Source organism: Pantherophis guttatus, chromosome 2 (assembly GCF_059756535.1).
Source record: "Pantherophis guttatus breed Tessera chromosome 2, ASM5975653v1, whole genome shotgun sequence".
Lineage (NCBI taxonomy): Eukaryota > Metazoa > Chordata > Lepidosauria > Squamata > Colubridae > Pantherophis > Pantherophis guttatus.
This window is the reverse complement of record NC_142064.1, coordinates 260,401,852-260,517,784: the sequence shown is the minus strand read 5'-3', so window position 1 is coordinate 260,517,784 and position 115,933 is coordinate 260,401,852. Positions and strand designations below refer to the sequence as shown.

General features: G+C 43.8%; 5 protein-coding genes across 5 annotated transcripts; all 5 read right to left on the bottom strand.

The window, feature by feature from the left end:
• Window positions 1-13,355: 13,355 nt before the first annotated feature.
• LOC148115685 (E3 ubiquitin-protein ligase TRIM39-like) lies at window positions 13,356-23,825 on the bottom strand. Its single transcript, XM_087888160.1, has 7 exons — window positions 23,388-23,825; window positions 22,513-22,608; window positions 21,706-21,936; window positions 20,061-20,083; window positions 17,014-17,135; window positions 16,007-16,039; window positions 13,356-14,146 (listed from the first exon to the last, which is right to left on the bottom strand). Exons 1-7 carry the CDS (start codon window positions 23,799-23,801, stop codon window positions 13,632-13,634), a joined length of 1,434 nt encoding a protein of 477 aa, XP_087744286.1. The 5' UTR covers window positions 23,802-23,825; the 3' UTR covers window positions 13,356-13,631.
• A 4,548-nt stretch (window positions 23,826-28,373) lies between these two features.
• On the bottom strand, window positions 28,374-32,161 carry LOC148115684 (E3 ubiquitin-protein ligase TRIM39-like). The gene is made up of 2 exons (XM_087888175.1): window positions 31,911-32,161; window positions 28,374-29,638 (listed from the first exon to the last, which is right to left on the bottom strand). The coding sequence occupies exons 1-2, from the start codon at window positions 31,975-31,977 to the stop codon at window positions 29,106-29,108; spliced, it is 600 nt and encodes a 199-aa protein (XP_087744301.1). The 5' UTR covers window positions 31,978-32,161; the 3' UTR covers window positions 28,374-29,105.
• A 9,343-nt stretch (window positions 32,162-41,504) lies between these two features.
• LOC148115683 (E3 ubiquitin-protein ligase TRIM39-like) lies at window positions 41,505-54,904 on the bottom strand. The gene is made up of 7 exons (XM_087888163.1): window positions 54,385-54,904; window positions 53,465-53,560; window positions 52,649-52,879; window positions 50,733-50,755; window positions 45,345-45,463; window positions 44,064-44,096; window positions 41,505-42,724 (listed from the first exon to the last, which is right to left on the bottom strand). Exons 1-7 carry the CDS (start codon window positions 54,796-54,798, stop codon window positions 42,210-42,212), a joined length of 1,431 nt encoding a protein of 476 aa, XP_087744289.1. The 5' UTR covers window positions 54,799-54,904; the 3' UTR covers window positions 41,505-42,209.
• A 7,015-nt stretch (window positions 54,905-61,919) lies between these two features.
• On the bottom strand, window positions 61,920-88,190 carry LOC148115682 (E3 ubiquitin-protein ligase TRIM11-like). The gene is made up of 7 exons (XM_087888155.1): window positions 87,685-88,190; window positions 80,388-80,483; window positions 77,213-77,443; window positions 74,849-74,871; window positions 66,071-66,189; window positions 65,003-65,035; window positions 61,920-63,111 (listed from the first exon to the last, which is right to left on the bottom strand). Exons 1-7 carry the CDS (start codon window positions 88,096-88,098, stop codon window positions 62,549-62,551), a joined length of 1,479 nt encoding a protein of 492 aa, XP_087744281.1. The 5' UTR covers window positions 88,099-88,190; the 3' UTR covers window positions 61,920-62,548.
• Window positions 88,191-94,020: 5,830 nt separating this feature from the next.
• LOC148115681 (E3 ubiquitin-protein ligase TRIM11-like) lies at window positions 94,021-106,714 on the bottom strand. The gene is made up of 6 exons (XM_087885219.1): window positions 106,274-106,714; window positions 105,366-105,461; window positions 98,428-98,864; window positions 96,831-96,949; window positions 95,986-96,018; window positions 94,021-94,882 (listed from the first exon to the last, which is right to left on the bottom strand). Exons 1-6 carry the CDS (start codon window positions 106,685-106,687, stop codon window positions 94,368-94,370), a joined length of 1,614 nt encoding a protein of 537 aa, XP_087741345.1. The 5' UTR covers window positions 106,688-106,714; the 3' UTR covers window positions 94,021-94,367.
• Between the last annotated feature and the right edge of the window lie 9,219 nt (window positions 106,715-115,933).

The following is a 115,933-nucleotide window of genomic DNA, read 5'->3' as shown; positions in this document are numbered from 1 at the left end:
TAATAATATTATTATAACTCCCAATCTAGCAACAATCTGCCTTTTTTTCTCCTCCCCCATACTTATATATATAACATTTCAAAGCAGCCTTCCCCATAAATCTTAATTTAACATTTATTCAACTCTATCCATTTCCTCCACTCCCCTAAATATATCACTTAAACATCCCTTTTCTTAAACTAAACAATCAGTAAACTAACCTATTTCCACCCACTTTCCTACAAAATTGCCATGCACAACAATTCTTAATATCTTTAATCTACTGCCCGCCCTGCTAAAAAAATATATTCCGTTATATAAAAAAAATCAATGACTTTAAATTTATAATCCATATAATATCTTCTTTGATGTCTTTCCACTGGATTGTTGAGTCCATCATCCATATTAGGGTAACATAGCATCCTGGTTGCAACAGTTTGTTCAAAATCCTCAGTCATCATCTGCCCCCATCAGTAATGAATATCCTCATATATATATAAAAAAGGAAAACAACCACCCGAGTGACATTATAATTATATTCCATATAGTATCTGTAATTGTGGCTTTCATCAGGATTATTAATTCCCATCCTCATAATGGGTAACAACCAGATCTTCTGCGTGCCCCAGCGTAGCTCTCTTGCCTTATAGCTCAAGATAAATATAATACATTTATCAATAAAAAAAAGAAATCCGAAATAGATAATTCCAATCCAACAATTTAAGGCTCTTTTCACATCCCAAAGTTACGGCATTGCAGAGGTCTGTCACTCTCCTCAGGATAATGTTAACCAATACTTCGCCTCAACTATCTTTTCATATATTCATTCATTTTTTAAAAATAACTGGCTTCACTGTTGCTTAATTTAGAAATTTTTATTTTTGTGAGACCTATTTCTTTTTTTCTTTTCTTTTTGTGGGTTTGATCTCCATCCTAGTTTCCTTTCTACAAGTTGTATATCAACTGATCGGTTTTCATTCTGCTTTATGACTTGATCTTGTTGGTTTTGCTTTTGTATCTCATATTTCTTTTTTATCAATTGTGTATCAGCTAATTGGTTTCCATGCTTGTCTGTGACTTGATGAATCATCACATTAGAGTCCGATGCCACTTCTCTCATATTTGTAGATAATCCAGCTGAGGTGTCTAAAGAATCCAAAGGCAATTCGTCCACAGCAGCCTCTATAATTCGATGTTTTCCCTTTATTTCCAACTCCTTCTGCTTATCCTGTATTGTGCATAAAGATGTTAAATTCATTTTCAAAATTTTTTGATTAAATTCTTCCGCTTTTTCAACAGTATTTAGTTGGTATCTTTCTCCTTGATATCTCAATATTATGCCAACTGGAGCATCCCACCTGAATAGAATATTTCTTTTTTTAAGCTCAGTCACTAGAAAACCAAATTTCTTTCTTTCCGATAAAATCTTGGGTGGGAGCTCTTTGTAAATCCAAATCTTTCTTCCAAACAATTGCAAAGTAGAGTTGAAGGAATTTTGCACAATATTATTTCTTATTTCTTTATCTGTAAAATAAATCACCACATCTCTAGGCAATTGCCTTTGCTTTGCAGTCCAGGAATTTATTCTATAAACTCTATCGATCCTACAAAATACTTCCTCAGGTTGAACCTTTAAAATCCCAGCCAAAATTTCAGAAGATATTTTCCTTAAATCATCTCTGTTATTTTCCTGCAATCCTCTCAGTCTAATCGCATATTCAGTAAAATTATATTGCATCATTAAAACTTCTCTTTCAATCCGTTGTTGTATGTTTTCTGCATTACAAGTCTTTTGATCAGCCTCCATTTTAGGTTTTTCTTCTGAGCTATTGTCTTGAGTATTTGTCAAATCATTTTCAATTTTTTGTATTCTATTGTCCAAATTGTCCTCAATTTCTTCCATTTTAGACTCTAATAAAATAGTATTTGCATCCAACTTGATCATAAATTCTGTAAAACCATTAGCCATTTTTATAATCTTTCGATCCAAAGTATCAAACTTTCATTGCACCAATTCTTTAATTTCCTGCTTAAATTTTTCAAAGTTCTGATTCACAATCTCATCCCTTCTTACAATCTCCTCCAAAAGAAATTCAATTATGTTAAAATCAGTTTTCTGAGACTGGAGATTTAGAACTTGTTCACGTAATTTATAATGGGGGAATCCCCCCCCCCACTGCTTGTTTGTCTGGCTTTGTAAGTTTTAATGCCATGTTTCCACACAGACAAACTTTTTTAGAAAAGAAAAGAGAGGCAAAGAAGAAAAAAAAACTTCTTTCCAACCAAGATCACTATCAGATCTCCAGGAAAAAGAGAACACAAAAGTAGAGCTTTATCTTCAATTGTAGCCAGAGGTATTTATTCCGCTACTTTGTATCTTTTTTTTTTTTAATTTGATTTATATGCCGCCCTTCTCCGGAGACTCAGGGCGGCTTACAATGCGTTAAGCAATAGCCTTCATTCTTTTGTATATTTTATACAAACTCAGCTTATTGCCCCCACAAACTGGGTCCTCATTTCACCTACCTTAGAAAGGATGGAAGGCTGAGTCAACCTTGAGCCTTGGAGAGATTCGAACCAGCAGAAATTGCAGGCAGCTGTGTTAATAACAGGGTGCACTAAACCCCTGTACTATCAAGGCTCTTAATACTATCTTAATACTATACTTAGTACTATCTTAATAGAAAACGGAAGGACTCTCCCTTTCAGCCCCTTCTCAAGCCTCGGCAGTCACCATTTTTAAAAATTCTTTTTTCCTTTTCCTTTTCCTTCTTCAGTAACTGTTATAAAATAAATAAGATACTTGCGATTCAGGGTCACAGGTCCAGCTCACATCCTTTTTAATTATTCTGTTAATTTTGTAGGCTTGTTCTTGTCGCCTAGCTCTGCATAAGCAGAGGTCTCCCAAAGCCCGGAGCGGCGGCGAGGGAAATAGGGAGCTTCGTCTGCTTCGTCCCCAAAAGTAAAAAAAAAACTTTTGGGGCTACGCAGAGAGCTCTACCTGCCCCCGCCAGCTCTATCGCCATTTCCACATGGAAACGGAGTTTTTTCGAGCCGCCTTTCAGTTATAAAGGCGGCTCTTTACAGGCAATGGGGCTGGCGGTCCCGAGGGATCGTCTGGCGGTGGCGACAAGCAAACCGGAAGCGTGGTTCAGCTCTTGTAGTGGCTTCGCTCGACCTGCCGCCTCAGAGTAATCCCAATCCTTCGTCGCCAGTTGTTCTGTTCATGGAACAAAGGCTAAAGAAGGGAGGCGAGGCAGGATAAACACTTCACAACATGTTTATTGGCTAACAATAACAGCTAACAGTGACTCGCTCTGATTAGCTAACTACCTTGGACAGCGAGCAAGGTTTTGAGGCATGGACAGCTCTTTTATACTTCAGCTGTCAGAGGCTGGGCCAATCAGGAGCTGCCAATTTCCTGCCGGCTGCCTGCCGGCGTTTAGATCAATCGGCTGCTCTCTTGGCCGCTCGTGCTTGCCGTCCGGCCATAACAAAAAAAAAAAAAGGACCCCCGATCAATTATTATTCGCCCAATCAGCTCGTCAAAGGGGGGGGAGTTTTCAAAATAATAATCCTTCTTCTTCCTTTCTTCATTCTTCCATCTTGGCGATCATATTGGCGATCCTATTTTTATCAACAGCCGCACGAAAAAGTGCTGCTTTTTTAAATCTGGGAAGAAGCAAATATTTTTGGGACGGACTCCCAGTCAATTACTGATCCAAGTATCCTGCTAAAGGGAAAGATATTGAAAAATCCTGGGGAGAAAGAAACCTCCATGGGGCTGATTCACCACCAGTTATTATTCAGCCAGCCACTTGTTAAAGGGGAAAATGCTTTTTTAAAAAATGGGAAGAACGAAATATTTATGGGACAGAAATGGAATGGAGTAAAGTTGGCATGGAAGAAACTGGGAGAAACCCTTGATAAAACCCCAAAGCCAATGCTGCAATCGATAGGATGTCTCACAGATAAAGGAGAATGTAGAAATTATAATCCTTCCCCTAACTTCTAATATGAATATCTGGCAAAGGAGGATGTTATGTATGTATCTATTTTGTGCGGAAAATTCAAATGTTCTGTGAGTTGTGATTGGTTAACGGTTGCCCCTGAAAAGTATATAAAGAGGGCTGTTGCCTGTATTCCTTTGCTGAAGTCTCACCCTGAATTAAAGAGCTGTTGTCACTAGCCTGCTTGTGCCTCTCGTTATTCCCGCGCTACAACATTGGCGACGAGGATGGGATTGAGGCCACAAGAAGCAAATCAAAAAGAGCTTGGAGTTTCAGCCAGGGTGACGAGCGAACATGGAGACATGGCAAAGTCTGCCTACGTTCCGCCAAAACCCTTCGACCTGGCCTGAGAGAAGTGGGGATCGTATCTGACCAGGTTCGAGTGTTCCCTGGAAGCAAGTGAGATGCAAGGGCTCTCCGCGAACCGAAAAAGAGCCCTATTCTTAAGCCACTGCGGGCCAGATGTATTCGAGATGGCCGAGTCCCTCTGTGAGCCAACCCCAGTCCAGACGGTCCCCTGGGACGTCCTTCAAGCAAACCTGAGAGCCCACTACGCTCCAGTTCCTTCAAAATTTGTACAGCGCTACGATCTCCGGCAACGTGTACAAAGAGAAGGAGAACCGGTCAGCGCATATGTGGCCGCCCTTTGAAAAGCCACAACGCATTGCGACTACCGGGATCTAGACAATGCGCTACTCGAACAATTGATTTGTAGTGTTAGAGACACTCGTTTACAGAGGCGCCTTCTGGTGAAGCCAGATCTAACATTAGCCGGCGCGCTTGACGAAGCCAGAACACACGAAGCATCCACGAAGGCTTCTGAAGTGCTACAACGGCCACTGCTGAGCAAAGACGGCCCAAAAACAGCCCCCGTTCACAGAGAGGAGGCGCGAACCAGCACGGAGGAAGAGTCAGACAAGGACGTCTTCCACACAGAAAAGAAAAAAAGCGAGCAAAGCTGCCGCCACGAGAACTGTCCTAGCTGTGGCGGGGATCACGAGAGACAATCCTGCAAATACAGAGACGCCATTTGCAGGCGTTGTGAGAAGAAAGGCCACCTAGCACGAGTCTGTAGAGCTCAATTTCCACGTAGTCGCAAGCCACGTGACTACCGCGAACAACCAGAACCGGCACGTTCAAAACAGCCAACCAGAGATGACGGCGCGAGAAAACAGCGCGAGATTCAAAAGTGAGAGACCAACAGCATGACAATCGGCCAAGCCAGCATGACTGACAAAGAGAGTCTACACGAAAGTAGAAATCGAAGGGAGACCATGCGAAATGGAAATCGACACCGGGTCTACCCTGTCCATCATATCCTGGACTACACTCAAAGCTCTCCTGCCAAAGATCCAGAAAACCCAGCTGTCACAACAAAAAATTCGCCTCCTCGACTACCAAGGAAACCGAGTTCCTGTGGAAGGCGTGGGCATGTTCCGGGTCACCTACGGCGAGTTCCAGAAAGAGCTTCCCCTGACCATTGTCAGCAAGCCGCTTCCAAGTCCCCTGGTCATGGCGTGGTTCCGAGCTCTCGGCATGGGCTTCACAGGCGTCCACAGCATCGGTGGGCCATCGCTCAAAGAAAACCTCCTTCACGAATTTCGGGACGTTTTTGAGGAGACACTAGCTATCTCAAGCCCGAGTAAGCCGGAATACTTATCAGGCAAGCCAGAGTTCCAGCGCTGCCCCAGCGAGTTGACACTCCCAGCCGGGGATAACCACGCCTCTGGAGAAATCCAGGAGGTTCCATTGGCGGAGCCAGGAGAGATGACCGGCTCGACACCTCTCCAGCAACTGAACTGCGCAGGTCAACCAGAGTAAAGACACGCCCTGGTCACCTGCGTGATTTTGTATGTAAATATGAAAATAGATAGGATAAGTGCCTTCTGGGAGTGGAGGGGTGTTATGTATGTATCTATTTTGTGCGGGAAATTCAAATGTTCTGTGAATTGTGATTGGTTAACGGTTGCCCCTGAAAAGTATATAAAGAGGGCTGTTGCCTGTATTCCTTTGCTGAAGTCTCACCCTGAATTAAAGAGCTGTTGTCACTAGCCTGCTTGTGCCTCTCGTTATTCCTGCGCTACAACAGAAGACCTGCCTGGACTGTTCCTTTCCCAGCCAGCCAATCAGGAAATGGATCAGAAAAGTTCCAAAATTGGGCAAAGACTACCTTGTGGAATCTGCAATATATAGAATGTGGAATGGGATCATTTGCTGGATGGAAATCTTCAAGTTTGACCAATGAGCTCCCTTAAGGCAAAAGATGGATAGAAAGAGCCATTAGGAGTCTCAGGCCAATCTAGGACAGGGGGACCCATGCGGGGGGAAGGGAATCTGGTGGGTGGAGAACATCTTATAGGCCCTTTGTTCAAGGGCTTTTGGGGGAGGCTTTCTTAGTCACAATGGGCTCCCCAAGGGGACATGGACACTCCCAAGCCCCTTCCTTTATCTTGCCATTTCAGAGGTGGCACCTCATTTATGGAATGTCCTCCCCAGAGACCCTCAGTTGGCACCCACAGTGGCCGCATTTTGGCACCAGGTGAAAACCCTTCTGTGTTGGGAGGGAGGGAGGGAGGGAGGGAGGGAGGGAGGGGAAGGAAGGAAGGAAGGAAGGAAGGAAGGAAGGAAGGAAGGAAGGAAGGAAGGAAGGAAGGAAGGAAGGAAGGAAGGAAGGAATCACTAATATGACTGAGGCTACTATGATGCTACTAAACAGATTTAGGGCCTGGAAACTATAGAGACCAAATTTCCATAACATTCACATCTAAATCTCTTTTTGATATCCCATATTTATGTTGCAGGAAAACCTTCAATCTAGGAAGTTTAACATTTTATCATCTAGTGTGTTAAAGGGAAGTACTGTATAGCAAAATCCTATCTAATTTTTTAAAGTCTGTATTCTAACTAGTAAAATCACTGAAAACATTTCTCTATATCTTGCTGTAGCATCCTTTTTTTTACACTAATGGACACTCTTAGGTAACAATTCTGTTCCTAACTAATTGTTGTCCCCAATTGGGGTCTGAGCCTGGTGCTGAGGCCAATGACGGATGCCAGACACGAGATGCAGGTTTTGATTGCTTTTTATTGGGGTAACCCAAGGAAAAGGGCTCCTGGCCAAAATGCCAAGAGAGCCAAGAACAAAGGATTAAGAAAGCTTTATACATTTTCACTAAAGAAGAAGGCGGGACAAGGCGGGATAGTAAGAAATATCATCTAATAAACACTTTACTAATAATTCTACAATTTGTTCTATTGGTCTCTAGCTGTCCCTATTCCTAAGCCTTGGCTAATGAATGCCCCAGGAGTTATCTAATGCCCCTTTGATTTGCTGCAGGCCATCTCTATTCCTAACTTTTAGCTGAGGTCTGTAATTTGCCTAACTCTTGTTACTTTTATCAGCTTTCTAACTACCCAGAATTGTTACAAGCTTTACACATGCATATTTCCTGTGAATCAGCAGCCTTTGTTCTTGCCAGACAGACTCCACAATTAGAGGCTTCCTGACTTACTTTCAAGTGTGTGCCATGACCTGGCTTTATTTTAGCAGACGGCCCATCATTTGCCCCCCCTCCCCCTTTGAATCTGAAAACTATTTAATTTTCCAAGATTCACCCAACATCAATATCCCTGTACTGGGAGACCCCATAGCTTGCTTATAGGTGGAAAGGCAAAGCAGAAGGCATTGTAATGCACAACAGGTGATTAAGAGAACAATGACTATGCCTGCCAGGGTCATTATTCGGTTCTTAACCAGTTGGAATCAGGCAACCATCCTGTCAGTCAATGTCACCAGCCTTTTCATTCATCCATAGGGGGTGGGGGAAGGAGTTGTAGCTATCTTTGTGATGTGTGCAGTTCAGCTGTGGAATTCCTCTGATTTGTCCATAATCTGCACACAGCATTGTTGTCCAAGTAGGGCACACACACTTCCTTAGGATGCCATATATCTAGAACCATCCTATTCTGAACTGAACTGTCATTCTCCGAATGGCTTCTTGATCTTTTGCTGCAGCAATAAAGAAACTCCCCAGTCTCATTAGCTAGGATTTCCTCCACTGCCTGTATATGATACATTTATTTATTTATTTATTTATTTATTTATTTATTTATTTATTTATTTATTTATTTATTTATTTATTTATTTATTTATTGGTTCGATTTATATGCCGCCCTTCTCCGGAGACTCAGGGCGGCTTGCAATACGTTAAGCAATAGCCTTCATACTTTTGTATATACCTGCTTAGTAGGGCTTTTGGCCCCCCCAAGCGGTTTTCTTTTTCATACAAAGTCAGCTTATTGCCCCCACAATCCGGGTCCTCATTTTACCTGCCTCGGAAGGATGGAAGGCTGAGTCAACCTTGAGCCTGGTGAGATTTAAACTCGCAGTAATTGCAGGCAGCTGGCAGCTAAGTGCTATTTAATAGCACTTTAGTCCGCTGCGCCACCAAGGCTCCTGTAGCTGGCATTATTGAGGGTCCAGAGCCCACTGAACAAAGTAAGAGTTGGTAGTTCTTCAGGTACTTTCTGGATTGTTCAAGGTCCCTCTGGTTTCTAATCTTCCTTTCAGGTAAAGTGGGCAAAATATAGGTGGGTGGTAGGAGCACAGTTACATAACAAATCATATGGTCTCATCCTGACAGTAGTTAAGTCTACTTGGTTTAATATCTTAGCCTTCACATACACACACCCCAATCAGCTATTAGGAGCTAACTCTCCTAATTCTAGTGTGGGGAGCTACAAATACCTTTTGGGGAAATTTCCTAATTGAGAGCAGAACTATGGGAGATGGTAGTTCTCCTCTCACGCAATGATGTTTCCGGAGGCTTTTCTTTCCAGAACAATAACTGAACTCCCAGTTCTTCTACTGAGGAAGTCACAGGCTGCACAGTCCAAGAATCAGATGGTGGGTATTTCGTCACTCTGGAAGTGATCTGTCCAAGATGCCAGGCCTTCCACTTTTAGTGCCACATGGGTGGTCAGAAGCACTTGAAACGGTCCCTTCCACTTCTGATCCAAGGAGGCTGTTAATCCCCATGTCTTTACAAGCACCCAGTCTGCAGGCTGAAACGGATGTACTGGATGATCTAGTCCAGGGTATTGATTTTCCTGCAGATAACAGGAAAGAAAATTCATAACCCCAGCGAGTTGACTTACATATTGGTACAAGGTCAGTTCGCCCACCAGTGGGATGGACCTCTCCTCTGCCTTTAGGGAGGGATGTGGTCGCCCAAAAAGGGCCTCAAAAGAGGCTCAAGCCCATTCGCTGTCGAGGTGCAATGTGCAGCCCTAACAACATGAGTGGCAAAGTTTGCGATGAGGACAGGTGAGCCTCCTGGCATAAGTGAGCTAGCTGTTGTTTTTTTAAAATCATTACCTTTTTCTGCCATAGGACTACTTGCCAGGTGGTAGACTGAATAAAGCTTCCGAGTGATCTTTAACTGTTCACACAAACCTTAGCTGTGAAATATGGGTCACAATCAAAGGATATACTATTTGGCAGCCGAAACCCAGGAATGATTTCTTCCAGTAGGAGATTTACTACTTCATGCTCTCTATTAGTCCTGCAAGCAAAAGCCTCAGGCCATCCTGTGAAGGTACATTCTAGTCCCACAACATACTCAAAAGCTTGCTTTCTAGGTAATTCAGTGAAGTCTATTTCCCAAATTGTCCCTGGGTAGTTGCCTTTAAGTTGGACTCCTAACGGGTGGGCCCCTGGCTACTTTTGGATTATTTCTGGCATAGATCAGACAAACTGCTACAGCTTGGGAGGCTGCGGAATAGAGACCCTTGTCTACTACACAGCATGTCACTTAGTCTACCAGTCCCTTTGACCCCCCATTGTGTGCTGGCATGTATTTGTTATAAATGAATCCTCTGAGGTGTATTTGGTAGAATAGGTCTTCCCTCTCCCTTCCACCACCCATCCTTCCTCTCCCTGCCTCCAACTGATGTGGCCCATGTCCTACCCTTGGGAGTCCAAGAGAGTGGAGAGATGGGTAGGGAGAAATAGGAATGAGGTAGGCTGTTCATTCTAAGTGTGGTAGGGAGGCTTCCTTAGCAGCTCCATCTGCAGCCCAATTTCCTTTTGTGTAAAGGGGAATCTTAGAATGTCCCTTGACATGTAAGACTCCTACTTGTTTTGCTTGCCAAGCAGCCTCCAATACTTTTAAAATTTGTGGGCTATATTTAACGGTTGATTCTCTTGCATTTAATAATCCTCTTTCCTTCCATAAGGCTCCATGGGCACACAAGGCTCCAAAGGTATATTTGCTATTAATGTTTGTCCCACAGCCAGCTGTAAGGCTCTAGTTAGAGTGACCAGTTCAGCCAGTTGGGCAGAAATGTTTACTGGTAATGGGTTCACTTCTCCAACTTCCCATGCTGTCACCACTGCATATCCGGCCTTTCTCTGGCCTTCTACCATAAAGCTACTAGCATTCACAGTCAGCATTTGGGATCGACTGATCACAAGTCTACCCGTCTGCCAAGCCCCCGCCGGTAGGTCTTTGGACCTACCCTGTCCTGTAGGGACAGGGGGATAGAGAGGGACCCCTCGGACGGCCGAGAGGAACGGGCAGGTTCCTGGGGCCGGAGGATTGCCCTCTGCGCCGGTGGTGGTGGAATGGCGGCCATGGCGGCTGGCCTGAGACCATGGCAACCGGGATACAAGAATGTGCAGGAGGAGAAGAGGAGAAGCGTTTGAGCAGGGGGCTAGACTAGAAGACCTCCAAGGCCCCTTCCAGTTCTATTCTGATTGATTGATTGATTGACTTCCAGAATTTGTGAGCCAGCTGGCTCAGGAGTTTTTGGAGTTGAAGTCTGCAAATTATAAAAAGGCCATCAGTCCCCCCCCCAATTGCTAAAGGGAAAGTTTTTGAAAAATCCTGGGGAGAAAGAAACATCCATTGTACAGATTGCCAAACAATTATTAAGGATCCAATCAGCTTGTTAAAGGGGAAAATGCTTTTTTTTTCAATAGGAAGAAGGAAACATTTATGGGACCAGAGGGAGTAAACTTGGACTGAAAGAGACAGTAAGAAGCCCTTGATAAAAGCCCAAAACTAATCTTGCAATTGATGGGTTGTCTCAGAGATAAAGGGGAAATTAAACTCTTTTCAGTCACTTTTAATTGGAATATCCTGCAGAGAAAGAACTGCCTGGACTGCCCCCTTCCCAGCCATCCAATCAGGAAACGGATCAGGAAAAGCCCTAAAACTGGGCAAAAGTCAACATAAAGAGGCAGCCTGGATCACTCTGTGGAAGGGAGACAGAGAAGACTATCTTGTAGATGTAGAATATGGAATATGTAGAATGTGGAATAGGATCATTTGCTGACTGGAAATCTTCACGTTTGACCAATGAAATGCCTCTTAAGGCAAAAGGTGGATAGAAAGAGGCATTAGGAGTCTCAGGCCAACTTAGGACAGCGGGACCCATGGGGAGAGGTGGGGGGATCTGGTGGGTGGAGAACATCTTAATACACCTTTGTCCTTTGTTCAAGGGCTTTCTGGGGAGGCTTCTTTAATCCCAACAGGGTCTCTGAGGGGACATAAAGAGTCCCAAGCCCCCTCCTTTATCTTGCCTTTTTGTTGGTGGCACCTCGTTTATGGAATGACCTCCCCAGAGTCCCTTAATTGGCACCCACAGTGGCCTCAGTTTGGCACCAGGTGAAGACCTTTGGAAGGAAGGAAGGAAGGAAGGAAGGAAGGAAGGAAGGAAGGAAGGAAGGAAGGAAGGAAGGAAGGAAGGAAGGAAGGAAGGAAGGAAGGAACCATGAATATGACTGCAACTACAGTACTACTACTAAACAGGTTTAGGGCTGGGATCTAATTTACAGAACATTCACATCTAAATCTCTTTTAAATATTCCTCAGAAGTGGGGAGATGCAACGCAGAAACAACCCTAGAGGGAGTCAACAAAGACCTAAGGGAGGGAAGCCCCACCCCTTATTTACATACAGGGAAAAGGCGGAGCTGGCTGCCATCTTGAGTTTGTTGACATGCCTTGGGACACCGTGGCCGTAATCCCCATCCCTTTCGATAGTCTGTTGGGCTAGATCAGTGGCTCCCAATTTGACATATGTGAAGTCAAATAATAAGCATTTTAACATTTCTCATTTTTAATGTATATAGACATTAAAAAGTGCTTTATGAGAGTGTTTCACACTTATGACCATTGCAGCATCCTCATGATTACTTGATCAAAATTCAGTCGCTTGGCTATTGGCTCATATTTATGACGGTTGCAGGGTCCCCGAGTCATGTGATAGATTCCCCTTGCCTTCTTTTGCAACCATCCAGGCGCCTTCCCCTGGTACAGTCCATTCCTTGTGGCTGCCACTCCACTCAGCTCCCTCACATGGTTGGGTGGGGGTCAGATGGCTATTCAGCCAGTTCTCCCTCTCTCTCCTCTCTCCCCCACCCCCTCCTGCTTGCTGGTCTCTCCTGCCACTGCCTCTGCTCCTCCCGTGATTCCCCTGCCTGCCTCCCTTTCTCTCCATCTCCTTCCTCCTCCTCCTTCCTCAACCTTTCCTCACACACTTTTCCCTCCTTTCCCCCCCACTCCTTTCTCTCCCTTTCCTCAACCCATCCTCATGTGTCGCTTCCCCCCCTCACTTGGTGGGGTGGAGTCCAGGTGAGCCAGGAGGCCCCACTTCCCTTCTCTCCCTTCTCCCTCAGGTTTGCCCCCAAAGAGACCCACCTATCCCTCTCGCCCTCTCTCTCTATCCACTGCTCCCCTCCTTCTTCCTGCCAAAACCTCCTCCTTTTCATTCCCTTCTTCCCCCGTGAGAGTTAAAATGGGGCAAAGCTCACTTAACTGCTGTCTCACTTGGGAGCAGAAATTTGGGGCTCAATTGTAAGTCCAGGACTACCTGTATTAGGTATGTTCATTAGGATTCCTCATTTGCTCCTTTGCCAACAGCAGCTTGTCAATCTTCAGTTCTTTAGATGCTTTGAGGGGTTCCAGAGATCTGCTGTCAGCATTCAAAGTCACCATATCAGTTAAGTTTCACTCCCCTTATTTATTTTTATCTCGGCTTTATTATTTTTACAAATAACTCGAGGTGGCAAACATATCCAACGCATCTTCCTCCTCCTATACCTGTGAGGCTATAAAGCTTATATCGAGTGTAATACTTGCTGAAGCCCTGCTAGGGTTCCTTGGATTATGACAATTATGTGTTAAAAGGAAACAGGAGGAAAAAGGGGGAAGGAAAGAAAAAAAGAAGGGGATGATTATAGAATATATGGAGTTATGGACACCTACACAATCATTGATTGCAACTAACATGAAACAAACAAGCATGATCCATAAATGGGATGAAGAGCTGTGACAGACATATAAAATCACGATTGACAGGCTTAGCTGTAAGGTATCTTTAATACTGATACACCTGAACACAGGATGCTAAAGCCGATAAAAATCCTAGGACACCTCTTTTTTTTTTATCCAGACAAATAGAAATGCTGATCAGGTTATTCCTTTATAAGGACTGATTGACTGACCAGGGTGGCATAGAACAATAAAGGAAGCTGAAGTAGCAAAAAGTTAAGGAATCTCTGCTTTAAAGGCTTTCGGAGATCCCTGCTTGGCAAATAGGGATTTTTCCAAATTTTTGTTTATGGTTATCTCTTCTTTTAGGGGAGTGTCATGCAGACGCCCTCCCACAAACAGAAACAGGGCAGAAGGGTCTCTCCAACCAAGGAAGTGTGTGAGAATGTATGGAGCAGAGTTGCTGTGCTGGCATCAAAAAAGCTCACTTGTCCCCCTTCGCAGTTGAGATAGATGCGGATCCTCGTGGGCTCCTCAGTCAGGAACAGGTCAGAGCGTTTTGATGGAGATATGGCCTCGTATTTCCCTTCCCATTTCACAAACTCCCAGAGCCTGATCTCCTCATCAAGATTTGTTAAGTTCACTGGCTTTTTGGCAACCCCTACACCCCATATTCCTTTACCTCCTACAATAACTTCCCAGAAATGTCTCCCTGTGGAGAACTCCTGACAGCCAAGGACACAAGGATAATGTACAAATCTCATGGGGTCTGAGACAGGATATTTTCCTTCAACTAGCTTAACTCTTTTGACACTTTTTCGATCTTCAGAGACTTCAAGCCACTCAAGATTGGCTGTGTCTGGATCCAGAGTTACATTCTCTACAAGGGGGAAGAGAAGAAGGAAGGACAAAAACAAGAGCTTCAGCTGCAGGCCTGGTTTGTATCTTCACCCCCAAGAGTTTAACCCTCTTGTGTGAATGGAGTTCAGCTTCCAAACACCCCCCCCCCCAGGACTGGAAGACTCATTGTTCTTTTAAACAACACCTAAGCATTGCCTGGTCAAGAGTCCTCCAACTTTGGCCACTGTAAGACTTGTAGTCTTCAACTAACAGAATTCCAATGGCTGATGGGGCTGCTATTGTCCAGGTCCCTCTGCTCCCTTTTCTCCAAGCACTCGGGCTCTCCCACTGTCTTAGTCCCATCCTCTGTTGACTGCCGGCCTGTTCAGCGCTCCTCTGGCCTTCTCCTTCCATTCACTTAGGTTGCCTTCGCCATCTTCCAGTCCATCTCCCTCCCCTCCATCTGCCACTAAGCTGCACACCTTCAGGATACCTTGACTACCTGTACAGCTTTTGGCTCCTCCCCTCAGCTCTTCGTCTCTTGGCTCCACTGGTCAATTCCTCTAGTCTCTAGTCTCCCATGTGGCCGCCACTCTGCTGATTACTGTCCAGCTTCGCCATCCTGGATGGGGAATTCTGGGAACTGAAGTCCACAAGTCTCACAATGGCCAAGTCCTTCAAACCCTTCATAGCGCTCCACCTCTTCCAGAAGATCAGGCAGAGCCAGAGGCTGCCATGTTTCAATTCTGAACTGGTAAAAGTCAGAAAGCTCCCCCAGAGGTAACTTAGGACACATGATGGGATGTGAGGAGGCTCCGTCTTTTTCTCTACGAGCATCAGGGTATCACAGGGATGTACAAAAGGGGAGGATCTTATACAGGAAACCTCTGCTTTCTGATGGCCCACAGAGTGGAGGCAACCCTGATGCTCCAACTTTGCTATTTGCTTTGACCCAAAGGACCTAATTTCTGCTCCCAAAGACCTGGTCTCTCACCAACTTATAGTCAGGCAGTAAAATCAAGAGGATGTTATTAGCTTTGTAGGAATTCAAGATTCCTTTCACTCCCAGGTCATATTTTCCCATTTGTCCAGGTATTTCATTCTACACCAAGATTGGCTTCAGTTTTTTAGATTACCGTATTTTTCAGAGTATAAGATGCACCAGAGTATAAGACACAGCTTAGTTTTTGGGGAGGAAAATAGGGGGAAAAAATCTGCCTACCAGATATTCATCTGGCTATCGTCCTTAGTCTGGTCAGCTTCAGCACATTAGTTTGCTGGTTTTTTATCCCCTGCTTGGGGATAAAAAACAGCTTCTAAGGCACAGCTGAGAGGAAGCAGCAATGAGAAAAGCAGGCAAAGCTTCACTCGGCTGGTACCTGGTTAGGGCTGAAAAAAGAACAGCTGAGAGTCGGAGCAAAGCAGGGAGACTGCTTCACTCAGGGAGTTGAGGGAGCAGGCAAAGCTGGGAAGATTGCTTGCTAGTGCTTCATTAGTGCCTCGGTGGGGCTGAAAAAAAAGGTTCCAAAAAGCTACATACGGAGTATAAGATGTACCCAAATTTTCAGCCTCTTTTAGGGGGGGAAAGGTTCGTCTTACACTCCAAAAAATATGGTATGTATAGAATGGAACAGAGCGGAGTAGGAATAGAGGAGTAGAACAGAACAGAACAGAACAACCGCTTTATTTGTCCAAATGTGATCAGACAAGGAATTTTTCTCCACTGCATTAGCTAATATTGTACATATAAATGGCAAGTAATAGTTCATAAATCATATAATCATTAAAGTTTTCGTAATTAAACCTATATTTTTCTTTTTGATCTATTATGTTTCTCTTCACGTTACTGCATCAGAGCTTAAAATAGCAAGGAAATCCAATTCCTATAACTCATATTTACCTTCCTGTAGTTGAAGTCCACTTTCCAGAGTATCTGGGGAAGAAAAGGGAGGAATTCAGCATCTCATCCCTGGAATTGGAGCAACAGAAGGGCCTCCCTCAGATTCCCTGGTTTGCTTTCCTTCGACTCAGATCAGGAAATAAGGAATAGGGAAAGCTACAAGCCAGAATGTCATTGGTGGCTATATATATTCCATCAGGTATAAATATATTCCACTATACATTCCGTATACAGGTAGTCCTCAATTTACAACTATTTCTTTATAAAATTATAACAGCACTCACAAAAGAGCTTTATGACCGGTTCTCACACTTATGACTGATGCAGTCTCCCCAGTCACATGTTCAAAATTTGGGCACTTGGGAACCAGCTTTTATTTACGATGGTTGCAGCATCCCATGATTCTGGGATTGTCCTCTTCAACCTTCCTGGGAAGCTTCTCACATGCAAAGTCAATGGGGGAATCCAAATTCATTTATCAACCGTGAGTCACTTAACTGCTGTGATTTTCTGAATAACTCTGGCAAAAAAGTTCGTAAAATGGGGCACAGATCACTTAACAACTGCCTTGCTTAGCCACAGAAATTTTCAGCTCAACGGAGGTCGTAAGTCAAGAACTACCTGTATGTATTCCATTATACTTAGTGGAAACTTATTCTGCTTCCCCAGTGATCAGGGCATATGGATTTGGGCCAGGGGTGGGCTCCACTTACCTTCGCTACCGGTTCACAATGTGCGTGCGTGCGCAGAGTGTCTGTGATGATGTCCAGGTGGATGGGCGGAGCCTCCCGCCACCGCTACTACCAGTTTGCAAGATCCAGAGCGAACCGGTAGGAACCCACCACTGATTTGGGCTACGTAGACTACAGGTAGTTTCCATTTACAATCCTAACTGAGACACTGATCCTGAAATCGATCCCTCTTTGATCCATGTGACATTGACCCAGAATCTCTCTTGGATGCTCAAAATGTCATCCAGCATAAAACCCCAGCGGCTGTTTTTTTACCTCTCAGTTTTTTCATCGCACTTTTCAGAAGCTCAGTCATATCACTGTAATCCCAGATTATTGTCCACTTTGGCCCTAGAAGTAAATCCACCGGATTTTCATATGTTTCCTTTGCCTGGTATCTGGCAAGACAAAATAGCAGAACAACAGAGTTGGAAGGGACCTTGTAGGTCATCTAGTCCAACACACATACACCAGCACCAAAGCAGGAGACCCCACACCGTCTCTGACAGATGGCAGTCCGGCCTCTTCTTGAAAGGTTCCAGTGATGAAGCTCCCACAACGTCTGAAGGCAAAGCTCTTCCAGTGGTTCATTCTCCTCAGTCAGAATTTTTCTCTTATTTTCAGGTTGAATCCCTCCTTGATCAGTTTCCATCCATTATTCCTTGTCTGGCCTTCAGGTGCTTTGGAAATCAGGTTGACCCCCTCCTCTCTGTGACAGACCCTCAAATATTGGAACACTGTTGCTATCATGTCTCCCCTGGTCCTTCTCTTCACTAGACTAGCCATGCCCAGTTCCTGCAACTTTTATCAACCTGCCAATAGAAGCTTTCTAAACCATCAGATGGTGCTTGAGGATTGGCTAGCTACAGGATCCAGTCTGAGTTGGTCACTGGAGGTTTTGACTTCTGAGCTTTCAGACTCGTGCTGGAGCCCATCCTTAGGGAACTTCTCTCTCTCTCTCTCTCCAGAATGTGTGCACTGGGCTGTTCTACGCATTGTATTTATGTGGTGCCTGGTTGTGTGTGGCTTTTAGTTGTTAAGTGGGGTGTTGATGGACAGCTATTAAGTCATTGATTGTCATTTTCTTGTGTTGCCCTGTCCTCGGATCCTAAGTACCTGGTAAGCTGGTGGGAAATCAGCACTCCTGTTGACTGAGAAGGGCCCTGTTTCCATGGCTTCAGTCATTTCTCTGGCTAGCTATTCAAATATGGGTACCATGTGCGACTCAGTGGATCCTGATCCAGAACTGCACTCATCCACCTTCATCAAGTTAAAGGAGAGATCTAGTAAAGGCCAATAAGTTTCAGTTTTGGGGCTCCCTACTCTTGAAAATTCTTGTGAATCTCTTGGCCAAAACAATGGATTGTATCTTACCAAATGACTGATGACACATGACTACTATGGGTGACGTAGGTATTTAGACGATGGATATAATATTCAAACTGATCTTGATGGATTTTAGTTCTGCATTTAACACAATTCTTCCACATAGACTAGTGTCTATCTAAACTTAAGGACTTTGGACTTTCTCATTCAATCTACCTTTGGATTATGGATTTCCTGTCTGGCCGCTCTCAAGAGGGTCAGATTAGGTAATCACACCTCCTCGGCCCTTATTCTTAACACTGGTACACCACAGGGTTGTATGTTCAGTCCCTTATTCTATACTCTTTATGTACATGACTGCATTCTCACTCACGCTACTAATACTATTATTAAATTTGCAGATGATACAACAGTGGTAGGACTCATCTCCAGGGGGTGGGGTGAGTCTGCCTATCGAGATGAAGTGGACCAGTTGCTTTCAATGTGTGGAGACAATAATTTGGTCCTTACCACCAATAAGACCAAGGAGTTTATAGTGGACTACAGAAGGAATAGATCAGATATCCAGCCCTCGCTTATCAATGGAGACCAGGTGGAGCAAGTGGCCAGTTTTAGATTTTTGGGTGTTATCATAAAAGAGGATCTGACCTGGGGTGCTCACACTGCAGCACTGGTCAAAAGGGCCCAGCAGAGATTACACTAGTTGAGACTACTCAGGAAAAAACAACCGAATGAAAAACTGCAGGTGATCTTCTACCGCTGCACTATAAAGTATTTTAACTTATTGCACCTGTGTATGGTTTGCCAATTGCACCGTGGCAGATAGGACAGCGCTCCAGAGGGTTAACATCATTGCCCAGAGGATCATTGGTTGCCCCCTCCCCTCCTTGGAAGAGCTTTATAGCTCCCGCTGCCTTAAGAAAGTTCAAAATGTTCCCAAAGATCCATCTCATCCTGGGCACCCCTTTTGTTGAACTATTGCCATCTGGCAGATGGTAAATAAAAACAAGGACAAATAGGCTGAAAAACAGCTTCTATCCCAGAGCGGTAACTATGTTGAATTCTACTGTATAGTGCAATACTAATGCAGTATCACAGGTTTTCAATTTAATTGTGTAGAATGTGAAGGATATGTGGTTTTGTTTTATTATTATTAGTAGTAATAATAGATGTACACTGAAGATGGCATTTAATTTCGTTGTACGAGGTGCAATTACACCAAAGTAAACTTAAATTTAAAGGTAATGCAATGAAATTGCAGATAACATCTGTCACAATGTCCCTGTAATCACAATTCAGGTGCTTGGCAACTGGCATGTATTTATGACAGTTGCATTACTTGGAATAGCTTACATCCTACAATACCTTTAAAACCATCAAACATCTGTCTCTTCTTAGAAAGGACTCAATAGGTGGAAAAAAATGCCAAATTAAATCTAAACGTCTGGTTGAGTGTGTGACGGACTATAACAATTCACCATATCAAATACTGCTAATTACGTCCTGTTGAGGTTGTCTAAGGAAATTGATGAGTATTTGTTAGCAACCAGTTACAACGGCTCTCAAAAAACTGACTCACAACCATTTTCACACTTAACATCTGTCACAGTTTCCCTGTAATCACTATTCTGGTGCTTGGAAACTGGCATGTATTTATGATAGTTACATTACTTGGAAGAGCTTACATCCTACAATGATACCTTCAAAACCATCAAACATCTGTCTCTTCTTGGGAAGGAGTCAATAGGCAGATAAAACTGCCAAATTCAGTCTAAACGTCTGGCTGACTATGCAACCAACAATAATTGATCATCTCAAATATTGCTAATTATATTGTGTTGAAGTTATCTGAGGAAATGTCTAAAAAGCCCTGAAATACAGTACGCAATCTTTACATTAAAATACTGTGAAATACAGAAAGACCTTTCCAAAATAGGAAAACTGTTGGAGGAGCTGCTGATCTCTGAGACTGTAAAGAAAAGGGTGGATTTACTTACTTCTTCAAGATGCTTCCAATGTCCTAAAAAAAAGAGAGACAACGCATTGAAAGGAGCCATTTCCTAGGCAGAAAATTAAATTCTTACATTTACAAAACAAATGAGTGAAACCTCTGGACAACTAGACACTAACAGACATATAAAGTACTTCCATTTTTTTAAAGAAAAAAAATCCCATTGCTCTTTTTTCCTCAGCTGTTCAACCTCTTTTGGAGAGGTATTGTTTTTACTTTTTTGCCTGAGAAAAATTATACCCTAGTTGAATTCAACACAATTACAGTATATATATATATATATATAAAACATAATAGCAAAAAGAAAAGACCATTTGAAAAACAAAACAGTGCATCAATAGAATAAAAACATGCCCTGCATTTATGCTTCCAGAATGAAGGCACACAATCCAGGTGGTTATAATACTTTATAGAAAGAGATCAGTGTTGGGTTTTTCCTTGCCTGGAGATTAAGGGGAGGGGGAGACCCTACAAAGAACACCCACCACTACATCCTCTAATAGGAGACAGGAACCTCAAATTGTGAAGAATATAGAGACAGTGACCAGTACTTTGAATTCCTGCTTATTGCATGGCCTGCTTTTTCTGTATCAAATTATGTATCCCTAATTTAAGCCAATACAGTTAGTCCTTGACTAAATAGCTCATTTGGTGACTGTTCCTTTCCATAGAGTCAAATGCAGCCAGAATCCTACATGGAGACATGGGAAGGTATATCAACCTCCACAAGAGAAGAAGGGATGGAAAAAGTGATGGAGCTAGAAAAAATGACAAAATTGACTGCTTTAATTAGATATGACCCATTGCTTCTACTTGGAAGCTGCTTCTAAACTTTCTGCTTGAGATAGAAAAAAAAAGAACTCTTGATACTTGATTTTTCTTATTAGACTAATCTGTTTTTATACACATGGATAATAATGAGTAAATATAAAAAAATAACTTGAGGCTGTAATTTTATTTTGTATTTTACTGTGCTGAAAATGTTTTGTTTTCCCTTTATCTGACACTTCTTTCCCATTCTTATCCTTCTCCGTTTCCCTATTTTCTTTATTTCCATTTGTACTTTTCACTATTATAATTTCAATTAAATTTCTGGGGAGGGGGAAGGAAAGAGTCAAAAAGAGTATTCTGGGGAGGGGCTAAAGCAGGCTATTCCATTTCATCATTGGTACACCATGATACCAAAAAAATGCTGAGACAGAGAGGAGCAATAAAGGTGATAAGGGCTCTGGAGGCCAAACTGTACAATGAATGGCAAAGGGGACACGGTAGGCTCAGCCTAACAAAGAGAAGGCTTAGGGGAGACCCTACCACCATCTTCCAATACTTGGAAGGCTGTCATAGAGAAAAGGGCATCGATTTAGTCTCCGTAGCACCTGAAGGCAGGACAAGAGGCATGGGGTGAAAACTCATCACAAAGAGATCCAACCTAAAATACAAAAGAATTTCCTGACAGTGAGAAGTATTTATCAGTGGAACAGCTTCCCTCCCAGAGTTCTGGGTGATCCATCACTGGAGGCTTCCAATAATAGATTTGTTCCGGATGGAATAAGGACTCTGCCTTGGGCAGAGAAGACCTCCAAGGTCCCTTCCAGCCCTAGGATTCTATGATCTCTATGGTATTACCTGACCTGTAAGAGTTTGCTGGCTGGCTGCTGAAGCTTCTCTTCTATCTCCTGGATGAGATGGTCAAGAGAGCCCAGTTCCTCCATGTGCTTGGCCAAACCCTTCTCCTTTCTTGCCATAATATCCTTCTCCGTTTCTTCCATTTGAGTCAATAGAAGCTTCTCCTGTGCTTCTAACCAGAGGTGTAGCTCTCTGAATTCAGCCATTACACTTTTTTTCACTTTGTCGATGCGATCCTAGAACAAGAAAGAAAAAGCAAATGGCATAATTTTATTTTATTTTAATTATTTTATTTAATAATTTTAATTTTGTCATGATAATTAAATGGATTCCTTGAAGAATCCAAAAGTGAAGTGGGAGAATTTCCTAGGGAGAAAAAAACCCTTTTGACATTAAAAAACACAAGGGGGAAGTTTGTAAAAAGAAAAAAAAAGGCTCCAGTTTAAATGATCTCTCATGAAAATTTTCTTAGCAATCAGGGATTTCAAAAATGTAGACAGAAAAATGTTTGTGTTCACAATTTTTTCAGTGATGAAATATGATTTGCCTTAATTTATTAAGGAAGCCAAACCTATTGCATAAAACACAGCTCATGGGATAGGGGCACTTAACCCAACTGAGATTCATTTAGCCAATGGTGACATCTCAGTCCCCAGGTTAAGAACAAGTTCTGTGCCTCACACAGTCTTTAACTTTGAATTAATTTAAGTCAGAATTTGTACTTACAAACAGGCTGCCTATTATCAAAGATGGCGACTGAGGTTCTCCTTCCTATTAGCTCAGAAGCTCCTCACCATTGGATCAATACTTACAAGCATCTCCTGCACTCTTTGCTCTGTGTCTCCTTTGTATGTAGCTATTTTTTCTTTCTGCTCCTTCTGAGCCTTCAGGCAATCTTCCACCTTGATCTGAAAAATATAAGTTTTGAGTTTCTTTTCTGTAAAGAATTACATCGGAGGGAAGGCCCAGTTAGAAGACACAGAATATTCAATCATCATAAATACATGACAGTTGGCAAACGTCCAAATTTTGATCCTGTGACCATGGAATGCCTGCAATGATCACAAGGATGAAAAACATTCTCTCACTTTTTTCATTGCCAAGGACTCCCTGCAAGGGCATTAAAGTGAGCTGCCTGAGTCTCCTGGTTGCAGTCATCCCAGAAGCATCACTGAGAAATGAAAGTTTGGGCTGATCCAACAGGAGTGGTTTTTGGCCTCTGCACTCAAGATTTGGACTCCATGACAATTTCGCTCTAGAGCAAATGTGGAAAGGGAGCTGGTGAAGGGAGCCTATTTCTTCCTACAGGCAATTTCTGTTGCTAAGCAAGACAGTTAAGTGAAGTTTTTTCTCATTTTACAACCTTTCTTCCAAATGTTGTTAAGTGAATCACTGCCGTTGTCAGGTTAGTCACACAGCTGTTAAGCGAATCTGGCTTCTCCATTGACTTTGTTTATCAGAAGGTGGCAAAGGGTGAACACAAGAGCCCAGGACAACACAACAATACAATTGACAAGCATCTGAATTTTGATCAGTGACAACAGGGATGTCAACCTGTTTTTTAAACATTGCAGGCAGGGAGATAAGGGGTGGGATAAAGCAGCAGGAAGCAAGTAAACTAGTAAAAAGACTGCGAGGGCTGGCACTGGATGCCCCTCCAAAGCGATTCCTCCTGGCTGACTCCTACCTGGGATTCCTGGAAAGCCTCCTCCGCAGGGATCACCGAGTGGCCCTTGTGCTCTTTGGATAGGTAGCAGACCACGCAGATGAGAGTCTCGTGGTCCTTACAAAAGAGCTTGAGGGGCTCCTGGTGCTTAGGGCAGAAGCTCCCTCCTTCCTCGCCCCAAGGACCTCCGCATCGCCTGGCCACTTCAGCCACCCACGCCAGCTGCCGGTTGGGGAGGAGGCTGTGGGGCGTGAAGGTCTGTCCGCACTGGGGACAGGAAGCCTCCGATTCCGACGTCCCCCAACTGCGAGTCAGGCAGCCCCGGCAGAAGTTGTGGCCGCACTCCGGGATGAGCAGGGGGTCCTGGAAAAAGTCCAGGCAGATGGAGCAGGTGGCTTCTGCCATCAAATCCTGCAAGGACGCTTCGGCCGCCATCGCCGCTTCCTCCGCCGGGACAAAGAAAGAGAAAGATAAGTTTCGTTTCTTTTCCTCCAAATCAGGTGACCGTCTTTGGGCTGTGCCTAGGCAGAAACCAAAATGAATTGTTGTTCCTCTTGCGATCAGCTTCGCTGGCTTCTTAAAGAAGAACTGCAGTATGTTGAAAGGAACAAATTGGGGAGGAGTAAACAGTCGCGGGACGGACCCCTGATCAATTATTATTAGCCCAACCAGCTCGTTAAGGGGGAAATTGTTTTAAAAACTGGAGAGAAGGAAGCATCCCTGGGACTAATCACCAATCAATTACAATCGATCCCAGCATCCTGTTAAAGAGAAAAAAAAGTTTTTAAAAACTGGGGAGAAGCCAAAATTCATGGGATGCTCCCCCACCCCATCAAATATTGATCCAAACATTCTGCTAAAGGAGAGGTGGGGAACCATGGCCCCTTTATAACTTGTGGATTTCAAATGGTATATACAGGGTCTCCTGTTTGAGCAGGGGGCTAGACTAGAAGACCTCCAAGGGCCCTTCCAGCTCTATTCTGATTGATTGATTGACTGATTGATTGATTGATTGACTTATTTGTGAGCCAGCTGGCTCAGGAATGTTGGGAATTGAAGTCTGCAAATTATAAAAGGGCCATAGTTCCTCCCCACACACACACACACTTGCTAAAGGGAAAGATATTGAAAAATCCTGGGGAGAAAGAAACATCCATAGGACAGATTCCCAATCAATTATTTTTGATCCAACCAGTTTGTTAAAGGGGAAAATGGTTTTTAAAAACTAGGAAGAAGGAAGCATGTGACCAGAGGGAGTAAACTTGGAATGAAACAGACAGTAAGAGGCCCTTGATAAAAGCCCAAATCTAATGCTGCAAATGATGGGATGTCTCAGAGATAAAGGAAAAGGACAGGTAGAAATTAATCTCTTTTCTTTGGTCACTTTTAATACAAATATCCAGCAGAGGAAGAACTGCCTGGACTGCCCCCTTCCCAGCCAGCCAATCAGGAAATGGACCAGGAAAAGCTCTAAAACTGGGCAAAAGTCAAGGTGAAGAGGCAGCCTGGGGCAGTCCGTACAAGGGAGATAAGGCAGAAGACTTATCTTGTAGATGTAGAATATGGAATATATAAAATGTGGAATAAGATCATTTGCTGAATAGAAATCTTCAAGTTTGAGGTGCCTTAAGGCAAAAGATGGATAGAAAGAGTTATTAGTAGCCTCAGGCCAATTTAGGAGGGGGGAGGGAGGAAATCTGGTGGGTGGAGAACATTTTATACACCTTTGCTCTTTTTTCAAGGGCTTTTTCAGGAGGCTTCTTTAATCAGAACAGGGTCTCTGAGAGGCCATAGACAGTCCCAAGCCCCCTCCTTTATCTTGCCTTTTTGGTGGTGGCACATAATTTCTGGATGACCTCCCCAGAGTCCTTTAAATGGCACCCACAGTGGCATCATTTTGGCACCGGTGAAGGCATTTCTAGGAAGGAAGGAAGGAAGGAAGGAAGGAAGGAAGGAAGGAAGGAAGGAAGGAAGGAAGGAAGGAAGGAGAGCACCACGAATATGACTGCAACTACTGTACTACTACTAAACAGGTTTAGGGCCTGGAAACTTTAGAGACCTAATTTATAGAATTCACATCTAAATCTCTTTTGAATATTCCCCAGAAGTGGGAAGATGCTGCAAAGCAGGAACAACCCTAGAGGGAGTCAACAAAGGCCTAAGGGAGGGAAGCCCCACCCCTTATTTGTGAGGAAGGCAGAGCTGGCTGACACCTTGAGTTTGTTGACATCCCTTGGGACACCCTGGCCGTAATCCCCATCCCTTTTGAGGTTCTGTTGGGCTAGATCAGTGACTCTCAATTTGACATATCACTACCTCAGAATTACAGGGTTCTATCTGACATTTTTGTCAAAAATGAGTTAAGAATGTGACAAGGTTCTATCTACCATGGCTTAATTTTTTAACAACTTATTTCATAAAATTTCTAAATAGATTCGCCACAAATAGCAAAATGACAAGGTTCTATCTATACTATCGCACGAAAACTCAGAACTACAGGGTTCGATTTGCAGCAGCCAATTGTCGTGCTTGGCTGCTCCCATGTGATGGAGCAAGGATGGAGCCTGCAGCGCTCCATCCTTCTGGACACGTGAATACCAAAATAATGTCTCTTTTCCACGATAGGGAAGCAAGTTCAGACTTATAGAAACCAAGTGGATCCGAGTATGTTCCAGAAACTGAAGATACCAATCGGATATGGAACTTTTAATTGCGTATTCTGTGCTTTAAGTCTATACCATTCACTAACGCTATTACAGTCCAGGCCCGGAAAATTGGAACACGGTCACCATCTGTGCCTTTGAAAAGAAGATGAGGAAACTTGCTTTGCCAATACCGCCTGCTGCATCTGTTACATTGCCTGTGCCTAAGACAGAGCTACAGCGGTGGTGGATTGCCCCCCGGTTCGGACCGGTTCTATAGAACCGGTAGTAAAACCAGCGGGAGGCTCCACCCACTGACCTTGATGTCACCAGAAGCGATCTGTGCATGCACAGAAGCAAGAAGGGTGCGCGAGCGATCCCGTTGCGAACCGGTAGTAAAGTTAAGTAGAACCCACCCCTGAGCTACAAGTACACACACTATCCAAAGCAAAACAAGATGACATAGAAAGTATGCTCAAATGGATGCTTAAAGTCGATAATGACTATTACTGCACCATTTTGAAGGAACCGTTATGCAAAACTGGGGTTAAATAGTAATTCTCGGTATTCAGACATGCATTCTTACATTTAATGCTGAACCTTCAAATAGTAATTTACAAGCATTTTATGGTCACAAAAACAAATTCGAGTTAATATCAAGTTGAATTCAGTACTTTTTTCAAAAAAATTTTTTTATTAAACATTGTAATTCTCATTTCTATGGTGTAACTTAGTGTGACAAAGTTCTATCTGATATTCGGAGCCTCTAATATGACCCCAAGATGAGTCACCATCGGCCTCATTTTTTTTTCTTGCATGCACCATTTGTTGGTAGGCTCACCTACCAAACGTTTTCCTTCTACGTACAATGGGGTAACCAGTAAAATTTTTCAAATGTTTAAGGCTCATTTCCAAAAAAATGGTTGCGACACACATAGAACCCTGTAATTCTGAGGTAGCGATATGTGAAGTCAAATAATAAGCATTTTAACATTTCCCGTTTATGAGCATCCTTATGGTTACTTGATCAAAATTCAGTCGCTTGGCAATTGGCTCATATTTATGACGGTTGCAGTGTCCCCCGGTTATGGGATCCCCCTTTATGACCTTCTGACAATGGGGAAATGGAATTCATTAGCAACTGTGTCACTAACATAACAAATGCAGTGATTCACTTAACAACTGTGACAAGAAAGATCATCATGTAGGCGCTATCCCCAAAAGGGGCGCTGGGGTCCCCTTGCCCTCTTTTTCAACCATCCAAACGCCTTCCTCTGCTACAGTCTGTTTGTTGTTGGTTGCCACTCCATTCGGATCCCTTGCTCAGGCACCTCCACTTGCCCTGCTCGGCTGGACTCTGCTGCATTGCCCTTCCAGTCGGTCCCTTCCGGAGTCTCCTCTCAGCAGGTGGATTACGCGGCTGGTGGTGGTCAGACGGCCAATCAGCCAGTTCTTCCTCTCTCCCCTCTTTATCTCTGCTGCTTGCTGATCTGTCCTACCACTTCCTCTGCTCCTCTGTTCATTCCCCTGCCTGCCTCCCTTTCTTTTCATCTCTTTCCCCTTCCTCCTCCTCCTCCTTTCTCAGCCTTTCCTCACACACTTTTCCCTACCTTTCTCCACACTCCACTCTCCTTCACATTCCTTTCTCCCCCTTTCCTCAACCTGTCCTCATGCGTCGCTTCCCCCTCTCTCTTGGTGGGGTGGAGGCCAGGTGAGCCAGGAGACTCCACTTCTCTGCCTCCAAAGAGAGTCACCTGTCCCTCTCACCCTCTCTCTATCCCCTGCTCTCCTCCTCTTTCCTGCCAAAACATCCTCCTTTTCATTCCCTTCTTCCACCATGATTCAGTTAAAATGGCACAAAGCTCACTTAACAGGTGTCTCACTTGGCAGCAGAAATTTGGGGCTCGGTTGTAAGTCCAGGACTACCTGTATTAGGTATGTTCATTAGGATTATCTTCAGTTGTTTAGATGCTTTGAGATGTTCCAGAGAGCTGTGGTCAGCAAGCAAAGTCACCATATCAGAGTTACGTTTCACTCCCCTTATTTATTTTTACCTCGCCTTTATTATTTTTACAAATAACTCAAGGTGACAAACCTATCTTCGTCCTCCTATTTTCCCCACAACAGTCCTGTCAGGTGGTTTGGACTGAGAGAGAATGATTGGCTCAGAGTTACCAACTGGCTTTCATGGCTAAGGCAGGACTTGAACTCACAGTCTTCCTCTTCAAAGCAAGAGGGAAAAAGAATGTTATTGTCAAATAATGTATTTATTTAATAATGTATTTCATTTTTACAATTCTATTAACAATTCTTTTTAACTTTTGGCTTGATCCAGGTGACACATTTAGGGCACAGAGGACTCACGTTTTCTATCTTGATAACAAATGCTATGTTTTATTTTTTTTTTCTGTCTTCTGTGCATCTTCTGTTTCTATGTATTGCACTGAATAAATTTATTGGCATAAAATTGCAATCCATGAGACACCTACTGTATAAAATTACAGTCAGTCTTACAATCAGTAATCCGATTGTTGTAGATAACCTACGTAAGTATAAAAAGATAGGAAAAGTACTAGGATTTGTTTTTAAAAAAACCTATGAGGCTATAAAACTTATGTTGAGTGTAATACTTGCTGAAGCCCTGCTGGGGTTTGTTGGATTATGACAATTATGTGTTAAAAGGAAACAGGGAAAAAACGGAGAAGGAAAGAAAAAAAGTTAAAGATTACAGAATATACTGAGTCATCGACAATCATTGATTGCAACTAACATTAAACAAACAAGCATGATCCATAAATGGGATGAAGAGCTGTGACAGACATATAAAATCATGATTGACAGGCTTATCTATAAGGTATCTTTAATACTGATACACCTGAACACATGATAAAACCTATAAAGATCCTAGGACACTTCATTTTTTTTTTCTCCAGGCAAATAGAAATGCTGATCAGGTTATTCCTTTATAATGACTGATTGACTGACCAGGGTGGCATAGAACAATAAAGGAAGCTGAAGTAGCAAAAAGCTAAGGAATCTCTGTTTTAAAGGCTTTCGAGATCCCTGCTTGGCAAAGAGGAATTTTTCTAAATTTTGTTTATGGATGTCTCTTCTTTGAGGGGAGTGTCATGCAGGCACCTTGGCTCAAATAGAAAGAGGGCAGAAGGGTCTCTCCAACCAAGGAAGCATCTGAGAATGTATGGAGCAGAGCTGCGGTCCTGGCATCAAAAAAGTTCACTTGTCCCCCTTTGGAGTTGAGAGAGATGCGGATCTTTGTCGGCTTCTCAGTCAGGACCAGCTCAGAGTGTTTTGACGGAGATATGGCTGTGTATTTCCCTTCCCATTTCTGAAACTCCCAGCACCTGGTCTGCACATCAACGTTTGTTAAGTTCAGTGGCTTGTTGGCAACCCCTATACCCCATCCTGCTGTATCTCCTACCATAACTTCCCAGAAATGTCTTCCTGTTGAGAACCTCTGACAGCCAAGGACACAAGGATGATATACAAATCTGTTGCGGCCTGAGACAGAATATTTTCCTTCAACTGGCTTAACTCCTTTGACGCTTTTTAGATCTTCGGAAATGTCAAGGCGGTCAGGATGGGCTGTGTCTGGATCCAGAGTTACATTCACTGTAAGGGGGAAGGGAAGGAAGGGAAAAAAAACAGGAGCTTCAGCTTGAGGCCTAGTTTGTGTCTTCAACTCCCAAGGGTTTAACTCTAGAGTCTCCTTTGTGAATGGAGTTCAGCTTCCAACACCACCACTACTACCCAGAACTGGAGGAGTCATTGTTTTTTTCAACCACACCTCACCATTGCCTGGTCCAAGGTTCTCCAACTTTGGCAATTGTAAAGAAATGTGGACCCCTGGCCAAGTCCTTCAAACCCTTCATAGTGCTCCACCTGTTCCAGCCTCCATACACAATTCTCATTAGCTTCCATCTTGCATATGAGATTAATGGGTTTGGGAGTGAAGAGTAGTTGGCTTTGCCTTCAGTGAGTTGCTTTGATGGCCCAGGTTGAACAAGGACTCTGCCTGGAGCCTTAATCCAGAGGATCAGGCAGAGCAAGTGGCAGTCATGTTTCAATTGTGAACTGGCACAGTCAGAAGTATCCCCCAGAGGTAACTTAGGACACATGATGGGATGTGAGGAAGATCCGTCCTTTTCTCTGCGAGCATCAGGGTATCACAGGCATGTACAAAAGGGGAGGATCTTGCACAGGAAACCTCTGCTTTCATCAATCTGATGGCCCACAAGGTGGAGGCAGCCCTGATGCTCCAACTTTGCTATCTGCTTTGATCCAAAGGACCTAATTTCTCTGCTCCCAAAGACCTGGTCTCTCACCAACTTATACTCAGGCAGTAAAATCAATAGCTTGATAGTGTTATTAGCTTGGTAGGAATTCTTTGTGTCAGCCCTGGAACCATTTCCCACACACATATACACACCTTGGCACTTCAGGGCTGCCACAGTGAAGAAGATCGAGCTGTGGGAGGGGGAAGGAAGAGACAACTGGGGGATTGTAGCCATAATCAAATTCTTTCTCCTGAGAACCAAGAGTTTTCCCACCAGGTGCAAGGAGGTGTGGTCTCAGACTGAGTGACCCTTGGACTGTGACCTGATTGGACCATGTAATAGACTGCATGGGCAGGGAAGGGAAAACTTTACTTTTAATTAATTACCTTAATTACCTTAAACTTTACTTTTAATTAATTACCTTTAATTAAAACTTTACTTTTAATTAGTCGGGTTTCCCCAGATGTGCCAATATGATGTGCCTAATAAATCTATACTTTGAGGAACATGCCTGCCTTGAAGTTTTGATTCTGTTGGGTCTGTTACTTGGAACCCTGACACTATGTGCTTTTCAGTCCCACCCCATATTTTCCCATTTCTCCAGATTTTTCATTCTGTATCAAGACTGACTTCAATTTTCTAGATTATATATACATAATCATACATAATGAACAGGATAGACTAAAACTGGGATGGGATGAGATAGGATGGGATTGAGTAGAGTAGAGTAGAGTAGAGTAGAGTAGAGTAGAGTAGAGTAGAGTAAAGTAGAATAGAATAGGATAGGATAGGATAGGCTAGGATAGGATAGGATAGGATAGGATAGGATAGGATAGGATAGGATAGGATGGGATAGGATAGGATAGGATAGGATAGACTAAAATTGGGATGGGATGGGATGGGATGGGGTGGGGTGGGGTGGGGTAGAATAGAATGGAATAGAATAGAATAGAATAGAATAGAATAGAATAGAATAGAATAGAATAGAATAGAATAGAATAGAATAGAATAGAATAGAATATGGATGAAAAAATAAGGAACTTCCAGCAAATGATAGCTAAAAATGAACAACAAATTAAGATAATAGAAGAGAAATCAGAGCAAGCAAAGAAAAGAATGGAGGAGATGAATCAAACACAGGCAGACAAGGATTTAGAAGGAACAGTAATCAAGTTAGAAATCAAAAAAGCCATTTCCTGAGATTCCAGAACATTGAAGAAGTAAAAGGGGAAGATCTCATTGATATGATGGTAGAGTTGCTGGCAGATGCCTTGGAGATAAACAAGAATAGACCAGACCAGACCAGACCAGACCAGACCAGACCAGACCAGACCAGACTAGACTAGAACAGACTAGAACAGAATTCTTTATTGGCCAAATGTGATCAGACACACAATGAATTTGTCTCCTGTGCATAAACTCATAATGTACATAGAAACAGCAAGTAATAGGTCATAAATAATAAAATCATTAAAGCTTACTGAATCATCTTAGTCTTTAAGGTATCTACTCCTATATTTTTCTTTTAGGTGACTCTATCATGTTAAAGTTAATGGCATAAGAGCTCAAAATAGCAAGTGATTGTGATTCTTAGAACTCATATTTACCTTCCTGTAGTTGAAGTCCACTTTCCAGAGTATCTGGGGAAGAAAAGGTAGGGATTAAGCATCTCATCACTGGAATTGGAGCAACAGAAGGGCCTCCCTCAGATTCCCTGATTTGCTTTCCTTGGACTCAAATCAGGAAATAAGGAATATAGAAAGCTACAAGCCAAAATGCCATTGGTGGCTATATATATATAATCAGATATACAGTATTTTTCAGACTATAAGATGCTCCAAACTATAAGACACACTTAGCTTTTGGGGAAGAAAACAACAACAAAAAAATCTGCCTCTCCCTCCCAGCAATTTGCCTCCTTGCAGCAAACAGACTGGTCAGCTTCAGCACAGTCTGATTTAGCATGAGCAGCTGATTGTTGCCTGTATTTGCCTCCTGGAATACCAATGATTAGCTGTACCAGTCTGTAGCAGGGGTGAAATGCTCCCGGTTCGGACCGGCTCGGGCGAGTAGGTAGCGATGGCGGTGGGCAGTTCAGAGAACCAGTAGCAAAAGTCCCTGCCCCCACCCATGCCTATCTGAGCCGCGCGATCATCAGAGCCTTTCTTTTCTTTTAAATGGCTCTGATGATCCAAGCTCTGACGATCCCAGCTGAGTTACCTTAGCTGCTGGTCGCAACGCCTGCCTTGCTTCGCTTGCTGTAATACCTGTGATCCATTGCATCAGCAAGCAACTGAATCTCCCTGCCTGCAATCAAGCTCATCGGTGAACAGCTCTATCTGCCTGCCTGCCTGCCTTCCTGCTGTACCTTCTATTGCAGGGGTCTCCAACCTTGGCAACTTTAAGACTTGTGGAATTGTGAACTCCCAGCAAAACTGGCTGAGGAATTCTGGGAATTGAAGTCCACAGGTCTTAAAGTTGCCAAGGTTGGAGACCCCTGTTCTATTGGCTAAGTTTTTTTCCCCTTTGGGAGCTTTAAAAAACATAGTTAATTGGGTTTTTTTTTTAGTTGTTCTTTTTTTAGACCTAGCCATTTAAAGTTTAGGAAGTTTTAAATTTAGTTGCTTTTATATAAAAATAAAAATAAAATAATATTTGTGCAGCTTTCTGAGATTTAGTGTGTTTCTGTAGTGTTTCACTCTAACTACACAAACACACAAAATCTCACAAAGCTGTATGTGGAATTTTGTGTGTGTGAAGTGTGAAAGTTGGTTTTTTGGGCTTTTTGTGGCTGTGTGAGGTTCCTGCTTGTTGCAGGGGCCATTTTGGGTCTAGCACAGCTGCTTTTATATTGTGGATGAGACAGTTGTGTTGTGTTGTGTTTTGTAGGTTAAAAAAGGGAAAAGAAGTGACATTGACTTGGCCTCGCCCACCCAGTCACCTTACCACCAAGCTCCGCCCACCAATTAAGCCACGCCCACAAAACCGGTAGCAAAAAAAAATAGATTTCACCCCTAGTCTGCAGGGATCGCCATTGCCTATTGTTGCCTCTGTGTGCCCTGTTTTTGGTCTCCATTCACCCCGTTTTCAGACTCCGCGCGTGGAGGTCAAAAACGGAGCATGCAGAGGTGGCGATCCCCACAGCCTAGAACAGCTGATTGGTGGTATTCCAGGAGGGAGATCCAACCAGACAATCAGCTGCTGATGCTAAATTACACTGTGCTGAAGCTGACCAGGCTGTTTGCTGTTTGCTGCATGGGGGCAAATTGCTGGGAGGCAGAGGCCGAAGGGTGGGGGCCAGCGGGTGGGCGGCGCTTTGGCAACATTGGCTGTACAAAGCACACAGATATTCCCACCCACCTTTGTGTGGGGAGTGCTTCTTATACACCGAAAAATACAGTAAATATATTCTACTATATATTCCATATACCTCAATTTAGGTATATGGTCCTCAACTTACAACCATTTGTTTAGTGAAGTTACAACGGCACTGACAAAAGTGATTTATGACCGGTTCTCACACTTAGTATTGTTGCAGCCTCCCAGGATCCTGGAATTGTCATCTTCAACCTTCCTGGGGAGCTTCTGACAAGCAAAGTCAATGGGGGAAGTCGCTTAACAGCCACATTCTTCACTTAACTGTTGTGATTTTCTGAATCTGACAGGAATCTGATTTTCTGACAGGTGAGCCTCCTGGCATAAGTGAGCTAGCTGTTTTTTTTTTTTAATCATTACCTTTTTCTGCCATAGGACTACTTGCCAGGTGGTAGACTGAGTAAAGCTTCCGAGTGATCTTTAACTGTTCACACAAACCTTAGCTGTGAAATATGGGTCACAATCAAAGGATATACTATTTGCAGCCCAAACCCAGGAATGATTTCTTCCAGTAGGACGTTTACTACTTCATGCTCTCTATTAGTCCTGCAAGCAAAAGCCTCAGGCCATCCTGTGAAGGTCCATGCTAGTCCCACAACATACTCAAAAGCTTGCTTTCTAGGTAATTCAGTGAAGTCTATTTCCCAAATTGTCTCTGGGTAGTTGCCTTTAAGTTGGACTCTTAGGGGTGGGCGCCTGGCTACTTTTGGATTATTTCTGGCATAGATCAGACAAACTGCTACAGCTTGGGAGGCTGCGGAATAGAGACCCTTGTCTACTACACAGCATGTCACTTAGTCTACCAGTCCCTTTGACCCCCCATTGTGTGCTGGCATGTATTTGTTACAAATGAATCCTCTGAGGTGTATTTGGTAGAATAGGTCTGCCCTCTCCCTTCCACCACCCATCCTTCCTCTCCCTGCCTCCAACTGATGTGGCCCATGTCCTGCCCTTGGGAGTCCAAGAGAGTGGAGAAGTGGGTAGGGAGAAATAGGAATGAGGTAGGCTGTTCATTCTAAGTGTGGTAGGGAGGCTTCCTTAGCAGCTCCATCTGCAGCCCAATTTCCTTTTGTGTAAAGGGGAATCTTAGAATGTCCCTCGACATGTAAGACTCCTACTTGTTTTGTTTGCCAAGCAGCCTCCAATACTTTTAAAATTTGTGGGCTATATTTAACGGTTGATTCTCTTGCATTTAATAATCCTCTTTCCTTCCATAAGGCTCCATGGGCACGCAAGGCTCCAAAGGTATATTTGCTATTAATGTTTGTCCCACAGCCAGCTGCAAGGCTCTAGTTAGAGTGACCAGTTCAGCTAGTTGGGCAGAAATGTTTACTGGTAATGGGTTGACTTCTCCAACTTCCCATGCTGTCACCACTGCATATCCTGCCTTTCTCTGGCCTTCTACCATAAAGCTACCAGCATTCACAGTCAGCACTTGGGATCGACTGATCACAAAGATTGGGTCTACTGGCACAGACTGAATCCACTACCTGTACACAATCGTGATGCAATTCACCTGGGGCAAGAGTGTAGCTGGAATGAGTAGCTCTAATTGCATACCTCTAATTGTATGGCTGGGGAGTCAAGCAAGAGGGTCTGATATTTGGCTTGGCGGCCCCCCAGTCATCCAAAATGCTCCCTTTACTTCCATAATCTCTTGAACCCCCTTTGGGACTTTTACTATGGGATAAAGTGATAGTGTTAACTGTTGAGCTTCTTCAACTAGCAGGGCTGTTGCTGCCGCTGTTCCCAAGCCATCCCAATGCCCGAGCCTAATTTCTGGGTGAGAACTTTCATTGCAATGCCTTCCCATTCCTGTACAAATAGAGTAAAAGGCGTAGTGGGGTCTGGAAGCCCCCAGTGCCGGTGCTCCCAAAAAGCTCCCTCTCTTATTTGTGTGAATGTTATCTAATCCATTCACAGATTTTCCCATCCCCCCTTTAACAGCCTCATAAAGGGGCTTGATGATAAATCAAAAATTAAGAATCTGAAATTCTACAAAAACCCAAGACTCCCAATTGTTTTCTGTTAACAGGGGGCTTTAATGGATTGCCTCCCTCCTTAGGCTAAAAGTCTCCAGCTGTGCTGCAGAGATGCCATATCCTAAGTTTTTAACCTCCTGCTGTGCAATTTGGGCTTTTGTTGTTTCAGGCCCATTATAGCCTTTCCTGAAACCCCAACAAAAAGTATCTCATAGGTAGTCCAAGGAGCAATAGATCGGTTAAGGACAGAGCTACTGGCTCCTGTATCTATTAACATTTTATGTATAGATCCCCCAATTTGGACTTCCACCAGGGGTTGGGGGGTTGGGGGAGCAATGGCTTCCTTCCCCTGGCCTCTTCATCTTCTTTTTCTGCTTGCATGGCTCTAGTCACCAGGCATCCATTCTTCCAATCTCCTTCTTTCCTGCATATAACACACTGGTTGGGGCCCAAGGGGACCTTTCCTCTTCCATGCCCTGAACTCCCCCTCCTCTTCCGGATTGTGTCCCCTGCCTCCCCCCTTTTCCTGCCTAAGGGCATCTGCTAGGAAGATAGCATTTTGGGGAGCCTTCTGGATTTCTTTCTTATTTTCCTCTTACCCTCTGGAGATAAAAAAAAAACTTTATAAACTAAGTCAACCAATTCTCAAATGCCTTTCCCTGGACCTCCTCCTACTTTCTGTAACTTTCTTCTAATATCTTCTGCTGACTGCTCTATAGAAATCATGTTTATCATTTTCTGATTGTCTGAGGCTTCAGGATCTAAATCAGTGTATTGCCTGAAAGCCCGGTATATTCTTTCAAAAAAAAGTCCTCAGGACTCTCATCTTTCTTTCTGCCTTATTTCAGATACTTTTGCAAGATTCTTACTTTAGGGAACTCCATTTTGGATTCCATAGAAGACTAAAGATTGAGAATTCTGTAGCCTCATATTGTCCCCATCATCATCCGGATCCCTTTCTGGTTCCCTGAGGGGAAATTCCCAGCCGGTTGTCACTCTCATGCTCTCTCTTTTTTTTTTTTAACTGCTGCTCCATCATCCCCCCCTCACCTGTCTCTGTTCCTCTGGTGTTAAAAGGACATCCATCTGTGTCTGAATGTCTGCCCAAGTGGGGTTATGTGTCCTTATAACAGTAAGAACAGAGAGTGCATTTTCTCTGGTCTTCCCTATAACTGAGATTTTGTTGCTTCCAGTTATAAAGGTCTGAAGTAGAAAACGGTGTGTAAACTAGCACTCAAGGGAATCCATTTAGAATGGAATGGAATGGAATGGAATAGAATAGAATAGAATAGAATAGAATAGAATAGAATAGAATAGAATAGAATAGAATAGAATAGAATAGAATAGAATAGAATAGAATAGAATAGGATTTTTATTAGCCAAGTGTGATTGGACACACAAGGAATTTGTCTTGGAGCATATGTTCTCAGTGTAGATAAAATAAAAGATACGTTCATCAAGAATCCTAAGGTACAATACTTAATCGTAAGTTACAAATAAGCAATCAGGAAACAATATCAATATAAATAGTAAGGCTACAAGCAACAAGTGGGAGGAGATGGGTGATGGGAACGATGAGAATATTAATAGTAGTTCAGACTTTGTAAATAGTTTAACAGTGTTGAGGAAATTATTTGTTTAGCAGAGGGATGGCGTTCGGGAAAAAACTATTCTTGTCTCTAGTTGTTCTGGTGGGCAGTGCTCTATAGCGTCATTTTGAGGGTAGGAGTTGAAACAGTTGATGTCCAGGATGTGAGGGGTCTGTAAATATTTTCACAGCCCTCTTTTTGACTCGCGCAGTATTCAGGTCCTCAATGGAAGGCAGGTTGGTAGCAATTGTTTTTTCTGCAGTTCTAATTATCTTCTGAAGTCTGTGTCTATCTTGTGGGTTGCATTTCCTCCTCCTACCACTAAATTTTCTCTGAGTGGAGCCTGCATCTCCGGTTTCAGTTTTGAATGAGGTTGGATGTCACCAGAGTCACTCACTGTTTGATTACCTTGTTCCTCAGCCTCCCCCCTTCTCTGGGATCTCCTTGTCTGGGGCCTCCCATTCCATGAGTAGGTAGGGGATGGCAGACCAGTCTCAGAGTCCTTCAGTATAACCAGAGCAGCACTGGGTTTCTTTATAAGAAAGGGAATCCAAATAATTAACCCTTTCACAGTCTGGGGATAGGAAGTCAACACACACAGGCCTTTACACATCAGCATACTTACACATTTCTCCTCCATTCAAACTGCTTGCATAAAAAAAATCCACAGACAAATATTTCCTTTCATACTTTCTCCAGGGAAACCAATGATTATTTTAGGGAGCTTTCACAAGCCAATGAGATCCATTTTTCCAAATCCTTTTTATTTTTTAATAATAATAATAATAATAATAATAATAATAATAATAATAATAATAATAATAATAATAATAATAATAATAATAATAATAATAATAATAATAATGCCTTTTTGTTTATTGTTATTAGAGGGTCTTGCTCCTCTCCCAAGTCTTAGAAATGACACAACATAGAAACACATATACGCTACCTCCACACTCCTCTAACAGAAATGGACTATTAACAAGTTTCACAAATAAACCCAAATATTGTATCTCTGACTGTCTCTTTGTTTCTGCAATATTGCTTTTAGTTGCTCAATAAGTCCCATATTATGAGGACCTTGAAACGGTCAAAAATCATCTGGATTGTCCAAGGGAAGTTGAGGCCAGGCAGACGTACAATAATGAGAAAAGGCTGCCTTTGATCCCTACATCTAATCCTCCTAATATCTCAAAATTAGCCAAAATACAACCTACCAGCATCTCTTTGGGCAGCTTCCTTTTTGGCAACTCTGTCGCCCCCCAACTGGATGCCTTTTTGCTGCCAGTTTCCCATTTCAAAGCCGGATCTCAGGTGGATTCCTCTTATACCCTGGAATGTCTCCTGTCTGGTCTTTGCCTTTGTTTGCCTTTTACTTAGGGCTGGATTCCTCTTATCCACTGGGACTTCTCCTGTCCAGTCCTTACCTTTTCTCCACATTTTGCCTCTTTCTTTTCCTCCACCGGTGCTTGTTCCTGCTCCTCGCTTTCTTCAGGGCTTCAGCCTTTGAGTTCAATTAAGAAGTCACCAAGGATCTTACCTTCATTTAGACAGTGGCTCATTGCATTCAGTCAATCCCCTCTATGCGTCAGTGAGACATATTGATCTCTGCATCGCCCCTTGCTTTTCAGAGACTCAATCACTGTCAAAAGACTCATGAGCCCTGAGGGCAGCTGGCAGTGCAGAAACACACAGTCTTGGTCACCGACCATTTCAGCGCACTCACACACCTTTCAGCCTATCTGTCCAGGGGCCCTCCTCTTGTAGTCCTCCAATTGAATCCAGGCATGGAATCCTGGAATGAGCCCCCAGATTGTTGTCCCCAATTTGGGTCTGAGCCTGGTGCCGAGGCCAATGAAGGAAGCCAGACACGAGGTGAAGGTTTTGATTGCTTTTTATTGGGGTACCCCAAGGAAAAGGACTCACGGCCAAAAAGCCAAGAGAGCTAAGAACAAGCTTTATACATTTTCATTTTCAAGGACTTATTATTCAAGGAATAATTAGTAATTATTATTATACCCCTGAGCTTGTACCTCCCATTTCAGGTCAACAGGTCTTTTCCTCTCTTGCAACCATACTTACATGCTCGAGTAAACTTACCTGAACTGCATTTGGCTGCTATTAGATCTACTATGGGTTGGCAAAGGCTGGGTGTCAGGTCCTTCTACTTTGCAGGCCACTGCCAAACTGCCTCTAAAATTGGCTTCTAGCCTCTCCTTCCCCATAGCTCCACTCACATTTCCTCCTTTCTTACCTCCCCCCCCTTTAAAAGGGGAGCCACCTTTCCATTGCTAGCCAATCCTATCTCCCCATGGATTCCCACCAACCCCTCTTTCAAATGCTCTGCTCCCCCAGAGACTGGGAGATGCTGCAAAGCAGGAACAACCATAGGCCACAAAGGCCTAAGGGATGGAAGCTCCACCCCTTATTTACATATGGGTTACAGGCGGGGCTGGCTGCCATCTTGACTTTGTTGACCTGGCTGCCTTGGGAGACCCTTGCTCTAATCCCCATCCCTTTGAGATTCTGTGGGCTAGTTAAGTGGCTCTCAAGTTGGGGTCTGTGGAAGTCAAATAAATATTTTAACATTAGTCATTTTATAAGTATATAAGAACTGTCAGGCAGAGTTCGCGCATTGTTGTTTGTTGCCTGAGACCATACGGTCCATTTGTTGATTAAATCTTAATTACCTCAGACCACACTGAGTCTGCCGTCATTCAATTCAGCCGGTATTTGCCACAATCGCTTGGCAATTGGCTCATATTTATGACGGTTGCAATGTCCCTGAGTCATGTGATCACCCTTTGTGACCTTCTGACAAGCAAAGTCAAGGGGGAAGTCAGATTGATTTAGCAACTGTGTCACTAACTAAACAACGGAAGTGATTCACTTAACAACTGTGACAGGAAAGATTGTGATGTTCGCTGGGGTCAGGCTCCCCTTGCCCTCTTTTCCAGCCATCCAGACGCCTTCCCCTGCTTCAGTCCATTCCTTGTGCTTCCACTCCACTCTGGTCCCTTTGCTCAGGCCCCTCCACTTGCCCTGCTCAGCTGGACTCTGCTGTCTTCTCCTTCCAGCCGGTCCCTTCTGGAGTCTCCTCTCAGCAGGCAGATTGGGTGGTAGGGTTGTGATCAGACCCTTCTCCCTCTTTCCTCTCTCTCTCTCTCTCCTGCTGCTTGCTGGTCTCTCCTGCCACTTCCTCTGCTCCTCCGTTGATTCCCGTGCCTTCCTCCCTTTCTCTCCATCTCTTTCCCTTTCCTCCTCCTCCTCCTCTTCCCTCAGCTTTTCCTCATACCTTTCCCTACCTTTCCCCACACTCCTTTCTCCTCCTTTTCAATCTATCATCATGCATTGCTTCCTCCCTCACTCAGTGGGGTGGAGGCCAGATGAGCCAAGAGGCCCCATTTCCCTTCTTTGCTCCATCTCGCCATCTCTCTCTCTTGGTCTCCTCCTTCCAGCCAAGACCTCCTCCTTTATGTTCCCTCTTCCCCCATGATGCACTTAAAATGGGGCAAAGCTCACTTAATAGCTGTCACATTTGGCAGCAGAAATTTGGGGCTCAATTGTAAATCGAGGACTACCTATATTAGTTGTGTTTGGATTCCTCATTTGCTCCTTTGCCAACAGCAGTTTGTCAATCTTCAGCTGTTTAGATGTTTTGAGGTGTTCCAGAGAGCTGCTGTTAGCATTCAAAGTCACCATATCAGTTAAGTTTCACTCCCCTTATTATTTATTTGTATCTCAACTTCATTATTTTTACAAATAACACAAGGTGACAAACGAATCCAACACATCTTCCTCCTCCTATTTTCCCCACAACAATCCTGTCAGGTGGATTGGACTGAGAGAGAATAAATGACTCAGTCACCCAGCTGGCTTTCATACCTAAGGCAGGACTTGAACTCACAGTCTTCCTCTTCCAACCTTGGCACCTTAACCACTAGACCAAACTATATCTGACTTCCATCTCAATATCAAAGCCACTTTTGAGGTTCCTCAGATTGTTGACCCCTGGTGGCTCTCTGGACTTTTCTTGCTAAAGATTCAGGAGTGGCTTCCATTGCCCACTTCCTAGGGCTGAGTGAGAATGACTGGTCCAAGGTCACCCAACTGGCCTTGTACCTAAGGGAGGATTAGAACTCATGGCTTCTAGCTTGATTTCTTAACCACCACTCTAGATTGGCTTCTTTTTTTCAAGTTGCTTCTAGTTACTCAATAAAAAGGCAGAGTGGCTTAAAGCAAGAAGGAAAAACTGTTATTGTCAAATAATGTATTTATTTAATAATGTATTTCATTTGTACCATTCTATTAACAATTCTTTTTGACTTTTGGCTTGAGCCAGGTGACACATTTAGGGCACAGAGGACTCACGTTTTCTGTCTTGATAACAGACGGTATGTTTTATTTTTTTCCGTTTTCTGGGCATCTTCTGTTTCTATGTATTGCACTGAATAAATTTATTGGCATAAAATTGCAAAAGAAGGAACTGCAATCCATGACACACCTCCCATATAAAATTACAATCAGTCTTACAATCAGTAATCCGATTGTTGTAGATAACTTACGTAAGTATAAAAACACAATTATGTGTTAAAAGAAAAAGGGGATAAAAAGTGGGAAGGAAAGAAAAAAAGTTAAAGATTACAGAATATACCAAGTCATCGACAATCATGCAACTAATACGAAACAAACAAGCGTGATCCATAAATGGGATGAAGAGCTGTGACAGACATATAAAATCATGATTGACAGGCTTAGCTGTAAGGTATCTTTAATACTGATACACCTGAACACATGATGCTAAAGCCAATAAAGCTGATTGACTGACCAGGGTGACATAGAACAATAAAGGAAGCTGAAGTAGTAAAAAGCTGAGGAATCTCTGCTTTAAAGGCTTTCAGAGATCACTAGTTGGCAAATAGGGATTTTTCCAAAGAGTTGTCTATGGTTGTCCCTTCTTTTAGAGGAGTATCATGGAGGTGCCCTCACCCAAATAGAAGTAGGGCAGAAGGGTCTCTCCAACCAAGGAAGCGTCTGAGAACGTATGGAGCAGAGCTGCGGTCCTGGCATCAAAAAAGCTCACTTGTCCCTCTTTGCAGTTGAGGGAGATGCAGACCCTCGTGGGCCTCTCAGTCAGGACCAGGCGAGAGCATTTTGATGGAGATACGGCTGAGTATTTCCCTCCCCATTTCTGAAACTCCCAGCGCCTGGTCTGCTTATCAACATTTGTTAAGTTCATTGGCTTACTGGCAACCCCTACACCCCATCCTCCTTTACCTCCTACAATAACTTCCCAGAAATGTTTCCCTGTGGAGAACTTCTGACAGCCAAGGACCCAAGGATAAAATACAGATGTCATGGAGTCTGAGACAGGATATTTTCCTTCAACTGGCTTAACTCCTCTGACACTTTTTCGACTTTGGGAGACATCAAGGAGGCCAGGATGGGCTGTGTCTGGATCCAGAGTTACATTCTCTGCAAGGGGGAAGGGAAGTAGGAAGGAAGGAGAAAAAAAAGAAGTTTCAGCTGCAGGCCTGGTTTTATGTCTTCACCCCCAAGAGTTTAACCCTCTTGTGTGAATGGAGTTCAGCTTCCAAACACCCCCCCAGGACTGGAAGACTCATTGTTTTTTTAAACAACACCTAAGCATTGCCTGGTCAAGAGTCCTCCAACTTTGGCAACTGTAAGACTTCAACTCCCAGAATTTGCCTGATGGGGCTGCTATTGTCCAGGTCCCTCTGCTCCCTTTTCTCCAAGCACTCGGGCTCTCCCACTGTCTTTGTCCCATTCTCTGTTAACTGCCGCCGTGTTTGGCATCCCTCTGGCCTTCTCCTTCCATTCACTTAGGTTGCCTTTGCCATCTTCCAGCCCATCTGCCTCCCCTTCAGCTGCCACTCAGGTGCACACCTGCAGGATCCGTTGACTATCTGTACAACTTTTGGCTCTGCCACTCAGCTGTTAGTCTCTTGGCTCTTACAGTGGCCAAGGATGAAGACTTCTGGCCACGTCCTTCAAACCCTTCATAGTGCTCCAACTCTTCCAGCCTCCCTGCACAATTCTCTTTAGCTTCCATCTTGCAGATAAGACTAATGGGATTGGGAGGGAAGAGTGGTAGGCTTTGCCTTCAGTGAGTTGCTGGGAGGGCCCAGGTTGAACAGGGACTCTACCTGGAGAAGATTCTGAACTGGCAGAGTCAGAAGGATCCTCCAGAGGTAACTTGGAACACAGGATGGGATGTGAGGAAGCTCTGCCCTTTTCTCTGCGAGCATCAGGGTATCACAGGGATGTACAAAAGGGGACGATCTTATACAGGAAACTCGGCTTTCATCAGTCTGATGGCCCACATAGTGGAGGCAACCCTGATGCTCCAACGTTGCTATGTGCTTTGACCCAAAGGACCTAATTTCTTTGCTCCCAAAGACCTGGTCTCACAGCAGCTTATAGTCAGTCACTAAAATCAACAGGATGTTATTAGCTTCATAGTAATTCAATGTTCCTTTCAGTCCAGAACAGAGCAGAGTGGAGTGGAGTAGAAGTAGGAGTAGGAGTAGAACAGAACAGAACAACAGCTTTATTTGGCCAAGTATGATCAGACACACAAGGAATTTGTCTCTGCTCCATTAGCTCATATTGTACATATAATAGTTAATAAATCATAAAACCATTAAAGTTTACTGGATCATCATAGTCTTATATAGTATCTAATCCTATATTTTTCTTTTTTCTTACTGTATTATGTTTCTCTTAAAGTTATTGGCATCAGAACTTAAAATAGCAAGCAACTGTGATTTGTATAAATTCTTATAATATTTACCTTTCCATAGTTGAAGTCCACTTTCCAGAGTATCTGGGGAAGAAAAGGGACGAATTCAGCATCTCATCCCTGGAATTGGAGCAACAGAAGAGCCTCCCTCAGATTCCCTGGTTTGCTTTCCTTGGCCTCAGATCAGGAAATAAGGAATAGGGAAAGCTACAAGCCAGAATGTCATTGGTGGCTATATATATTCCATCAGGTATAAATATATTCTACTATATATTCCGTAAACAGGTAGTCCTCAACTTACAACCATTTGTTTAGTGAAGTTATAGTGGCACTGACAAAAGTGATTTATGACCGATTCTCAAACTTACAACTGTTGCAGCCTCCCCGGTCACATGATCAAAATTCAGGCACTTGGGAACCAGCTTGTATTTACAATGGTTGCAGCATCCTATGATTCTGGGATTGTCCTCTTCAACCTTCCTGGGGAGCTTCTCACACGCAAAATCAATGCATGAATCCAGATTCATTTATCAACCACGATTCAATTAACTGCTGTGATTTTCTGAATAACTGTGGCAAAAAAGTTCGTAAAATAGGGCACATCACTTAACAACTGCTTTGCTTAGGAACAGAAATTTTCAGCTCAACTGAGGCAATAAATCAAGAACTACCTGTATAGATTCCATTATATTTAGTGGAAACTTATTCTGCTTCTGTGATCAGTGCACAAAGATTCAGGATACAAAGAATACAAGTAGTCTCGTCTTATGCCCACAATTGAGCCCAGAATTTATGTTGCTAAGTGAGAAATTTGGTAAGTGAATGACTCCAGTTGTTAAATTGGTAACCAGGTTGTTAAGTGAATCTAGCTTCCCCATCGACTTTGCTTGTCAGGAGGTCACAAAAGATGATCACTGCAACCGTCAAAAATATGAACCCTTTTGTCAAGCATCGAAAAGTAAATCCTGTGGTTGTGGGGATGATACAATGGTCATAAGTGTGAAAAACGATCATAAGTCACATTTTTCAGTGCCATTCTAACTGTGAACAGTCACTAAGTGAAGTGTTGTAAATTGAGGACTACATGTAAATGATCAACTATGAGTTGATAATGGTTCCCATTTTTAGGTAGCACATCTTTAATGGGAGAAACCAGAAAGCTCCTCTTCCCCTCCTGATGCCAAGACACAAAAACTTTCCCCAGAGAAATAAGGGTGTCTCTTCCGCTGATCCTGAAATCGATCCCTCTTTGATCCACGTGACATTGACCCAGAATCTCTCTTGGATGCTCAAAATGTCATCCAGGGTAAAACCCCAGCAGCTGTTTTTTACCTCTCAGTTTTTCCATAGCCCTTTTCAGAAGCGCAGTCATATCACTGTAATCCCAGATTGTCCACTCAGGGTCCCAAAGTAAATCCACCGAATTATCATATGTTTTCTTTACCTCATATCTGGCAAGGCAAAATAACAGAATAGCAGAGTTGGAAAGTACTTAGGTCAACTAGTCCAACACCACAATCCCTGCTCAAGCAGGAGACCCTACATCGTTTCTGACAGGTGGCAGTCCGGCCTCTTCTTGACACCTTCCAGTAATGAAGCTCGCACAACGTCTGAAGTCAAAGCTGTTCCAGTGGTTCATTCATCTCAGTCAGAAAATTTATCCTTATTTCTAGGTTGAATCACTCCTTGATCAGTTTCCATCCTTATTCCTTGTCCGGCCTTCAGGTGGTTTGGGAAACAGATTGACCCCCTCCTCTCTGTGACAGACCCTCAAATATTGGAAGACTGTTGCTATCATGTCTCCCCTGGTCCTTCTCTTCACTAGACTAGCCCTGCCCAGTTCCTGCAACTGTTATTAGCCTGCCAATAGAAGAAGCTTCCTAAACCATCAGATGGTGCTTGAGGATTGGCTAGCAACAGGATCCAATCTGGGTTGGCCACCGGAGGTTTTGTCTTCTGAGCTTTCGAACTCGTGCTGGAGCCCATCCTCAGGGAACATCTCTCTCTCTCTCTCTCTATAGAATATGTGCACTGGGCTCTTCTATCCATTGTATTTATGTGGTGCCTGGTTGTGTGTGGCTTTTAGTTGTTAAGTGGGGTGTTGATGGCCAGCTATTAAGTCATTGATTATTGTTTTCTTGTGTTGCCCATCCTCAGCTCCTAAGTACCTGGTAAACTGGTGGTAAATCAGCACTCCTGTTGACTGACAAGGCCCCCTGTTTCCCAGGCTTCAGACATTTCTCTGGCTAGCTATTCAAATATGGGCACATTTCAGTTTGAGGCTCCCTTCTCTTCAAACTTCTTCTGAATCTCTTGGCCAAAATAAATGGATTTTATCTTACCAAATGACTGATGACTAATATGGGTGAGATAGGTAATCAGAAAGAAGATGGATGTCACATTCAAACTGATCTTGGTGAATTAAAGGTAATGCAATGAAATTTAATAGAGACGAATGCAGTTACAAATAACCTTCAATTTATGACTATTTGTTAGCAACCAGTTACAACGGCTCTCAAAAATTATGTCTGGGACTTCCGGTTTGATGTTATGGTGAGACGGTCAGGGAAATAGCGGGCTCTGATGAGCCCCGCGAAACCCCCAACTGCCGAACTGCTGCCCATGGAATGGAGGTCTTTGAAGCCGGGTGAGTGACAACCAACCCAGGCATTTAACAACGCTTGGAGAAATACCTTTTACTATAACACCTCTAGCCAAAAAACAGCAGCTGAATAACAAAGGGGCAATGATGACTCTGAAATGAAACTTTAAAGAAACAAAGACCCGACCGGAAACTGATTTTGGAATAGAACTAACTGAAAAAAAAACCCAACCAAATACTGAGATTTGATTAAAAGACAGAATAAAGTTTTAAATTTGAACTGGACTTTAAAAAGAAGAAGATTTGATACTTTTAAAATTAAAAATAAAGAGGAAAAGTTTTGATAGAAAATTGATTGATGAACAGATCCAACTGAGAAAATTAAACATTGTGGCTTGGTTCAAAAAGAGAGAGAGAGAGAGAGAGAGAGAGAGAGAGAGAGAGAGAGAGAGAGAGAGAGAGAGAGAGAGAGAGAGAAAACAGATTTAATATTTTTAAAATACAGAAAAAGAAGAGAATCAAATAGGACTGTTATATAATTGAAACAAAATGGATACTTGCATGACTAATGGAAATTGTGGATTGAGAAAAGGCACCTCCTGGTTTGAAAAGGAACACTGTAACTTGCTTCTTGTTTTGGAATATTTTGAATACTACAGATAATAGCCGTAGGATCTTGGTGGAGGAGGTGTTCTTTCTTTGTCTGCAGATGGCTCGACTTTGGCGAAAAGAAAGGGAAAATACAACGGAACTTTTATAATTGGTACTAACTGGCGCAGGAATGAAAGAAGTCAACAGACATAGGAACGAAAGGAGAAATAACTGATATATGTTGCTTGAAATTGTAGTAAGAAAAAGAATTAAAATGATCTATTGAGACTGTAAATTGAGGACTTTGAAATTCAAAAGAAATATATGTCAACAGACAAGGAAAGGAGGAAGTAAGATACTGTATTTTTCGGAGTATAGCACCTTTTTTCCCCACTAAAAGGGGGTGAAAATTTAGGTGCGTCTTATACACCAAATGTAGCCCTGCCCACCAACTGGACCCCACCCTTTGGCCTGTGCCTCGCAGCACTTACCTCCTTGCAAGCAAACAGCAAGAAAAAACAGCTCCTTTCAGCTTCAGCATAGGCTAATTAGCATATTGGCCACCGGCCAATACACTCTCACAGAGAGGGCCTCCTCGGGGTGCCGTCGGTCAGGCAATGTCGGCTGGCGGCCCCCAGGGGGCGAGCCTTCTCTGTGGGGGCACCCGCCCTGTGGAATGAGCTGCCTCCTGGAATACGATTGATCCCGGACCTCCGGACCTTCCGTAAAGCCCTGAAGACGTTTTTATTTCATCAAGACGGCCTAGCCTAAATGGTTTTTAATTGGGATTTTAAATTTTATGGATTTGGGGTTTTAAATTGGGTAGCCAGTGATTTAATTCTTTTTAATTATCTTAACTTTTGCATTTGTATGTTTTTTAATTTTGGCTGTTCACCGCCCTGAGTCCCTTCTGGGAGAAGGGCGGTATACAAATTAAAGTAATAATAATAAAAATATATATATATATGTTGATTAGATCGGCCTCTCGACTCTCAGCTGATTTGCTCTCAGCTGTTTTGGGCAGGGTTCTGCTGCTTGCTGCAAAGAGTGCTGGAGCAGATTTTTTTCCCCTTGTGCTAATCAAGCTATGCTGAAAATGAAAATGAAAGTAAAGCAGGCTGTTTGCTGCAACGAAGCAAAATTAGGCAGAGGGAGATTTCTTTTTCTTCTTTTTCCTCACTAAAGGTAGGTGCAAACAATGGGAAATTTAGGGCAAAAGAGGAGAGTTCAAGATTTTAAAACACAAAAGAAAAAAAGGAGAAAGAAAAAGGCAAAAATAAAAATAATAATTGGAATATTTGTCTTTGTATTTTTGAAATCTAGACAATGCTAAGTTTTTATTTTTTTTATTTTTTTTAGAAATATGAATAAGTATAAACTGTAACAATTGAAATACCTTTAATGGTATATGGTGGTGAAAGTAAAAAGGATTAAGTTGTACCTTGGATAACAGCTAGAACATTTCTAAATTTAATTAGGGAAATTGTAACGATTGAAATATTTTTAATTACATATTGTGATGAAAGTAGAAATGATTAAGTTGTGATTTGGAGGATTATATGGGCAAAACTATTTGGGTTATTGGGAGAGTTTAAGATGTGAAAATGAGTAACATAAGTGGAAAGCTCTATAGGAAATTGTAATAATTGAGATACTATTAATTGTATATTGTGTTGAAAGCAGAAATGGTTAAGTTGTGGTTTGGAGGAATATATGGGGGAAATTATTTGGTTTATTATTATTGGTAAATATAATTAATTGATTTGTAAGAAATTGGATTGCATGGAAATAATTGGAATATTCATGTTTATATTGATTAATATACAAAAAAGATAGTTATATAACTAATTGATTTATATTAAAATGTTGAATTTATATTAAACAACTGTATTACATAATTACATAATTAACCAATGTGAGGATGGACATAAAAATAGATGACAATGGGAAGCGGTATAATATAGAATAGAAGGGGAAAATTGAATTTGATTAAGATTAGAGATGAGGATGAAGGGTAATATTGGTTTTTTAAAAGAATAGATGAGGAATAAATATGGCAAAAAGGAAATATAGAAATTGTAAATTTAATTGAAATGACTAAACACTGTTTAAATTTGTGAACCGGCCAAATACTCTGTTCAAAGAAAATACATTATATGTTTGTAATGTGTGTTTGTCTAAAAAAAAAAAACTTTTTATAAAAAAAAAACAAAGCAAAAAAAATAGGTACATTTTATACTCCGGTGCATCTTATACTCCGAAAAATACGGTATATACGGCTGGAAAAAAAGATAAACATGATGTGATTAAAAATAGAAAGCAATGTACAGATGGATAGCAATAACAAAAAGGAGGTCTATATAGATGTATAACCATTGATATGAATATGTGAGAGAAATAGATTACGTTAAAAGAAATATACTTATATATGGATGTGTTTAATGTAAGAATTAAGTCTCATTGTTAAATTGCTATGGTAATGATAATATGAAAAACAAGATGATTATACTGGGTGTAAAAGGCACCATTAAAGATTTTAATGCTGAGATTAACAGCTAAAAGAAGATGACTAAAATGAAGATGATATGCTGGGACAAACAGGTAAAATAAAAATGACTATGTTAGAATTAATAATAATAATGAAATGATTATATTGGGAGTAATAGCAAATAAGGATGACTGTGCTGAGATAAGTAGTAAAATTTATGATAATAAATATTAAAAGTTAAAATATTGAGTAATTTTATGTAATTGTAGGGAAAAGAAAATTCAAATAACATGGGGTTAGGACTTTAAGATTTAAGTAACGGGTTTTAGGATAATGGAATTGTTGAATGGATAGAATTTAGGGTAATAATGATGTAAAATATTAAGTTGTGTTATTTGAAAATTAAGATTGAGGTGAAACAATAGAATGGTAATTGTTTTGAGTAAATCATTATAAGTAAGGTATTCCTTTTTCTTTATTTTTATTGTTATAAGATGGTAGTTAGTGGAGATTTGGATAAAGGAGGAGGAGTTTAATTGTAACTATGTTTGACTGCATCAATGGCTCATTCTGAAAAGATGTATTTTATGTTTATGTTTTAAAAAATAAAAAAAAACTTTTTCAAAAAAAAATGACTTGCATCCATTTTCACACTTAACATCTTCACAGTGTCCCTGTAATCACAATTCGGGTGATTGGCAACCGGTGTGTATTTATGATGGTTGCATTATTTGGAACAGCTTACATCCTACAATGATACTTTTAAAACCATCAAACATCTGTCTCTTCTTGGGAAGGACTTCATAGATAGATAATAATGCCAAATTCAATCTAAACCTCTGGCTGTGTGTGCAACCAACCATAATTGATCATATCAAATATTGCTAATTATATTGTGTTGAAGTTTTCTGATGAAGTATTTAAATAGCCCCGAAAATACAGTATGTTGTCTTTATATTAAAATACTGCTTCCAATATGAAAACTGCTGGAGGAGCTGCTGATCTCTGAGACTGTAAAGAAAAGGGTGGATTTACTTACTTCTTCAAGATGCTTCCAATGTCCTAAAAAATAAAGAGAGGAAGCACTGAAAGGAGCCATTTCCTAGGCAGAAAATTAAATTCTTACAGTCACAAAATACATGAGTGAAACGTCTGGACAACCAGACACTAACAGACACATAAAGTACTTCCAATTTTTTAAAAAACCCATTGCTCTTTTCCCTCTTCTTTTAGAATGGTATTGTTTTTACTTTCTTGTCTAAGAAAAATTAGACCCAGATTGAATCCAACACAATTACAGAAAATATATATTTATATATAAAACATGATAGCAAAAAGAAAATACTGTTTGAAAAACAAGGAAATGCAACAATAGGATAAAAAAAATCCCCTACATTTATGCTTCCAGAATGAAGGCACTTTGGAAAATCCAGGTGGCTTTAATACTTTGGAGAAGGTGATGAGTGTTGGGTTTCTCCTTGGCCTGGAGATTTAAGGGGAGGGGGAGACCCCACAAAGAACACCCACCACCACATCCTCCAATAGGGGATAGGAACCCTAAGCAGGCATTCTTAAAATCGTGAAGAATATATAGACAATTGACCAGAACTTTGAATTCTTGCTTTTTCTGAATTACATTATATATCCCTAATATTAGCCATTACAGGTAGTCCTTGACTTTCAATAGTTCATTTAGTGACCGTTCGAAGTTACCACGGCGCTGAAAAAGTGATGATCATTTTTCACACTTAAGACACTTACAGCATCCCCATGGTCACATGATCAAATTCAGCCACTTGGCAACCGATTCATATTTATGATGTTTGCAGTGTCCTGGGGGGGTCATGTGATCACCATTAGTGACCTTCTGACACAAAGTCAATGAGGAAGCTGGATTCATTTAACAACCGTGTTACTAACTTAACCACTGCAGAGATTCAACAACAATGGCAGGAAAGGTCGTAAAACGGGCCAAAATTCACTTAACAACTGTTTCACTCAGCAACAGAAATTTCAGACCCAATTGTGGTCATAAGTCAAGCACTACCTGTAGTCTTCATACCTTCCAGTCTCCTTTCCATAGAAAGAGTCAAAAAGTTTACTAAATGAGGAGTTGAAAAAAAGATTTTGAACTTGGTCGAGTGCAGCCAGAATCCTACATGCAGACATGGAAAGATATATCAATCCCCACAAGAGAAGAATGGATGGAAAAAGTGATGGAGCTAGAAAAAATGAAGAAATTGACTGCTTTAATTAGATATAACCTGTTGTTTCTACCTGGAAGCTTCTTCTAAACTGTGTGCTTGAGACAGAAAAAAAGAAACTCTTGTGCTTGATTTTGCTCATTAGATTAATCTGTTTTATAGACATGGCTAATAATGACTAAATATGCAAAAATAAAAAGTTGAGGCTGTCATTTTAGTTTGTATTTTACTGTGCAGAAAAAAGTTGAAAGACAATGGTTTTTTTTCTTTATCCTACACTTCTTTCCCATTCTAATCCTTCTCCATATCTCCATTTTCTTTATTTTCATTTGTACTTTTCACTACCGTGTTTCCCTGAAAATACAACTTACTCCCAAAGTAAGTCCTAGCTTGATTTTTACACATGCGCCCAATATAAGCCCACAATAAGCCATAATTAAGACCCCGCCCATTCCAAGGTGCAGGAGATGTGGCAAGGTGAACAGATAAATATTAAGCTAGGGTAGGGATGGGGACGTGGAGCTGCCCTACTTACAAGGCCTCGCACACCCAGACACCTGCCTTGCTCTGTCAGCCTACTTCTTCTGTGAATACCTGCATGGGTCACCCCCAGCCTCTGTTTCCCCATCAGAGGCCCTTCCAGAAAGCCCCCGGCAGCTGATAACAGAGCTCTGGAGCAGAGGATTGGACCAGAAGACTTCCAAGGTCCCTTCCAGCCCTGGGATTCTATGATCTCAACTTCCCGCCTGACCTGTAAGAGTTTGCTGGCTGGCTGCTGAAGCTTCTCTTCTATCTCCTGGATGAGATGGTCAAGAGAGCCCAGTTCCTCCATGTGCTTGGCCAAACCCTCCTCCTTTCTTGCCATAATATCTTTCTCTGTCTCTTCCATTCTAGTCAATAGAAGCTTCTCCTGTCCTTCTAACCAGAGTTGTAGCTCTCTGAATTCAGCCACTACATTTTCTTTCACTTCTTTGATGATGTCCTAGGACAAGAAAGAGAAAAAGCAAAAGGCATACTTTTATTTTAATTATTTTACTTAATTATTTTTATTCTAATTGATATAATAATTAAACAAATTCCTTGAAGAATCCGAAAGTGAGGTGGGAGAATTTCTAAAGGAGGAAAAAAAAAAACCTTTTGACATTAAAAAAGGCAAACGGAAAAGGTTTCTAAAAAAAAAAAAAAAGCCCCAAGTTTAAATGACCTCTCATGAAAATTTTCTTGGCAATCAGGGATTTCAAAAAAGGAGGCAGAAAAATATCTGAATTCATAATTTTTTCAATAAGATGAAATATAGTTTGTATTAATTTATTAAGCAAGCCAAACCTATTGCATAAAACACAGCTCATGGGATAGGGGCACTTAACCCAACTGAGACTCATTCAGCCAATGGTGACCTCTCAGTCCCCAGGTTAAGACCAAGTTCTGTGCCCTACACAGTCTTTAACTTTGAATTAATCTCAGTCAGAACTTGTACTTACAGACAGGCTGCCTATTATTAAAGATGGCGGATAAGGTTCTCCTTCCTATTAGCTCAGAAGCTCCTCACTGTTGGATCAATACTTACAAGCATCTCCTGCACTGTTTGCTCTGTCTCTCTTTTGTATGTAGCTATTTTTTCTTTCTGCTCCTTCTGAGCCTTCAGGCAATCCTCCACCTTGATCTGAAGAGAAAATACAAGTTTTGAGTTTCTTTTCCGTAAAGAATTACATCGGAGGGAAGACCCGGTTAGAAGATACAGTATATTCAATCGTCATAAATGCATGACAGTTGGCAAACTTCCAAATTTTGATCATGTGACCACAGAATGATGCAATGATCAGAAGGGTGAAAACCTTTATATTACTTTTTTCATTATCATTGTAACTTTGAACAGTCACTAAACAAACGGTTCTAAGTCGAGGACTACCTGCAAGGGCATTAAAGTGAGCTGCCTGAATCTCCTGGTTGCTGTCATCCCAGAAGCATCACTGAGAAATGAAAGTTTGGGCTGATCCAGCAGGAGTGTTTTTCTGGGTCTGCACTCAAGATTTTGGAGGACTCCATGACAATTTCGCTCTAGAGAAAATGTGGAAAAGGAGCTGGCAAAGGGAGCCTATTTCTCCCTACAGGCAATTTCTGTTGCTAAGCAAGACAGTTAACTGAAGTTTTGTCCCATTTTACAACTTTTCTTCCAACTGTTGTTAAGTGAATCATTGCAGTTGTTTCGTTAGTCACACAGCAATTAAGCAAATCTGGCTTTCCCATTGACTTTGTTTATCAGAAGGTGGCAAAGGGTGAACACAAGAGCCCAGGACAACACAATACAATTGACAAGCATCTGAATTTTGATCAGGGACAACAGGGATGTCAACCTGTTTTTTAAACATTGCAGGCAGGGAGATAAGGGGTGGGATGAAGCAGGAGGAAGCAAGTAAAGGGGTAAAAAGACTGCGAGGGCTGGCACTGGATGCCCCTCCAAAGCGATTCCTCCTGGCTGACTCCTACCTGGTATTCCTGGAAAGCCTCCTCCGCAGGGATCACCGAGTGCCCCCAGTGGTCTCTGGATCGGTCACAGACCAAGCAGATGAGAGTCTGGTGGTCCTTACAAAAGAGCTTGAGGGGCTCTCGGTGTTTCGGGCAGAAGCTCCCTCCTTCCTCGCCCCAAGGACCTCCGCATCGCCTGGCCACTTCAGCCACCCGCGCCAGCTGCCGGTTGGGGAGGAGGCTGTGGGGCGCGAAGGTCTGTCTGCATTGGGGGCAGGAAGCCTCCGATTCTGACGTCCCCCAACTGCGGGTCAGGCAGCCCCGGCAGAAGTTGTGGCCACACTGGGGGATGAGCACGGGGTCCTGGAAAAAGTCCCGGCAAACGGAGCAGGTGGCTTCTTCCACCAAATCCTGCAAGGACGGTTCGGCCGCCATCACCGCCTCCTCCGCCGGGAAAGGAAAGAGAAAGTTAGTTTCGCTTCTTTTCCTCCAAATCAGGTGACCGTCTTTGGGCTGTGCCTAGGCGGGAAACCAAAATGAATGGTTGTTATTCTTGCGGTCAGCCTCGCTGGCTTCTTAAAGGGAAAAAAGGTGTTTTAAAAACAACAAATTGGAGAGAAGCAAACGTTCACAGGACGGACCCCCGATCAATTATTATTGGCCCAATCTGGTCGTCAAGGGGGGTGGGGAAGAGTTTTTAAAATAATCTTCTTCTCCTCCTCCTCCTCCTCCTCCTCCTCCTCCTCCTCCTCCTCCTTCTTCCTTCTTCTCCTCCATATCCCTCATCCAACGTTGGCAATCATGTTGGTGATCCTATTTTTATCAACAGCTGCAGGAAAAAGTGCTGCTTTTTAAAATCTGGGGATAAAATCTTTTTAAAATCTGGGGAGAATATTCTTGGGACGGACCCCCAATCAATTACTGATCCAAGTATCCTGCTAAAGGGAAAGATACTGAAAAATCCTGGGGAAAAAGAAAATTATTATTCAGCCAGCCACTTGTTACAGGGGGAAATGCTTTTTTAAAAAATAGGAATAATGAAACGTTTATGGGATGGAATGGAGTAAAGTTGGCATGGAAGAAACCCTTAATAAAACCCCAAAGCCAATGCTGCTATCGATGGGATGTCTCATAGATAAAGGAGAAATTATAATCCGTTCCCTAACTTCTAATATGAATATCTGGCAGAGGAAGACCTGCCTGGACTGTCCCTTTCCCAGCCAGCCAATCAGGAAATGGATCAGGAAAAGCTCTAAAATTGGGCAAAGACTACCTTGTAGAATGTGGAATATGTAGATTGTGGAATGGGATCATTTGGTGGATGGAAATCTTCAAGTTTGACCAATGAGCTCCCTTACGGCAAAAGATGGATAGAAAGAGCCATTAGGAGTCTCAGGCCAACCTAAGAGGGGGGAGATGTGGTGGGTGGAGAACATCTTATAGCCCCTTTGTTCAAGAGCCTTTGGGGGAGGCTTCCTTAGTCACAATGGGCTCCCCAAGGGGACATGGACACAACAGTATAATAAAATGACACTTTTTGCTGCTTTTTCCTTTCCCTAGATGCCTGGATGTTGCCTGGTGGAAACCATTGAGAAAACTCAGATAGCCATAGGAATAATCTCTCCCTTGTCCCTGAAGGGATTATAACCCCCCCACACACAAAATATACAAATCACCTGGTCACAGGAACTCTCTGCCCTGCCCCTTGATCGGATTATTTCCCCAAAATAGAAACTGGACAAAGGAAGTAGCTCTTGAGGCAGGAAGGAAAGAACCGGACAGACATGGGAAACAAAAGAAGGAACCCTCACCTCACATTGCCTCAGGGTAGAAAAATGTACAAAACCACAACTCAGGACCCCAAAGGCCACCTTGCAAGGCAGGAACTCTGAAGTCACTTTTGCTGTCACTGTACTGCCTTCCTGTAATAAAACCTGAATTTTGGTAGCTTGCTGTCTTCAAATCTTTCTTTGTCGGCTTCTGCCAGCTGGAACGAACCGGAAAATTCTTCCAATGGAAAGAAGGGAGGAAGGAAGGAAGGAAGGAAGGAAGGAAGGAAGGAAGGAAGGAAGGAAGGAAGGAAGGAAGGAAGGAAGGAAGGAATCACTAATATGACTGAGGCTACTATAGTACTACTAAACAGATTTCGGGCCTGGAAACTATAGAGACCTAATTTCCATAACATTCACATCTAAATCTCTTTTTGATATCCCATATTTATGTTGCAGGAAAACCTTCAACCTAGGAAGCTTAACATTTTATCATCTAGTGTGTTAAAGGGAAGTACTGTATAGCAAAATCCTATCTAATTTTTTAAACTACGTATTCTAACTAGTAAAATCACTGAAAACATTTCCCTATATCTTGCTGTAGCATCCTTTTTTTACACTAATGGACACTCTTAGGTAACAATTCTGTTCCTAACTAATTGTTGTCCCCAATTCGGGTCTGAGTCTGGTGCTGAGGTCAATGAAGGACATCAGACATGAGATGCAGGTTTTGATTGCTTTTTATTGGGGTACCCCAAGGAAAAGGGCTCCTGGCCAAAATGCCAAGAGAGCCAAGAACAAAGGATGAAGAAAGCTTTATACATTTTCACTAAAGAAGAAGGCGGGACAAGGTGGGATAATAAGAAATATCATCTAATAAACATTTTAGTAATAATTCTACAATTTGTTCTATTGGACTCTCTAGCTGTCCCTATTCCTAAACCTTCGCTAATGAATGCCCCAGGAGTTATCTAATGCCCCTTTGATTTGCTGCAGGCCATCTCTATTCCTAACTTTTAGCTGAGGTCTGCAAGTTGCCTAACTTTGTTCCTTTTATCAGCTTTCTAACTACCCAGAATTGTTACAAGCTTTACACATGCATATTTCCTGCAGATAAGCAGTCTTTGTTCTTGCCAGACAGACTCCACAATTAGAGGCTTCCTGATTTACTTATTTTAGCAGATAGCCCATCATCTCCCCCACTTTGAATCTGAAAACTATTTAATTTTCCAAGATTCACCCAACATCAATATCCCTGTACTGGGAGACCCCATAGCTTGCTTACAGGTGGAAAGGCAAAGCAGAAGGCATTGTAATGCACAACAGGTGATTAAGAGAACAATGACTATGCCTGCCAGGGTAATTATTCGGTTCTTAACCAGTTGAACTCAGGCAACCATTCTGTCAGTCAATGCCACCAGCCTTTCCATTCATCAAGAACTGCCTGGACTGCCCCCTTCCCAGCCATCCAATCAGGAAACAGATCAGGAAAAGCTGAAAAATTGGGCAAAAGTCAACCCAAGGAGGCAGCCTGGATCACTCTGTGGAAGGGAGACAGAGAAGACTATCTTGTAGATGTAGAATATGGAATATGTAGAATGTGGAATTGGATCATTTGCTGAATGGAAATCCTCATGTTTAACCAATGAGGTGCCTCTTAAGGCAAAAGGTGGATAGAAAGTGGCATTAGTAGTCTCAGGCCAATTTAGGACAGGGGGACCCATGGGGAGAGGTGGGGGGATCTGGTGGGTGGAGAACATCTTATACACCTTTGTCCTTTGTTCAAGGGCTTTTTGGAGAGGCTTCTTTAATCACAATAGGGTCTCTGAGGGGACATACAAAGTCCCAAGCCCCCTCCTTTATCTTGCCTTTTTGTTGGTGGCACCTCGTTTATGGAATGACCTCCCCAGAGTCCCTTAATTGGCACCCACAGTGGCCTCATTTTGGCACCAGGTGAAGACCTTTGGAAGGGAGGGAGGGAGGGAGGGAGGGAGGGAGGAAGGAAGGAAGGAAGGAAGGAAGAAAAGGAACCATGAATATGACTGCAACTACAGTACTACTACTAAACAGGTTTAGGGCTGGGACTAATTTACAGAACATTCACATCTAAATCTCTTTTAAATATTCCCCAGAAGTGGGGAGATGCAACGCAGAAACAACTCTAGAGGGAGTCAACAAAGACCCAAGGGTAAGGTGACCAGACGTCCCGCTTTTGGCGGGACAGTCCCGCTTTTGAGCAATTTGTCCCGCGTCCCGCGGCGTTTTAAAAAAGTCCCGATTTTTCATTCTGCCTCCCGAGTCCCCGCTGATGGCTAGAGGGAAAAAAAACTGTTTGAACTCTTGCCGCGGGGCTTCAAAGGGCCAACCTACAGCTGATCAGTGTTAAAAAAAAACCTTGGTATATTTGCAGCGCAAGGCAGCCCTCCTCTCCTGTCGCTTGGGACTCGGAGCGGTAAACAGCGTCTGGTTCGGGGAGCAGCCGGATTTTGCTCTCCATTGCTCTCTCGGACCCCTGCAAGCTCTCATCTCTCGAGAAGCCCAACCAAAGTTTCCCGCGCCATTTCAGGGAGCGCTCCTCGAGAGACGAGAGCTTGCAGGGGGCCGAGAGAGCAATGGAGAGCAAAATCCGGCTGCTCCCCGAACCAGACGCTGTTTACCGCTCCGAGTCCCAAGCGACAGGAGAGGAGGGCTGCCTTGCGCTGCAAATATACCAAGGTGGAATCCTGATGCCGCCCTTACAGCGGAGAGAAGAAGCCGGATTTTGCTCTCCATTGCAGACACCAGATCGTAATGCACCACCTGCAAAAATGCGAAAATTTCCAAATGTAGCCCTGCCCTCTAACAGCTCTCCTGATGTTCAACTGTTGTCTCTCAAGGAGGATACTTGGCCAGCCTCATGCTTGATGTCTCCCACCTTGGCAGCTTTAAGACTTGTGGACTTCAGCTCCCAGAATTCTCCACAATTCCCCAGAATGGGCTCGACGGGAGTTGAAGTCCACAGGTTGTAAAAGAGCCACAATTGCCCAGCCCTGGGCTAGGGTAGGCTAATGCCGCGCGGATGGGAGGAGGGGCGGGCGACCCAGCAATTAAGTTGTGGTTTGGAGGAATATATGGGGGAAATTATTTGGTTTATTATTATTGGTAAATATAATTAATTGATTTGTAAGAAATTGGATTGCATGGAAATAATTGGAATATTCATGTTCATATTGATTAATATACAAAAAAGATAGTTATATAACTAATTGATTTATATTAAAATGTTGAATTTGTATTAAACAACTGTATTACATAATTACATAATTAACCAATGTGAGGATGGATATAAAAATAGATGACAATGGGAAGGGGTATAATATAGAATAGAAGGGAAAAATTGAATTTGATTAAGATTAGAGATGAGGATGAAGGGTAATATTGGTTTTTTTAAAAAATAGATGAGGAATAAATATGGCAAAAAGGAAATATAGAAATTGTAAATTTAATTGAAATGACTAAACGCTGTTTAAATTTGTGAACCAGCCAAATATTCTGTTCAAAGAAAATACATTGTATGTTTGTATGTGTGTTTCTAATTATTGCTATTTATTCATATTTGTTCTCTTTTATTCTTTAAAGTTTAACAATTCATTCTTTATCTTAATATCTTTATATTTGCTTGGGGTTGGCTTTCTTCCCTTTCATCTTTTTTATTGTACAGCAGTCTTTCTCCTCAAACCTACCACCTCTCTCTTTTCTTTCCTTCTTACTTTCTCTTCCCCCACCCTCTTTTTCTCCTCCCTACTTCCTCTTCCTTTCTCCTTCTCCTCCTCTCTTCCTCCCTCTCTTACCCTCACTCCTACTCTAATTTCCCTTCCTTCATCCCTCTCTATTGCTGTATCCTTTAATGCATATGGACTACTCAGAGGGCTGAAAAAGTTATTTTTGACTGGTCCTCACACTTTTGACCAGTCCTCGAACTTACAACTGTCCTCACATTTTACATTTTTGCCCTATCTTGTCATCATGGTGAAGAGAAGCAGTTGTGAAATGAGTGACATGGTTGTTAAGAATGCTGCATGGGCATAAATGTGAGGATGGTCATAAGTGTGAGGACCAGTCAAAAGTGCGAGGACCTGTCAGAAATGACTTTTTTCAGCCCTCTGGTTAGTCCTTTTGTGCATATGGACTACTCAGAGGGCTGAAAAAGTTATTTTTGACTGGTCCTCACACTTTTGACCAGTCCTCGCACTTATGACTGTCCTCACATTTTACATTTTTGCCCTATCTTGTCATCATGGTGAAGAGAAGCAGTTATGAAATGAGTGACATGGTTGTTAAGAATGCTGCACGGGCATAAATGTGAGGATGGTCATAAGTGTGAGGACCAGTCAAAAGTGTGAGGACCTGTCAGAAATGACTTTTCAGCCCTCTGAGTAGTCCCTATACACATAGCCATGGCCACCCGGTCACATGACCAGCTAGCCATGCCCACCCAGTCACATGGCCTCCAAGCCACGCTCACACAATAAGCCACGCCCACAATGGTGTCCTTCTTACCAATGTTAAAATCTGTTCACCTTACCCTATACGCATAGCCATGGCCACCCGGTCACATGACCAGCTAGCCACGCCCACCCAGTCACATGACCAGCTAGCCACGCCCACAAAATAAGCCATGCCCACAATGTCCCTCTTTACCAATGTTAAAATCTGGTCACCTTACCCAAGGGAGGGAAGCCCCACCCCTTATTTACATATAGGGAAAAGGCGGAGCTGGCTGCCATCTGGAGTTTGTTGACATGCCTTCGGATACCATGGCCGTAATCCCCATCCCTTTCGATAGTCTGTTGGGCTAGATCAGTGGCTCTCAACTTGACATATGTGAAGTCAAATAATAAGCATTTTAACATTTCTCATTTTTAATGTATATAGACATTAAAAAGTGCTTTATGACAGTGTTTCACACTTATGACCATTGCAGCATCCTCATGATTACTTGATCAAAATTCAGTCGCTTGGCTATTGACTCAAATTTATGACGGTTGCAGGGTCCCCGAGTCATGTGATAGATTCCCCTTGCCTTCTTTTGCAACCATCCAGGCGCCTTCCCCTGGTACAGTCCATTCCTTGTGGCTGCCACTCCACTCAGCTCCCTCACATGGTTGGGTGGGGGTCAGATGGCTATTCAGCCAGTTCTCCCTCTCTCTCCTCTCTCCCCCACCCCCTCCTGCTTGCTGGTCTCTCCTGCCACTGCCTCTGCTCCTCCCGTGATTCCCCTGCCTGCCTCCCTTTCTCTCCATCTCCTTCCTCCTCCTCCTTCCTCAACCTTTCCTCACACACTTTTCCCTCCTTTCCCCCCCCCCACTCCTTTCTCTCCCTTTCCTCAACCCGTCCTCATGTGTCGCTTCCCCCCCTCACTTGGTGGGGTGGAGGCCAGGTGAGCCAGGAGGCCCCACTTCCCTTCTCTCCCTTCTCCCTCAGGTTTGCCCCCAAAGAGACCCACCTATCCCTTTCGCCCTCTCTCTCTATCCACTGCTCCTCTCCTTTTTCCTGCCAAAACCTCCTCCTTTTCATTCCCTTCTTCCCCCGTGAGAGTTAAAATGGGGCAAAGCTCACTTAACTGCTGTCTCACTTGGGAGCAGAAATTTGGGGCTCAATTGTAAGTCCAGGACTACCTGTATTAGGTATGTTCATTAGGATTCCTCATTTGCTCCTTTGCCAACAGCAGCTTCTCAATCTTCAGTTCTTTAGATGCTTTGAGGGGTTCCAGAGATCTGCTGTCAGCATTCAAAGTCACCATATCAGTTAAGTTTCACTCCCTTATTTATTTTTATCTCGCCTTTATTATTTTTACAAATAACTCAAGGTGGCAAACATATCCAACACATCTTCCTCCTCCTATACCGGTGAGGCTATAAAGCTTATATCGAGTGTAATACTTGCTGAAGCCCTGCTAGGGTTCCTTGGATTATGACAATTACGTGTTAAAAGGAAACGGGAGGAAAAAAGGGGGAAGGAAAGAAAAAAAGAAGGGGATGATTATAGAATATACTGAGTTATGGACACCTACATAATCATTGATTGCAACTAACACGAAACAAACAAGCATGATCCATAAATGGGATGAAGAGCTGTGACAGACATATAAAATCATGATTGACAGGCTTAGCTGTAAGGTATCTTTAATACTGATACACCTGAACACATGATGCTAAAGCCGATAAAGATCCTAGGACACCTCTTTTTTTTTTTTTATCCAGACAAATAGAAATGATGATCAGGTTATTCCTTTATAAGGACTGATTGACTGACCAGGGTGGCATAGAACAATAAAGGAAGCTGAAGTAGCAAAAAGCTAAGGAATCTCTGCTTTAAAGGCTTTCAGAGATCCCTGCTTGGCAAATAGGGAGATTTGTTTATGGAGGTCCCTTCTTTTAGGGGAGTGTCATGCAGGTGCCCTCCCTCAAAAAGAAATAGGGCAGAAGGGTCTCTCCAACCAAGGAAGAAACTGAAAATGTATGGAGCAGAGCTGCGGTCCTGGCATCCAAAAACCTCACTTGTCCCTCTTCGCAGTTGAGGGAGACGCAGATCCTCGTGGGCTCCTCAGTCAGGACCAGGTCAAGTTCTGATGACGGAGTCAGGGCTACGTATCCACTTTTTGATTTCCGAAACGCCCAGCGCCTGGTTTGTACATCAAGATCTGTTAAGTTCACTGGCTTGCTCCCAGACTTCCGGCGCTTGGGCTGCTTATCAACATTTGTTACATTCACTAGCTTGATGGCAACCCCTACACCCCATATTCCTGTACCTCCTACAATAACTTCCCAGAAATGTCTCCCTGTGGAGAACTCCTGACAGCCAAAGACACAAGGCGTATATGCAAATCTCATGGGGTCTGAGACAGGATTTTTTCCTTCAACTCCTTTGACACTTTTTCGATCTTCCGAGACTTCAAGGAGGCCAGGATTGGCTATGCCTGGATCCAGAGTTACATTCACTGTAAGGGGGAAGGGAAGAAGGAAGGAAAAAAACAAGAGCTTCAGCTGCAGGCCTGGTTTGTGTCTTCACCCCAAGAGTTTAACCCTCTTGTGTGAATGGAGTTCAGCTTCCAAACACCCCCCCAAGACTGGAAGACTCATTGTTCTTTTAAACAACACCCTAGCATTGCCTGGTCAAGAGTCCTCCAACTTTGGCAACTGTAAGACTTGTAGACTTTAACTAATAGAATTCCAATGGCTGATGGGGCTGCTATTGTCCAGGTCCCTCTGCTCCCTTTTCTCCAAGCACTCGGGCTCTCCCACTGTCTTAGTCCCATCCTCTGTTAACTGCCGGCCTCTTCAGCGCTCCTCTGGCCTTCTCCTTCCATTCACTTAGGTTGCCTTCACCATCTTCCAGTCCATCTGCCTCCCCTCCATCTGCCACTAAGCTGCACGCCTTCAGGATACGTTGACTACCTGTACAGCTTTTGGCTCCTCCCCTCAGCTCTTCGTCTCTTGGCTCCACTGGTCAATTCCCCTAGTCTCTAGTCTCCCAGGTGGCCGCCACTCTGCTGATTACCGTCCAGCTTCGCCATCCTGGATGGGGAATTCTGGGAACTGAAGTCCACAAGTCTCACAATGGCCAAGTCCTTCAAACACTTCATAGCGCTCCACCTCTTCCAGAAGATCAGGCAGAGCAAGAGGCTGCCATGTTTCAATTCTGAACTGGGAAAAGTCAGAAGGATTCCCCAGAGGTAACTTAGGACACATGATGGGATGTGAGGAGGCTCCATCATTTTCTCTACGAGCATCAGGGTATCACAGGAATGTACAAAAGGGGAGGATCTTATACAGGAAACCTCTGCTTTCATCAGTCTGGTGGCCCACAGAGTGGAGGCAACCCTGATGCTCCAACTTTGCTATTTGCTTTGACCCAAAGGACCTAATTTCTGCTCCCAAAGACCTGGTCTCTCACCAACTTATAGTCAGGCAGTAAAATCAAGAGGATGTTATTAGCTTGGTAGGAATTCAAGATTCCTTTCATTCCCAGGTCATATTTTCCCATTTGTCCAGGTATTTCATTCGACACCAAGATTGACTTCAGTTTGTTAGATTACCGTATTTTTCAGAGTATAAGACGCACCAGAGTATAAGACACAGCTTAGTTTTTGGGGAGGAAAATAGGGGGGGAAAAATCTGCCTACCAGGTATTCATCTGGCTATCGTCCTTAGTCTGGTCAGCTTCAGCACATTAGTTTGCTGGTTTTTTATCCCCTGCTTGGAGATAAAAAACAGCTTCTAAGGCACAGCTGAGAGGAAGCAGCAATGAGAAAAGCAGGCAAAGCTTCACTCGGCTGGTACCTGGTTAGGGCTGAAAAAAGCTTCTAAAGAACAGCTGAGAGTTGGAGCAAAGCAGGGAGACCGCTTCACTCAGGGAGTTGAGGGAGCAGGCAAAGCTGGGAAGATTGCTTGCTAGTGCTTCATTAGTGCCTCGGTGGGGCTGAAAAAAAGCTTCCAAAAAGCTACATACAGAGTATAAGTTGCACCCAAATTTTCAGCCTCTTTTAGGGGGGGAAAGGTTCGTCTTACACTCCAAAAAATATGGTATGTATAGAACGGAACGGAGCGGTGTAGCAGTAGAGAACAGAACAGAACAGAACAACCGCTTGATTTGGCCAAATGTAATCAGACACACAAGGAATTTTTCTCCACTGCATTAGTTAATATTGTACATATAAATGGCAAGTAATAGTTCATAAATCATATAATCATTAAAGTTTACTGGATCATCATAGTCTTATATAGTAATTAATCCTATATTTTTCTTTTTGATCTATTATGTTTCTCTTCACGTTACTACATCAGAGCTTAAAATAGCAAGGAAATCCAATTCCTATAACTCATATTTACCTTCCTGTACTTGAAGTCCACGTTCCAGAGTATCTGGGGAAGAAAAGGGAGGAATTCAGCATCTCATCCCTGGAATTGGAGCAACAGAAGGGCCTCCCTCAGATTTCCTGGTTTGCTTTCCTTGGCCTCAGATCAGGAAATAAGGAATAGGGAAAGCTACAAGCCAGAATGTCATTGGTGGCTATTGCAGGCTATTGCTATAATGCATTGTAAGCCGCCCTGAGTCTACGGAGAAGGACGGCATATAATTTGGACTAATAAATAATAAAAATAAATAAATAAATTCCATATACAGGTAGTCCTCAAGTTACACCTATTTTTTTAGTGACGTTATAGCAGCACTGACAAAGGAGCTTTATGATCGGTTCTTACACTTAGGACTGTTGCAGCCTCCCCAGTCCCGTGATCAAAATTTGGGCACTTGGGAACCAGCTTGTATTTACAATGGTTGCAGCATCCCGTGATTCTGGGATTGTCCTCTTCAACCTTCCTGGGGAGCTTCTGACCCGCAAAATCAATGCATTAATCCAGACTCATTTATCAACCATGATTCACTTAAGTGCCATGATTTTCTGAATAACTGTGGCAAAAAAGTTCATAAAATGGGGCACAGATCACTTAACAACTGCCTTGCTTAGCCACAGAAATTTTCAGCTCAACGGAGGTCGTAAATCAAGAACTACCTGTATGTATTCCATTATATTAAGTGGAAACTTATTCTGCTTCCCCAGTGATCAGGGCATATGGATTTGGACCAGGGGTGGGTTCCACTTACCTTCGCTACTGGTTCACAATGTGTGTGCGTGCGCAGAGTGTCTGTGATGATGTCCAGGTGGATAGGCGGAGCCTCCCACCACCACTACTACCAGTTTGCAAGATCCAGAGCGAACCGGTAGGAACCCACCACTGATTTGGGCTACGAAGACTACAGGTAGTCTTCATTTACAATCCTAACTGAGACACTGATCCTGAAATCGATCCCTCTTTGATCCATGTGACATTGACCCAGAATCTGTCTTGAATGCTCAAAATGTCATCTAGCTTAAAACTCCAGCGGCTGTTTTTTACCTCTCAATTTTTTCATGGGACTTTTCAGAAGCTCAATCATATCAGTGTAATCCCAGATTGTCCTCTTTGGCTCTAGAAGTAAATCCACCGGATTCTCATATGTTTCCTTAGCCTGGTACCTGGCAAGACAAAATAACAGAATAACGGAGTTGGAAGGGACCTTGTAGGTCATCTACTCCAGCATCCCCCCCAACCACCCAAGCAGGAGACCCCACATTGTTTCTGACAGGTGGCAGTCCGGCCTCTTCTTGAAAACTTCCAGTGATGAAGCTCCCACTACTTCTGGAGGGAAGCTGTTTCATTGGTTGATTGTCCTCAGTCAGAAAATTTCTCCTCATTTCTAAGTTGAATCTCTCCTTGATCAGTTTCCATCCATTATTCCTTGCCTGGCCTTCAGGTGCTTTGGAAAACAGATTGACCCCCTTCTCTCTCTGACAGACCCTCAAATATTGGAACACTCTCTTCAGAATGTGTGCATTGGGCTGTTCCATGCCTTGTATTTATGTGGTGCCTGGTTGTGTATGGCCTTTAGTTGTTAAGTGGGGTGTTGATGGACAGCTATAAAGTCATTGATTGTCATTTTCTTGTGTTGCCCTGTCCTCAGATCCTAAGTACCCGGTAAGATGGTGGGAAATCAGCACTCCTGTTGACTGACAAGGGCCCTGTTTCCTAGGCTTCAGTCATTTCTCTGGCTAGCTATTCAAATATGGGCACCAGGGCGACTCAGTGGATCCTGACCCAGAACTACACTCATCTACCTTCATCAAGTTAAACAAGAGATCTAGTAGAGGAAACTGAGTTCCAGTTTTGGGCTCCCTACTCTTCAAAATTCTTGTGAATCTCTTGGCCAAAACAATGGATTTGTCAGAGTTTGCAGCAATCCAACCAGCACACAAGTAAATAATTCAGCAGGATTCATTTATAGAAGAAACTTCTTTATATACAATAATATAGAGCATGATGCATGTATACAATACCCATGCAGTAGAAGCCAGGACCAGATCTCAGGATCCTCGGACCACGAAACGGAAGAAACACAACAAATCACCAATAGACAAGGTTTTGCTTTGGGATGATGGTTTACTTTCGTAGCAACGAAGGATACTGCAGTCGTACGCGATTTAAAAACGGCGCTAAGGGCGTGTAGCTCGTAGCGTTTTTATGCCTCTCCGCCCAGCTGCTGTGGGGCGTAGCCCGCGCCGCGTCCATCCGCCCCCCCGAACCAGAGAATCGTCGGCGGAATCCTCTCCGCCCAGCTGCTGTGGGGCGTAGCCCGCGCCGCGTCCATCCGCCCCCCCGAACCAGCGAATCGTCGGCGGAATCCTTTCAGCTGAGATGACGTTGCATGCGGGAAACTGCTGCCACGAGAAGCCCTATATCCGACGCATCCCGCCACCTCACCCGGCCGCCTAACCCAGCGCTCCGAGCCCCACCCCCGTGTGCCACCATGTGTGCCCGCTGGCCGTCCAACCCCGAAGCTGAAGGGCGAGGGATCGGCGGTGAGTTGTGTCGAGCGTGAGGGCGAGCTCAACATGCGGCACCCCTTCACCACGGTGTGGTCTGAAAGATACAAAGCAGATTCGTTAGCTCCTATTATCTCCGGTGGACTCGGTTTCATAGGGTATTTGCTATGAAACCGTTTCTGTAATTTTTTAGCGTGTACATCCTCCATAGGTACCCAGGATGCCTCCTCTTCAGGGTATCCCTTCCATTTAACTAGATACTTGAGCCGGCCCCTACTCAGTTTTGAGTCTAATATGTCTTCCACCTCGTATTGCTCATCCTTAACAGGCCCCGGATATGGCGGTCTATTCCTGATACGAGTTACTGGTTTTAGCAGACTCACATGGAACACGGGGTGTATCTTCCCTAATAAAGATGGGAGTTTGAGAATCACAGTAACTGGGTTTATTACCCGAAGTACAGGGAAAGGGCCTAGGTATTTCGGACCCAGCTTCCGGTTTGGTACCTTCAGTTTGATATATTTAGTGGACAAATATACTAGATCCCCAACCTTGAGGGGATCACTATGGGCCCGTTTCTTGTCTGCATGCGCTTTATACACAGTAGCGGCCTCATCTAACGCCTCTCTAACCTGTGGCCATAGTGTACGTATTTTATCCGCCCATTCCTGCGGATTCTGCTCACCTTTGGGTAGGTCTTCTAACTCGGGTATCGCTACAAACTCACGACCTGTGACAATACGAAAAGGGGTAAAACCGGTACTGCTATGTACCGCGTTGTTATAGGCAACCCCAGCCAATGGCAAGAGACTGGACCACTCGGTTTGTTGATACGAGACGTAGCATCGAAGGTAACGTTCTACCATGGCGTTGGCTCTCTCAGCTGCTCCATTAGTGCTAGGGTGGAATGCTGAACTGAGCCCTTGCGTCGAGCCAATGGCTTGTATAAAAGACCTCCAAAATCTAGCTGTGAATTGCACCCCCCTGTCTGAAATGATATGCCGAGGCACCCCATGTAACCGGTACACATGTTGAATAAACAGTTTTGCTAGCTTTCTGGCTAATGGCAGTCCGTTGCATGGGATGAAATGGGCCTGTTTTGAAAAAAGATCTATCACCGTCCATATGACTGTATGCCCATTACTGTCTGGTAGATCGACCACAAAATCCATACCTATCTCATCCCAAGGCCTAATGGGATTTGCGACTGGTTGTAGTAAACCGAGGGGCTTCCCTGGCCGTGGTTTTGATTTAGCGCAAACAGTGCAGCTTGTGACGTACGCATCCACGTCAGACCGCAGACGTGGCCACCAGAACTGGCGCCGGATCAGGTGTAATGTTTTGAGGAACCCAAAGTGACCGGCAGTTTTGGCATCATGACACCTTTTAAGGACGTCTTGCCGTAACACACTAGGGATATACATTTTATCTCCTTTCCAAGCTAGTCCATTGTTATATGTGACGAGCTGTGTGTTCTCTGCCACCCACTTATCCTGGGATGTGGCCTCCCGTACTGACTCCTCCCAACACCGTTGGTTTTCTGCGCTGGACGCCGCCCTCCCACCGTGGCCGTTACCAGGGAGGATAGCCTGAACAACGTCGTCCCGTTTACTGTGGAATTGGGGTAGTCGTGATAAAGCGTCAGCGAGGAAGTTCTTTCCTGCCGGTACATATTTCAAGACAAAGTTGAAACGTTGGAAATAGTGGGCCCACCGCACCTGTTTTGGGGATAATTTCCTGGGGGTTTGTAAAGCTATCAGGTTTTTGTGGTCCGTCCAGACCTCAAACTGGGTACGGGCCCCTTCTAGAATGTGTCGCCAACTAATGAGAGCCCAGCGGACAGCAAAAGCCTCCTTTTCCCATATAGCCCAACCCCGTTCCGTGGCACTAAATTTCTTGGATGTATATGCGCATGGTTGCAACTGCCCTTGGCTATTGGGCTGCAACAACACAGCCCCCACGGCCACATCACTTGTGTCCACCTGCACTATGAACGGAGTCTCTTGATCAGGATGCTGTAGTACTGGGGCCTGTGCAAACTGAGCTTTCAAGCTGTCGAAAGCCATCTGGCAAGCCGACGACCAATTCAGCTTCTGACCTGGCCGTGGCTTTCCCACCTGTCCCCTAGTTTGCAAAAGGTCAGTGAGTGGTAATGCTATATGGGCAAAAGAGGGAATAAATTGCCTATAGAAATTGGCAAACCCGAGGAAACTTTGCAATTGTTTCCTTGTCTCTGGGGCTTGCCATTCCAAAACGGTACTGACCTTCTTCGGATCCATTGTCAAACCGTCTGTAGAAATCCTATAGCCCAGATAATCCAACTGAGTACGATGGAATTCACATTTTGACACTTTCACATATAATTTAGTGTCCAATAAACGCCGCAATACCTGACGGACTAACTGTACATGTTCCTTCATTGTTCTCGTATAGATCAGTATGTCGTCTAGGTACACTAAGACACCACGGTAGAGGTATTCATGGAGAACCTCGTTGATTAATTGCATAAACACTGCCGGGGCGCCTTGCAGTCCGAATGGCATAACCCGGAATTTATAACTTCCTAGGGGGCAATTAAACGTGGTTTTCCACTCATCCCCCTGTCTGATTCTAACCCGGTAATACGCCTCCCTCAGGTCTAACTTAGTGAAATATCGCCCCGTCGCTAATGTGGCCAGAAGGTCTTTTATCAACGGGAGGGGATACAGTGGTTCTACACTCACAGCGTTTAGGCCCCGGAAGTCGACGCATAAGCGAAGGCCCCCATCCTTCTTCTCCCGGAATAGTACTGGAGCAGCCATATGGGCTCTACTGGGTTCAATAAAACCCCGGGCTAAGTTCTTGTCGATATATTTACGCAATTCATCTACCTCCCTGGGTGTCATCGCGTACATTCGGGGTTTCGGTAACTTCGCACCAGGTACAAGTTCTATAGCGCAATCTGTCCTACGGTGAGGTGGTAATATATCACACTCCGCCTCGTCGAATACAGCTGCTAGATCTGTATACACTGCTGGAACCCCCGGTGTCAGGGGTCTCGAGTTATGTTCGGTCCCTTCCAGCAACCGACTAGAGGGTTCAGGAGCACTTGGTTCAGGCCCTAGTTCAAGGCGGAGTTTGCGATACCCTCCTTCCCACCAGATAGTTGGTTTCCATTTGTCCAGCCATGTTAACCCCAGGATAATGGGCTCGATCATAACATCCACTACTATGAACCGAAGATACTCTTTATGCTCTCCTATCCGTAATTGTACTAGTTCCGTTACCTGCGTAGCAGGAGCCCCCCCCAACGTTGACCCGTCCACCTGTTCAAACTTAATAGGTGAGTGCAACCGATATAGCCGTAACCCTAACTGCACCGCTAATGCTCGTCTCATCAAGCAACGAGTACAGCCAGAGTCGATTAGCGCTCCCTGTTGTACAGCCAGACCCCGTCGTGTGTTCTTCATCGTAACCGGGATCAGAAAAGGACGAACGGGAGCACTCACCATTGGATCCCGGTTGCTGTCCTCCTCGTCGCTATCCCCCTCTACAACGAATGCCTCGCCAGTGCTGGAACGTTCTGCAGGCTCGATTGGTGACGTGTCGTTACCGGACGGTCGAGCCTGAGCCACGACCTTGGACCGTTCTGGCGTGGTCCTTTGGCGTTCATGGCCCTTCCCCCCAGTCGCGGGTGTTCGGCTTACGGGTTGTTGGGAGGGCGGAAGAGGGCAGTCCAGAGCACGGTGGCCTATCTGATTGCATCGGAAACAACGAAACGTCGGCCGACGAACGGAGTCTCCAAGCGCTGTAGGTGCACTTCCTCGGTTGGCCACAGGTCGCTCTGGCAGCCTCCTCACTTGGGCTGATGGTCCTGCACTGGGTCTGCCGCGGAACTCTTTCAGCCCCATATCCAGGTCTATGGCTGCTCGAAACCACTCCGACAGACGCGGTGGTAATCCTCGATATACGCATGCCTGTCTCAGGTCCCGATCCAGTCCCAAATGAAATTGATGCACAAGCATACGTTCAGGCCACGCCCGCAACCGCCCAGCGATGGAACGGAATTCTTTCACATAGTCCTTGGCAGGACGGCCTTTTTGTCTCAAGGACACAAGCTCCCCTTCGGCCTGTTGTGTCCTAGAATCATCCTCGAACCGGGCCCAAAGGCCCTCCAGAAAAAGTCCAACGTCGGTTAACTCACGGGCGTGGTCGCTGTGTAGGTCCGCCACCCAGTCAGCAGCCTCCCCTGCCATAACGGTGGTAAGGGCAACCACCATGGACCACTGGGATGGGTAGAACCGGCCATAGAGATCGAGATAACTGATAGCTTGGCTGAGAAAGATTGCCACTCGGTCCGCACTCCCATCAAACGTTGCTTGGAAAGGAGGAGGGCCCCACATAGGCTGGGCCCCCCATGGCCCCGCCGTCCAGGGTGGTATGGACCTGGGCTGACCAGCAGGTGTGCCACGGAAGCTCTGTGAGGGTGCCCGCCGCCCTGTTTCGGCCTGACGTTCCTCCTGTGCAGGCCGACCCCTGGTATCCGGGCGACCCGTTGCCCTCTCCTGACCGTCTGTAGGGGGAATGGTCTCATGTCTCTGTCCAGAGGCCCCCCCCGTCTGCCCTCAACTTTGGGCTGGCCAGACGGAAACGGGTATCTGTTGTAGTTGTAGAAGCCCCTTGCCAAGCTGCTGAAGACTCCCCCCCCATAGCCCATGGTTGCCAGGACTGTGCGTCCCGAAAGCTGGCCTCCCCAAACTTCTCCCTTAGGACATCCAGAGTCGAAGGAGCCAGATCGGTGGAATAACTCCACCCCCCCCTTCCTCATCATCAATCCACCGCCTCTCTCTCCACCTAAGGAACCTTTCATCCGTGGAGGGTGGGGTCGGCACTCCCTTACTCGGACCGGTGAGGGCTGAGCTATGCCACTATTCTCCAGAGGCCGTAGTTGTCCTCCCCTCCGGCTCGCCTGGCCCCTCACATTGACTCCCCGTCCATTCCTTCGGCCGAACGACAAGGGTGGGAGCCTCATCCAAGCCCCCTGCGCTTGCCTCCGCTTGCTCTACCCCGGAGTCCTCCCCCACGCACAGCTCAGGATCCAAACCTTCAGCCATTCGTCTGTTTGGTTCCTCCGCTGAAGTAAAAAGAAAAGCGCCGTTTTCCTCTCAGGATCCTCAGACCACGAAACGGAAGAAACACAACAAATCACCAAAAGACAAGGTTTTGCTTTGGGATGATGGTTTACTTTCGTAGCAACGAAGGATACTGCAGTCGTACGCGATTTAAAAACGGCGCTATGGGCGTGTAGCTCGTAGCATTTTTATGCCTCTCCGCCCAGCTGCTGTGGGGCGTAGCCCGCGCCGCGTCCATCCGCCCCCCCGAACCAGCGAATCGTCGGCGGAATCCTCTCCGCCCAGCTGCTGTGGGGCGTAGCCCGCGCCGCGTCCATCCGCCCCCCCAAACCAGCGAATCGTCGGCGGAATCCTTTCAGCTGAGATGACGTTGCATGCGGGAAACTGCTGCCACGAGAAGCCCTATATCCGACGCATCCTGCCACCTCACCTGGCCGCCTAACCCAGCGCCCCGAGCCCCACCCCCGTGTGCCACCATGTGCGCCCGCTGGCCGTCCAACCCCGAAGCTGAAGGGCGAGGGATCGGCGGTGAGTTGTGTCAAGTGTGAGGGCGAGCTCGACACCAGAATAACCAGAACTCAGAAACACAGAAGCTATATTGCAAGGACAAAGTAACTCTTATATATATACAGATCAGTCAATTTAAGCCCCGCCCAGGCTCCGAGCCATCTCCCATGGCTCACAATAGATCCTGTTTCTTAGTCACCAAACAGTTCCCATTGGTTGTCTTGTTGTTATGGCTATCCCAGCTCATAATTTCTTATACACTGACAGGATTGTATCTGACCAAATGACTGATGACTAATATGGGTAAGGTAGGTACTGCCACCAGTGACATGCTGCCCAGGAAGGAGGAGGGCTGGGGGAGGGAGGCCTGGGGAGGACAGCAGGCCTAGCTGGCCGCCGACAGTGCCATGCTGACCAGGATCAAGGTAAGCTGCCGCATGGGGGTGGGGGGGCAGGCCTGGCTGGCTGGCTGGCTGCATACTAGCCATTCTGGGAAGGCCTCTGGTGACATCAGGGTTGGCAGCAAAGCTCCCGATTTCACCGAATGCCTCTTTCTTACTGTGGGAAGGGGATGGGCCACCTGCAGCACTTGCTTGAAGCTGGTTTGGGAAGAGAAAAAACACAGCCAAATTAGGCGGGACACCCCCCCACCCAGATCCCTCCAGACTGGTCACCCTTCGGTAGCCTCCTCACTGAACTACACGACCCAACAGTGATCACCCACCCAAACGGAGCCCGCTCTTCCGAGCGCCCGCTCTTTCTTGCAGCGAATGAGCTGGGGGCGCGAAAAGCATTCCCCACTTCTCTACCTGCACACTGTTACTGGCTCTCCACCCCCCCCCCCCCCAAGACCAACAAGACGCTGCTACCCGGGGCCACCGGCCGCTACCTGGGTGCAGAGCCGGTAACAGAATGCAGGTAGAAAAGAAGCAGGAAAGCTTTTCAGCAGGGAGGCTACCAAAGGGAGACCCGTTTGGAGGGATCTGGGGGGGGGTGTCTTGCCTAATTCGGCTGCGTTTTGTATTTTACAGTTACTATGTTCCTTAGTGGGTCGTGCAAACTGCTATTCCGAACAATGCTATTTATACGGGGTGGGGGTGGGGGGCACTGAGGATGAGTTTGTAGCACCAAGGGGGCGGTGGACTGAAAAAGTTTGGGAACCACTGGATTAAACTAATGCAATGTAATTTAATAGAGACAAATTCAGTTACAAGTAACCTTCAGTTTATGACTATTTGTTAGCAACCAGTTACAATAGCTCTCCAAAAACTGACTTACAACCATTTTTCCACTTAACATCTGTCACGGTGTCCCTGTAATCACAATTCGGGTGCTTGGCAACCAGTGTGTATTTATGATAGTTGCATTACTTGGAAGAGCTTACATCCTACAATGATACTTTTAAAACCATCAAACATCTGTCTCTTCTTGGGAAGGACTCAATAAATGGATAAAAAGGCAAATTCAGTTGAAACCTCTGGCTGAGTGTACAACCAACATAATAATTGATCAGATCAAATATTGCTAATTATATTGTGTTGAGGTTGTCTGAGGAAAGGTCTAAAAGGCCCTGAAATACAGTATGTTGTCTTTACATTAAAATACTGCGAAATAAAGAAAGAACTTTCCAAAATAGGAAAACTGCTGGCGGAGCTGCTGATCTCTGAGACTGTAAAGAAAAGGGTGGATTTACTTACTTCTTCAAGATGCTTCCAATGTCCTAAAAAATAAAGAGACAAAGCACTGAAAGGAGCCATTTCCTAGGCAGAAAATTAAATTCTTACAGTCACAAAATACATGAGTGAAACGTCTAGACAACCAGACACTAACAGACATACAAAATACTTCCATTTTTTAAAAAAATCCATTGCTCTTTCCCCCCCCCCTTTTTTTTAGAGTGGTATTGTTTTTACTTTCTTGTCTAAGAAAAATTAGACCCCGGTTGAATCCAACACAATTACAGAAGATATATATTTATATATAAAACATGATCGCAAAAAGAAAAGACTATTTGAAAAACAAAATAGTGCATCAATAGGATTAAAAAAATCCCCTGCATTTATGCTTCCAGAATGAAGGCAGTTTGGAAAATCCAGGTGGTTATAATACTTTGGAGAAGGTGATCAGTGTTGGATTTCTCCTTGGCCTGGAGATTTAAGGGGAGGGGGAGACCCTACAAAGAACACCCACCACCACATCCCCCAATATGAGATAGGAACCCTAAGCAGGCATTCTTAAAATCGTGAAGAATATATAGACAATTGACCAGAACTTTGAATTCCTGCTTTTTCTGAATTACATTATGTATCCCTAATATTAGCCATTACAGGCAGTCCTTGACTAAACAGTTCATTTAGTGACCGTTCGAAGTTACGACGGCACTGAAAAAAATTCTTTATGATCATTTTTCACACTTAAGGCTGTTGCAGAAAAAGTGGATACAGAATACTATAAAATTTGGTATAGAGGGTATGAGTGGTTGGAGGAAAGGAAAAATGAAGAAGAAAAATAAGGGGGAGATCAAGAAATGTCCAAAAATAATGGGGAAAATGGGTAAAATACAATTTAGTGATTGAAATGAAAAAGAGAAATATATTGTAAATGAAATGATGGGGACAGATAGTAATTTGGAATGAGATGAAGTAAAATTTGTGGAAATAGTAAATAATAAGGAAGGACCACTATGAAAAAGCTGTAAAAAGAGTCTTGTATATAAGTGTTGTATGTCTTGTATTGTTTTACTGTTATAAATAAATAAACTTAAAAAAAAAAGACACTTGCAGCATCCCCATGGTCACATGTTCAAAATTCAGCCACTTGGCAACCGATTCATATTTATGACGGTTGCAGCGTCCTGGGGTCATGTGATCACCATTAGTGACCTTCTGACAAGCAAAGTCAATGAGGAAGCCGGATTCATTTAACAACCGTGTTACTAACTTAACCACTGGAGAGATTCACTTAACAAGAGCGGTAAGAAAGGTCGTAAAATGGGGCAAAATTCACTTAACAACTGTTTCACTCAGCTACAGAAATTTCGAGTCCAAGTGTGCTGATATGTCAAGGACTACCTGTAGTCTTCATACCTTCCAGTCTCCTTTCCATAGAAAATGTAAAAAAGTTTACTAAATGAAGAGTTGAAAAAAAGATTTTGAACTTGGTCGAATGAAGCCAGAATCCTACATTCAGACATGGAAAGATATATCAATCCCCACAAGAGAAAAACGGATGGAAAAAGTGATGGAGCTAGAAAAAATGAAAAAATTTACTGCTTTAATTAGATATAATCTGTTGTTTCTACTTGGAAGCTGCTTCTAAACTTTGTGCTCGATATAGAAAAAAATGAATTCTTGATGTTTGATTTTGCTTATTAAACTAATCTTTTTTATAGACATGGCTAATAATTACTAAATATGCAAAATTAAAACGTTGAGGCTGTAATTTTATTTTGTATTTTACTGTGGAGAAAAAAAGTTGACGACATTTTTTTTCTTTTTCCTTTATCCTACACATCTTTCCCATTCTTTCCCTTCTCCATTTCCCTATTTTCTTTATTTCCATTGGTACTTTTCACTATTATAATTTTGATTAAATTTATGAAAGAAAAAAAAAAGGAAAGAGTCAAAAAGAGTATTCTATGGAGGGGCTAAAGAATGCAGAGAGGAGCAATGAAGATGGTAAGAGGCCAGGAAGCCAAACCATACAATGAGTGGCTAAGGGAACTCAGTATGCTTAGCCTAAGGAAGAAAAGGCTTAGGGGAGACACAACAGCCATCTTCCAACACTTGAAGGGCTCTCATAGGGAAAAGGGGTGGAAGCTCATCTGGAGTTGCAAGCTAAAATAAGGAAGAATTTCCTGACAGTGAGAAGTATTTATCAGTGGAACAGCCTGCCTCCCTGAGTTTTGTGTCCTCCATCACTGGAGGATTCCAATAATAGTTTGGACAACCATTTTTGGGGGATGGTTATAAGGTCCCCTGTCTTGGGTAGAAGATTGGACCAGAAGACCTCCAAGGTCCCTTCCAGCCCTAGGATTCTATGATCTCAACTTCCTGACTGACCTGTAAGAGTTTGCTGGCTGGCTGCTGAAGCTTCTCTTCTATCTCCTGGATGAGATGGTCAAGAGAGCCCAGTTCCTCCATGTGCTTGGCCAAACCCTTCTCCTTTCTTGCCATAATATCCTCTTCTATCTTTTCCATTTTAGTCAACAGAAGCTTCTCCTGTCCTTCTAACCAGAGTTGTAGCGCTCTGAATTCAGCCACTACATTTTCTTTCACTTTTTCAATATGATCCTAGAACAAGAAAGACAAAAAACATACTTTTATTTTATTTTAATTGTTTTACTTAATTATTTTTACTTTTATTTTAATTGTTATAATAATTAAACAGATTCCTTGAAGAATCCAGAAATGAGGTGGGAGAATATCCAAAGGAGACAAAAAACCCATTTGATATTAAAAAGGATAGGGGAGAAAGGGTTTTTTTTTGTTTTTGTTTTTTTTAAAGGTTCTAGTTTAATGACCTCTCATGAAAATTTTCTTGGCAATCAGGGATTCCAAAAAAGGAGACAGAAAAATGTTTGAGTTCACAATGTTTTCAATTGGATAAAATATGGTTTGCATTAATTTATTAAACAAAACAAACCCATTGTATAAACCATGGCTCATGGGATAGGGGCACTTAACCCAACTGTGACCCATTCAGTCAATGGTGACATCTTAGTCCCCAGGTTAAGAACACGTTCTGTGCCCTAACACCGTCTTTAACTTTAACCAGTGAGATGGTTCCGCCCCAGGAGCCTGATGGAACCCAAAAGGTTCCTGATGGAGCTTCAGTCATTTCCTGCCTCCTTAACCCACGATTCCTCCGAGGCCCTAGTGGCAGCCTGGGAACAGGCTGCGGTAAGGGCCGTGGATCAAATCGCGCCTATGCGGCCTCTGATCCGACGCAGATCCCGTGTGGCTCTATGGTTCACTGTGGAGCTCAGGGAAATGAAGCATCGGAAAAGATGCCTGGAGGGTGGTTGGAGGTCCTCCCAATCTGAATCCGATCGAACACAGTTAATAACCTATATTAGGTCTTATCTTGTGGCGATGGAAGCGGCAAAACGACAATATTTCACCGCTCTCATTGCCTCTGCAGAAAACCGCCCAGCCGCCCTGTTTAGGGTGACCCGCTCCCTCCTTAACCTTGGTGAGAGGGAGGACCCCTTGCAGGGCCAAGCTGAGGATTTTGCACAGTTTCTGGAAGATAAAATCGCTCAGATCCGGACCGGGTTGGACTCTGACTGGGCAGAGTCCACTGAGGAGACCGGGCCTAGTCTTGGTGGGGACACCTGGGTTGAGTTTGTGCCTGTTTCGTTGGATGAAGTGGACAGGATTATGGGTCGGCTGGGGGCCTCCACATGTGCATTGGACCCGTGTCCCTCCTGGCTTGTTTCTGCAGCCAGAGAGGTGACCGGAGACTAGATCCAGGCTGTTGTTAACGCCTCGCTGAGGGAAGGATTCGTCCCCGCTGCACTCAAAGAGGCGGTGGTTCGACCCCTCCTTAAGAAGCCCAACCTGGGCCCGGACTCCCTTAACAACTATCATCCAGTCTCCAACCTCCGCTTTTTAGCGAAGGTTGTTGAGACCGTGGTGGCACAGCAATTCTCTCATTTCCTGGAAGAAACAGACTACCTGGACCCTTACCAATCTGGTTTCAGATGCGGTCACAGCATGGAAACAGCATTGGTCACCCTAGTGAATGATTTCTGGCGGGCCCGTGATGGGGGTTGTTCCTCCATCCTGGTCCTTCTTGACCTCTCAGCGGCTTTTGATACCATCGACCATGGTATCCTACTGCAGTGACTCAGGGGGTTGGCGATAGGAGGCCCTGTGTTGCAGTGGTTCTCCTCCTACCTCTCGAGCCGCTCGCAGTTTGTATCGGCGGGGGGGTCAGAGATTCTCCCAGAGGCCCCTCACTTGTGGAGTGCCTCAGGGATCAGTTCTCTCCCCCCTGCTTTTTAACATCTATATGAAGCTGCTGGGTGAGATCATTCATGGTTTTGGAGTGAGGTATCACCAATATGCGGATGATACCCAGCTTTATATCTCCACCCCGGGCCACCCTGGGGATGCCCTTTCCGTGATGTCCCGTTGTCTGGAGGCAGTGCGGGCTTGGATAGGAAGGAACAGGCTCAGACTCAACCCTTCCAAGACTGAGTGGCTGTGGATGCCGGCATCTCAGGATCTAGATGTATCATCTTTAGTGATTGGAGGGGAGATGCTTACCCCCTCCAACAGGGTTCGCAATCTGGGTGTCCTCCTGGATTCTCGGCTGTCCCTGGATGATCATCTGACGGCCGTAACCAGGGGGGCTTTCACACAAGTGCGTCTTGTGAGCCAGTTGTGCCCTTTCCTAGACCGACGTGCCCTCGCCACGGTCACTCATGCCCTTGTTACTTCTCGGTTGGACTACTGTAACGCCCTCTACATGGGGCTGCCCTTGGGATGCATCTGGAGGTTCCAGCTAGTCCAGAATGCGGCCGTGCGGGCAGTTACGGGGGCTCCTTGTTGCTCTCATGTTACACCTCTCCTGCGTGAGCTGCACTGGCTGCCGGTTGCTCTCCAGGACCGTTTCAAGGTGCTGGTGCTTACCTATAAAGCCCTACATGGCTTAGGCCCGGGGTACTTACGGGACCATCTTCTGCCTTCCTCCCACCGTCCCGTGCGCTCCCACAGAGCAGGCCTCCTCAGGGTGCCGTCAGCCAAACAATGTCGGCTAGCGGCCCCCAGGGGGAGAGCTTTCTCTGTTGGAGCGCCGACCCTCTGGAATGGTCTGCCCACCGAGCTCAGGATAGCCCCCGACCTCCTCTCCTTTCCCCGCGAACTGAAGGCGTGGCTGTTCCAACAATAATCTGATCATGGGGTTGTACAATGCTATAATTTTAAATTGTTTTTAAGGGGGGGGTTAATTTTAATTTGAATTAACACTGTGATTTGTATTGTTGATTGCTGTATGTAAGCCGCCCTGAGTCCTTCGGGAGAATGGCGGCATATAAATCACAATAATAAATAAATAAATAAATAAATAAATAAATAAATAAATAAATAAATAAATAAATAAATAAATGAACTTGAATTTCATTTAAGTCAGAATTTGTACTAAAACACAGGCTGCTTATTATCAAAGATGACAGACGGTGTTTTCCTTCCTATTAGCTCAGAAGCTCTTCACCCTTGGATCAATACTTACAAGCATCTCCTGCACTGTTTGCTCTGTGTCTCCTTTGTATGTAGCTATTTTTTCTTTCTCCTGCTTCTGAGCCTTCAGGCAATCCTCCACCTTGATCTGAAAAATACAAGTTTTGAGTTTCTTTTCCGTAAAGAATTACATCGGAGGGAAGACCCAGTTAGAAGATATATGCAATCGTCATAAATACATGGCAGTTGGCAAGCGTCCAAATTTTGATCATGTGACCACAGAATGCTGCAATGATCATAAGGGTGAAAAACATTATGTCACTTTTTTCATTGTCGTCATAACTTTGAACAGTCACTAAAAGAATGGTTTTAAGTCGAGGACTACACGTAATGGCATTAAAGTGAGCTGCCTGAGTCTCCTGTTTGCAGTCATCCAGAAGCATCACTGAGAAATGAACGTTTGGCCTGATCCAGCAGGAGTGTTTTTCGGGGTCTGCACTCAAGACTTTGGAGGAATGACGATTTCGTTCTAGAGCAAATGTGGAAAGGGAGCTGGCAAAGGGAGCCTATTTCCCCCTACAGGCAATTTCCCTTGCTAAGCAAGACAGTTAAGTGATGTTCTTGCTGCAGTTGTTTTTTTTAAAAAATAATATTTATTAAATTTTCAAACATTAAAATATACAGTACAAAAAATAGAAAAGAAAAAAAAATAAAAATCTATAACACACAACAAAAACAAACAAAAACAAACACATCAAAACCTAAGCACTAGTAACAGCTTTTCTATATCAGTATCTCTATCCTAATTAACTTCCATATACAAATTCTACTTCTATCTGTCTTAACTTACATCCTTATCTAAGTTACAATATCTTCTATTCACAATTCGGTTTCGTAACAAAATATCGCTTATATTTTAGATTTACTCTCCGGCCAGGAATACCATCTATTCCAAATTAAATAGTACTTGGTGTCTACCCTTTTCTTAATTTCCATAGATAATCTGTCCATTTCTGCGCAGTCATAATTTTTTAAAATTATAAATTTGTCTGGAGGGGATATCCGGTTGTTTCCAATTTTGTGTTATGGCAAGTCTACACGCAGTTAGTATGTGTAAAGTGATATATTGTATTTTTTTTTCCATTTTCCTTTCTTAAATACGAAGGAGGAATAGTTCTGGTTTTTTTTCTATCCTCCACCCAGTTATCTCTTCCCGCCACTTTTTTATCTTCCACCAAAATTTCTTAATCTTAGGGCAGGTCCACCTCATGTGGTAGAAGGTCCCCTGGCTATGGCCGTACCTCCAACAATCTGGGGACCTGTTTTGAGAACATCCTTGCCAATCTCGCTTGTGGCAGGTGCCATCGGTAAAACGTCTTATAAAGATTCTCCTTGTAAGCAGCTGACATTGTTAGTTTACAGTTTCTCCCCCACAATTTATCCCATTGATCCAAATGAATGTTATATCCAAAATTTCTTGCCCAGCTAATCATTGTTTCCTTCATGGTTTCTTCTTCCATTTTAAATTTTAACAGAAAATTATACATTTTTGTGGTCATTTTTTCTCCTGGTCCTAATAATATCTTATCCAATTCCAATTGTTTTCCGTGTATACCATATTGTCCCCTGTCTTTTTTATATTTTGTCTTAATTTGCAAATACGGCCCCCAGTCAATTTTTATTCCTTGTTTTTTTAAATCCTGTTCTGTTTTTTTAAAAATTTCCAAGGTCTTGCTGCAGTTGTTAAGTGAATCACTGCAGTTGTTCACTTAGTAACACAGTTGTGAAGCGATTCTGGCTTCCCAATTGACTTTGCTTGTAAGAAGGTCACTAAACGAATAGTTGTAATTCAAAGACTATGGTAAATCTGTCTTCCAAAAAATTTCAGCCACAGAGGATAAAGCAGGAGGTGAAGGTCTCAGGTTGGAATTAGGGAAGTTTGTTAAAGGAATGACAGAGGCAGAAAGTTGCAGAGGAGTGTAATAAGACCAGTAACCAATGGGGGGACACATAGACATCAACGTTGGAAACTTCTTGCTTATTATAATAATAAAACACACAGCTCTTTTGATAAGAAAGCTTATTAGCACAAATACGCAATGCATGAGGAATGTGAATAAAGTAGGCCAGGACAAGAAATCAAAAGAAACTCCTGTCGGACTTCCAGTGGCTCCACGGCGCCAAAAGACACTCCCTTGCAAGTGCCAGCCCCAGGACTCCGTTAGAGCCGCTAGAACAGCGAAAATCAGCTGTCTAGCGGCTTGAAAACTTTCCCCCTGGGAGAAGGGGGGATAGAGAGCTGATGGGTGTGGGTAGAGCTCTCCAAAAGCCCCAGGTTCTTTTTAAATCTGAGGCTTAAAGGGTGAGAGCTCCCCGGGAAGCCCGTCATTGCTCCGGACCTGGCATGCTTCTGCTTCAAGCAGAACCAGACGTCGCGACCACCCCAGCAACTCAATTTTAAAGAAAAAAATAATTTTGGACTTGAAAGCTGGCAGAGCAAATACAGGAGAAACGAAAATTGCAAGTACTAAACTTTAACTCCGAAAAATCTATCACTTCCCTCTGAATTTCTATGGGAGAAAGAGAAAGTAAGATGGCGTTTGACTCTAACGGGGCGTGGAGATATGAAAGTTAGATACAAAGTATTATGTGGTGTTGAAAGCCCCTGCTTAAAAGAAGAGGACTTTATTCTAAGAGAAGAAGGATTTAAAAATTATTTCAAAAAAAAAAAAAAAGACTTGTACCACTTAAGGATTGGAATAATTGACTTAGTTGTTGGAAAAGTATAAAAGGAAAAGTTTTATTGGGGGGGAAAAAATGGCTGGCTTTTCTGAAAGTGATGAAGGCTCACAAATGCTGACTGTGGATCTTTCTGAAGAAATTTTAGAATCATTTACCTCCACGTTAGTGGAAAGAATTGAAGGGTTTTTCAAGAAGGATTTTACTCAAATCCCAAACAAAGATATAAGTGAAGATACTGTATCGGTATTTCAGTTGCTGAATGAGGAGGCGGAAGAAAAAATCCAGTTTATTGTGCCTTTGGAAAATGAAATGGAGGTTCTTCAAATTAAGAAGGAAAGGCAGAGAGGCTTGAAGGAGTGTAACCAGGAAATATTGAGAGACATTCCTCCAAAGGCTTTGATACAGACAAATGGAAAATTGTCAGGAGGCGTTGGGATTCTTTATACAAAAAGGAAGATTTGAAGTGAAACTTCACAACTTTTTTACAAAAATGGACTCCCAATCGCAGTTAAAGAGGTGTTTTTATTGAAAGGAATTACTTTGCAAAGAGAACAGGATTGTGGCGGAGGAATAAGACTGAAGAAGAAAGAAAGAAAGAAGAAAGTTCGCAAAAAAGTCAGGAAAAAATGGAGAAGGGAAAATTACAATCCTCTTTGTTGGGGAGGATAGTAATAGTGGAAAGGAATGATTATATCTGTATTTAAAGATATGATTGGTTTTGAAAAGTTATATTATAGTGGAAATGAATGATTTATCTATATTTAGGGACATGATTTGTTTTGAAAAGTTATATTACATATTGTTATGTTTGAATATTGTGGATGAGAAAGTTATGGACAGTGTAGATCATTCAATATAAGTTTATGGGTTAGAAGAAGGATATTAATTAAACCTTTATATTTTGTTTTAAATTACATTAATACTATATTAAATAATGCTTTGTTGAAGAATAAATATAAACTAGTGGGGTTCCGTCGCTGTCAGACGGTCCCTTGGGACTGCCAGCCCCGTCGCCCGTAAAGAGCCGCCTTCACAGCTGAAAGGCGGCTTGAAAAACTCCATTTCCATAAGGAAATGTGAGATAGAGCAGGCGAGGGCAGGTAGAGTCCTCTGCGAAGTCCCCAGAGTTTTTCTTTTACTCTTGGGGACGAAGCAGGATGAGGCTCCCTATTTTCTTCGCCGCTGCTCCGGGCTTTGGGAGACCTCTGCCTTTTTCAGAGCCAGGCGACGAGACCAAGCCTTTCAACGAAAATCAACAGATTGTTTAATTAAAGAGGATGAGATTTGGACTTGGGACCCTAAATCGCAAGTATTCTTAACGATTTTATAAGCGATCTTAAGTGAAGGAAAAAAAAAGTTTAAAATGGCGACCGCTGAGGCTTGAGAGGAAGAAAGCCAAAAGCGAAAGTCCTTCCGTAACAAGCTACAAAGTAGCGGAATAAACAGTGCTGGCTAGAATCGAGAAGAAAAATTTATATTTTAAGTTTCTTTTTTCTTGGAGATTTGATATTGATCTTGTTTGGAGAGAAGCTCTCTTTCTTTAAAAAGAGTTTGTCTGTGTGGCAGGATGGCATTAAAACTAATAAAGCCTGACAAACAAGCAGCGGGGGGGGGGTTCCCCCATTTACAATTATGTGAACAAGTTTCGAGCTTACAGAGTCAGAAGAATGGCTTTAATTTAAAAGAATTTGTCCTGGAGGAAATGGCAAGACATCACGAGACTGTGAACCAGAATCTTGAAAAATTTAGGCAGGAAATTAAAGAATTGATACAACTAAAGTATGATAATTTGCAACGAAAGATTGTAACAGTGACTAATGCTTTTTCAGAAATAGTTATAAAGATGGATACAAATATCAAGTTATTAGAGTCTAAAATGGAGGAAGTTGATGATAAGATTTATAATTTGGATAATAAAATACAAAGAATTGAAAATGATTTGATAAATATTCAAGACAATAGTTTAGAAGTAAAGTCTAAAAAGGAAGCTGCTCACGAGACTTACAATGCAGAAGATATAAAGCAAGGGATTGAAAAAGAAGTTACAATGATGCAATACAGGCTCACGGAATTTGCGGTCAGAATGAGAGGGTTACAGGAAAATAATAGAGATGATTTAAGAAAAATATCTGCTCAAGTTCTGGCCGGGATTTTAAAGGTTCATCCTGAGGAGGTATTTTGTAAGATTGACAAGGCCTATAGAGTAAATTCTTGGATTGCAAAGCAAAGGCAATTGCCTGGAGATGTGGTGATTTACTTTACAGATAAAGAAATAAGAAATGATATTGTGCAAAAATCCTTTAATTCTACTCTACAACTGTATGGAAGAAAGATTTGGATATATAAAGAGTTGCCGCCCAAGATGTTAAAAGTCAGAAAGAAATTTGGATTTTTGGTGACTGAGCTAAAGAAACAAAACATCTCATTCAGGTGGGATGTCCCAGTTGGCATAATATTGAGATATCAAGGAGAAAGATATCAACTAAATACTGTTGAAAAAGCGGAAGAATTTTATTACAAGGTTCTCAAAATGGGTTCAACATCTTCATGTATAATATATGAGTGGAATAAAGAAAAGCAAAATCAACAAGAGATAGAAATTCAGGATAAGCAGAAGGAGGTGGAAATAATGGAAAAACAACAAGTTACAGAGGTCTTTGTAGATGAGCCGCTTCTGGATTCTCCTTTAGAGGTCTCAGCTGGACTATTTATAAATACAAGAGAGGCGGCTCTGGATTCTAATGTGGTGACTTATCAAGTTACAGACCAGCATGGAAATCGATCAGTTGATATACAACTTATAGAACCAGAATGGAGACTTAAGCCACAAAAGCCAAACCAAGAAGATCAAGTTATAGATCAGCATGAAAACCAAACAGTTGATATACAATTTATAGAAAGGAAATCAGGATGGAGATCTAACCCACAAAAAGTCAAGAAAAGAAGAAGCAGGTCTCACAAAAACAAAAACTTTTAAACTAAACAACAGTGTAATGCCAGTTATCTAAGAGATGATTGAATATATGAAAAGATAGCTGAGGCAAAGTATTGGTTTATATTATCTTGAGGAGGGTGACAGACCTCTGCAGTGCTGTACTTTTGGGATGTGAAAAGGGCCTTAAACTGAATGGATTGGAATTATCTTTTTTGGATTCTTTAAGTATGGTAGTCCTGTAGGAAAGTGGGTGGAGACAGGTTAGCTTATTGATTGTTTAGTTTAAGAAAAGGGATATTATGTTTAGATATGAATATATGTAAAAGATTTGAGTTAAGAGATATATCTATGGGGGTGGAGGAAATGGGCAGACTATGAGTTGAATAAATGTTAAATTAGGATTTATTATATAGTTTTATAGTGGAAGGTTGCTTTGAAATGTTATATTAATATACATAAAAGATTTGATTTAAGAGATATATGTATGGGGGGAGAAAAAGGGTAGATTATGAGTAGAAATTGCTAAACTGGGAGATATAATAATATTATTATGTTAAATTAGGAGTTATTATATAATGTTATAGTAGAATGTTATTTTGAAATGTATAGTATAAGGGGGATATAATAATATTATTAGAAAGAAAGGGTCAGCATATGGGGGATGGAGTAAGGGGATGGTAAAGTATTATATAATCTGTTATGAATTTGGGTTTTATTTTGAAAAAGCCACAGGGGGAGGGGAGGGGGAGGGGGGGTTAGAGAGGAGGGGGGGGAAAGGAGGAAAAATTTGTATTTGAAAAACTTTTTCAATAAAAAAAAATATAAACTAGTGGGGTATAAGGAAAATATAAGTGGTGCAAGGGTTGAGGGAAGGTTTGATAATATTTTATATAGTAGAAAATAAGATGAATAAGTTCAGGCAAAGTTATTAAGCAAGGAATGTTTCCAGTAAGATTTAATATAAGTTTATGGAGTAAAAAGTAAAAAAAAAAGGCTCTTACAATATACTTTATTTGAGATTGGTTAAAATATTTTGTTAATGTGTTAATATATGTAAGGGTTGGGGATCTGATGGTTAACTGTAATTGGGCTTTGATTGTGTAATGCTGGAAGAAAGAAGACTTTCTTATTATTGAATACTGGACAAGAACGAAGTTGGATTGATTACTTTCAAGCAATAATTGGTTTAAATAGTTATATTTAGATATGAACAAGGGGAGTTAAAGTGCAAGGGGGAGATAAATCTATAGATAGTTAGCTCAGGTTTCTTTTTTGCGCTTGTTAAATTCTATATCCTGTATTTGCTCTGGGAAGTCCAGGGGGGGTTGGGGCAGGAGGGGGGGAGGAGAGGGGGAAAACATGTGTAAAACTTTTTAAAAACTTTTTAATAATAATAAAAAGAAACTCCTGTCAAGGAACCTTAATCTTAATCCTATATTTTGAATGTTTACATCGTTCAGGGGTCTTGGCTCCTTTAGCTGCTGCGACCCTTTTACTGAAGTATGTCATTAAAAGTCCCTTGAGCCGCCTCTCCAGTCTGGTTCTAATTCGCATCTGCGCCAGGCTAAACCCAGTTTGTGGACAACAGAAAAAGTAAATTGGTCCAAGGATTGCCAGGAAGACCAAGGATCTGGCTCTCCCTCCGCAGCGATTCCTCCTGGCTGACTCCTACCTGGTATTCTGGGAAAGCCTCCTCCATTGGGATCACCGAGTGGCCCTCCTGCTCTTTGGATCGGTCGCAGACCACGTAGATGAGGGTCTCGTGGTCCTTACAGAAGAGCTTGAGGGGCTCCCGGTGCTTCGGGCAGAGGCTCCCTCCTTCCTCATCCCTAGGACCGCCGCATCGCCTGGCCACTTCAGCCACCCGCGCCAGCTGCCGGTTGGGGAGGAGGCTGAGGATCCCAAAGGTCTGTCTGCATTGGGGACAGGAAGCCTCCGATTCCGACGTTCCCCAACTGCGGGTCAGGCAGCCCCGGCAGAAGTTGTGGCCGCACTCCGGGATGAGCACGGGGTCCTGGAAAAAGTCCAGGCAAATGGAGCAGGTGAGTTTTTCCAGCAAAACAGGCAAGGACGCTTCGGCCGCCATCGCCGCCTCCTCCGCCGGGACAAAGAAAGAGAAAGTTAAGTTTCGTTTCTTTTCCTCCAAATCAGGTGACCGCCTTTGGGCTCTGCCCAGCCGGGGAAACCGAAATGAATTGTTGTTGCTCTTGCGGTCAGCCTCGCTGGCTTCTTAAAGGGGAAAAAAGTGTTTTATAAACAACAAACTGGAGAGAAGCAAACATTCGCAGGACGGACCCCCGATCAATTATTATTGGCCCAATCAGCTTGTCAAAGGGGGGGGAGTTTTCAAAATAATAATCCTTCTTCCATCTTCCTTCCTTCCTTCCTCCTCCCCCTCCTCCTCCTCTTCCTTCTCCTTCATATCCTTCATCAGATGTTGGCGATCATGTTGCCGATCCTATTTTTATCAACAGCCGCACGAAAAAGTGCTGCTTTTTTAAATCTGGGGAGAAGCAAATATTTTTGGGACGGACCCCCAGTCAATTACTGATCCAAGTATCCTGCTAGAGGGAAAGACATTGAAAAATCCTGGGGAGAAAGAAACATCCATGGGGCTGATTCACCATCAATTATTATTCAGCCAGCCACTTGCTAAACGGGAAAATGCTTCTTTAAAAAATGGGAAGAACGAAACGTTAATGGGACAGAAACGGAATGGAGTAAAGTACCTCATTTATGGAATGTCCTCCCCAGAGACCCTCAGTTGGCTCCCACAGTGGCCTCATTTTGGCACCAGGTGAAAACCCTTCTGTGTTGGGAGGGAGGGAGGGAGGGGAAGGAAGGGAGGGAGGGAGGGAGGGAGGGAGGGAGGGAGGGAGGGAGGGAGGAAGGAAGGAAGGAAGGAAGGAAGGAAGGAAGGAAGGAAGGAAGGAAGGAAGGAAGGAAGGAAGGAAGGAAGGAATCACTAATGTGACTGAGGCTACTATAGTACTACTAAACAGATTTAGGGCCTGGAAACTATAGAGACCAAATTTCCATAACATTCACATCTAAATCTCTTTTTGATATCACATATTTATGTTGCAGGAAAACCTTCAACCTAGGAAGGTTTAACATTTTATCATCTAGTGTGTTAAAGGGAAGTACTGTGTAGCAAAATCCTATCTAATTTTTTAAAGTCTGTATTCTAACTAGTAAAATCACTGAAAACATTTCTCTATATCTTTGCTGTAGCATCCTTTTTTTTACACTAATGGACACTCTTAGGTAACAATTCTGTTCCTAACTAATTGTTGTCCCCAATTGGGGTCTGAGTCTGGTGCCGAGGCCAATGAAGGACGCCAGACACGAGATGCAGGTTTTGATTGCTTTTTATTGCGGTACCCCAAGGAAAAGGGCTCCTGGCCAAAATGCCAAGAGAGCCCAGAACAAAGGATGAAGAAAGCTTTATACATTTTCACTAAAGAAGAAGGCGGGACAAGGCGGGATAGTAAGAAATATCATTTAATAAACATTTTACTAATAATTTTACAGTTTGTTTAATTGGTCTCTAGCTGTCCCTATTCCTAAGCCTTGGCTAATGAATGCCCCAGGAGTTATCTAATGCCCCTTTGATTTGCTGCAGGCCATCTCTATTCCTAACTTTTAGCTGAGGTCTGTAATTTGCCTAACTCTAGTTACTTTTATCAGCTTTCTAACTACCCAGAATTGTTACAAGCTTTACACATGCATATTTCCTGCGGATAAGCAGCCTTTGTTCTTGCCAGACAGACTCCACAATTACAGGCTTCCTGACTTAATTTCAAGTGGGTGCCATGACCTGGTTTTATTTTAACAGACAGCCCATCATCCCTCCCCCCTGCCCCCCCCCCTTTGAATCTGAAAACAATTTAATTTTCCAAGATTCACCCAAGATCAACACCCCTGTACTGGGAGACCCCGTAGCTTGCTTACAGGTGGAAAGGCAAAGCAGAAGGCATTGTAATGCACATCAGAAACTTTTGGTGGTCCGTGGAGAAATCTTCGTATTTTTGCTGGTGCACCCTATTGGAGGACCTGCTCCGGGATGACCAACGAGCCAGTCCTTTGAGTGTGACTACTACAGCTCTGGAATATGGGACTGGCTGTGACTGGGCTGGAAATCTCTGCCCTGGGCAGGCATGTGCAATGAGCAACTTTGCAAGTGGTAGAGGACGCAAAAAGGAGCGCAGCCCTCTCCGTCTGGAATGAAATAATGGTGCTGTTGCCACGGCCGGGGAGATCAATCAACCAATCATCAATCAGAATAGAGCTGGAATGTGCCTTGGAGGTCTTCTAGTCCAGGGGTCCCCAACCTTTTGGACCTCAGGGACCACCAAGTTCACAATTTTAAATCCCGCGTCCCACTAATACGCCGCTTGCTGAAGCGCCTGGACTCCCAGTGACGGGATGGGGTCCTTCAGGCACTCTCCCTTCTCTCTCTTTCTCTCTCTCCCTCTCTCTTTCTCTCTCCCACATCTCTCTCTCTCTTTCTCTCTCTCCCTCTCTCTTTCTCTCTCTCTCCCCTCTCTCTCCCAGTCTCTCTCTCCCTCCCTCTCACATCTCTTTCTCTCCCTCTCCCACTCTCTCTCTCTCTCTCTCTCTCCTTCTTTCTCTCTCACACATCTCTCTCTCTCTCTCATTATGATTCTCTAATTCTGATTCTCTCTTTCTCTCACTCTCTCATTCCCTCTCTCTCTCCCACTCTCTCTCTCCCCCATCTCTTTCTCTCTCTCACATCTCTCTTTCTCTCCCTCTCCCCCCTTCTCTCACACATTCTGATTCTCTCATTCTGATTCTCTCTCTCTGATTCTCTTTCATTCTGTCTCTCTCTCTGATTCTCTCTCTCTCTCACACACATCTCTCTCTCTCTTCCCCACACACACACACTCTCTCTCTGTCTCTCATTCTCTCTCATTCTGATTCTCTCTCTGTCTCTCATTCTCTCTCATTCTGATTCTTGCTCTCTGATTCTCTCTCTTTCATTCTCTGTCTCTTTCTCTGTCTCTCATTCTCATTCTGATTCTCTCTCTCTCTCTCTCTCTCTCTCTCTCTCTCTTCCCCACTCTCTCTCTCCCTCTCATTCTCTCTCATTCTGATTCTCTCTCATTCTCTCTCTCTCTCACTCTGTCTCATTCTCTCTCTCTCTCTCTCTCTCTCTCTCATTCTCTCTCTCTCTCTCTCTCTGTCTCATTCTCTCTCTCTCTCTCTGGAGGAGCGCTGGCTGAAGCGGTGCGGGAAACTTCGGCCGGGCTCCTCGGGAGACGAGAGCCTGCGGGGGGCCGATCTGGCGTCTGCAATGGAGAGCAAAATCCGGCTGCTCCCCGGACCAGGCGCCGTTTACCGCTCCGCGTCCCAAGCAGCAGGAGACGAGGGCTGCGTGGCCCCCCCGGCTGGCGCAAATATCCATCCGCGCAGGTGCACGTAGCGCTTCGCTCCCGCAGCTTCCAGCCATCGCCGTCGCTGCTCCGGCCCCTTTGCGCCGCCCCCTCCCCCGCCGCGGCCCCAGCGCCAGGATTCCCTCCCGGACGGAGAGCCTGCGCGCCTTTTGCCAATTGCCCCGCCTGCAAAGTGGGTGCAGAGATTCCCAGCCCCGCCACGGCCGCTCCCGTATGCAGAGCTGTAGGAGTCGCCCTCCCAGGACTGGCCCATTGGTCCTCCCGGAGCAGCTCCTCCAACAGGGCGCAACGGCAGAAGCACGAAGGTTTCTCCACGGACCACGGAAATTTGCAGTGCTTCACTTAACAACTGTGACAGGAAAGATGGTCATATAACGCTACCCGTTTCCCTGGGGTCCGGGTTCCCCTTGCCCTCTTTTCCAACCATCCAGGCGCCCTTCCCCTGCTACCCTCCATTCCTTGTGGCTGCCACTCCACTCTGGTCCCTTTGCTCAGGCCCCCCACTTGCCCTGCTCAGCTGGACTCTGCTGTCTTCTCCTTCCAGGCGGTCCCTTCTGCAGTCTCCTCTCAGCTGGCGAGTCACACGGTGGGATGGTGGCCAGATGCCGGTCAGCCCTTCTTCCTCTCTCTGCTCTCTCTCTCTCTCTCTCTCTATCCCCTGCTCTCCTCCTCTTTCCTGCCAAAACCTCTTTTCATTCCTTTTTTCTGCCTTGATGCACTTAAAATGGGGCAACGCTCAATTTAAATTTAAATTTGATTTATATGCCGCCCTTCTCCGGAGACTCAGGGCGGCTTACAGTGCGTTAAGCAATAGCCTTCATACTTTTGTATATTTTATACAAAGTCAGCTTATTGCCCCCACAAACTGGGTCCTCATTTAACCTACCTTAGAAAGGATGGAAGGCTGAGTCAACCTTGAGCCTTGGAGAGATTCGAACCAGCAGTAAATTGCAGGCAGCTGTGTTAATAACAGGGTGCTTTAAACCACTGTAGTACCAAGGCTCTGCCAGTCTCACTTGGCAGCAGAAATTTGAGGCTCCATTGGTTGTAAATCAAGGACAACCTGTATTAGGTATGTTTGGATTACTCATTTGCTCCTTTGCCAACAGCAGCTTCTCAATCTTCAGCTGTTTAGATGCTTTGAGATGTTCCAGAGAGCTGCTGTTAGCATTCAAAGTCACCATATCAAAGTTAATTTTGTATCCTGCCTTTATTCTTTCTACTAATAACTCAAGGTGGCAAACATATCCCACACACCTTCCTCCTCCTGTTTTCCCCACAACAGTCCTGTGATAGGATAGGAAGGGATTCCTGGGGAAAAGGAGGCCTGAGAGGATAGGAAAGGCAGCTTAAGGAGGGAAAGGAGAGGGAGTGATGGCAATAGGGAGGAGAGGAGAGGCTTCTGTGGGGCAAGCCTGAGGGAGCGAAGGGGATAGGATAGGAGAGGCTTCTGTGGGGCAGGCAGAGGAATCCATGAAGGAGCAGAGGTGGTGGAAGGAGATGCCAGCAGGCAATTCAAGAGAGGGGAGGGGGGAGGGAGGGAGGGGAAGAGGGGGGCTACCAGCCACATGAATACCATCTCATCACTTGACCTGCATGCTGAGAGACTGACCACCATACTACATGATCCAGGCCAGTAGAGGTGCCTGAGTGAGGAACCAGTGTGGACCAGCAGCCATATCAAGAGGGCGAGGAGAACCCCGACTCCACCGGCCCTTCCTTCCTTCCTTCCTTCCTTCCTTCCTTCCTTCCTTCCTTCCTTCCTTCCTTCCTTCCTTCCTTCCTATCTATCTATCTATCTATCTATCTATCTATCTAAATATCTATCTATCTATCTATCTATCTAAATATCTACCTACCTACCTACCTACCTACCTACCTACCTATCTATCTATCTATCTATCTATCTAAATATCTATCTATCTATCTATCTATCTATCTATCTATCTATCTATCTATCTATCTATCTATCTATCTATCTATCTATCTAAAGATCTAAAGATCTAAAGATCTAAAGATCTACCTACCTAACACCTACAGTATGTATTTATTGTGTATCTGGCCTTTATTCTTTCTACTAATAACTCAAAGTGGCAGGCATATCCAACGCATCTTCCTCCTCCTATTTTCCCCACAATCCTGTGAGGTGGTTGGACTGAGAGAGAAGGACTGGCTCAAAGTCACCCAGCTGGCTTTCATGGCTAAGGCAGGACTTGAACTCAGTCTTCCTCTTCCTAGCCTGGCGCCTTAACCACTAGATCCCACTGGATCTGAACTTCCATCTCACTATCAAAGTCATTTTTGGGGTGCCTCCGACTGTTGACTCCCGGTAACTGCCTGGACGAATCTCCCTCCACTTTTCTTGGTAAAGATTCGGAAGTGGTTTTACCATTGCCTGCTTCCTAGGGCTGAGTGAGAGTGACTGGTCCAAGGTTGCCCACGTGGCTTTGTGCCTAAGTCAGGATTAGAACTCATGGTTTCTAGCTTGATTTCTTAACCACCACACTGTTTTTAATGTGTTTAAAATAAAAAACTTTAATTAAAAAAAACAATTTTATTTCAATTTTGGCTTGAGCCAAATAACACATTGTGCTCACATCTCCTATCTTGATAACAGATGGTATGTTTTGTTTTTGTCTGCTGTCTTGTTTGTCTTCTTTTTCTATGTGTTACACTGAATAATCACTGATCTGTTTGATTTTAAACAACATAAAATTAATAACATCACTCTAAAGTAGAAATACAATCTCATATTGACTGACCCATTCCTTCAATTTCCAAAGCTCCACAACTGCAAGCAATTCGGTGCAACATAGAATACACAATCAAGGAAGGTGTAGTAGCAAAAGCTAAGGAGTCTCTGCTTTAAAGGCTTTCAGAGATCCCTGCTTGGCAAATAGGGATTTTTCACAAGTTTTGCTTATGGATGTCCCCTCTTTTAGGGGAGCGTCATGTAGACACCAACTGGCAAATAGAAACAGGGCAGAAGAGTCTCTCCAACCAAGGAAGCGACTGAGAACGTATGGAGAAGAGCTGCGGTTCTGGCATCAAAGAAGTTCACTTGTCCCCCTTCGCAGTTGAGACAGATGCAGACCCTCGTGGGCCTCTCAGTCAGGACCAGGTCAGAGCGTTCTGATGGAGAGATGGCCCCGTATTTCCCTCCCCATTTCCCAATCTGCCAGCGTCTGGTCTGCACGTCAACATCTGTTAAATTGAATGGCTTGCTGGCAACCCCTACACCCCATCCTTCTCTGCCTTCTATAATAACTTCCCAGAAATGCCTCCCTCTTGAAAACTCCTGACAGCCAAGGACGTAAGGTTTAATTTTAAATCTCGTGCAGTTCCTGGGAGCATTTATTGTTTTAACTGGCTTAACTCCTTTGACGCTTTTCCGATCTTCAGAGATTTCAAGGTGGTCAGGATGGGCTGTATCTGCATCCCGAGTTACATTCTCTATAAGGGGGAAGGGAAGGGAAGGGAAGGGAAGGGAAGGGAGGAAGGAAGGAAGGAAGGAAGGAAGGAAGGAAGGAAGGAAGGAAGGAAGGAAGGAAGGAAGGAAGGAAGGAAGGAAGGAGAAAAAGAGCTTCAGCTGCAGGACTGGTTTGTGTCTTCACCCCCAAGAGTTTAACCCTCTTGTGTGAATGGAGTTCAGCTTCCAAACACCCCCTCCAGGACTGGAAGACTCATTGTTTTTTTAAACAACACCTAAGCCATTGTCTGGTCAAGAGTCCTCCAACTTTGGCAACTGTAAGACTTGTGGACTTCAACTCCCAGAATTCCCCTGAAGGAGCTGCTAGTGTCCAGCTCCCTTGGCTCCCTTTTCTCCAAGCACTCAGGCTCTCTCACCTTCTTTGTCCCATCCTCTGTTAACTGCCAGCCTGTTTGGCACCCCTCTGGCCTTCTCCTTCCATTCACTTAGGTTGCATTTGCCACCTGCAAATCCAGCTGCCACTCAGCTGCACTCCCTCAGAATCTGTCCATTAGTTGTCCTGCTTTTGGCTCCTCCACTCAGCTGTTCCTCTCTTGGCTCCACTGGTCAATTCCCCTGGTCTCTAGTCTCCCATGTGGCCACCATTCTGCTGATTGCCCTCCAGCTTCGCCATGCTGGATGGAGAATTCTGGGAACTGAAGTCCACAAGTCTTACAGTGGCCAAGGTTGAAGACCTCTGGCCAACTCCTTCAAACCCTTCATAGTGCTCCACCTCTTCTAGCTCCCTGCACAATTCTCTTTAGCTTCCATCTTGCAGATGAGAGTAATGGGATTGGGAGTGAAGAGTGATTGGCTTTGCCTTCAGTGAGTGGAGTGGAATGCACTTCAATTCTTTATTGACCAAGTGTGATCAGACACGCAAGGAATGTCTCCTGTGCATAAGCTCAAAATGTACATATAAACAGCAAATAATCATAAAATCATTAAAGTTTACTGAATAGTCATGCTGCTTAAGGTATCTAATCCTATATTTTTCTTTTTTCTTGCTCTATTATATTTCTTTTAAAGTTAGTTGCATCAGAGCTTAAAACAGCAAGCAATTGCAATTCCTATAACTTATATTTACCTTTCTGTAGATGAAATCCACTTTCCAGAGTATCTGGGGAAGAAAAGGGAAGGATTAAGCACCTCATCACTGGAATTGGAGCAACAGAAGGGCCTCCCTCAGATTCCCTGGTTTGCTTTCCTTGGCCTCAGATCAGGAAATAAGGAATAAGGAAAGCTACAAGCCAGAATGTCATTGGTGACTTTATATATATTCCATCAGGTATAAATATATTCTACTATATATTCCATATACCGGTAGTCCTCAATTTACAACTATTTCTGTAGTGAAATGATAGCAGCACTGACAAAAGTGCTTTATGACCGGTTCTCACACTTAGGACTGTTGCAGCCTCCCCAGTCACGTGATCAAAATTCGGACACTTGGGAACCAGCTTGTATTTACGATGGTTGCAGCATTCCATGGTTCTGGGATTGTCCTCTTCAACCTTCCTGGGGAGCTTCTGACATTCAATGTCAATGGAGGAATCCAGATTCATTTATCAACCATGATTCACTTAACTGCTGTGATTTTCTGAATAAGTGGCAAAAAAGTTCATAAAATGGGGCACAGATCACTTAGCAACTGCCTTGCTTAGCAACAGAAATTTTCAGCTCAACTGAGATTGTAAGTCAAGAACTACCTGCATATATTCCATTATACTTAGTGGAAACTTATTCTGCTTCCCCAGTGATCAGTGCATTTGGGTTTGGGCTACGATGAATACAGGTAGTCTCCATTTACAATCCTAACTGAGACACTGATCCTGAAATTGATCCCTCTTTGATCCATGTGACATTGACCCAGAATCTCTCTTGGATGCTCAAAATGTCATCCAGTGTAAAACCCCAGCGGCTGTTTTTTACCTCTCAGTTTTTTCATAGTGCTTTTCAGAAGCCCAGGGATATCGCTGTAATCCCAGATTGTCCACTTCGGCTCTAGAAGTAAATCCACTGGATTCTCATATGTTTCCTTAGACTGGTACCTGGCAAGACAAAATAGCAGAATAACAGAGTTGGAAGGGACCTTGTAGGTCATCTAGTCCAGCACACACACCCCATCGGCCCAAGGAGGAGACCCCACATTGTTTCTGACAGATGGCACTCTAGTCCCTTCTTGAAAACTTCCACTGATGAAGATCCTACAACGTCTGAAGGCAAGGCTGTTCTAGTAGTTCATTCTCCTCAGTCAGAAAATGTATCCTTATTTCTAGGTTGAATCTCTCCTTGATCAGTTTCCATCCATTATTCCTTGTCTGGCCTTCAGCTGCTTTGGAAAACAGATTGACCCCCTTCTCTCTGTGACAGACCCTCAAATATTGGAACACTGTTGCTATCATGTCTCCCCTGATCCTTCTCTTCACTAGACTAGCCACGCCCAGTTCCTGCAACCGTTATCAACCTGCCAATAGAAGAAGCTTTCTAAAGCATCAGATGGTGCTTGAGGATTGGCTAGCTACAGGATCCAATCTCCTCTCTCTCTCTCTCTCTCTCTCTCTCTCTCTCTCTCTCTCTCTCTCTCTCCAGAATGTCTGCTGTTCGAAGCCTTGCATTTATGTGGGGCCTGGTTGTGTGTGGCTTTTAGTTGTTAAGTGAGGTGTTGATGGCCGGCTATTAAGTCATTGACTGTCCTTTCATTGTGTTGCCCTGTCCTCGGATCCTAAGTACCTGGTAAACTGGTGGGAAATCAGCACTCCTGTTGAGTGAAACGTCTGGACAACCAGACACTAACAGACACATAAAGTACTTCCATTTTTTAAAAAAATCCATTGCTCTTCCCCCCCCCAATTTTTAGAGAGGTATTGTTTTTACTTTCTTGTCTAAGAAAAATTAGACCCATATTGAATCCAACACAATTACAGAAGATATATATTTATATATAAAACATAATAGCAAAAAGAAAAGACTATTTGAAAAACAAAATAGTACATCAATAGGATTAAAAAAATCCCCTGCATTTATGCTTCCAGAATGAAGGCACTTTGGAAAATCCAGGTGGTGATAATACTTTGGAGAAGGTGATCAATAAGATGACTTTGTATAAATATACAAAAGTAGGAAGGCTATTGCTTAAAGCATTGTAAGCCGCCCTGAGTCTCCGGAGAAGGGCGGCATATAAATCGAAATTTAAAAAAAAAAAAATATTTTGTATTTTACTGTGCAGAAAAAAAGTTGAGAGACATTTTTTTCTTTCTCCTTTATCCTACACATCTTTCCCATTCTAATTCTTCTCCATTTCCCTATTTTATTTTCATTTGTACTTTTTACTACCAAGTTTCCCTGAAAATACGACTTGCTCCCAAAGGAAGTCCTAGCTTGATTTTTACATGTTTGCCCAATATAAGCCCAGCCGCCACAATAAGGCATAATTAAGACCCCGCCCACTCCAAGGTGCAGGAGGTGGGGCAAGGGGAACGGATAAAAATTAAGCTAGGGTAGGGATGCCCTACTTACCAGGCCTCACACATCCTGACACTTGCCTTGCTTTGCCAGCCTACTTCTTCTGAGAATGCTTGCATGGGTCACCCCCAGCCTCTGTTTCCCCATCAGAGGCCCTTCCAGAAAGCCCCCGGCAGCTGATAACAGAGCTCTGGAGCAGAGGATTGGACTAGAAGACCTCCAAGGTCCCTTCCAGCCCTGGGATTCTATGATCTCAACTTCCCGCCTGACCTGTAAGAGTTTGCTGGCTGGCTGCTGAAGCTTCTCTTCTATCTCCTGGATGAGATGGTCAAGAGAGCCCAGTTCCTCCATGTGCTTGGCCAAACCCTTCTCCTTTCTTGCCATAATATCCTTCTCCGTTTCTTCCATCTGAGTCAACAGAAGCTTCTCCTGTCCTTCTAACCAGAGTCGTAGCTCTCTGAATTCAGCCACTACATTTTTTTTCACTTCTTTGATGATGTCCTAGGACAAGAAAGAGAAAAAGCAAAAGGCATATTTTTATTTTTATTATTTTACTTAATTATTTTTATTTTAATTGATATAATAATTAAACAAATTCCTTGAAGAATCCGAAAGTGAGGTGGGAGAATTACCTAAGAAAAAAAAACCCTTTTGACATTAAAAAACGCAAACGGGAAAGGTTTCTAAAAAAAAAAGGCCCACGTTTAAAATGACCTCTCATGAAAATTTTCTTGGCAATCAGGGATTTCAAAAAAGGAGGCAGAAAAATGTCTGAATTCACAATTTTTTCAATAAGATGAAATATAGACTTCCGGTTTGCGAGCTTCGGCGACGGCGGTGATTTTTTAAAGACCGCCAGCCCCGCCGCCTGTAGAGCCGCCCCGCGAACGAGGAGCAGCTCGAAAACTCCGAAATCTTGAAGATTGTAGGAGCAGAGACAGCAGGGCACAGGTTGAGCCCCTGTAACCCCCCCAGGGAATTGCTTCTGGGGGTGAAAACAGGTGCGGCTCCCTCCCAACCTGCGGAGACTCCGGGCGGCGTGGGACGATTCTGCCTTCAGCAGAACAAGCCGGCAGCAGCAAACTTTTAAAGTGAGAGGAACTAATCCTAACAAACAGCGGAAATATTAACTTGAATCCAGAAACTTGAAAATTGCAAGTATTAGTGCTTTGTTGACTTTTTAAATCAAAAGAGAAAGTGAGCGAGTGAAAGTGATTTGAAAAAATATGGCGCCCAGCATTTGAGTTAACGAGCTAGTGAAAGTGGATTTGTGAAGCCTTCCTGCTTTGCTACAAAGTTGTAAAGCTGCTACAAAGTTGCTCTATCTAAAGAAAAAATTTCTTTTGCTAAAATTTGACTTTGCTTTACTTCAGTTTCACTTGATTAAATCTGGGGGACTTTTTTAGAAGTTTCTGTGGAAGAGGGAAAGGAAAAAGAACTTCCCTTTTCAGAAAAACTAGCTTACGTGGCACGATGGCTTCAAAGAAGCAGGAAGGGAAGGCAACAGGGGGGGGGATCCCCCATACATAAACAAGAAACGCAGCTTCCCTCTGCACAGCAGTTACAGACCCAGAAAAAAGAATTTGATGTGGGAGACTTAAAACAATTTATTTCTAAAACTCTGGATGATAAATTTCTAAAATCTCAACAGGAAATAGATGATAAACTTCAAAAATCACATCAGGAATTTATGCAGGAAATTAATGAAGTTAAAGATATGGTGAAACAGAATCAAAATAAGGTGACCAAAAAAATATCAGAAGTGGCGTCTGGCCTGGCAGAATTTATTGGGAAAGTTGATTTTAAAGTTGAAGAATTTAAATCAGAAGTTAATGTCAAGATGAAAGACAATGATTATAAAATTGATGAAGTTGACAATAAAATGCAGAGAATTGAAGATGAGATTGTTATGATACAATTCCGGGCGATGGAATTCGCCATACGGCTTCGGGGAATTCGAGAGGGGGAGAGACAGGATTTGAGACAAGTTTGTTCTGAAGCCTTGGCCAAGATTCTACAAGTTAATCCTGATGTGGTATTTCACAAAATAGATAAAATTTACAGAGTGAACTCTTGGGTGGCCAGACAAAGACAACTGCCTAGAGATGTGGTCATATACTTTACAGATAGAGAAATTAGAAATGATATCCTGCAAAAATCTTTTCATACTTCTGTACAAGTGGGGGGTTCACGACTTGAAATTTTTAAAGAATTACCTCCTAAAATGTTGAAAGCCAGAAAAGAATTTGGTTTTCTTGTTAAGGAATTGAAAAATTTACAGATACCCTTCCGGTGGGATGCACCAGCTGGGATAATTTTTAGATATAAGGGAGAAGGATATCGGCTGAATACCGTGGAGAAGGCACAACACTTTTACACTACTATTCTTAAGGAAAGAACACCATCTCCACGTACATCCACAGTTTTGGAGATTAAAGAGAGTGAAGAGAGGCAATTGCAAGAACAGTCCAAGCAGGAATTAGAAGTAGTGCAGGGTGCAGAAGGAGGTTTTTTGAGTGAGCCCCTGTTTGATTCTTCTCCAATTTTGGACTTGATTCAGTTGACTGAAGTTAAAGATCAACGTATAACTAGAGCTCAATCTAAGCTACTTAAACAAAAGCAACAACAACAACAGGAAAGACAAGACAAGAAGGCAGTTAAGAGTACTGTACAAGAGAGTGGAGCTATGGGAGGAGCGATATCGAAGCTTTCGGATGAACTTCAAGCATATTGCTCTGTGCTCCAGAAAGAGGCTGATGACCTTTAAGTGTTTATCTTGGAATGTCAATGGGTTGAATTCAGCACAGAAAAGGAAGAAACTATTTACATATTTGAAACAATTTAATAATGATATAATATGTTTACAAGAAACGCATATTACAACTCAAGATCAAAAATATTTGATAAACTCAAAATTAGCACATTTTATATCTTCAACTTCGCAGAAAAAGAACGGTGTGGTTATTTATGTAAATAAAAAGTTAACAGCTAAAGTTATAGAAGCAGATCAAGATGGTAGGTTTGTAGCAATTGAATTGATTACAGCAAATGGCCAAATTCTTTTGATTGGAATTTATGCTCCCAATCAACAACAGGACTATTTTTATAAGATGTTACATACTAAAATATTGCAATGGGACTATAGATCTATTTTAATTATGGGAGACTGGAATGGAGTAATTGATTCTAAACTAGATAAAAAGAGTTTGGCAAAGTCTAGAATTAGACTACCACAGACTTTTTTTGATATGAAAGAAGATATGGAACTAAAAGATGTTTGGAGAATACATAACCCAAAAGAATTGGATTACACTTTCTTTTCTGATAGACATAGATCCTTTTCTAGGATTGATTTTATCCTGTTGTCAAATGATCTACTTGTTAAGACAAAAAGAACAAAGATTTTTCCAAGAACTTTGACTGACCATAGCCCTGTATGGATAGAAATTGAGATGGATAAGGTTGAGAGACGTTCTTGGAGATTAAATGAGAACTTGTTTAGATATGAAAAAAATACAATAGAACTTAAAAAGCATTTGAAAGAATCCTTTGAAATAAATTTGAATAAAGGTACCCCAATTGAAATTGTTTGGGACGCAAGTAAAGCTTACATGAGAGGGGTACTTATCTACATGAACTCTAAACATAGACTGTTCCGACAAAAGAAAAGATCTGAATTGGAAATGGAAATAAAGAATAAAGAACAGTTACTTATTAAAAACCCAACAGATGAAAGAATACGAAGTGCTATAAAACTTTTGAAAGACCAATTTCAAATGCTTATGGCGGAACAAGTTGCAACAAACTTACAATATGCGAAGCATAATACATTTTGCAACGCTAACAAACCGGGCAGATGGTTGGCTTACACATTGAGGAAAAAACAAAGTATACGGACTATTGATAGTATTGATATTGGAGGGAAAGAAATTTCTCAACAAAAATTAATTAAAGAAGCTTTTGTGGACTATTATACCAAACTATATGCCAAAGAGGAGGTGCAGAATGGACTTATAGAAAAATATTTAAATGATAAGAGAGTTACAAGAATTACTGATCAACAAAAGGAAAGAATGAATTATCCTATAACAGAGGAGGAGATAATAGCAGCAATTAAACAGTTAAAAACAGCCAAAGCTCCTGGCACGGATGGTTTGACCGCAGTGTATTACAAAACTTTACAAGCTGAAATGGTGGGACAACTTAGAGATTTATTTTGCAATATTCAACAAGGGGGTAAAATACCCCCATCATGGACAACTGCTTATATATCTTTGATACCAAAAGAACAAGTTGGTCCTAAAAAACCAGAGAATTATAGACCAATATCTCTTTTGAATACAGACTATAAAATCTATGCGAAAGTATTAGCCAACAGGTTGATGCCAGTAATTCAAAAGGTGATTCATGAGGATCAAGCGGGATTTATTGAGGGCAGATATATGAAGGACAATGTAAGGCAAGTAATAGATTTATTGGAATATCTTGATAAGAATAAACAGACTCCTGCAGTGCTGGTTTTTTTGGATGCAGAGAAGGCCTTTGATAGAGTGGATTGGAATTTTCTACTAAAGACTTTAAAAAAGATGGACTTTGGGGACCAATTTATACAGGCGATTTCAGCAATTTATCAAGAGCAAAAGGCACAGATTATTATCAATGGAAGTCTGACGACAGAGTTTAAAATTGAAAAGGGAACAAGACAGGGATGTCCGTTGTCCCCACTTTTATTTATTTTAACATTGGAAGTCTTGCTAAATACAATACGGGACTCTAAAATTTTGAAAGGTATAATGATAAGGCAAGAGGATTATAGAATAAAGGCATTTGCAGATGATCTGGTTGTTACCCTATCACAACCAATGGAATCAACAATCCTGATGAAGGACATTATACAAGACTATGGTAGAGTTTCAGGTTTTAGACTGAATTCAAAAAAGACCAAAATGATAGTTAAAAATATGACACAAGATCGTAAACATGAGCTTGAAAGGAGGGCAGGTTTTGAAATTGTACCTAAGGTAAAATATCTTGGAGTTCAGGTTGCAGAATCAAACATGAAATTGTTTCAAAATAATTATGAGGTGTTGTGGCGAGATGTACAGAAAGATATGGAGATTTGGAAAAAGCTGCAACTGTCTTTACTTGGAAGAATAGCAGCAGTTAAGATGAACATTTTGCCAAGATTTCTGTTTTTGTTTCAAATGATTCCGGTGCTTAAAAGTGATAAACAACTGAAAGTTTGGCAGTCTGGTGTGAATAAGTTTGCCTGGAACGAGAAGAAGCCGAGAGTGAAATTGAAAATTATGCAAGATGTTCCAGAAAGAGGAGGCCTTAAACTCCCAAACCTACAGTTATATTATGATGCAGCAGCTTTAACTTTAACAAGTGATTGGTTTGGAAGTAAAAAGACTGGAATATTGAATGCAGAAAGTTTTGATCTTGAATTTGGATGGCATGCTTATTTATTTTATGACGACAAAGTAGATAAAGTATTTAAAAGTCATATACTTAGAGACTCTTTGATGAGAGTTTGGAAGAAGCACCGACTCAAATGGGATTATAAAATACCGCTATGGCTGGATCTTGGTCATACTTTGTGGAATACAAATATAATGTCACTCGGGGGGTTTTTATACAAAGAGGTTCTTTTTACAGATGCGGGCAGATGGCAGCTGAAGACATTGCAGACACTGTTGGACGAAGGGATTAATTTAACTTGGTTACAATATAATCAATTACAATTGCGATGGAAAGAGGACCAAAAAACTGGTATTATGTTACATGAGGAAGAATTGGTTAGACATATAAAAGAGAAAGGTCCAATGCATATCAAAAGGCTTTATAATGTTTTGCTAGAAAGGGACTCAGAAACTGAATTAGTTAAAGATTGTATGATTAAGTGGGCACAAAATTTTGAAGAACCAGTAATGTTGGAAACATGGGAAAAAATTTGGGTTCAGAATGTTAAATTTACACAGTCGCAGAACCTGAGGGAAAATTTTTATAAAATGTTTTATAGATGGCATTTAGATCCTAAAAAGTTGTCATGTATGTACCCTAATGTTCAGCCAAAATGTTGGAGATGTGAATGTTTAGATGCTACGTATTATCATGTTTGGTGGACCTGCAGGAAAGTTAAGGCTTTTTGGATAAAAATTTGGTGGGTCATGCAGAATGTTTTAAAGAAAAAAATTCAATTTTCTCCACAACTGTTTTTATTGGGTATAGTTAAGGGTTTTACACGGGGTGAAATAAAACTGATATTGTATATGATAACAGCAGCAAGATTGTTGATAGGTAAATATTGGAAGAATGAAGCTTTGCCTACTATCGAGGAATGGACTTTGAAGATGGCCAGTTTTGCAGAGATGGCGAAGATTTCAGCATATTTAAAAGACTGTTCACAAGAGACTTATGAATGGGAATGGAAAAGGTGGATAGAATATGTTCAGAACAAATACCAAACTAGAAAGTATCAAATAGCTTTTACTTGAAAATAATGTATTAGAAATATTTTAAAGAGACAAAGTGGAAAAATTATACAGGGGGAGGGATGGGTTCAAGCTTATATATCAGTGTTATTAGTTATGAGTACATAATAGGGAAGTCTGGGGGGGAGGGTTAGGGAGGGTTAGGGAGGATGGGAAGTTTGGGGAGGGAGGTGGGGGGGGTGAAAATGTAATTGTAAAACTTTTGCAATAAAAAAAAAATAAATAAGATGAAATATAGTTTGCATTAATTTATTAAACAAAACAAACCCATTGCATAAAACACAGCTCATGGGATAGGGGCACTTAACCCAACTGTGACTCATTCAGTCAATGGTGACCTCTCAGTCCCCAGGTTAAGACCAAGTTCTGTGCCCTACACAGTCTTTAACTTTGAATTAATCTCAGTCAGAACTTGTACTTACAGACAGGCTGCCTATTATTAAAGATAGCGAATGAGGTTCTCCTTCCTATAAGCTCAGAAGCTCCTCACCTTTGGATCAATACTTACAAGCCTCTCCTGCACTGTTTGCTCTGTGTCTCTTTTGTATGTAGCTATTTTTTCTTTCTGCTCCTTCTGAGCCTTCAGGCAATCCTCCACCTTGATCTGAAGAGAAAATACAAGTTTTGAGTTTCTTTTCCGTAAAGAATTACATCGGAGGGAAGACCCAGTTAGAAGATAAAGTATATTCAATCGTCATAAATGCATGACAGTTGGCAAACTTCCAAATTTTGATCATGTGACCACAGAATGATGCAATGATCAGAAGGGTGAAAACTCTTATATTACTTTTTTCATTGTCATTGTAACTTTGAACAGTCACTAAACAAACGGTTCTAAGTCGAGGACTCCCTGCAAGGGCATTAAAGTGAGCTGCCTGAATCTCCTGGTTACAGTCATCCCAGAAGCATCACTGAGAAATGAAAGTTTGGGCTGATCCAGCAGGAGTGTTTTTCTGGGTCTGCACTCAAGATTTTGGAGGACTCCATGACAATTTTGCTCTAGAGAAAATGTGGAAAGGGAGCTGGCAAAGGGAGCCTATTTCTCCCTACAGGCAATTTCTGTTGCTAAGCAAGACAGTTAAGTGAAGTTTTGTCCCATTTTACAACTTTTCTTCCCACTGTTGTTAAGTGAATCACTGCAGTTGTTACTTTAGTCACACAGCAGTTAAGCGAATCTGGCTTCCCCATTGACTTTGCTTATCAGAAGGTGGAAAAGAGTGATCACAAGAGCCCAGGACAACACAACATGACAGTTGACAAGCACCTGAATTTTGATCAGGGACATCAGGGATGTCAACCTGTTTTTTAAACACTGCAGGCAGGGAAATAAGGGGTGGGATAAAGCAGGAGGAAGCAAGTAAACGGTTCCAAAGACTGGATGCCCCTCCCCAGCAATTCCTCCTGGCTGACTCCTACCTGGTAGTCCTGGAAAGCCTCCTCCGCAGGGATCACTGAGTGGCCCCAGTGGTCTCTGGATCGGTCGCAGACCAAGCAGATGAGGGTCTGGTGGTGCTTACAAAAGAGCTTGAGGGGCTCTCGGTGTTTCGGGCAGAAGCTCCCTCCTTCCTCGCCCCAAGGACCTCCGCATCGCCTGGCCATTTCAGCCATCCGCGCCAGCTGCCTGTTGGGGAGGAGGCTGCGGGGCACCAAGGTCTGTCTGCATTGGGGGCAGGAAGCCTCCGATTCTGACGTCTCCCAACTGCGGGTCAGGCAGCCCCGGCAGAAGTTGCGGCCGCACTCCGGGATGAGCAGGGGGTCCTGGAAAAAGTCCAGGCAGATGGAGCAGGTGGCTTCTCCCACCAAATCCTGCAAGGGCGCTTCGGCCGCCATCACCGCCTCCTCCGCCAGGAAAGGAGAGAGAAAGTTAAGTTTCACTTCTTTTCCTCCAAATCAGGTGGACAGAGGAAGACTTCCCTGGACTGTCCCTTTCCCAGCCAGCCAATCAGGAAATGGATCAGGAAAAGCTCTAAAATTGGGCAAAGACTACCTTGTAGAATGTGGAATATGTAGAATGTGGAATGGGATCATTTGCTGGATGGAAATCTTCAAGTTTGACCAATGAGCTCCCTTAAGGCAAAAGATGGATAGAAAGAGCCATTAGGAGTCTCAGGCCAACCTAGGACAGGGGGATCCATGGGGGGCGGGGAGGGAATCTGGTGGGTGGAGAACATCTTATAGCCCCTTTGTTCAAGGGCTTTTGGGGGAAGCTTCCTTAGTCACAATGGGCTCCCCAAGGGGACATGGACACAACAGTATAATAAAATGACACTTTTTGCTCCATTTTCCTTTCCCTAGATGCCTGGAGTTTGCCTGGAGGAAACCATTGAGAAAACTCAGATAGCCATAGGAATAATCCCTCCTTTGCCCCTGAAGGGATTATAACCCCCCCCCAAATACAAATCACGTAGTCACAGGAACTCTCTGCCCTGCCCTGCCCTTTGATCGGATTATTTCCGATCCACATGGAGGAAAGAACCAGACAGACATGGGAAACAAAAGAAGGAACCCTCACCTCACATTTCCTCAGGGTAGAAAAATGTATAAAACCACAACTCAGGACCCCAAAGGCCACTTTGCAAGGCAGGAACTCTAAAGTCACTTTTGCTGCCACTGTACTGCCTTCCTGTAATAAAACCTGCTTTTTGGTAGCTTGCTGTCTTCAAATCTTTCTTTGTCGGCTTCTGCCAGCTGGAACGAACCGGAAAATTCTTCCAACGGAAAGAAGGGAGGGAGGGAGGGAGGGAGGAAGGAAGGAAGGAAGGAAGGAAGGAAGGAAGGAAGGAAAGAAGGGAGGAAGGAAGGAAGGAAGGAAGGAAGGAAGGAAGGAAGGAAGGAAGGAAGGAAGGAAGGAAGGAAGGAAGGAAGGAATCACTAATATGACTGAGGCTACTATGATGCTACTAAACAGATTTAGGGCTGGAAACTATAGAGACCTAATTTCCATAACATTCACATCTAAATCTCTTTTTGATATCCCTTATTTATGTTGCAGGAAAACCTTCAACCTAGGAAGGTTTAACATTTTATCATCTAGTGTGTTAAAGGGAAGTACTGTATAGCAAAATCCTATCTAATTTTTTAAACTACGTATTCTAACTAGTAAAATCACTGAAAACATTTCTCTATATCTTGCTGTAGCATCCTTTTTTTACACTAATGGACACTCTTAGGTAACAATTCTGTTCCTAACTGTTGTCCCCAATTGGGGTCTGAGCTTGGTGCCGAGGCCAATGAAGGATGCCAGACACGCAGTGCAGGTTTTAATTGCTTTTTATTGGGGTACCCCAAGGAAAGGGCTCCTGGCCAAAATGCCAAGAGAGCCAAGAACAAAGGATTAAGAAAGCTTTATACATTTTCACTAAAGAAGAAGGCGGAACAAGGCGAGATAATAAGAAATATCATCTAATAAACATTTTACTAATAATTCTACAATTTGATCTTTTGGAGTCTCTAGCTGTCCCTATTCCTAAACCTTGGATAATGAATGCCCCAGGAGTTATCTAATACTCCTTTGATTTCCTGCAGGCCATCTCTATTCCTAACTTTTAGCTGAGGTCTGCAAGTTGCCTAACTCTAGTTACTTTTATCAGCTTTCTAACTACCCAGAATTGTTACAAGCTTTACACATGCATATTTCCTGCGGATAAGCAGCCTTTGTTCTTGCCAGACAGACTCCACAATTACAGGCTTCCTGACTTACTTTCAAGTGTGGGCCATGACCTGGCTTTATTTTAGCAGACAGCCCATCATCCCCCCCTCCCTTTGAATCTGAAAATGATTTAATTTTCCAAGATTCACCCAACATCAATATCCCTGTACTGGGAGACCCCGTAGCTTGCTTACAGGTGGAAAGGCAAAGCAGAAGGCATTGTAATGCACAACAGGTGATTAAGAGAACAATGACTATGCCTGCCAGGGTCATTATTTGGTTCTTAGCCAATGGAAATCAGGCAACCATCCTGTCAGGAGGTTGTTGGTCCCCACGTCTTTACAAGTACCCAGTCTGCAGGCTGAAACGGATGTACTGGATGCTCTAGTCCAGGGTATTGATTTTCCTGCAGATAACGGGAAAGAAAATTCATAACCCCAGGGAGTTGTCTTACATATTGGTACAAGGTCAGTTCGCCCACCAGTGGGATGGACCTCTCCTCTGCTTTTAGGGAGGGATGTGATCACCCAAAAAGGGCCTCAAAAGAGGCTCAAGCCCATTCGCTGTCGAGGTGCAATGTGCAGCCCTAACAACATGAGTGGCAAGGTTTGCGATGAGGACAGGTGAGCCTCCTGGCATAGCTTAGCTAGCTGTTTTTTTTTTTTAATCATTACATTTTTCTGCCATAGGACTACTTGCCAGGTGGTAGACTGAGTAAAGCTTCCGAGTGATGTTTAACTGTTCACACAAACCTTAGCTGTGAAATATGGGTCACAATCAAAGGATACACTATTTGGCAGCCCAAACCCAGGAATGATTTCTTCCAGTAGGACGTTTACTACTTCATCCTCTCTATTAGTCCTGCAAGCGAAAGCCTCAGGCCATCCTGTGAAGGTCCATGCTAGTCCCACAACATACTCAAAAGATTGCTTTCTAGGTAATTCAGTGAAGTCTATTTCCCAAATTGTCCCTGGGTAGTTGCCTTTAAGTTGGACTCCTAAGGGGTGGGCGCCTGGCTACTTTTGGATTATTTCTGGCATAGATCAGACAAACTGCTACAGCTTGGGAGGCTGCGGAATAGAGACCCTTGTCTACTACACAGCATGTCACTTAGTCTACCAGTCCCTTTGATCCCCCATTGTGTGCTGGCATGTATTTGTTATAAATGAATCCTCTGAGGTGTATTTGGTAGAATAGGTCTGCCCTCTACCTTCCACCACCCATCCTTCCTCTCCCTGCCTCCAACTGATGTGGCCCATGTCCTACCCTTGGGAGTCCAAGAGAGTGGAGAGATGGGTAGGGAGAAATAGGAATTAGGTAGGCTGTTCATTCTAAGTGTGGTAGGGAGGCTTCCTTAGCAGCTCCATCTGCAGCCCAATTTCCTTTTGTGTAAAGGGGAATCTTAGAATGTCCCTTGACATGTAAGACTGCTACTTGTTTTGTTTGCCAAGCAGCCTCCAATACTTTTAAAATTTGTGGGCTATATTTAACGGTTGATTCTCTTGCATTTAATAATTTACTATTGCAATGCTCTCTACATGGGGCTCCCCTTGAGGAGCACCCGGAGGCTCCAACTGGCGCAGAGTGCGGCCGCGCGGGTGGTAATGGGAGCGACATGGCGTTCCCATGTAACACCCCTCCTGCGCGAGCTGCACTGGCTCCCGGTGGTCTTCCGGGTGCGCTTCAAGGTTTTGGTTACCACCTTTAAAGCGCTCCATGGCTTAGGACCTGGGTACTTGCGGGACCGCCTACTACCACCAATAGCCTCCCACCGGCCGGTACACTCCCATAGAGAGGGGCTCCTCCGGGTGCCGTCAGCCAAACAATGCCGACTGGTGGCCCCCAGGGGGAGAGCCTTCTCTGTGGGGGCACCTACTATCTGGAACGAGCTCCCCCCAGAGATACGGAGGATCCCGGATCTGCGCACCTTCCGCCGCGCTTTAAAGACCTTACTATTTCACCAGGCGGGCCTGGCCTAATTTTCTCCCTCTTTTATAAAAGATTTTTAATTTTAAAATATTTTTAAAATATCTTTTAGTATTTTATACATTCAATTTTAAATTGGTTTTAAAAGATTGGGGTTTTAAATTTGTCGGGGCCAAAATTATTTAATTTGATTTTATTCTACTTTTAAATTTTGTATGTATGTGTTTTATTGTTTGGCTATGCACCGCCCTGAGTCCTTCAGGAGTGGGGCGGTATAGAAATCAAATCAAATCAAATAAAAATAAATAAATAAAATAATCCTCTTTCCTTCCATAAGGCTCCGTGGCCACGCAAGGCTCCAAAGGTATATTTGCTGTTAATGTTTGTCCCACAGCCAGCTGTAAGGCTCTAGTTAGAGTGACCAGTTCATCCAGTTGGGCAGAAATGTTTACTGGTAATGGGTTGACTTCTCCAACTTCCCATGCTGTCACCACTGCATATCCGGCCTTTCTCTGGCCTTCTACCATAAAGCTACCAACATTCACAGTCAGCATTTGGGATCGACTGATCACAAGTCTACCCATCTGCCAAGCCCCCGCCGGTAGGTCTTTGGACCTACCTTGTCCTGTAGGGACAGGGGGATAGAGAGGGACCCCTCGGACGGCTGAGAAGAGCGGGCAGGTTCCTGGGGCCGGAGGCTTGCCCTCTGCGCCGGCGGCGGTGGAATGGCGGCCATGGCGGCTGGCCTGAGACAGCGGCAACTGGGATACAAGAATGTGCAGGAGGAGAAGAGGAGAAGCGTTTGAGCAGGGGGCTCACAACAATAAAACACAAGCCACAATATAAAATAAAAATTTAAATCTAAAAAATTTAAAATTAACCCTTAAAACCATTAAAACCCCATCGTCAGTCCAGGTCAAGGGAATTAAAAAGCCAAGTTTTTAATTCACGGCAGAAGGTGCGAAGGTCAGGCGCTAATCGGAGCTCCAAGGGAAGTTGATTCCAGAGGGTGGGCGCACCGACCGAGAAGGCTCTTTCCCTGGGGGCCGCCAGCCGCCACTGTGTAGCCGACGGCACCCTGAGTAGGCCCTCTCTATGGGCGCGAACCGGGCGATGGGATATCATTGCTGGCTGCAAGTGGTCCACCAAATATCCTGGTCCTAAGCCATGTTGGGCTTTATTGGTCATCACCAGCACCTTGAATCTCGCCCGGAGGGCAACCGGTAGCCAATGCAAACCGCGTAGGAGGGGTGTAACATGGGAGTATCGGGATTCTCCCATCACAACCCGCGCGGCTGCATTCTGCACCAGCTGAAGCCTCCGGGTGGTCCTCAAGGGCAGCCCCATGTAGAGAGCATTGCAGTAGTCAATCTGTGAGGTGACCAGCGCATGAGTAACTGTGCGTAGGGCAATTATTATTGATCCAACCAGCTTGTTAAAGGGGCAAATGCTTTTTTTTTCAATAGGAAGAAGGAAACATTTATGGGACCAGAGGGAGTAAACTTGGACTGAAAGAGACAGTAAGAAGCCCTTGATAAAAGCCCAAAACTAATGCTGCAATTGATGGGATGTCTCAGAGATAAAGGGGAAATTAAACTCTTTTCAGTCACTTTTAATTGGAATATCCTGCAGAGAAAGAACTGCCTGGACTGCCCCCTTCCCAGCCATCCAATCAGGAAACGGATCAGGAAAAGCCCTAAAACTGGGCAAAAGTCAAAGTGAAAAGGCAGCCTGGATCACTCTGTGGAAGGGAGACAGAGAAGACTATCTTGTAGATGTAGAATATGGAATATGTAGTGTTATGTAAATAGGTTTGTTTGGCGGGAAGTTTGAATTAACTGACCATCAGCTGATTGGCTGACCACCACAGCTGCAAGGTATATAAAGGGAGATGGCTCCCTGAGTCAGTTGCTGGGTTCTCAACATATAATAAAGAGCTGTTGTCACTCACTACTCTGGCTTGCTGGGTCCTCATTCACCCAACATAACATTGGCGACGAAGGTGGGATTTTGAGGCCAGAAGCAGAGAAGAGCTGAAGCCACACTCAAGAGAAAAAGAGCTGAGGCCACGTTCAGAGAGAGGACCGGAGACTGCATCCTGAATCCAGCCAGGCGAGCGAGCGGAGCACAGGAGAATCCCGAAACGATGTCTGCCTACACCCCGCCAGCGCCGTTCGACCCCAAAGAGGAGAAGTGGGGATCCTACATGACCCGGTTCGAGTGTTTTATGGTGGCGAAGGACATGCAAGGGCTACCGGACGTTCGGAAGAAGGCCCTGTTCCTGAGCCACTGCGGACCATGGGTATTCGACACAGCTGAAGCCTGTGTCAAATTCGGTCCACAACATTTCCTGGTCAACGCTGCAGACCCTGCTGAAAGACCACTATGCCCCAATGCCATCGAAGTACGTCCAGCGGTACGATTTCCAGCAAAGGCTTCAGCAGGACGGCGAGTCGATCAGCGAGTATGTCGCTGCCCTGCGTAAGGCCGCAACCCAGTGCTAGTACCGAGACCTGGATGAAATGCTTCTAGAGCAACTAATTTGCGGAGTGAGGGACGGCCGGCTACAGAGAAGACTACTCGCGAGGTCAAACCTGACCCTATACATTGCCCTGGATGAGGCAAGAGCCCAAGAGTCATCTGTAAAAGCTGCCAAGAAACTGAAGGACTCCTATCTCGGCCGGACAGCGCAGAGGACGGCAACCGTGCACCGAGAAGCCGTAAACACCGAGAGCGAGGGGGAGTCCGAAGAGGAAGTCTACCGCACCGAGCAGTCCCGGACGGCCCGGAGGGAACCCAGAAACGGGTGCGCCAGCTGCGGAGGGCCCCATCCCCGACAAAACTGTAAGTTCAGGGACGCCATCTGCCATTCCTGCGAGAAAAGGGGCCACATCGCTCGGATCTGCAGGTCCAAGCCACACCAGAGCTACAAACTACATGGCCAATCCGGCCAATCTGAATCAGTGCCACACCGGAGGCCCAACAAAGATGGCGGCAGCTGGAAGGGCGCGAAATTCGAAGATGCTGGGGCCTACACCATACGCATCGAGCAGACCTGCACCTCGCCCGGAGAAAAGACCTACACCACGGTCAAAATCGAGGGGTGGGAGTGCCAGATGGAAATCGACACAGGATCTCCCATATCCATCATGTCGTGGGCCAATCTAAAGAAAGCCATCCCCAGCGTACACAAGCGACAGCTCCAACCGCAACAACGCAGGCTGAAAGACTACCAGGGGAACCGCATCCCCGTTGAAGGAAGAGGCGAGTTCCAAGTGCAGTACAGGGAGTTAACCGAGAAGCTACCCCTCACCATCGTCAGCGACAACCTCCCGAGCCTCCTGGGCATGGACTGGTTTCGAGCCCTGGGCATGGGATTCACCGGAGTAAGGAACGTTCGAGGCACCCTGAAAGACGACCTGATGCAGGAGTTTCAGGACGTGTTCGACAAACAGCTTGGCAAGTATGTGGGGACCCCTATTTCGTTCAATCTCAACCCCAATATTGCACCCATTCGTTTAAAGCCTAGGCGGGTACCGTTCGCCCTGAAGCCCAAAATTGATGTCGAATTAGACAAACTAATCAAGCCAGGGGTGCTAGTTCCGGTTGACTACGCCAAATGGGAGACCCCAATCGTAACACCAGTAAAGCCGGACGGATCAGTGCGCATATGCGCTGATTATAAATGCACAATAAATAAGGCCCTGCAGCAAAGTGCCTATCCGGTGCCCATCGTCCACCACCTACTGCATTCCCTGGGTCCCGGCAAGATCTTCGCAAAACTTGATCTTGCGCAGGCGTACCAGCAACTGCCGGTAGATGGCGCTACCGTGGAAGCACAGACTATCGTAACCCACAGAGGGGCTTTCAAGTGCACCCGCCTGCAGTTTGGAGTAAGCATAGCCCCCAGGCTTTTTCAAAGCACCATGGAGCGGTTACTACAGGGAATCCCCGGGGTGGTCCCCTATTTCGATGACGTGCTCATTACCGCTGAAAACGAGCAACAGCTAGGGGAAAGGCTGAGGAAGGTCCTAGGGAAATTCAGGGACGCGGGACTCAGAGTAAAAAGAAACAAATACATGATTGCGGTCCCCTCAGTTGAATTCCTAGGATACAGGGTAGATGGCACCGGCATACACCCCACGGAGAGCAAGATCAGGGCAATCAAAGAAGCACCCAACCCCAAGGATAAAGCGGAACTACAGGCCTTCCTGGGGCTATTAAATTTTTACACCATCTTCTTAAAAGACAAGGCGACAGTGGCTGAACCCCTACACAGACTATTAGCCAAAAAATCCACTTGGAAATGGGGGAAGGTCGAAGACAGGGCATTCGCCGGCATTAAAAAACTGTTATCAGCTGAGAGTTTCCTAATCCAGTACAATGCAACCCTTCCCCTTGTTCTAGCTTGTGACGCGTCTCCGTTCGGGGTGGGAGCCGTCCTGAGCCATAGACTCCCGAATGGAATGGAGGCGCCCATCGCCTACTACTCCCAAACTCTGTCAAGTGCCGAGAGGAATTATAGTCAGCTCGACAAGGATGCCCTCGCCGCCGTTTCGGGAGTGAAAAAATTCCACGAATACTTGTTCGGGAGAGACTTTGACCTAATCACCAACCATCGACCGCTCCTGGGCCTCCTCGCGGGAGACCGACCAACACAGGCAGCCCTATCGCCCAGGATGACATGCTGGGCCATCTTCCTCGCAGCATACTCCTATCGCCTGGTACACCGACCAGGGGCGGACATGGGCAACACGAACGCACTCAGCCAATGCCCACTACCCGACAACCTAGAGGATCCCATGCCCGGCATCCCCATCTTGCTGATAGACGTATTGGACTTGGGACCTATAACATCAGAAGAGGTTGCGAGAGCCTCAACCAAAGACCACGTGATCCGGACAGTCGCAAGTTGGGTCATAAGGGGGTGGCCAGAAAAGACTGGGAGCGGGGAATTTAAACAGTTCGCGGGAAAACGGGACGAACTAACCATGCAAGGGGGTTGTTTACTATGGGGCGACCGGGTTGTTATTCCCTTGCGCCTAAGGGAAAAAGTATTAACGTTGTTGCATGAGGGGCACCCTGGGATTGTACGCATGAAGGGGCTAGCCAGGAGCTACGTCTGGTGGCCCAGTATGGATGCAGACATTACCGAGTGGGTGGGGAGATGCCAGCCCTGCCAAGAGTCTAGATCAGATCCACCAACAGCACCCGTGAGGGAGTGGGAAAGACCCCAGGGACCCTGGTCCAGGATCCACATTGATTTTGCTGGCCCGTTTCACGGACAGACCTTCATGGTCATTGTAGATGCGTTTTCCAAGTGGCTGGAGATTAAGCTAATGAAGGCCACTACCACCGAAGCAACCATCAGGGAGCTCAGACAGTTATTTGCCACCCATGGATTACTGGACATCCTAGTGTCGGACAATGGGCCACAGTTCACCACGACACAATTCGAGGGGTACTTAGCGGACCTAGGGATCAGACATGTCCTTTCGGCC

Excerpts from the sequence above, each read along its gene's own strand:
- LOC148115685 (XM_087888160.1), bottom strand. The coding sequence starts at position 23,801 with ATGGCGGCCGAAGCGTCCTTGCAGGATTTGATGGCAGAAGCCACCTGC. Across the intron at positions 22,609-23,387 it reads AGGCTTTCCAGGAATCCCAG|ATCAAGGTGGAAGATTGCCT; the intron begins GTAGGAGTCAGC and ends TATATTTTTCAG. Across the intron at positions 21,937-22,512 it reads AAAGAGTGCAGGAGATGCTT|GATCGCATCGACAAAGTGAA; the intron begins GTAAGTATTGAT and ends TTCTTGTTCTAG.
- LOC148115684 (XM_087888175.1), bottom strand. The coding sequence starts at position 31,977 with ATGAGATGCTTAATCCCTACCTTTTCTTCCCCAGATACTCTGGAAAGT. Across the intron at positions 29,639-31,910 it reads TGGACTTCAACTACAGGAAG|TGAATGTAACTCTGGATCCA; the intron begins GTAAATATGAGT and ends TCCCCCTTACAG.
- LOC148115683 (XM_087888163.1), bottom strand. The coding sequence starts at position 54,798 with ATGGCGGCCGAACCGTCCTTGCAGGATTTGGTGGAAGAAGCCACCTGC. Across the intron at positions 50,756-52,648 it reads CAGCCAGCAAACTCTTACAG|GACATTGGAAGCATCTTGAA; the intron begins GTCAGGCGGGAA and ends TTTATTTTTTAG. Across the intron at positions 44,097-45,344 it reads GGCTATGGAAAAACTGAGAG|ATACTCTGGAAAGTGGACTT; the intron begins GTAAAAAACAGC and ends TTTCTTCCCCAG.
- LOC148115682 (XM_087888155.1), bottom strand. The coding sequence starts at position 88,098 with ATGGCGGCCGAAGCGTCCTTGCCTGTTTTGCTGGAAAAACTCACCTGC. Across the intron at positions 74,872-77,212 it reads CAGCCAGCAAACTCTTACAG|GACATTGGAAGCATCTTGAA; the intron begins GTCAGTCAGGAA and ends TTTATTTTTTAG. Across the intron at positions 65,036-66,070 it reads TCCCATGAAAAAATTGAGAG|ATACTCTGGAACGTGGACTT; the intron begins GTAAAAAACAGC and ends TTTCTTCCCCAG.
- LOC148115681 (XM_087885219.1), bottom strand. The coding sequence starts at position 106,687 with ATGGCGGCCGAAGCGCCCTTGCAGGATTTGGTGGGAGAAGCCACCTGC. Across the intron at positions 98,865-105,365 it reads AAACAGTGCAGGAGAGGCTT|GACATCATCAAAGAAGTGAA; the intron begins GTAAGTATTGAT and ends TTCTTGTCCTAG. Across the intron at positions 96,950-98,427 it reads CAAGGCAAGTGTCAGGATGT|GTACCAGTCTAAGGAAACAT; the intron begins GTGAGGCCTGGT and ends TTGTCTTGCCAG.